Genomic DNA, 144179 nt, shown 5'->3' on the forward strand with positions numbered 1-144179 from the left:
TATGCCATCAAAAGGGATCAATTTTCAGAATTGGCTGAGCATGCGTTATTTTAACACTGTAAGAGATGATACCCTACAAAGGAAGCTTTGAGATTTTAAAGCAGTAAGGTCAATATAACCAAACAGATTTATCGATCCACATTGAAGCTCTGGCATGTTCTGGTGTCCTGCGAGGGTGGTAGATAAGTAGATCAGCCTGCCTACAGAAGTGGTAGAGGCGAATACAGTAAGGGAGTTTAAACATGCATGGGATAGGCATATGGCTATGCCGATTATACCATAAGATGAGACCAACGACTGATTAAAGTCTTTACATGAGGAAAAAAAGAACAGAAAACTAAATGGGCTTACCTGCTGTCAAATTCTGTTTTTAATCTCCATTTTAACCCTTGTGTTGCACATCACTACAGAGTTTGAACATTATAAAAACGATCGAGAAATAACTAGCAACGCCTGGGATCCATTTGGCTTAATGTCATACCATCACAAACATTTCAGAGGGTTTAACCCTTTCACTACATATACAGGCCTGTAGCTTTAGCAGATGAAGAAACGTGTTTGCTGTTACACACTTAGCTATTGCACCATGCTGAAGTCTCTGTTTACATAGAAGTAAAACAAATATGCTTTTCAACACTTATGTGTACAAAAGAAAAATGTAGCTAAAGCAAATACACTGACCGAAATACACAGACTTCTCTATAGAAAAATGCAGTTGCATGGTTTTTCCCTGTATCACATCATGGGATACTGCATGGTTAGTCACACTGGAAATGTCTAGATTGATGACATCATAGCAGCAACTTGACTGATCTGCCAGGTTTGCTCTACTTAATCATGTGGCTGTCGCAAGAGATAAGGGGTGATACAGCAAAATATATTACACCCCCCCTATAAAAAAAGGGGATGCTGGGATGCAGCATCTTAAGAGTTGACCTTCTACTTAACCCATAAACTACCAACTCATCCCACACACGTGTCATTTAGCCACAGTAAGCAGACAGTTGGCAACAGCATTTGGTTGAGCACCCCACCTTTCTGCAAATTTAGGGTCAATTCGGATTAACGAGGCTCCAACCCTTTGACGATGAAGCGTTTATTGGCAGCCACAACCCCTTCTGCTTTCTCCATCTGATAACATCAGTGTTTACACACACACACACAAAGTTTCTCTACAACAAACATAGGGGGCAAACTTCTCTAAACAGAAGGCTGTGCAGGGGCCATTCACATAACAGGAACGCTAATATATTTAGACTTGTCGGTCTCCCCCACACCTCCTGGCAGAGCGATCTGTGGATTTAAAACACGGGGCAGCCATATGGTCTCCATCTAACACTAATCACATGTCTGGACTAAGACATCCCAATATATATATATATATATATATATATATATATATATATTATATATATATATTACACTCGGATTTCTTGTAGGGCACCAAAAATAGAGGCTAGTTGGTAACACCATTACACAAAAGTAAAAGGTATAAAAGTAGTTACCATGTGTTAACCCCAATCCGTGATGGTGCTTGCTGTTCCCTAGTCCCGGTAGTTCTATACATACTTTTCCTGCAATGATCCCATAAGCATCCACTGCTAAATTTCGCTCTGCTCCTCCTAATCCAGACCGATCAGGTATTTTATAGACAATCAAAGCGTGCCCAGAAGATCGTTGCAAACCCCACGCACTCAAAGTCCCGGTAAAGAGCTCAGAACCTACCGCTCAGACCCGTTAACGCCCTTTCTCCCCGGATCCGTGTCTCGCCTCCCTCCAGACACAATGTCAGATTTCAGATCCCTTGTTCCCTGCTCTGATGTATCCGCTTCCCAGGACAGATCTCCAGCCCTGCGCTGCCTCACAATAACCTCCAGAAGCAAAAGAGCAGCTCTGGAGGGTGGGGAGATTAGAGAGGAGTTCCCCGCAGTCATAGTACAAAGCTCCTCCTATTCACTTCACGGTGTGAGCATGAACTCTTCCCGCATACTGCTCTGTGCAAGCCAGAAAAATCTGTAACTACTTGACGTCACTAGAATGACGTGAACCACCTCCAGAACTTTTCACCAAATCTTGATCTTATTTTCACCAAATTCTTATTCTTCACTCTCGTGAACCAACACTAGAAACCCAACAAGGGTCTTACTTAAACCATTAATTATGTTATATGTCTATGTGTTATTACTCACCGCTCATAAAATAAACTGAATATTCTGCATTGTCCTTAAAATCATATAGACTTTTAATTTGTTTTTGAAGACCAACAAAACATGCAGGGTTGTTGATACCGATGCATGTGTTCTAAAGTAAGTGTTGACTTGTGCTAGGATGGTGAAGAAAAATCATTTGGAGTGCAATGAAACATCCATTCTCTGCTAAGGCTCTGATGACATCCACAGCTGGAGGTAATTGAAGGTGTGTATACTTGAGTGGTGATTGATATTTTCAAACTGCAACTGGCTTAACTACATACATACTTGTTTAGGCAGCTTAATTGGCTTTGGGCAACAATGGGGATGTCAGAGTTCAAAGAGCACAGTTCGGAGCCTGTTAGATCCACAAGAGTTCAGAGGTTTGTTATTACCACAATAAACTGATTTCCACTCAGTATCACTTTTTATACAAGTAATGTTATACAAAAACAGCAGGTATACCAACCGGCCCCTGTTAGGCACTTTACATTGAGGAATCATGCCTTCTTCACACCTATTCAATGCCAATTTGAAATGCAGGATATAGTTGGATGAGTTAGTGTGGGCTTGGGCCAGAACTGATACCAAAACCCAGGAGAGGAAGAACACCAGCTAAGGATTCATATCCCCTTCTACTTATCTCCTCTAAACAGACATATTATTTAGTAAAAGCCAACTGCATATGAGGTTGATTCGATCAGAATGGAACTAACTACAAAATATCTTTTAAGTAGGGTCCATACCTATCCTAGAGAGATGACTTTTGGTGGAGTATTGGGGATGAACAGCAAAGTGAGAGGGGAGGTAAGGAAATTAATGAAGAGGGGAGGGAAAAGTAAAGTTGGATAAAGTAAATTGTTGGGAGGCAAAGGGGGTGATAGGCATGAGAGGATTGATGGAGCAAGGGTGAAAAGATGAAAGAGAATGGGCAGAAATAAAGCTCTTAAGTGAGTGTAAAAACCAAGGCATGCTAGGGCAGAACATAGATATGGCTGGCATGGGGAGATTTATAAAAGATAATAAAGTTAACACCTTTGCTTGCTTATTGTAGCGGAGGCTCGGACGCCAAGCAATTGTATAAGCAAATTGCTTTCAGAACGCAGCTTAGGAAGGATGGGTTACATGTCTAGTGTGACTGTTGATTTCAAATGTAATTATCCCCCAAATGCTATGTCACTGTATTATAATATATTTTTAAAATAATTATCCAAAATCTGTATAAAGCATTATCTTGCTTTTAAATATAGGCAAGGATACATTTCAGAGAGAATCAAAATAACAAAAGAAAAAAAAATATACACACACACACACAAACACACACACACACACATACATATATATATTTTTTTTTCTTTTGTTATTTTGATTCTCTCTGAAATGTATCTTTGCCTATATTTAAAAGCAAGATAATGCTCTCTACAGATTTTGGATAATTATTTAAAAAATATATTATGATACAGTGACATAGCATACATATACATACATACATACATACATACACATACACGGCCTACACAATTTTGTAGCTCAATTCCAAACCAATTTAATTCCTGGAAAGCTTCTCTTAGCAATTTATTTATCACAGCCTTGGTTCATTGCCAATAGTGCATTACTGAGATTGTCTTGTAAGAAGATTTATGATGTCAGAGGTAAATTATTCTTGGACATTGCAGCATTGCTTGCAGGGACTACATTCTATTGGATTGTGTAAATTGGGGACCATACCTGCAGGCAGTGGTCTCAGTCTGCTAAACCTTCACCTGATTGCCTTCTAATGATTATGGAAGAAGTGCAAAGGGGAAGCACTTGTGAGATATGGTTACAATCTCCTCTTGTTTAACAAGCTACCCTCAGCCATGACGTTGTCATGAAATGCTACAGCTATTCTCCAATATATGAATGGGTTGAACCTGTTCAGAAACCTGTGAATGCCAATAACATGAAATAATCAGTATCATGCAACATCCAATCAGAAAAAAGTGCCTCTTTTTCACTAAAATAAATTGCCTAGGCTTAAAACATAACCCCCCAAAAAACCTCACTAATTTAAAGAATCCTGACATAATAGTTCTAACATAAAAAATATAAGCTAAGTAAAAAAAAAAAATATATTGCAAATAATATGCAACTATTTGTGTTGAATAACCTATATAGATGCACATGAGTTAACGTGTCCATGAAACCATACGATTAACATACATGAAGAAAGACATACATATGCATAGTGGTTCCCATACAATTAGTAAAAATTACCGGTATATGAAGTAAAAATACTCAGTCTACTGACATTATTGTCCAGAGCAATAGGTTGTTCTAATCTTAATATGTTTAAAAGGAGAAACATCAGTGTTTGTGGCAGAAAACCTTCTGGGAACACTTTTCCTTTAGTTAGTGAGAGACCTGAAATTACAAATTATAACATTTTAACGCAATTTAAAAAAAATCTCATATGATACCGAATATACACTGGAGGTAAATATTACATCTCAAGTTGAGAGAGACAAGAAGCTGTTGTGTACATTAACAGTGCAAAAGTCATATAGCAACCTTACTAAATCTGAGTTTGTGTACCCAAGTGGGCTGCAATCGATGGATTTCGGTGTGTGTGTGTGAAGCCTGCAGCATGCATTTGCACAGGATCAATGATTTCTAACAGGGAAAGAAACACATTTGACATGTAAAGCTTCCTCACTAGGGACCCATGTAATTCTGGAGAATTGAGACGCATGTTGTTTGAAGTAGCCTGGCTATTCCTTCCACGCTTGTTGGTTAGATATTCTATGCTTTTACTCAAGCACTACAATTTTAGACGTTCAAATATTATAAAGAATTCATGGGGCAAAAGGCCAGTTGATAAAGAACATTCTGGGCTACAGGAAGGAGCAGAATGCTGGGATATGATGACATACTTAAGTGTTCTTCTTCATTCAGCTATACAGAGAGTGAAAGCAATAATCACGGGCAGCGCAGGGCTCTCCGAAATGTGAGGCCCAAAGTGCGAGCCCTGTTTGCCCCTGTCCAAGGGCAACATACCTGGGAACTCTCCAGAGTTTGCCCAGAGACTCTGACTGAAGCACCACTTCTCCGGGTCACTGTGAGGAAACTCCAGGTAGCGGAAGTCCACTGGTACCGCCCACCTTCATCAGCAGGACCCCCTACCCGCATCTGGGGAGCTCTGGGTAGCAGGAGCCAGAGAGTTTCCAGGTCTGAAGAACAGCCCTGTCTGTAAAATGATTCCATGTATACTCTCATCCATATAGTGGTATTTCCTACAAATGCTCTCCACAATATAGGATCCAGTTTTTTTAATTACATTTGTTACTAATAATATAAAATAAAATGGTATGCTGTATCACGTGTGTGTGGGTGAAAAAAATGAAAGTGATAAAGGAAGTGAGAAATAATAATAATAATGATATACTTCCCAAATAACCGCAGCAACCCAAAATGCACTCTTCCTTAGGGTGCAGATACGAATATACACAGATGATTGGGGCGCAGGTACATATAGGGAAGAAAAACAAATATATAGTGTAAATCTTATAGACACTGAAGAGTGTATGGAAATATGAATGCACTCACAAACACACAGAATGCTTCAGGCCTCTCAAATGTTGTAAAAGGTAGAATCTTTAATTGATCTTCATATGAGATCTAAAAAATAAAACTAGACATAGTGCAGTATCTTGATAAAAGGAAAAGTACTTCTTTTGATTGCACTCACAGTTTATCCATGCACAGAGTGCATTTGAAAGCAGATGAAGTCCACCAAAGGGGGGGGGGGGGGAAGTCCCGTATGATGTTTTCTTCGTGAATACAATAATAAATAAATCATATAAATAATAATAAATCCGCTGTAGTCCTTCTGACGCGTTTCGCCGTGTGGCTTCCTCAAAAAAAAGCACCAAAAAAACATGCTGCCACTCTGTCCCCCCCCCCCGAGATATGCTACCACTGTCCTCCTCCCTGCCCGAGATATGCTGCCACTGTCCTCCTCCCTGCCCGAGATATGCTGCCACTGTCCTCCTCCCTGTCCGAGATATGCTGCCACTGTCCTCCTCCCTGCCCGAGATATGCTACCACTGTCCTCCTCACTTACCGGAGCAGACTCCCGGGTGTCTTGCGGGGCTGGCGGGGGACATCTACGCAATACGCGTATACAACTTCCGGTGCCGGCACTGGATGTGCCGGCACCGGAAGTTGTATACGCGTATTGCGTAGATGTCCCCCGCCGGCCCCGCAAGACACCCGGGAGTCTGCTCCGGTAAGTCGGGGGGGGGCAGAGGTAATCCGCACGATGCACTTAGACAACCTCCCGTGCCAGCACCCCCCCCGTGGGAAGTGCTGGCAGGGGAGGCTGTCTGAGCGTATCGGGGATTAGGATGCAGGTCCCCTGCACCGCTGCGGGGGATCTGTATCCAAACCCCGCTGCCTGCCCGGCGCCCGGGACTGCATGTCCCGGGCGTCGGGCGCTAGACCCCGAATATAGGCCGCACCCCCACTTTAAAAACTTAAAGTGGGGGAAAAAAGTGCGGCCTATATTCGAGCCAATACGGTAAATACACAAACTCTGAGATGCAAGCATATGACTCAAAGCACAGAGAGCCATGTGAATACCGACAAATGCTACAATTGTGAACTCTGCAATACTGTTTCTTTCTTGAGTGCTAATGCTGACTTCTCCATGCTTGTTAAAGGTTCACCCCATCGCTCTTATACAGTTAATGTATATGATGGCTGAGTGGCACCTTGTAATCAGAATTCTCTCTAAACATTTCCTGCCAGTAATTGGCTTTTTGAGCTGAAGCATTTTCAATGGGGGTTTTTACCAAAGTAAAACATGCATATTACTTTAATATTAATTGATGTTGGATGAGGTTGTTGGTGCAGTGGCATACTTCCCAACAGTCCCTGTTTTCACAAGACAATCATCTGATCTCCTTTGACTGACCCAGTGAGTTATAACATCAATGCTGAGCTGATGCCTCCATGCTGCGTCCTCACAACTCTAGGTGTTTAATCGGGTAATTGGCGAGTGGATATGCCTTGCACAGCACTTCCTGAATCTTGCAGAAGAGTGTCCATTTAACTGAATCGGTTTTTACCCTCTTAGCCTCACATGGTAAACATTAATTAAGTTAGCAGGAATAGTGATCTGCTCGTTACTCCATTACATTACTTCATTGTGTACCTAGCTCCTCCACCTGGGAGCTTATGAAACATTCTAGATAATAAAAATGTCACCTCTCAAATCTTGTTTCCACTGAGTGTAGACGTAGAACCATGCAGATTGCTCCTGTTTCTTTCAGTTAAGGTTTTATTATTTATAAGGGATACATGAAAATAATTGTAATTTTACATTTAAAACCTGAAATAAGTGTTGTTTGTATCCATTGTTGTAGTACAATATTGTCCTTTTCGTTAGCTTATCTTAATTAAAAGTTACAGAAACCCCACAGAAATAATCTCCAAATAGTTACTTCTCCTGGCCAGGGTATATAATGAAACATACTTACTATGGTTGTGAACAAATATCCCATTCATGTTACTGGGCATTTGCACTCAAGACTGCAATTAAGATGACTTTACAGATAGTAGTATTAAAGAATAATCACATGATCAACTGCATATTCTCAATAGGCCCTTTCATTGGCAATCTATGCCACTATTATTATCATTTTATGGACCATATGGAGGATAATAACACTGAGGTGCTGCTATTTGGGGACATAGATTACCAGTGGATATCTTTTTATGAGGTTAACGCATCTGACAATACACACCCTTGTTCTCAGAGGCTATATGTCACAGCTGTGCAGCATAGGAAGACTGGCCTGTCTTGTCCTCATAACACTTGCCAAAACAGATGTCTAATCAACGAGACCCTTCCTTAGCTATAAATAAAATGAGAGAACAGTAAATCTGTAACAGAGATTGAGCACAGAGGATAAAATCCAGTAAATATATTTTTGATCTAAGGATATTTTGATTTTAAAAGAGTTTAGTTACTTTTCCAATTTTCTAAAGTACTAAATAAAGTTAATAAACCCATGTTTGGGATACTGAAAGTACCAAGCTCCCAAATCCGGGGCAGTTGACAACAATGCATTTATTTGTTCATCACGCTTATGCTTTCTGTTTTTTAATCAGTATAACTGTTTTGGAACTATTGACTTTAAAAGTAAATGAATATATTACATCAGTAAAGCTGAGATAATTGTTATGCAAATTCAGGGAATCTTCTTCTTCTCTTGCTTATCTGTCTATTCTTCTACCTTTACCGCTTCTGTGTCCCTGTCTCCTTGCTGGACAGCTCCGCTTCTTCTTGTTCATTTGTCATCTTTCTTTGTCCAATGCTCCTTCTTTGTTAAAATGCTTTTTCCGTGGACAATTATAGATGGCCTCCCGGTAAACTTCTGCAAAAGGGCGGAGCCTCCGGGCACAACCTATCTCCTGTTCCTCTCATGGGTGAAGAGTGTGTGTCTGGAAGATCCACCATTTTCCCGAAGTTCACCGGGAGGCCAGAATAATGAAGGCAGATTCGTTATGAAAGAGAATTGTTTATGCACCTCTCCACTGGGACAGTCTCTCTCCTTTTCATCTAATATTGGAGAGTGTGTGCCCGGAGGCTCTGACCTTTTGTTCACTGGGAGGCCATGTTCAGGTATCCACAGAGAAGCAGATGAAGAAAGAAGACTTTTTGAAGCATCAGATGGAGAAGGGAGAAAGAAGACAGAAAATACAAGAGCAGAAGAAGAACTGCACGGCAAGGAGACAAGAACATGGAGGCAGTGGGCAGAGAAGCTAGGAAGACATTCAGAGACAGCGTGACAGAGTGAATGTGTGAAAGAGCATGACAGAGTGAATGAGGATGACAACAAATTTTTTTTCTGAATGTAAAAACCCTCTGATTTTAGTAAGAACCGAAAGGGCAAAATGGACCAAAAATGAAAAAAAATTATCCCAATCGTTTTGGTCCATTTGCACAAGTTTAATATATCACATTCACTAAACAATAAAATGTAATATTTAGACAAGTGTCAGGTACATTCTAACAGCATGCTACCCAACAGGGTTGCCACTAGGCCTTGCAGTCAGGGCCGGCCTTTGGGGTGTGCGACCTGTGCGACCGCAGCGTACCGCTGCCGCCAGTAGCGTACCTAGCAGGGGGGGCGGTCCGCACCGGGTGCCGCTCATCAGGGGGGCACCCGGCACCCCTCCAGAGACGGACAGTAATGTCCGCCGCTGGAGGAGCAGGCTCGCAAGGGAGCGGTATCAAGGATCTCCCTTGAACCCGGCTTAAAATCACTTAAGGGAGCCGGAGGTCTGTTAAAGACCTCCGATACCGTTCCCTTGTGATCCGCGTGGCAACAGCTGCTGTGCGCCGGGGTTTGTTGTCAGATCCCGCCGCACAACACTGAAGCCGCGCCCACCGCTGTCCGTGCCCTCTGACCCAGAAGAAGACAGAAGAACTGAAGAAGAGGAGCGAAGAGAAGGAAAAGGAGCTGTAAGGAGAAAAGAGGAAAGGTAGGAAAGCATTCAGTGAGAGTGGATTGGTGTATGTGTGGATTGGTGTATACGTGTGGATTGGTGTATGTGTGGATTGGTGTATGTGTGGATTGGTATATGTGTGGATTGGTATATATGTGTGGATTGGTATATATGTGTGGATTGGTATGTGTGTGGATTGGTGTATACGTGTGGATTGGTGTATACGTGTGGATTGGTATATACGTGTGGATTGGTATACGTGTGGATTGGTATATATGTGTGGATTACTGTATGCGTGTGGATTGGTATGCGTGTGGATTGGTATGCGTGTGGATTGGTATATGTGTGGATTGGTAAGTATGTGAGAGTGATGGGTGTTATGTTGTACCATTTCCAATGTCTTTTTCATGATCTAATTATGCTCTAAAAGTACATCATAACTCCCATCACTCTATACTGTTCCATACAGTGGCAGAGCTGGGAGGCAGAGGCCTTGCACCCCCACCGCAGGACTCCTGAAAGGTAAGTGAACTTCAAAGAGGGAAAGGGTAGATAGTTAGATGGGGGTAGATAGTAGACTTGGGCACCAGGGGGCTCTTCGTGTTTGTCTTCGTGCTCGTTTTCGGCAAAAAAAAAAAACTTCGTATTCCGCGAATATTCGCCTGGTCCTGTCTTCTCTTCGGGCGAATATTCGCGGACATTCTTCGTGTTCGGGTTTTCTTCGTTTTCCCCGGTTAAGGGGTTAAAACGGGGTTAAAGCCGCTCTGGCGCCAGGAGTTTAAATGTCCGTATGAGCAACTCTATTGGTCGTCAGCAGGGGGCTCGTCTGCCATTGGTTGATGGCAGACGAGCCCCCTGCTGGCGACCAATAGGGTCGCTCGTACAGACTGTTAAACTCCTGGTGCCGTAATTGTCCGGCAGATCCCGCTGGTCTCCCTGTTCTATCATTTATTAACTGATAGAACAGGGAGACCAGTGGGATCTGCCGGGTAAGTTGCAGCATTGGGATTTTAAAAGTCTGTACGAGCGACTCTGTTGGTCACTCGTACAGACTTTTAGGCTCCTGGTGCTGTAACTTACCCGGCACATCCCACTGGTCTCCCTGTTCTATCAGTTAAATGTCCGTACGAGCGACCAATAAAGTCGTTCGTACGGACATTTAACTGATAGAACAGGGAGACCAGTGGGATGTGTCGGGTAAGTTGCAGCATTGGGGTTTTAAAAGTCTGCACGAGCCACTCTGTTGGTCGCTCATGCAGACTTTTAAAACCCCAATGCTGCAACTTACCCGGCACATCCCACTGGTCTCCCTCCCTGTTCAATTAATTAAATGTCCGTACGAGCGAACAATAAAGTCGCTCGTATGGACATGTAACTAATGGAACAGGGAGGGAGACCAGTGGCATCGGCAGGGTAAGTTGCAGCATTGGGGTTTTAAAACCCCAATGCTGCAACTTACATGGCACATCCCACTTGTCTCCCTCCTTGTTCAATTAATTAAATGTCCGTACGAGCGACCAATAAAGTCGCTCGTACGGACATTTAACTAATTGAACAGGGAGGGAGATCAGTGGCATCGGCAGGGTAAGTTGCAGCATTGGGGTTTTAAAACCTCAATGCTGCAACTTACCCGGCAGATCCCACTGGTCTCCCTCCCTGTTCAATTAGTTAGGGGTTAACTTAGTTTTTTAAAGGGTTAAGGGGCCGTGCAAGTGAGCCTATTGGTCGCTTGCACGGCCCTTTAACCTATGGATTTCCGCTCCCGTTAACTCCTTCGATGCTGTGTTAGATAACGCAGCATCGAAGGGGTTAACGGGAGCGGAAATCCATAGGTTCGCTGTCAGGGGTTACAAAGACCGTGCGAGTGAGCCTATTGGTCACCTGCAGGGTCTTCCTCTGGCATCAACCAATTGGTTGATGCCAGAGGAGGTCCCTGTAGGCGACCAATAAGCTCATTCGCACTGCCCTGTAACCCGTGACGGCGAACCTGCGGATTTCCACTTCCGGGAACTGCTGCGAAGCCGCGAAGACAAGGTAAGTTAGAAGAGGGGGCGAGAATGGTAGACGAAGACAATCACGAAGATCTTCGTTGTGTGTGTCTTCGTCTTCGCCTACGTTTTACCGCCGCCGTCTTCTCTTCGGCGTGTCTTCAGAACGAACACGAAAACGCACTCTTCGTGTTCGTTTCCACGTTCGCCCGAAGACGAATGCACAAGTCTAGTAGATAGGGAGAAGGGAGTGAGACAGGGGAAAGGGGGTAGATAGGGCAGAAGGGAGTGAGAAGGGGTAGATAGGGCAATCATACTCCTATCATGCCAAGTCTGGGAGTACATCCTGGAATCTGGGTATGCCTGGGCATGATAGGAATGTGATTGCTGTTAATCATATATATATATATATATCTATATATAATATTGTTATTTAATTGTTTTGTCCTATTTTGGTGTGTTACTTTAAATAAAAGTGTTAGATTTTTTTATGGTGGGGGGGGTCATATTCGGTTTTGGCCAGGTAAATGCTGCACTTTCGGTTTCAGTCCAGAATTCGTTTCGGTGCATCCCTACTACTAAGCCAGACAATGAAGTGGTAGGCCTACACCACATCAATGTTTGGCATAGTATATAGTGATTGGGATTTTGTTACAAGTTTTGTTACAAGTTTTTATTCCTTTCTTTTTTTGGGATGGGGGGGCGCCAGAGGAGTAGTCTGCACAGGGCGCCAGAACACCTAAGGCCGGCTCTGCTTGCAGTAAAGCTTCTTTACCGCTCACCCTCATGCGCGTGGTCTCTCCAGGTTTGACTGAAGCGGAGCAATGGGTTTAATGTCTTATGCCAGAATTTTACTTCTCTCAGACCTGAATAGGCTATGACTGTAAGGTAGAGTATGAGACCTACTTGCAAAGGGGTCCAACAAATTATTTTAGCCCCAGGTCTGTGAAAAACCTAAGGGAAGCTCTGCCCCAAACCACACTTTTGAGTGGAAAACAGCTCTAAACAGTAAATAAGGTCATGTTAATGTGGAACTTGAAGGATGATGATAATGTGCCACAGCTGTGAAAATGCAAATAAAATGTAGGGCTGCATCAGGAATTGAGGTCATGATGGGTCAGTCTTCTGCCCTAGAAATCACTGGTCAAGGCTACATTTTGTTCTCCATAACCATTTGTGTATCTAACAATTAACCACACTATAGAACATAATAAACTACTGCACAGATATATACCGTATTTGCTCGATTATAAGACGAGGTTTTTTTCAGAGCAAATGCTCTGAAAAATACCCCTTGTCTTATAATCGGGGTAGTCTTATAATCAGACCTCAAATAGGTCCGACTATGAGACGACTAAGATCCAGATCCCCCGCAGCTGCAGGGGACCTGGATCCTCTTGTCTCCCCCCCCCCGCCCCACTTACCGGTACTTCTGAGTCCCCAGTGTGTAGCTGGGGCAGCGTCTAGATGTCTACGCGATTCGCGTAGACAACTTCCGCTGCAGCAGGAAGGAGGCGTGGCTAGCAGCGGGGGTTGTCTGCGTCCATCGTGCAGACCTTACAATCCCCGCTGCTAGCCACGCCTCCTTCCGGCTGCAGCGTAAGCGCGTGGGATCTACACGCTGCCCTGGCTACATGACAGGGAAGTCAGAAGCACCGGTAAGTTTGGGGGAGGGGGCGGGGGGAGTGTTAAATGGAGGGCATAAGGCATTTCTGGAGGCAGAGTGCTCTGTGAAATGCCTTTTAACCCCCTTAATGCCACTCTGCCTCCAGAAATGCCTTTTTAACCCTCTATACGCCACTCGGCCTCCTGAATGCCTTAAACCTCCCTATATGCCACTCTTCCCCATAATATGCCTTTTAACCCTCTAAATGCCAGAGTGGCATATAGGGGTATAAGGCATTTCTGGAGGCAGAGTGGCACATAGGGGGTCAAAAGGCATATCATGGGGTACAGTGGCATATAGGGTTAAAAGGCATATCATGGAGCACAGTGGCATATAGGGGGTATAAGGCATTTCTGGGGCAGATGTGCATAACTGGGGGGCAGGTTGCAAAATAGAAGGAAATAAAACCAAAATATTTTTCTCAAATGACAAAGTTTTGGTTTCAGATAAATCAGTTGGATATTGTGCAACTTGAAACAACATCGTGGGTTCTTTTTCTGAACCCCTGGCGTTTCTGTCGGCGTTGGTCTCATTAAAATTTTTGTTCATTGTACCTTCCATATTGAGTTCTCATTTTTACCTGGACATCCATTTGAAGCGTTCATACCTAGCTCCACGTTATCATTTTGGGCCTATTTTTTGGAACCATGACTATTTGTTTATAGATTTAGCATCTTCATATACTGATTGGAGAACAGTATTTTTATTTTCTTTTTTCTGCAAAATGTATTATATTTTAAGCACAGGTATTTGGAGTGTCACTTTGTGCAGGGTGTATTTTGTTTACACTGATAGGAGTATAACTGTAATCCGGAGATGTTGCTGAACATACGCTGGGTAATTGTTCAGCTGTACCACCTACAGTATATAAGAAATTTTTATCAAAGTTGCAAAACAATTGATTTTTTTTCTATTTTAGTGTAGCTTTTTTTTTTTTTTACATATTATCACTAATAATTATGTTTTAAGTACTTCTATGATTTTATAAGACCCTACTTCTGAACTTTTGAAGCCTGATTCTTGCATCCCAAATAGTCCACTCAGCATAAATGATGAGAAACATATCACTTGATATATCAAATATACAGTTGTGATCAAAGGTTTGCATACCCTTGGAGAATTGGTAATAAATGTACCACTTGAATGAGCAGGCAAAACACATTTCTTTTATTTTTTTAAGGGATTCATATTCAACTGTAGGTTATTACAGAAGGATACAATCATAAAACAAAACATGACAACAAAGAAAAAAATGATATGACCCCTGTTCAAAAGTCTACATAACTTTAGTTCTTAATACTGTGTATTGCCCCCTTTAGCATCAATGACAGCGTGCAGTATTATAATATAGTTGTCTATGAGGCCCCTAATACGTGCAGGTAGTGTAGCTGCTCATTCATCATGGCAAAATGTCTCCAGGTAATGCAAAATCTTTGGTCGTCTTGCATGAACCGCACATTTCAGATCTCCCCAGAGTGGCTTGATGATATTAAGGTCAGGAGACTGTGATGGTCACTCCAGAACGTTCACCTTTTTCTGCTGTAACATAACATGCTGCATTCATCTTGCCATCAATTTTCACAAGATTCTTGGTGCCTTTAGAGCTCACGCCCCCTAAAACATCAGCGAGCCACCACCATGCTTCACGCTGGGGATGGTATTCTTATTCGCTGTAGGCCTTGTTCACTCCTCTCCAAACATTAAAAATGATGCCCACGGGGGGGAACAGCATGGGCTATAGTGGGCCCTGACTGTTGTGCGGAGGAGGGGTAGGCTTTTTGGCGGGAAATTTGGGGGTGGAGTTGGGGGTAGATTATATAAGTGGCTGTTTTCCCGGGCTCAGGAACCATTCTTGTGGTTATCTTACCTGGTTGCGTGTCCCACCCTACCTCCCTTTATTTTGTTTGTTGGTTTGTGTTGTTTTGTCACAGTCTGTGGGGTGGCAGCTTGCCAGGTATCCAGGGAGTTAATGTGGTGGTAAGTGAATGGTTAGAGGTTCTGGTGGGAGGTTCTTGGCTGTCAGTTCTGGGAACCCCAGGTCAGGGTGGGGGCATCCGGGTATGTCCCTTCCTTAAGTGGTATTTGGTTATGGTACCTGGATTACTTGGCAAGCTTGGTGTGTTTATTATGTTTATTGTATATATTTACATATTTGTGTTTTGAGTCATTGTCCTTGTTAACGCACCTATGTTTATTGTTTCAGGTTGTGGCAATGACTCTAATAAATAAAATTGGCTGTGGCCTTTATCCATATTCAGTGGTGTGTGGTGTCATTATTGGGGTTAATGGGGAGTTAAGCCTAGCCCGGAAAATCGGAGCTACAACAGTCATGGGTTCCTATGATCACTAGCCTTAAACGACCTAAAGACTGTTTTATTGCATGATCAGTCATATTTTCAAAATCAATGCCCACGTTTCACAATTTCTGCCAGGATATGCAAAGTTTTGAGAACAACTGTACATACAAATTCATCCTTCAATAACTTATAACGTTTCTTCGGCTTCCGTTATGATGAGTAAACCATCTTCCTGTTTTACATAACAGAAAGTTTTACTTCTTAACCACAGAGACACATTTCAATGAGTTACTTTAACAGTGATAACATTGAATCTCATGAAATAGTTAATACAACAAAAAAACAAAATAAATAAATAAAACACTGTATCTTACATCAAGGGCATACCTAGAGTATTTGGCACCCAGGTGGATCCTGTATGTGGCACCCCAAAAATAATGCTGGAAAGAATATTTTTTTCACAAATTTGTAAACTTTATGTCAACTGGAAAAAACTAGACATCTGAAAAAAATAAATTAACTTATAAATCATTTAAATAAGTTTAAATAACATTAACTGAACAGATATGGGATAACTCCTATCACTAACAAGATATTGATGGTGGTACAGCATAACTCCTATCACTATACACTAAGCCAGACAATGACGTGGTAGGACCCTGCACCTAACACTGCGCTGCTGCACCTTGGGGCTTGGGGCGGCAAAGTGCCACCTCTTCAAAAGTGCCGCCTGGGGCAATTGCCCCACTCTGCTCCATGGTAGGGCTGGCCCTGCTCGTCGCGACGGCAGGATAGTGTGGAAAAATTGGGACTGTCCTGCGCAAATATCACAAAAAGGAACATGATAATTTGTTTTTAATCTGTTTTTCTATATCGAAATGTGTGTTATTATTTTAACCTCTTTTTGCCAGAGCACGACGGCAATGTGCCCAGCGTAGTAGTATACAGTGTTAAAATGTAGGGTAACGTTGTCAGTAATGTTCTTCAACTGTGAGTATTTCCCTGAATAAGAAACAACAAGTCATGGAGAGAGCAACACATACAGTATTTAAAGGTACATTCTTGTGTTTAACTAGGTCTATCTTTAAATGTGTTTCAGGGGTATATTACTACAGCATAATGAAAACCAGATTACAACTGAAACCAGTGGTGTAACACAAAATCCTGCCCACTCCCTATAAGATGCATTAAAGGGTCCTTCCACAAGAATGTATCCTGTTTCAAATCTAAAAAGCTATGTTATTGAAATTAGTGCTTATTTATGAAGATTATAGAGAAAAATATGAGCATACTTGGGTTTCACCAGAATCCTCTGGGCCGCAGTGCTAGGTCCTGACACAACCACTCCCCACCCATGTCCCCCTTAAATGATAGTCCTGGATGCATCCCACAACGGTAGGCTCCAGCCATAGCCCAAAAGTTGCCAGGTATGAACATGACCCATTGGTTTATTAAAATATACAATATTACAAATGACCCACTTGTTCACCAAGAAGCCTGAGGGGGTCCTAAGACCTGGGGCTCCCTCTTACTGAAACAGCAGGTGACATTTAGATTTTTCCTTTTGAAAAGAAAAGCTGTGTTAAATTTGTTGGCATGGTATGGGTTGAAACCTCAGCAACCTTAGTTGAATATTTGCAATTTAAACAAACAATCAGCACAGAAAGGTCATTCAACGTTACTTCGCATTGGAAGTGACTTTGCAATGGAGCAGATATTAAATCGGGCATTTGATGTGTTGGTAGAACCCACAGAATTGGGATCATTTGCTTATATGAAGTTATTTACATGTTTTCATATTTGCATTTAACATTTATTACACAGTTGAACTGTGCCATTGATATGAAGATATATTAACCAAGGCAATGCCTTTAACGAGAACCAATTTATGGTTACAGATATATTGAAATAGTAGTTTTCTTATTACTCTATCAAGTGACATTGTATTGCTAGTGCATGATCAGATAAGGAAGTGCACTAGAATTCATATGGCCTATGACTGGTGGTGGAGGGAAAAGCTTAAAATACTAAACATCGGCTGTGGCTGGATATTTCAAACTTTTACTAGCACTTTTTGTTGTTTTGTGCACTTGTTCATTTGATTTTTTTGTATACAGTTTATCAATCAGGTTGAAAATTCCACAGCGGAGCCAGGTCTGGAAGATGGGTGGGAAGGATGGTTGAGCCTATTGGCCACCATCCCTCCTTTTTTAGGGGAGACCCCAGAAGGTCCTGCCCTCCCCTGACTTCTATCTGGCAAGGGGCTACATATGCCCTTATGGGGAGTGCAGCTCCCGAAGAAGAAGATTGGGACCTGGTTTGGTTTGGGTTCATCAACTTTTAACATGTTGGAGTTTAGAGATTTCCTTATCTATGCTGATAGATAAGGAATTTACCACAGCTACCCCTTGCCATGAATCTACGCTAGCTACCCCATTCATCCTAGTTTAAAATCTCCAGCCCTCTAATTTCTACTGGGTGGGGGTGGGGGGGCTGTTCCATTTATCTACCATTATACACATTGATGCCGTGGAGAAGATTAACATTAACAGGTTATAAATGAGTCATTGAATTAAAAGGGTTAACCAATCCCTGTTACTCATTTCTTCTCTCTATTAGTAACTTTAAGATTACACAAACAATCAATTGCATTCCCTTTTAAAAAACAGAAGATCCTAGTTAAATTGTGGCGATTACTTTTTTATAACACGATGACACATTTTAATTGACCAAAAAAACATTTTAAAATGTTACACGTAAGATCAGTTGTAGTGAACCCACTAAGCAAGAATTTCCGTCAGCTTTCTGTCACTGATAGAGTTAAATTACTTGACATTGTTTTTAAGTCGGTGCCAATGGGAGGCTCCTCCGATGTGCACCACAGGTGCAGGAGGCCAGAAGAGCACTGAAGTCAGTAGTATGCAGACAGCAGCTGGGCTAAAATTAAAGTGCAATTATCTACATTCTAACAGCATGGCTGCTTACAACACACACATATATATAATCTGTCTCTTGAGAATATATAAAGACAGCAGTCACCCCATCCACCACCCCAACTTTTTTTCTCAATTTGTGTATTGCTTTACCACTTAGTACATGACTGCAAGATAATAAGTAAATATTAGAAATATATACAATGATATGTATACTGATCATTTGTGCACACTGTGCGAATAAATTGTTGTGTTTTTGGCCCCTAGCATTAGTATTCTAGAAGAAACCATCCTGGATCTCTAAAATGTAGGTCTGCCAGTTTTTGGAAGAAATCATATTCAAATAAAATTCTGAGTGTGTCTGTGTACATATTCTGAGCAAGTCCTGCTTCTCAATCCACAAAGAGTAACTAAAGTTTATGGCCAAAACGAAATACATCTTCTATAGTTGCACAAAGTTGAAAAGCCTTAACTATTTTATGCAGCCCGATAAAACTAAGACTATTAGATTGTACCTAATAATATACAATATATAGTTATATATAGTTATGTATATATATATATATATATATATATATATGTGTGTGTGCGTATAGATAGATAGCTATATATATATGGTATATATATATTATATATACATATATATAATATATGTATATATACGATGTGCGATAGACACAAAGGGTAACTGGCATGTGCAACATGACCTGAAGTTTCCATATATTCTATGAATATTAAATCAATATAAGCATCTGAAAATCCCAGCTACAGCACCACATATCTAATTAAGTTCAATATATGAGATAAAAGCTTTTAAAGAAAAGTGTGTATTTAAATGTTCTTTAAACGAGTGCTTAAGATACACTTAGCAATTTCATTCTTTCCACTGATCTCCTTATCAATGCATACCAAAGTGAATTTTGCTTTTCATATGGGAAATAGATAGCATTAAAGAACATAGGAAAATAAATCATTATCCCGCACTCCCTTCTACATAGTAGGCGATACTGTTCCTAGAGATCAAAAGGTCTGAAAATGGTTAGTCTGTCTCGGCACAAATCGTTCAGAGAGAAATTAATCCAAGATATAATATTTTACAGATAAACTATGATTTCGCATTAAGAGAGGGGAGATGTGAAACATTTAAATAGGGTTTTAACAAAGTATAGGAGGGATGTTTGTTTCAAAGGAGGAGAAATATAACAATCTAAAACTAAATGGTCAGAGGCTTATATGTAAGGATGCTTTACTTTACTGAGAGGTAGGTAAATAGAACAGCATCCCAGCAAAAGCGGTATAGATTAATACAGTAAGGGAATTCAAACGTAATGTTTCTATATTAACTGCACCTGGAATATTCCGGTGCTTGCTGTGTAAAATATGAAGGTATTCTTTTAGCCTATTATGTCTTGGGATAGATACTAGTCATAACTTATACCCTGGCCAACGGGGGGCAGCAGTGTGGGGCCTCCAGCTGGATATGTGTGGCCGCATGCTATGTGACCCTAAAAACCTAACGTGTGGCCACACATTTCCAGCCATCAACCGCACTTAAGTTATCAGGTGGCTTCCGGCCTCAAAGTCCAAGGGGTGTCACCTCATAGCCAGTCTGGCCCTTCTTATACCCTTTGAACAATGGGTTGTCAGACTACTTGTCCACTACTTTATTTACATTACTGGTGATCCTCACATAAATTGTTTAACAGTTGCATTTCCCTCAATGCCACCACTTTGTAATAATGGTACAGTAAATAAGTATTATGTCTACCTCTACACAATTACTTATGAGACATTCACAATCGCCATTTAGTTCACAGGCCACAAAAAGAAAATTACAGATAGTGGTTCCATACCTTACCTGAAAAGCTCTCATTATCAGAAACTGGTAAATCCAACGTTGTAACTAAACCTTCTCCTTGGCCAAGCTTCACACAAGCAACATGGAAGACAAGAGGGGGAAAAGGGACAATTTGTTGTTGTCTGAGTAACAGGGTTTACATATTGCCATAGGTATTTATCCAAAGTATTAACTTAATATTGCAACTCTATAATACATAAAAAAATCCATATGAGCTGATACAGAAAGTATAAAATACAAAAGGTTTATATCTACAAAAAAAAAATGAAATACAGAGAACAGAATTCTAGAAATATGTTTGTTTTCTGTTGTATTTTATTGCAATAAATGTAATAAGGTGCCAATCAATGGGGCATTTTGTTGTTTCCTATGTTTATACAATCTGTAGGGTTTGTTAATTTATTTAAATAATGCAATATTTAGAAAAAGTTTCCTGATTTTAAAATATAATGTAATCATTGATTTTGTGACACCTTATTTATAATGGGTTTTTTTCACATCACTGCATACTGCAATACTCAGTTTTGATTTATTTTATATCGTGTCTACTGGACTAATACGGCTAAATCCGTTTACATTATATATAAACCTCAAATATTAATTTCAAATTGCCACTTATAACTTGTTTCGTGTGTGAAAAGTGGGCAACTACAGGAGCTAATTGGTTAATTTCTACATTGTACTATGCATTTTGATCTGATATAGAAGCATTACTCATGGCATTATCACCCTTTATTGTCTATAATTGAATTTTAGTATGTCCAAGAAATGGTCAGGTTTGTATTTATTTGGTTGTAACACATTTGTTAAAAGAACAGAATGCTGTTGTTTTCATGTTTTTAGTGTTAAAAAATGAAAATGTGTTCTTAGAGAGTGCAATTGTATGACTCATAGATGATTTGTGATTGTGGTCTTTCTTACATAGGGGATTTATGAAATTAGATTGCCTCACCTCACACTGGCATGTGGTTCTCTCAGACATTAGAGATACGTGTAATAGTGTAACATCTGAAAGTATAAAGTGATAATATTATTATTCATGGTGTGCTGGGTCGAATAATGTCATTTATATTTTATCAACTACAAAAAAAAAACCAAGAAGTCTCCGTTTTGCTTTTATAATGGATTTGTTGTTGATGATGACCAATCTTGAAAGCTAGAATAGGCCTTATTATCAATTATTTATGTTAAAATAATTTTGTTCTTAGTTTTTCTAAGCATTGCTAACTAAACATGACATCTTCCGTTGGTAACGTAAAAAACATATTTGATGCACGATGGTAGAGTGGAGTAGGGACATTCAACCAGTTACTATGGTGATTTGCACTACTTTGCACGTACGCTGTTCTTTTAACACAACCTTCTATGTGACTTGAACAAAAATGAGATATATGGATAAACTGAAGAATGTGACATACATTAGCATTTAGATTATTTTAGCCTCACATATACAATAAAACAGAAAGATGTTTGATCAATATAATGTCACCAGAGAGCCAGCAGATCAGTTGTGGGAGGGACAACCTTCCTGTCATTGACATATGACATATATCCATATATCCATATATGACATATATAGCCTTTCTGCACAGATCCTGTTTTTAAGCCTTGTTTTTAGGGGGATAAACTATGTTTTCTAATTTTTTGTGTCCATATGGAAATCATGGTACTTTTGTGGGAAATCTTAATGACAGACGCACTGGTGAAATACCACTGGGTCAGACCATTAACACAGTCGTAGTGCAGAAGGATATTTGCCCAATCCTCTCGCAATATCTGTGCTTACGTCAAGAGCTGCTATGGCATGGAAGTGGTGGTCTCTGTCCCCACTGGCACAGACTTCCCCACTAGCGCTTCCCCCTTTGTATTCTGCACACCACTTGCTATAGTAGAGCACCGGGATGTCACCCCATATCCCAGAGACCAGCATCGGTCTCAACCTTCATTGAACTGCTGCAGGAAAAATGGGCTCTCTCTGGAGCAGATGTGTTTGGCCTTGTGAGTGCACAGAGGGCCTCCAAGGGAAGCTTGCCCTGGGCACCATTATATTTACTGATGATCATGAATGCATGCATTAAACTTTAGTGCAGATGGGACATTATCAGCTGGTGTGGAATACAACCCTACCAAAAACAGCTGCCAGTGCCAATTTTGTCTTCTGGGGCCTAGATGGGTCAAAGGACCTTAAGAAACTCTCTCTCTTGCCCATTTATTGCTATAGAAATTATCACAGGATACCCTACCTCAATGATGCATTTACCTTTTCAACTGCAATAAGACCAACCTAAGGCACCGCCCCCCAGCTGCCCCCTACTTATCGGAGACGCCAGGGAACGCGCCTGAATGACGTCTCGCTCAGGGGCGGAGTATCCCCAGAGCGGCAAGTTTAAAACCCAGCACTGAGCTTTGCACCTGGCTATTCCTTTGACCTTGCTGCCTTCTATTGTCCCGACCCTGGTCTACTAAATGACTTTCCCGATATCCTGTGTACCGACCTTGGCTTTGTTATTTGACCACGCTGATCTCCATGAAACTGAACCTGGCTTGTATATTGGACTACGCTGCTCTCTGTTTACCGATCCCGGCTCCGTATACAGACCTCGCTACTTTCAGTCCCTGTTGCATCTCGCCTGGTGTGTTTTTTCTGCATACTGGATTCCTCTCTCTCCCCAAGCCTTACACTGACCCACCTTCCTGTCACTGTAATATGCAGAGGCTTATTCACTAAAGGGAGAGTTGTCAGGAGAGTTTGCAGTTTCAGTTCATTTGCTTCAGTATGTATCAGTATGTCCAGTCCCAGTGAGTCTTGCTATAGTAAGAGCTTGGCGTCCTAATGTATAGTGAAGTCAGTTTAATGAACATGCATTATACTAGGGTAGCCAAGCTCTACCAAGTATCAAGTGCTTATTGGGGTTGGACCCTCATAAAATATAATCAGGTCAATGAGATGAAACCATAATTCTCCTGCAAACTGTCCTGCCAACACTCTCTTTGATGAATAAACTGCACAATATGCCAAGACAGGACACGTGCCATCTTTACCGGAATAATAAGTAGTCCATGCCAAAGAGATGCATTTATCTAATGTAGGGGGGAAAATGGTATTGACACTGAAGGGTTCTAATTAGCCATAGAAGCAGGAAAGAGAAACCTCCGAACTGCCTATACTGTTTATGTATGGCCTTACTTCATCTTTCTTACCTATTTTTGGATTTATTTACTATTGTCAGTGAATTTTGTCACATCATGTTCTCAATGGAGCTATAATTATTACTATATATATATATATGTATATATATATATATATATATTTGTAGCTTGTTTGGCATGCGGAAGCATTTAATTTTATACTAGAGTAGGAGTAAACCATAGGATGTAAACTTTCACAGATTCTATTTCAGAGCACATTCCACAATATTTATATACACACATGACATTTAAATAACTACCATGCATGGGCAAGATGTTTCTTATTATATGACTGGCTTATTTGTCTACAAAACGGAAACCTTTGTGAAGTTTGTGAAGCTACCATCACATTAGTTGTAATCTCACAATTTGGACAGATGCATTAACCAAATCCAAAAGACTAAAACTAATCTAAAGTGAAATCAGCAACTTTATGTATTAACTAAAATAGACAAATGATGTGTTAGATATGTATTATTATTTATTTTATATAGCGCCATCATATGCCACAGTGCTGTACAATGGGTAAATGGACAAAGCAAGAAGTGCCTAACAACTAGACTTACAGAAACAAGAGTTAAGGAGCACTCTGCCCAAACGAGTTTACAATCTAGAAAGTATATGAGTTACATCTGAAAATGACACGCAAAGAGCAACATTTCATCTACAAAGTCAGCTTTTGTTGCAAACAGCTTTCGTTATCACAGTCACATTATCTTTGGGCTAGAACTTGGAAAATAAAATAGTGTAACCAGAATAAATTGTATCTATACACTACCATTCAAAAGTTTGGGGTCACTTAGACATGTTCTTGTTTTTGAAAGAGAAGCAAATTTTTGTCCATCAAATGGATCAGAAATACAGTGTAGATGTTAATGTTGTAAATGACTATTGTAACTGATTTTTAATGGAATATCTTTACAGGCTTACAGAGGCCCTTTATCACTCCCATCACTCCTGTGTTCCAATGGCACGTTGTGTTCACGAATCCAAGCTTAAGTTTAAAAGGCTAAGAGTGAAAACCCGTTAACAATTATGTTACGCAGCTAGAAATGTCCTTGCTCACCATGAAACCAGTTAAATGACCCAAACTTTTGAATGGTAAACCAAGATATCAGTTAAAAAAACTAATGTTGGTGTAAAGGGAATCCCCTGGTTTCAGGGACAAACATATATATATTTGCTTTAAGTGTAAATATCTTATTATGTTGAAGGAAGAACATTCTGTAATGGTTTCTACAAAGAGCAAAATGAGATAATTGCCACGCTGTGATGTGAGCTTTGCAATATTGTGTTAATGAGCTGTGTAAGAAAACCTGATGGGACACTGAGAGACACTAATTGGTCTAATGTCTCGTCTATGGGTCCCTAAAGACTAAAAGTGTCTAGAATTGGCAGAATTTCCTTTGTTTATTGCTCACTTAAAAACTCCTGTTTTTTTCATATTTTATTTCATTTCTGCACTCTAATGTTAATAGCAGAAAGCATCAAATTGCACAATAGAATCAAAGGTGATGGGTTGTATAAGTGTCCGCCACATTTTGTGTATATCATTTGTAATTCATAATTTTAATTGTTATTTATAATAGAGTTGAAAATAGGAAAGCAGGAGTTTATTTGTAACTAGCGGCTACCGTGAAGAAATACACATGGAAAGCAGGAACGAGCAGTGTCATACATGCACAAAAAATGCCATTTATAAGCAAACACTGTTTATATTAGTGATTCAAAGAAAAGAATCGGGCATGATTGCAGAACCCACCAATAAGTATTTTAATATGCATTATTCTTAAGTGGGGCTTTCCCTTTAACATGGGGCATATAGGTGACATATACACTCCATAAGCCTCCTTATACTCATTGCTCACTGTATTTTTTATTAAAATTGGACAATGGGTCAAACTCATTCTTCTCCTGAACTTCAGAGGTGACATGCATTTCGTTCCCTACTCTAGAGACCCCAGCTTTCACAATTACTCTTTAGGTCCTGATGGATTGTTGGCTAAAATAATATCTTTCTATTGCATGCTGTTATAGAGAGTTTAAACCCAATGCTAATGGATAGAGTTGTTACATACAAAATCGACACACCCAGAAAACACACACCCCAAATGCTATTTTTTTTAAAAACTTACCTAGTATAACTATAGTATAGTATAACTATTGGGGATTCTGACACACTAAGTGGCCATATATTACTTAGCCCACTGATATTTTGAAGTACCCCAATTTTGGCAAACCCTGTCTAATCCTAACATGGCTATATTGCATAATACGGACCTGAATTATTATTATTTATTGTCTTATATAGCACCATCAAATTCTGTAGTGCTGTACAATGGGTACTGCATTGCTCCTTACCCACTGAGACTCTCCAAAAATACAACCCCCCCTAGACATCATTAAAGGTTATTCCAGTGCCCCATGCAGCCCCGTGTTTTTATGTGTCTGTGCTAATTACTTTGTGTGTGTATATATTGGTCATTTCAGCAGCACCCCAAAATCTGTATTGATATGCTTGTTAGGTATAGTTTTTCAAGTTATTACATAACCAGAAAATACTGAAATGAAAGGTGTGTGAGGGAGTCATAGAATGTCAGTGATCTTACATCACTGCTGGACGTGCCCTTTAACTCAATGACAGGCAGGTAATTAAAGCTGAAGGGTGGCACCTGCTATTTATTACACAGGTATGTACACACAATACGGAATGCATAATAATGCTCAATAAGGGCATAGGCAGGATCCTGATTTACTTGTTCTAAAACATGGGTATCAAACTCAATTGGGCGGAGGGCTGGTTTGAATCTGCATACACCTATCAGATATACATTGACCTGGTACACCATAAAAATAATCCAATTCACAGCAATGTTTAGTTATATGATGCATAAATACATAAAAGTACATGTTCAGCCTCACAGGCATGCGTAAGGTTGGAGTTTGGATCTGTGTTTGTGGAAGTCGGTGTGTGTGTACATTATTATTTTATTAAGCGCTATCATAGAAATCATATTCTGTAGCGCTGTATAATGGGTAGACTGTGCATTATTAGTTTGTGTATGTATATGAGTATGGGAGCACAAGGACAGAAACATCATCTCTGCTTCCATTTTAAATTAATGAAGCTGAAATGCATGTTCTACAACAAGGCAATAACAATATTTGGTGGTCATTATTCTATCATTTTTAACCGTTATGTTATGCCCTGAACTGTCTAAAAACTATAAACCGAGTTGACGGTAAGATGAAACATTCTGCTTCACCTGAATGCACAAAGCAATCCATTATCTTGGGAAAGCAGGTTTCTCTTGCAGGAATAGCTGGCATGGCTATACTACACAGCTAAAGAAGCGGGATCTCTTCAAAGATGTACATTTTCGTTGTGCAGAGGAAGCTCATCCCTTATTGCAGGAGAAATCTCCAAGGTTTGGCACTTTGTAATACACACTTTCAGTCAGTGAAAGGAACTGATTAACCTAACCCAAATTCTGAGAATAAACCTTTCTGGTACTATATGAAAGTATAATTACTCTCAGCCACGCAACCTCAATACTTGCCACGCCAAGCCACTAAATTTGAAGAGACGTTTCCAGGATGGTTCTGGTACGGGTCATCTTATGATAAAACTTAAAGTGCAATGAATTTAAAATAAAGTAAGTCTTAGTAGGAAGATGATGTGACAATATCAAATGGCCAGGATTTCCATGCCAAACTGATAATTTTATAACAGGTATTTTTATTTTAGAGTACATTATGTTCCGTTCAGATTTATCTCTGGGACAGGTTCATTTTAAACCATTTTCTCATATTGATTACTTTGTCTGCTAGAATTACAGTGCATGTTATCATTTTATAAAAATGTTAAACGTCCATCGAGGGTGAGATACACATCACTACATTTTATACTCCTTCTGTACCCTGGTGGTGACTTTGATATATTAGGGTAACCGGGGCCAGATTAAGACATTGTAGGCCACTGGGCTACAGGTACTGTGAGGCCCCCAGTAATATGGGATTGGGCATAATTTGCTTGACAAATGTTCATTTTAATATACCTACTACGTCTTTATATATGCACGGAGCATCCTGAAATATATTTGTATATTTGGCCCGCTTCCCAGAGTCCCCACCCCACTGCAAAAAAATTACCGTTTTTTGTATTGCCGATTGGCACGAGGCCCCCTAGCTGGTCAAGGCCCAGCCAGCCCATGCCTTAATCCAGCCCTGAGGGTAACATGTATACTAGATGTGATTCCAGAAAACAGGAGACAAAAGTAAGATGTCCTGTAGAAACAGCTCGTCCACTACTGCCCCTAGAGGACACATTGAGGAAGAGCAATCTGAGAAGAGCCAAAAGTACAGGTTGTTAACCTAATCAGTGAGTAAATGCAATAATAAGATTTTAACAGTGTGAGTTGGGTCATCTGAAAGCAAGAGCATAATGCATCTGTTGTGTGTGATTGCTGATACTTTTCTGCAGCAGTATGATGAAAAGGTATAATAAGCTTCAAAAGAGTCGCAGGTGTGTATGGAGATGTGCATAGAAGACTTCAGGTAAGCTAATGTTATTAGTGGTTTCATACAACTATTTTGTAGTTCATGACCTTAAATATGTTTTATGTTTTATACTTAAGTTTCATGTTTTATGCCATGACTAAACAAGCAGACTACATGAGCCAAATGGTTCTTATTTCCAGACTATCTCCAGAGTCTTAAGGTTTGATTCTGATTAAAAAGGGACAGACAAAAGTGTTTGTATTTGTCAGAAACATACTTTTACAATGTTTTGGTTTCTGTGGTTGCTGGCATTGCAACTTTAAAAACATTACAGAATGAAACAGTTGAGTGTGTAATATTTCCCTTTTTACAGATGGAAATCCTACACATATAAGGTGATTTTCAAATTAAGAAGTAAATATATTTTGCAGTAATTTTCTGTAGCTGCTTTTGTTGTGTGGCATTTATTAACGTACAAATTTGTGTTTATTTTTCAAATGTCTTCTGTTTTTATTCAGATTAAATAATGTGTTTCATTTGTACATTCCCTGAAAGAAACACTATATAATTGTGGATACAGAAAATGAAGGCAGTCTGGATGTGGTATCACATACTATGATGTTGCATAATTGAGTACAAATTTCACACATGAATAATTACCTGTTCCAAATTACAACTATTGTGATGTAAAACAGAGCATATACTTGGCAACAGGGGCCCCTCAACAAAGCTTGCTTGGGGCCCCCAACATTTTGTGTTACGCCTCTGCTTGCTGTCCATTTGTGCTCCTTTCAGATCCCATGTAATGACAAACCCTTCATGGGTATGTAATATGTGCTTGGGAAATTGGACCCACAATTTTCACTGTCCATCCACCTGGCACATAAAGGTATGCTATGAGGGTTATAGAGAGGTATAGGTTGTGCCTCCCATAATAACCCTTATTACATAACATCTACTGCATTAATCCTCTCTGTCACCCAGAGCATGGGAAGGGAGGGTAGACATGGGCCCCAGGCCCCAAGGCTCATTTTACTACCCCCACCCAATAGCCCACAGGGGGGTTGAGCATGATTATCAGAACTCCTTGTTATTAGGAGGTTCAGCTGACCCCCCATTCATATAAATAGGAGAAATAGGAAAAATACCCCCTGAAAAATAAACTGAAATGCTTTTGGTGCTGGATCAATACACCATAAAACAAACCACAAATTAAAATACATAACACAATTATTCACATACCTGTTGAAGCTACATATAATTTGGCTTCATTTATTAGGAATTTAAACACATTTCCTGAGGTCCCACTTGTCTTTGTTTTATGGGGTCTGTTATGTGAAAGTTTAATAGCTGGAGTTCATTCAGTTTTATTATCGTTCACCAACTATTATTCTGCAAGAAATATTACATTCCATAGACTGAAAACAGCCAACACATTATTTCAGAGTTAATGGGATATTGCTTTCACAACTGAGTGCTTTATCTCAGTATTGATATAAACCTTCATTCTCATAAACTTTGATGTTCCTCAATGCCTATCAAGCATCTACAGAGCTGTACTCACCTTTGGCACAGTGATAACTGTTGGTCTGGGAATATGGGTTTGAACTGAGACTATATCAGGCTCCCGTTCAGAAGGGCTTAAGATGGTTTTATCTGCAAAATTAGAGTCCCCTTTTGTAGAAGCCTTCAAATTACAATGTGCAAAGCCGTTTCTCTCGCAACAATGATTAGAAGTATCTTCTGCACTCGATTCCATCGTTTTATTTTTTGTACCAGATAACTGCACACGCGGCTGTTTTAAAACAACTGAACCAGCTTCAGGTTTCTGCGGCTCATCTGATTCTGAATTTGTACCAGATGGATCAAACGGAACATTTTCCCTCTCATATCCAAAGCAAGCAAGCAATCCGGAACATGGAAGCGCATGCATTTTTTCAGCGCTATCTTTCTCTCTAATTCTCTATGCAATTGTCGTTGATAGTCATACCAAAAAACAACTTGTGTTAACAATCCAACTTTGTTCCCAGTCCAGCCGTCATCTTTTTTTTTAAACGTCCAACGGTGAGAAACTTCGGATTCTAAAGTTCATGAGTTCAGTATTGATGCCGGAGTTTCAGGTTGCCGAGAAGAACGGATGGCGAACCAATACAATGTGGAATAACAGCTACCAACATTCAGTAATCCCGTGGGATCTTGAAAAAGAGCATTACTTTGTTTCTCAGCTCATACTAACCTTGAACAGTGAAGCCATTGAGATACCCAACAATATAATTTGGATATTCTTTTATTCTGTGCCAAATATTCAGCAGCTCGTAAAACACCCAGAAAAAAAACTGATCAACAGAGACAGTTTCTACTATTACACTTGCAGGTCAGGAAAAGCAATAGCATTGCATATGGTGTTCCGTTCTATTTGCAAAAAAAGCACTGTAGCCTGATCATTGCAACCGCATTACTATCCAAGTGCGTATCAGTGACATCATAACAAAAGAATAACCTTCTCTTGTTACCCTGTTAAAATATTCAGGAACAAAAACATATTGAAAATGATGTATCTAATGAAGATCAAGATTACAAGTTAAGGATCTGTTAAGGTCCTGAATAATTAACCCCTTTACCGTGAGGCCTGCATCAGGTTGCAGTGAGTTGCATAGGGTAGGGGATAGGGTAGTGGACTAATGTGTTTACAAACTTTCACTAAGCAGTTTTATTTACGTGCTGTTCTTTTGCATATTTTATATAGTTTAAAACAAACTATAAGCTCTAAAAATGGATTATCCCAATGTATGCTATTTTAACATCTAAATGATAAATCATTTTTTTTCGGGGAACAATGAAGAAAACAATGTTTGATTTAAAACTCACTTGGAACAACTAGATCTGAAGACTGTGTCCTAGCCTAGGGTTATACAAGGTGCCCTGTTCCTTATAGCTGTCAAGAGGGAGCAAGAGTTTGGTGTTTCCATAGCAAAATCCTCTATTACACAATACACTGACGTGACACTGTGGTTTTATGTCATCATGTGCCACTGCCATCGCTGACAACATTAAACATTTTTCTATAATTTATTGGCTGATATAATGTGTGTGTCTTTCATAGACAATTAAATAAAGGATAAAAATCAAATGCAAATCCATTTTATTGGTAAAAGGACTATTTAAAGCCAATGCAACTTTGGGACATTCAAGTCATAAATTCAACAGTAGGTGGGACAGCACATTTAAGCTTCAGAACATAGGTCAAAGAGAATGTGATCGACTAGTTCCAGGCCTTGGGTGGCAGTTTTAGGGGGCAGCAGTTAAAAGCGTCTGAACATTTCAAAAAAAATATATTGGCAAGTTTTGTGCACTGCTAGAATAAGGCTATGTCTAGGTGGGAAACTGGCTTCAGTTCAACACTTTGCTGTTGAACATATTATATTTACATTGATTCATTCATAGGAAGAGAAACATTACCATGTGACATATACAGTAAATAGCTGTAGCTAACATTCTCCAATCTTCAGATACAGAGACCCCTTTGTGTGCATTTGAATATAAAAATAAAATTCTTGTGGCATGGAATGAAAACCAGGCTTGGGGGAAATGTTGTCATAATAATGATGAGACACAAGTCTTCCTTCTGGATCTTTGGGAAATGGCCAGAAGCCATACAGTGTTACCCTCTCACATAACTCCATGGCTGCATTGACTATCATGAAACCAGACGACAGACGTTTTGCTTTAAGCCCATTCTCTTTCCACTTAATAGAGAGATTCTTTAGATATTCTGGGTGAAAGAACACAACTCTGTTATGCACGCCAAAGTCCTCCAAGGAATGGAGAACCCTAAAACAGATGTCTGTATTCATGGTGTACGAAAAGGCCGGCATAAGGATTAGAGCTGAACCATAAGACTTGATCATATCAATAAAGGGTTTCCTCTTCCCTTGCAGGCTTCCAAACCTGTGATGATATGGAGAAATTACCAGTGGTGGAGGGATGGAGAAATGAAGTTACAATGTGAATATTTTAATAGTACTCGTAAATAACAGATAAAAAGACTAAAACAAGATTGCAAATATGTCACCCATGACCCACATAACTCAGCCTGCTAGCCTGGCTACATTTTATTCCACTTTATTGTGTGTAAGATTTATAACAAAATGTATCATATGTCTGAAGTGTGTGCACTAAGCTAATATGCTAATATGTAGTGCAAAAGTAATGAATTAGAGCAATATTGCAAGAACAGGTGATAGATCAACTTCCCCCGATAGCATATAGTGGCAAATAAATCATAAGAGACACCCTTGGACTGAAAATGCTAAAAATATAAAACTAGGAATTTGTGATTTCTAAGATATTTGTATTTAAATAAGGCACAATTAGTGCGATGCCCAAAAATATTTACACTCTTCCTCTAATCTTGCTGTCCGACTTTGTGGAGACAGTGAATGGTTTTGCTCCATAGATTGCCAGAGAACTCTTCTAGAATGCCATTTTGTGAAGTGATATGGAAATCCAGTGGGTATTGAAATTGCTATTGAATATGAAATTGATCCACCACCTCTTCTCCCAATATCACTTACGCTTCTAATTCATTATTTTTACACTACATATTAGCAGGGCACTATCCTAGGGATGGTCTAACCCCTTCAGATGTTAGCTTCACTATGTTCCTGCCTCACCCAACTCCACCCATTCCTGCTTCTGTTTGCTTATTTTCAGTCCTCTTTAAGGTCATTGAGCATCATGGATGTAACCCTGGTTATGGCTAATGGGCTAACACATTGTGGAATGGCTAATGGACTAACACATTGTGGAAAAACATTGTGGAATTATGTTTTTTTACAGTCATCTTACTTGGATGCCAGTATGCTGGGGTTTGCAGTAACAAGATCACACTTGCTTCCAGTATCATATGACCTATTCATCGGAGGCAAATTAAACCTGCAACAAAAGTCAACGACCATATTTCAAACACAAACATTATATTTTAAGGAAAGTCCCATAAACAAATCTACATTAATAAACTGAAACTGTAGTATTATATTTCTGTTTTTTTTAAATAACTTAATTATGAACTTGTCTGTAAATATGTGTAAGAACATATATGTTTAATTTGGTATCTATTAATCAAAAATTTGAATACCTGAATACGAAATCTGCTTTGTCAATTTCATTGCCACAAAAGCTGTTTCGCAATATTCCCCCATTACCGACCACAGCACAGTGTCCCAAGTGCTTACCATTGAATGGTGATACCTTTAAAGGAGAAGACATCACAAATGTTGTGATTTGGTTCAAAATCATTTTATAAGATAATAAAACTGTAATAAAAGCTGTAATAAAAGCTATGTTCAGCATCATCTAAGTGATGTGCTGTTCCAAGCACCAGATTTTAAACATGTCTGCTTTGACAAAATTGTGCCAAACATGCATTGCGTCAAAACGTGGTGATTTTTTTTCTCCAAAAATATTTTAAGTTAATATCTCGAAATGTATTTCTCTATACTGCGAGCACTAGCTGGGCATACTATAAGTTTTTCTAGTTTTCCATTTAAAGGATAAGATCCTTTTTTTTCAGATGAACGTTGAAGTTTGAGTATTTTGTTTTTGCATAAAAGATATAGAAATCTGGAACCTTTTCTGTAGTAGTATAATATTTTGTTACACACAAAAAGTATATAGCACTTATACCTTTGGAAACATTTGGTGGATTTCAGGAGTTATTTGTATTGTCTTTTTCTGCTGTGTTTCATAATTAAATGTGTGTCCAATGGGCGTATTCTCTTGAGTCACCAGCATGAAGTGGGAAGCATTACAACAGCTCTCAAGGCATAGTCTGGAGAAAAAGCACAATTAATGTAACCTACAGGACAAAACTAGGTATTATTCACAACTGTGATGACCATACATTTGTGAACATTTCAGCAAATGATTCCATTAAAAGTATCAATTGCTAATATGTCAGATGCCTGCTTTGTGACAATTTATTTGAATGGCTCGTTCGGGGATAAGTCATATGATCAGTTGTGTTGATTCAGGGATTTTTAGTTTAATATTTTTGGGGGGACTCATTTACTGTACCCCCAAAGCAGATTGGTAGGGACTAAGATTTGATAAGACTGATCTTGCTGCTCTTTGGCAGTTGCGATTGCATATCAAGTTCCATCCCCACAAACAGATACATAGAATCAGCGCAATCCAGTAATTCTCCACACTCATGAACACTTGAATGTATATTTTTTAGACTTGTGCATTCGTCTTCGGGCGAACATGGAAACGAACACGAAGAGTGCGTTTTCGTGTTCGTTCCGAAGACACGCCGAAGAGAAGACGGCGGCGGTAAAACGTAGGCGAAGACGAAGACACACACCACGAAAATCTTCGTGATTGTCTTCGTCTTCGTCTACCATTCCCCCCCTTCATCTTACCTTGTCTTGTCTTCGTGGCTTCGCGGCAGTTCCCGGAAGTGGAAATCCGCAGGTTCGCCGTCACGGGTTACAGGGCAGTGCGAATGAGCCTATTGGTCGCCTACAGGGACCTCCTCTGGCATCAACCAATTGGTTGATGCCAGAGAAAGACCCTGCAGGTGACCAATAGGCTCACTCGCACGGTCTTTGTAGCCCCTGACAGCGAACCTATGGATTTCCGCTCCCGTTAACCCCTTCGATGCTGCGTTAACACAGCATCGAAGGGGTTAACGGGAGCAGAAATCCATAGGTTAAAGGGCCGTGCAAGCGACCAATAGGCTCACTAGCACGGCCCCTTAACCCTTTAAAAAAAAGTTAACCCCTAACTAATTGAACAGGGAGGGAGACCAGTGGCATCGGCAGTGCCGATGCCACTGGTCTCCCTCCCTGTTCAATTAGTTAAATGTCCGTACGAGCGACTTTATTGGTCGCTCGTACGGACATTTAACCCGGCACAGACTAACTAATTGAACAGGGAGGGAGACCAGTGGCATCGGTCTCCCTCCCTGTTCAATTAGTTAAAGACCAGTGGCATCGGCAGGGCAAGTTGCAGCATTGGGGTTTTAAAACCCCAATGCTGCAACTTACCCTGCCCATGCCACTGGTCTCCCTCCCTGTACAGAGTTAAATGTCCGTACGAGCGACTTTATTGGTCGCTCGTACGGACATTTAACCCGGCACGGACTAACTAATTGAACAGGGAGGGAGACCAGTGGCATCGGTCTCCCTCCCTGTTCAATTAGTTAAAGACCAGTGGCATCGGCAGGGCAAGTTGCAGCATTGGGGTTTTAAAACCCCAATGCTGCAACTTACCCTGCCCATGCCACTGGTCTCCCTCCCTGTACAGAGTTAAATGTCCGTACGAGCGACTTTATTGGTCGCTCGTACGGACATTTAACCCGGCACGGACTAACTAATTGAACAGGGAGGGAGACCAGTGGCATCGGTCTCCCTCCCTGTTCAATTAGTTAAAGACCAGTGGCATCGGCAGGGCAAGTTGCAGCATTGGGGTTTTAAAACCCCAATGCTGCAACTTACCCTGCCGATGCCACTGGTCTCCCTCCCTGTACAGAGTTAAATGTCCGTACGAGCGACTTTATTGGTCGCTCGTACGGACATTTAACCCGGCACGGACTAACTAATTGAACAGGGAGGGAGACCAGTGGCATCGGTCTCCCTCCCTGTTCAATTAGTTAAAGACCAGTGGCATCGGCAGGGCAAGTTGCAGCATTGGGGTTTTAAAACCCCAATGCTGCAACTTACCCTGCCCATGCCACTGGTCTCCCTCCCTGTTCAGAGTTAAATGTCCGTACGAGCGACTTTATTGTTCGCTCGTACGGACATTTAATTAATTGAACAGGGAGGGAGACCGGTGGGATGTGCCGGGTAAGTTGTAGCATTGGGGTTTTAAAAGTCTGCACGAGCGACCAACAGAGTCGCTCGTGCAGACTTTTAAAACCCCAATGCTGTAACTTACCCGGCACATCCCACTGGTCTCCCTGTTCTATCAGTTAAATGTCCGTACGAGCGACTCTATTGGTCGCTCGTACGGACATTTAACTCATAGAACACGGAGACCAGTGGGATGTGCCGGGTAAGTTACAGCACCAGGAGCCTAAAAGTCTGTACGAGCGACCAACAGAGTCGCTCGTACAGACTTTTAAAATCCCAATGCTGCAACTTACCCGGCAGATCCCACTGGTCTCCCTGTTCTATCAGTTAATAAATGATAGAACAGGGAGACCAGCGGGATCTGCCGAACAATTACGGCACCAGGAGTATAACAGTCTGGACGAGCGACCCTATTGGTCGCCAGCAGGGGGCTCGTCTGCCATCAACCAATGGCAGACGAGCCCCCTGCTGACGACCAATAGAGTTGCTCATACGGACATTTAAACTCCTGGCGCCAGAGCGGCTTTAACCCCGTTTTAACCCCTTAACCGGGGAAAACGAAGAAAACCCGAGCACGAAGAGTGTCCGCGAATATTCGCCCGAAGAGAAGACAGGACCAGGCGAATATTCGCGGAATACGAAGTTTTTTTTTTGCCGAAGACGAGCACGAAGACCAACACGAAGAGCCCCCTGGTGCCCAAGTCTAATATTTTTATTGAGAGCCAACAGATGTACTCACCACTTTACAGGTTACAGTATAATAAAGAGGACACAGTGCAGTCATTTTCTTCAGGGTACAGTGGGTATGAATCAGTGGCGTCGGCAGGGGGGGGCCAGAGGGGGCCATGGCCCCCCCTACATCATGCTGTGCCCCCCGGTGTGCCCCCCCAATTGAAACGCCGGCTTTTTTTTTTTTTTTAATGGACCCGGAGGAGAGAGTGAGAGGCGCCGAGCGGTTGCTGAGGAATAAGTTCTGAGCAACCGTTCGGCGCCTCTCACTCTTCTCCGCGACCGCGAGGCCTCTTCCTGGTTCGCAGTGCCGGCATTTCAAGCCGAGCGCCGGTATATGTCGTCATATCCGGCGCCCAGCAGTGAAGCCGGCAGAACCAGGGATACAGAGACCTCGCGATCTCACCGCTGGACAAGCCCAAGGTAAGTGAACTTCAAAGGGGGGGTTAGAAAGTTAGGAGGGGGTTAGAGAGAAGAGGTAGATAGGAAGTGAGAAGGGGTAGATAAGGATAGATTGGGAGGGAGAGGGGGTAGATTGGGAGGGAGATGGGGGTGGATGGGATACATTGGGAGGGAGAGGGGATAGTTAGGATTGATTGGGAGGGAGAGGGGGTAGATAGGATTGATTGGGAGGGAGAGGGGGTAGATAGGATAGATTGGGAGGGAGAGGGGGGTACATAGGATAGATTGGGAGGGAGAGGGGGGTACATAGGATAGATTGGGAGGCAGATGTGGTAGATAGAGAGGCAGATGTGGTAGATAGGGAGGGAGATGTGGTAGATAGGATAGATTGGGAGGGAGAGGGGGTAGATAGGATAGATTGGGAGGGAGAGGGGGTAGATAGGATAGATTGGGAGGGAGAGGTCTTTATGGGACAAAAACGGCGTACGTTCAGCTGTTTGGGGACAAAGTTGACATAATGTGTAACTTAGGTGCTGGTCAGGTTCTATATGGGCAGTGTGGACACCAGGGCTGGCTTTGGGGTGTGTGACCAGTGATCTATGCCTGTAATTTAGGGGGGTTTATCTATACCTTTAATGCAGAGTTTATATGTAATTTCCAATTGATTTATATCTGCAAAGCTGGGTTTTGTGTCATTCTGTTCATCTGTATCGGCTATATTTCCATACATTATTAATGTTTACCTGCAAATATAGGATTTGCATGTCTTATTCAGTTGATCAATACCTGGAGTGCTGTTTCCATGTGTTGATTATTTGATCTAAACCTTCAGTGCTGAGTGTACATGTGATTTCCAGTTGATATATACCTGCAATGCTGGGTTTGTGTGTTCTGTTGGTTTATACCTGCAATGCTATGTTTCCATACATTATTTATGTATACCTGTAAATACAAGGTTTTTTTTAATCTCATTCAGTTGCATGTGCTGTTTCCATGTGTTGTTTATTTGATCTATACCTGAACTACAGGGTGTAAGTAAAAGAGCGCTATGGTTTAGTGAATGAGGGGACAAAGGGACTCTGGGGATGATTACAGGGGAGAGGACCTCTCAATGTCACGGTGCAGTCAGAAGGAGGGAACACTGCACTGACTCTCACTGTCTTCCCCTGATCTGCAGTCAGTGTGGCAAATATATTGGCAGCAGGGTCTAATATTAATATATATTGGCTGCAGGGGCTAATATTAATATATATCGGAAGCTGGGACTAATGTTTATATATATCGGCTGCAGGGCCTATTATCAATAAATATTGGCTGCAGGGGCTAATATTTATATATATTGGCTGCAGGGACTAATAATATATATCGGCAGTAGGGGCTAATATTAATATATGTTGGCAGCAGGGTATAATTTCTATGTATATCGGCAGCAGGGTATAATATAAGTATGTATCCGCAGCAGGGGCTAATATTAATATATATCTGCAGCAGGGGTTAATATTAATATATATCTGCAGCAGGGTCTAATATTTCTATATATCTGCAGCAGGGTCTAATATTTATATATATTGTCAGCAGGGGCTAATATTAAAGAATGAAAAATAACTGTCACTTTAGCTGTTATTTTGAAATCATATTTTAATCACAGTCTTTACTTCAAAGAGATAAGTGCATATTATGTAGTTAAAAATGCACGTCTAACGTGTGTGTGTGTGTGTGTGTGTATATATATATATATATATATATATATAGTGTATATGTACCGTTTTATAATTGGCCCCCCTACTTTGGTCCCTGGCCCCCCATGTGCCCCCCCTAAATATGAAACCTGGAGACGCCACTGGTATGAATACATTAGGAAGGGTGGTCCCTTTACATGCTAAATACATGTCACAATATATATATGAACATGTGTTTAACAGGGCACGCAGTTCATATATGCGGTTAGTACTTACTTTAAGTGGTTAAATGTTGTCTTGTTTTCTGTCCAAGGACACCTCTGAATATCATTAACATATTGTAGAAAATGTCTAGTTTTTATTCTAGAAAAGGAAAATAGATTACATGAGATCATATCACAGCACCTTACCTTTTAAAGACATGTAACTCCATGCAGAAGTAATCCACTGAGGCTGTGTTGTCATGGTATACTCCTCCATAGTATTAATGGCCTGATTGGGGGGATCAGTGATCTCCCTTTAGGCCTTCCATTTAGCAACGGTCCTACAGGTAGCCTTAATGGCCAATAGGGAGATTGGGTCTTTGTTATGAGATTTACCACCGTAGGCTTTGTCAGTTTTGGCCAAAATACACAGTTCAAAGGTGACACAGCCTCTCCTTCCTTTTATCGTGGATCCTTATGAGACGTAGCCCCACAATATGATGTCCGATCCTATTGCTCATCACAGAGGACATGCAGTGTGACAAGGATGAGTTCCCACTGAAGGTAGGCTATGGGGTAAGGCTAGATGTTTGATTTTGCTTTGTGCCTACAAAAATGTGTGTCAGTAAGGGATGCACATATTAGAGCGAGTCATTTTTTGCAATACCCCTCCTATAACTGTATCACGTTAGCAATCAGGCAAGGAGTATGAGATGCAGGATTGATAGTAAATGTATGAATGCAGGAGTTACTCTCTGGATCACCAATAATAATGAGGGTGTTCACTTGACTGGCCACACAGCTGAGTTGAGCCGCAACTGGTGTGCCACCCGGGACTTAGCGGCCCCTCTACTAAAGGATAGTCAGAGAGACACACACTGCCCCTGGTGCTGAGAATAGTATGCTGGAAACACTGCCACTGGTACTGAGAGAAGAGGATAGTCAGTATGCGAGCCAAGGTCCCCCTGATAGGGGAGGTCAGATCAGCAAGGTCAAGGGTCCAAGGTCAGCAATGGTAGATCAGGAGATGAGAGAAAGGTCAAGGGCGAGCAAAGGTCAGGTACCAGGTAATCTTAGGATGCGAAAGACAAGGCAACAGAGATAGGGAAGCTCCAGACGACACAGAACCAGTCTGAATATCTGAGCACAGGTAAGAGAGTTATACTGCTCAGCATGGTGATTACGGAAGCTCTGCCCCTTGATAAAACGGTCTGAGTTTACTTGAGGGAGACGGCACCATCTTGGACAAGTGCTATGCCAGTACTTGCAATGGTAGTGTTGCTGATTCCCCCTGTAGCAATTAGCAGAAAGGGTTACATGACCCTGTCTGAATTATTGTAGGTGCACCTTGTCCCTGCTTTCCGCTCAACAACCCCCCCCCCCCGTGATTCGTGGCTTCAGTGCGCTGAAGGGTCCCTTGAGAAGTGCTAGGTGAGAAACAGGGGCGTAACTAGACGCCTCAGGGCCCGGGTGCGAGAATCTGTTAAGGGCCCCCCCGCGAGAATCTGTTAAGGGCCCCCCCACCCCCTCACCCCCCCAAAAAAAACATGATTTTTACCCAACAATTTTTTTTCAACTAATTCAACAAATTAAATTTACATATTGAATCATATCTGTAAAAAAATCAAAGAAAAAGGGGCGCATGTACAAAGGGCATAATCCAGGGGTGTCCAAGTTTTTTCTGCAGTGGGCCACTTCATCAGAATTGTATACGTGCGCGGGCCGCACTCATTTTTCACTGTGAGAAAATATGGTCTTTAATAAAATATGCAGATTAAAATAAAGTAAAATGACACAAAACCTTTACTCTTCCTCTCACTGATTTCTGGGCCTTGAAAGTTTTGCGACTACAAATTCAGGATTCCCTAGATTTATTCTAGGGATGAACTAAAATGAAAATTCTGGACCAAAACATTCAGGGTTCACTTAGCCAAAACTGAAAATGACCCCCACCTTTAAAAATAATAATAAAAACTCACATGTTTAATAAAAGTAGGTAACACACAATTAGACAAAATTAGCAATATGACTTGGCATGATAGGAGTGTGATTGCTGTTAGCCTAGGCAACCAGTAAATGCTGGTACCTAGGCATGATGGGACTGTGCTCGCTGTGATTGCTGTTAGCAATCACACTCCTATCATGCCAAGTCAGCCAGTACATGCTGGTACAGGGTGGCTGTAAGTGATGTGCAGACCCCATACTGCTGGCAGCATCACTACACAAGGGGGGCAGCTAGCTAGGTTTCAGCATGTACTGGCTGACTTGGCATGATAGGAGTGTGATTGCTAACAGTAGTCACAGTCCCATCATGCCTAGGTTCCAGCACTTACACATCCATCCAGTAAATGCTGGAACCTAGGCATGATGGGACTCTGATTGCTGTTAGCAATCACACTCCTATCATGCCAAGTCAGCCAATACACGCTGGTACAGGATGGCTGTAAGTGATGTGCAGACCCCATACTGCTGGCAGCATCAATACACAAGGGGGGCAGCTGGCCAGGTTTCAGCATGTACTGGCTGACTTGGCATGATAGGAATGTGATTGCTAACAGCAATCACAGTCCCATCATGCCTAGGTTCCAGCACTTACACATCCATGCTATCACACACACACACACACACACACACTCATTTATTCATATAATCATTAATTCACAGATTCATTCCCTCAATCACACACACTCATTCAAACACCCTCCCCACCCCCTTACCTGCACTGCATCGAGGGGATGCCGCTCACAGACTTCAGCAGGGGGCGCGGCCTCCCTCTGCCTTCTCTGCTAAAGCACAGAGGAAGTAGGATGTCACGTGAACTCCGCTTCCTCTGTGCTGTCCAGAAGACCCTCCCACAAGTAAGTAGCAGGGCTTGAGGTGCGGCTCGTGTAAGATCGGTTGCCCTGGCTGCCGATCTTACGCGGGCCGCACCTCGAGGTCTCGCGGGCCGCATTTGGCCCGCGGGCCGCATGTTGGACGCCCCTGCCTTATTTAAAAAAAAAAAAAACGTAAAAAAGATTTCGGGCGGCCCCTTGGCTTGGGCCCCCCTGCCGCCGGGGCCCGGTCGCAGTCGCGACCCCTGCGACCCCGGTTGATCCGCCACTGGTGAGAAACTCACAAGGGGTTAATGCCTGGATCATGGTTAGATGTTAGAGGTTGTTTATGACAATGTCAGTAGGTGACATGGCTTAACCCGACCCACTGTGTTGAGGAACGAGCAGTGGTGCCTGGCGGGTGGTCTGCCGATGATACACCATGTTGCAATGTTTATAGTAGTAAGATGGAACCTTCAGCAGGCTTAGGTGGTTAGGTGATTTATTAATGAACAACAGATTTATCTGTTTATGGTTTTTCAATAAAGTAAGCTACAGCATTTAGGTAAATAAATGCCATGGCCATTTCTAAAGCTAAGTTGGGCTGGTGTCATTTATTGTGTGTGTTTGTGTTATTTAAGGTCTTATCAAACCATTGTCACCACATTAAATAGGCAGTGCAAGGGTCATGAGGATATATGTGCCCATGAGCGCGATGGATGTATTGCTGCCAGGACTTCATCCCCCTCCGCCAAGGGACCGCCAATAAAGGGAAAGTACAACTATTCACGCAATTACTGGGAAAAGTATGGTATAGGAATAATCTCGGTTAAAAAGATTTGTATTCTGATTAATTTAATATCCAAGCACCATTCCCATACTGGTTCGTTAAGCATTTCTAAAAAAATAATCTATGCACGGAACACAATAAACAGTGTGAGACTTCATATTTCAGGAAAATCCATTATTAAGCTGCACCTTGTAGTTACAAAGTGGGAATTGGCTGGACAATGCACTCTTGAACAACAGCATTTTGATAACATTGTTGGTGTTTGTGGCAGTTGACGTTTTGTTTGATTTAATACACATAGTTCGTTACACATAATTGAATCCTTTCAGTACTAGAATAGTTGTAACACAAATCACAAAACAGGGTGCGTTTGCGTTAATTTTGTAAAGAAATCTACATGCCCAGCTAGTAGCCAAATTATAGCACCAACAGATTCCACTGTGTTGTATCATGAGGATATACCGTATAAATATATATATAAAAAAAATAAAATATATATATATATATATATATATATAAACAAAATCCTGTATTTCAACAGTGACAGAAGGAGTGGGACCCTACTTACTAGACCTTACAGCTGGCCTAATGTGTGTGTGTGTGTGTGTGTGTGTGTGTGTGTGTGTGTGTGTGTGTGTGTGTGTGTGTGTGTGTGTGTGTGTGTGTGTGTGTGTGTGTGTGTGTGTGTGTGTGTGTGTGTGTGTGTGTGTGTGTGTGTGTGTGTGTGTGTGTGTGTGTGTGTGTGTGTGTGTGTGTGTGAAAAAGTATTTGCCCCCTGACGATTTCTTCTATTTTTACATATTTGTCACAGTTTCAGAACATCAAACTAACTTTAATATTAGTCAAGATAACCATAGTAATGATGATTTCATGAATAGAAGGAAAAAAGCTATCCAATCCTACCTTGGTCTTTGTGAAAACATAACTGCCCCTTTAGCTACTAAATCAACCAATTAACTAAATTGAATTGATAATTGGGTTACATTTTGCTAGACACACCCATGGTTACTGCCAGACCTGTTAAATCTATACATCAATTAAATAAAATATTTCTTGCAAAGTAAAGTAGTCTAGAAGGTCTCAAAAAAGCAGTACATGCAGCCACGATCTAAATAAATTCAAGAACAGATGATAAGTTATTGACAGCTATCAGTCTAGAAAGGGTTACAAAGCTGTTTCTACGGTTCTGGGACTCCACTGAAACACAGAGAGCCATTATGTACAAACAGAGAACATTTGGAACAGTGGTGAACCTTCTCAGGAGTGGCCTGCCTACCAGCATTCCACAACAAGAACATCACAGCAACAGTCAAACATGGCGGTGGTACCAGAAAATCCTGAAAGAAATTGCTTCCCTAAACCTTACAAGCAGTGGCGACTCTAGAAAGAATATATAGGGGGGGCACACAAGATACCACAGTCAAACTGGGGGGGGCATTCATAATTTCCACCATTAAATCATACCACTGAGAAAATATATATATATATATATATATATATATATACACATATACATATACATATATATATTGCCAAAAATAATGTGCTATGGAATGATACTTTTGTTATTGGACTAACATAATACTCGGTCATTCAACATGGGAAGCCTGAAGCCACAATTTAGTACGACTAATCCTTGCAATAAATATTATAGCACAAATAACACAATACCTTAACTTTTCCACTAAATAATTTAAGGGCCTTGAATGTTTTGTCCCCTGAAGTCACTACAACTTCAGGAGGGCATTTTATCTCTGGATAAGTATACATTAAATAATTCCAACTGCCAGAAAACAGATAACCAAACACACACCAGGACAGGCTCTGCCACACCGACACCCAAACACACACACAGGACAGGCTATGCCATACGGACACCCAAACACACACACCAGGACAGGCTGTGCCGCACCAACACCTATACGCACACACACCCCAGGACAGGCTCTGGTACACTGATAACCAAAAACACACAAACAGCAGGACACAATCTACGTCACTGACATCTACATCAGGATGGATTTTTCACACTGCATTGTTGTTTATACCCCCTTAGTGTTTTTGACCCTTGTGTATTGATGCCCCAGCCAGCACCCTTTTAGTATAGATTAATGTGGTGCCCCCACGCCCTTGTATAATCGCCTCCAGCCACCACGATTTGTATTAATGTCCCCAGCAAGCCCCTCCTTTTATTATTGATTTATGTGATGGCCCATCACATATACGCATTAGACATGCATTTTTATCTACATAATGAGTACTTATCTCTTTGAAGTAAAGACTATGATTGAAACATGATTTCAAAATTACAGCTGAACTGGCAGTTTCGTTAATATTAGTTCCTGCTGCCGATATATATATATATAAATATTGGATCCTGCTGCTGATATATATATATATAAATATTAGCCCCAGTTGCCGATATATATTAATATTAGTCCCTGCTGCCGATAGCAGGTATAGATCAACACATTAACACACAAACCCAGCTTTGCATGCATAGATCAATTGAAATTCACTTGTGATCTCAGCACGGAAGGTGTATATCAAATCAACAGAATCAGACATACAAATCCTGTATTTGCAGGTATACAATAACAATTTATAAAACGTAGCATTGCAGGTATAGATCAAATAAATACATGGAAACAGCATTGCAGGTATTACCGTATTTGCTCGATTATAAGACAACCCTGATTATAAGACGACCCCCCAAAATCTGAATATTAATTTAGGAAAAAAAGAAAAAGCCTGAATATAAAACGACCCTATAGGAAAAAAAATTCCTATAGTAAATGTTAATTCATGTAAACTATTTTTTTTAATAAAAGCTATGATTGAGAAAAATATTTTGTTTTTAATTCCTTTTATTTTCCAACCTGCCCCCAGTTATGCACATCTGCCCCAAGGCTTGTTACTCTGCCCCATAAATGCCTTAAACCCCTATATGCCACTGGGCCCCATGATATGCCTTTTAACCCTCTAAATGCCACTGGGCCCCATGATATGCCTTTTAACCCTCTATATGCCACTGTGCCCCATTATATGCCTTTTGACCCCCTATGTGCCACTCTGCCTCCAGACATGCCTTATACCCCTATATGCATATAGGGGGTTAAAAGGCATATTATGGGGCAGAGTGGCATATAGGGAGGTATTAGGCATTTCAGGAGGCAGAGTGGTGTATAGAGGGTTAAAAGGCATTTCTGGAGGCAGAGTGGCATTAAGGGGGTTAAAAGGCATTTCATAGAGCACTCTGCCTACAGAAATGCCTTATGCCCCCCATTTAACACCCCCCCCAAAAAAAACTTACCGGTGCTTCTGACTTCCGGTGTGTTGTCCGGGCAGCGTGTAGACTTCCGCTGCAGCCAGAAGGAGGCGTGGCTAGCAGCGTGGGTTGTCTGCGTCCACCGCGCAGACCTTCCCCGGCTGTCAGAGAGAATTCCCCGGTGAGTGCCATCTTTGCCCTTCCACAATTACACATCTATGATACACACATACTCATTAACTCATGCTCTCCCTCATTCAGACTATTCATCCACATATTAACTCATGCTCTCCCTCATTCAGACAATTCATCCACATATTAACGCATGCTCTCCCTCATTCAGACAATTCATTCACATATTAACTCATGCTCTCCCTAATTCAGACAATTCATCCACATATTAACTTATGCTCTCCCCTCATTCAGACAATTCATTCACACATTAATGCATACTCTCACACATTCACACAATGCATCCACTCCTTAATTCATACTCACTCATTAACATGTACCCCCTCTCCCTCCCTTATCACTTTCTACCCCTTCTGCCTCCCTTATCACATTCTACCCCTTCTGCCTCCCTTATCACATTCTACTCCCTCTGCTTCCCTTATCTCTTTCTACCCCTTCTCCCTCCCTTATCACTTTCTACCCCTTCTCCCTCCCTTATCACATTCTACCCCTTCTCCCTCCCTTATCACTTTCTAACCCCTATCCCTCCTCTTTCCCTACTCACCCCCTTTGTATTTCACTCACCTTTAAAGTCCTGCGGCGGGAGAACGAGGCTTCTGTCTTCACTCCTGAGCGCCGGATATGATGTCATATACCGGCGCTCAGTATGAAACGTCGGCACTGCGGCGGAGGTAGAGGCCTCGTGGAGGAGAGTGAGGGGGGCCGAGCGGTTGCCAGACGCCCCTCTCTCTCCTCCGCGTCCCAAAAAAAAAGCGTTTCAGGCTGCCCAGGACTTAAAGTCCCATTGCGGGACTGTCCTAGGCAATCCGCTGGATGGTTCCAAATTCGGCGGGGGGGCAACAGGGGGGAATAACCTAGGGGGGGCAATTGCCCCCCTTGCCCCCCTGTAGAGACGCCACTGCTTACAAGTGCTTGTGTCGACAACGTTAATCAAACATTTGCGATAACTGGTCTTTTACATGCTTGGTTGTTTAGCAAGAGGTATTAGCAGTAGAAAGAGGGAAGTGCTCATGCCGTTGTACAGATCACTGGTGAGACGTCACTTGGAGTATTGTGTACAGTACTGGAGACCGTATCTCCAGAAGGATATAGATATGTTGGAGAAAGTGCAGAGAAGGGCTACTAAAATCCTTTATGGATTACAAGATAAACCCTACCAGGACAGGTTAAAGGATCTTAACCTATATAGCCTGGAAAAAAGACAGGACAGGGGGGATATGATAGAAACACTTAAATACTTAAAGGGAATCAACAAGGTAAAGGAAGAGAGTTTATTTAAAAGGAGAAATACTACCACAACAAGAGGACACAACCATAAACTAGAGGGGCAAAGGTTTAATGGTAACATCAGAAAATATTACTTTACGGAAAGGGTAGTGGACGCATGGAATAGCCTTCCAGCAGAAGTGGTAGATGTTAATACAGTAAAGTCATTTAAGCAAGCATGGGATAGGCATAAGGCCAAGCTATATTTAGGATAAGGGCAAGTACTAAAGGAAAGTACTCAGAGGTTGGGCAGACTGGATGGGCCTACTGGTTCTTATCTGCCGTCACTTTCTATGTTTCTATGTTTCAGTTTGTGACCTACAGCTCAAGTGCAGTTGGGTTATGCAGCAGGACAATGATCCGAAGCACAAAAAGTAAGTCCACCTCTGAATGGCTCAAAAGAAACAGAATTAAGGTTTTGTAGTGCCCTAGTCAAAGTCTTCACTTGAATCTGGTTGAAATGCTGTGGCATGACCTTAAAAAAGGCAGTTCATGCTCAAACACCCTCTAATGCGGATGAGTTAAAACAATTCTATCGAGAAGAGTGGGACAAAATAACTTCACAACAAGACCAGTTATCGCAAATGTTTGATTGCAGTTGTTGGCACAAGCACTTATAAGGTTTAGCGACGGAATTTCTTTTTCTTTACATGGGTAATACAGGCTTTGGTTAACTCTTTACTTCCAATAAATTAAATGATCATTGAAAAGCTGCATTTTGTGTTTACTCCCATTGTCTTTGTTGTGTATTAAAATTAGTTGGATGATCTGAAACATTTAAAAGAGGCAAATACTGTTTCATAACACTGTATATATAGATGACATTTCACACTTGTAACTGTTGATTAAGCAGTATTGGCGATAAGAAATCCAAGCAAAGGCATATCAGCTTCAAAGGAAGAAGATACATTACGTAATAAAACAATAAAGGCATTGGAAAAGATTTCTGGATTGTGCATGTCAGTTTACTTCCACAGAGTATCATATGACAGCCCCACACCATTCTGCAACAAATGGTCAAGCAGAGCAGTCAGTCAAGATCAAAAAGAACTAGAAAAAATGTTCCAATATGGCAGTACAATTCCTGCAACGACTGGATTCACTCCAGTCCATTTACTATTTGATGATTCCTTAGTTAAAAAACTAGAAATGATAAAATCAGGGACTTTATCAGAAACCTTTCAGATAGCTGCCAAAAATATAACAAGAGCACGATGGCGTTGGACAATGAAACAGAAAAAATAACCCAATGATGTTGGTTAAGGAGTCTGGGTTTCAACCTACAATGGAATGCAAAAAATGGATAAAAGCAAAAGCTAAACATGTTTTGGGACCAAAGTTGTATATTATTGAAAGTGGAATGGGACAAGAATACAGAAGACAGGTGGATCAAATAAGCTCTAGATGAAGTATAAAAAAAATATTGTTGTTGCCACAAATTCAAGAAGAATTCACAAAATGACATTGACAATATCTTTGTGATATTTTGTTTTGCTAATAATTTCCTTATTTGTTTTATTGTTATGTTAAAAAAAAATTAAGAGAACGAGAGGAGATATCCTGGAGGTAAATATATATGCATAGAGTTGTGAGTGGTTTTACTTCACAGGCAATATTCTTTTGTGTTGAGTCCATGCAGGGGGTTATGCGTGTGCCCGAGATTCCTAACTGCCATACTCTCTCTCTCTCGACAGTTTAAAGAAATAAATGGTATCATTCTGTCATCAGAAGCTAATTTCCCTGATTCACTCACTATAGTTACATTTTTAACCCCTTCTTTACCCCCAAAACATAGACCTTTTTTATTGTTTTTACAATATGTTTGTTTAGCTATGATTCTCCTTTTTCATTTTTACTGTACCCATACAAATTATACATATTTTTTCAAGGGCGGATATGTTTGTATGATAATTTGACCAAATACCCCAAAATGCAGTAGTATAGGTGTTATGAGTTTGGAAATACCTTATATGTAAGAACTTTTATATTGTTGGGGCAATTACTGGGCAAATGATCGAAGGCATGCATCTTTGTATCAACGTTTTGGATTATTCTCACGGTCTGTATACAGGTTTGTAATGGTAATCATGAACAAATAAAACAATAAATAATTCACATAGAACATATTTCTGGAAAATAGGCAACCTGGAGTGTTTCTCTTGTAGCTTTTGGGCTCTTATGCTGCCATTTGTATTCAGCTGCCCCTCCAGATTACAGAAATACCCCACATGTATAGGTTATTGTATATTTTTTAATCCTACAGGGCACACTACATGACACATTTATTTCACTGCACAACTGCACAACACACAGCACAAAAAATAAAGAGTTGAATTACGTACGACACTATAAAAACACAGTTAGATAACAATATATATTTTCATAAGTATGGCAGCCTTTTGCTCTTCTGGTGCACCCGCTTTTGTGGGCTACAACTCCCATCACTTTTATCATCAGTCTGACGGAGGGTGATGGGAGTTCTGATCCACAGTCATTAGCCCGTTCCTTAAAAAAAAATATATGTTTATAAAATGTAGGGTATTTTTTTATATTTGTATTTATTTGTGATTGTTTTGATCTCTGATCAGCAGCACTCATTCACTGTAAATAGAGCCTTGCATTCTTTGAAGGAAGTCTCGTAAGACTTGCAGCGTGGTGAGGGTGAATGGCGGTTCCCGAAGACTGCCTCGGGTGCATGTTTTCATGACAACATGGAAGGTCATGAAGGTTTTAATGAGTTAATGTCTTCCTGATCACCAACCAATTGGTAGTGTTCAAATAAATGTGAAAGGTTGTTTCATATTCCATACCTTTATCCTATCATTATTATTCTTAGTTATAAACAGATATGTCTAACTTACGATTTTGAATTTTGTAAGATAATTCTTCTCAGTTTCATGCACTCTATTGGTGACAAACTCTCAGGGATATTTCTTGATCTGAAAAGACAAAGTTTACAACAAAACCAAAACAGATAATGCATTTATAACCGAGAAATAATTATGTTTAAATGATTTTAATAATAGTATGCTTGTCACATTTTAGTTTATATTTATTATAAGAAAAAAAGCCTAAACAATCAATGGATATGGAATACTTTGTAAGCAAAGACACAACTCCTGTGCTGAAATATCTGGGGGTAGGCAAATCATTTTGGAGGATTTTATAGAAAGCCCTCGTGCATTTGCAGGGGGCACCAAGTAAGTTTAAAGGGAACTCTCAGCTATCATATGCATTAAAGTGAATACAATGGTTTACCATGCCATTTTAATGTTTCATTTTATTTCCAGTGTGTATCTCGTTATCTCTTTATCTAGGCCCATACCACAGACTCCACTAGACCAGAGTAATAATGGAACCTGTCCCTGAAAAAATAATGTAGAAAATATTGTCGTGGGACAATTGAACACTGGGGACAAGACAGGCATACTTAGCCACATGTCCCCAGTAAAAGTGTGCTGTTTTTATAAGTTCTGGTTTGCCTAATGGACAATCTGGCCAAGCCTTTATTAATTAAAAGCATACAAAACTAAAACAAGAATAAGAACATGTATAGGAAATACAGATACAGAAAGAGAAAATGGTCCTGCCATTGCTTACAGTCAATTAGGAGGATGATATATTAACAAATATTGGATCAACGGACAAGCATAGGATTTTCGTATAGTACGGTTTTATCCTTTAATCCCTCACTAATTATACCAACACTACACTACAATTTAGGATACAGAGATATACTCACCGATATGAAGTTCTTTCTCTGTTGATTATGTTGCTGTAGAAACCAAAACCTGCCAGGACAGCGAATAGAGTAGTTATGTGCCATGGTCTAAGCATTGTGTACTGAGGAAAATCATAAGATGCTGTCTTAAATGATCTCCCAGAACAATTTACCAGGCAACAATATTTCAATTAGTATAACTTCTGAATGGCTGAGGTCACTGAACTGTGTGATCTGAAATTCCTGATGAAGGTGTGTTGGTGTATATTCCACCACTTGCTTGCGATCGAGGAAATGTGTCTTCAATCATGGTCCTATCATATACAGAATGTAAGCAGCTGTTTAGAAACACATTGGTCTATGGGGAACCTATCAGAATACAGAAACTCAAACTTACTCTGATACATGAGTTTGTTCTTTTTTTGCCAAGAAATATATAAGAAAAATCCATTGTCAGAGAAGGCCACGCAAATTATTTAACCAATGGTCCTTAAGTACTGAAAGCCACCCTTGCCCATTGTCACTGTTCAAAATTCATTGATAATGAAGCCATTTTGTCCTCACAGACCCCCATCTTGCCCTATGGGGTTGGGATGCAATGCTTCAAATGAACGTCCGGTTCTACATTTTAAGAGCATATTAACTGCACACTTTGAAAGACGAAAGAGACAAGGATGAAGGCCGGGTGCAAAAATAAGGTGTTACCCTTGCATATATGGTATGCTCCTTAGTCTTAGTTTTGCTTCTCTGTCTCTTTGATATCTGCAAAGATGTTTGCCTGGATTTTGCATAAACTTTAAATATAAAGCATTATTAAAAAAATAGATATTTCTCAAAATAAACTTGGAACATGATGAACAATTTCGCCCTAAAACCTAATTGTTTTCTCTGTAAAGTTAAGCTGTTCATAGGACTTTGACCTGGGGAAAAAATGCTCAAAACTGTCGAGGCAAAATGGGTGCTTAAAAACAAAAAATAATAGCACTTTTGCTTCCCATTGCCACAGTTGTAGAAGACTGACATAACTATGATTTTTAGTGAATCCAACTAGACCTGCTCTCACCATAGGCCATAGAGGGCAAATGTCCAGTGGGTCACTAGATGGAGGCGGATTTCTTAATTGCATGCGTGATGTCTTCTCTCTAGATCTGGTGCTGTGTGATTTGCTGCTATATCTCTATATCTCATAGCTGTGATGTCAAGCAGACGGAAAATGATTAAGAGAGGACACATGATGTGAGGATAATCAGTAAGGGTGTGTAGCGTGAGTGACAGTTGGAAGGAAGCCAGCGGAGCAGAAACTGGTGCTTTCATGACGGTTACTATGTTACCTCTACAACTCTTCTAAACTGTTTAATAAAGAGTTACAAAAGAATTTCCAGAATAATTTCTGCAAGTTTATAACACTAGGTAATGTTTAATTTTTGGGCTCCTGCGCTTTCAATGACAGGGCCATTTATTCTGGCGCTCAATTCAACATACGGTTATTTTCCCAGTAGTATAAATGTTGCTCTGAAGACTCTTTCTCTGTATGTTTGGATGTTTACATTGAACATGCAACATTATGTGCTGGAAATACTTTCTCTCTGTGTTTCACTTACTAATTTGTCCAAGGAGAAGACCTGACAAGTTTTCCCTCAAGAAGTGTAATGCTCACTTTCAATAAACTCTAAAACTTAATGAGATCATCAAGACGTGGAACATGGTGAGGTATCTGAACAAAATCCAAATATAATGTAACACTAACATGAATAGACAATGCCAGTGCTTCTGATTATATCAAACTGCATTTGACATTCTTCAGTGTGATGCTTACCAGAAGATTTAACTGAAGAAGATATTCTGACCAAATGATCTGCCGCAAGAAGAGTTACAAAATATTGCAAACTATCTGATTGCTAAAAGAGACATCATGCAAATGAACACAGGGACATTCCCGGAATAAGGTTAATACACAAAATGGAGTTAGAGACCACAATGTATAGGATATCAAATTGGCAAATGTGGAGAGATGGGTTTAGTATTAGACACATAGACATTTACAGGCTATTCACATTTCAGACAAAGGTGTCCAACATGTGGACAAGTCTAGATTGTCCAGGGAAATAGATAAGTTTGTTAGCCTTGAGGTCAAAAGCTGTTATTTAAATGGATGTGAATTGAAGATATTTCACAGTGTCAGCCAGAGGCAATCCATCGCTGAGTTGTGCCAAATATCTTTATACTGTGTTAACTCTAATAATCCATGTCTGCTGCTTACACTACAAAAACTTTCATGTGATGTCTAGACAAAAGTCTTGTGTTTGTATGTGTCTGTAAGAAGCAAAATTTAATATTACTGCCAATGTTGCAGCATTACGGTCACTGAAGCTTTCCATACAAGTGGCTCAAAACCACATTCACAATATTCTGCTGAATGATTCCATTTAGGTCATACACAAAGTTGTGCAGTTATGTTGAATTAAACATACTAATTTTGCCACTGCTTACAATGACAACATATGTCATATGGGTATTTTGCTGTAAAACATGGTTAACTTCAATCACACACAGTGTACCACAGTGTAAAATGTATTAGGAATGATTATACAAAAGGATTTTGGCTAAATGCATGCTTATCTTGCTGTTAAATTGACATTTTTTTCTAGATAAGATGTTATATCTCTCAGAATTTAGAAAGCACTTCTAGGGTTCTTAAAGCCATAGTCTGAATGCAATTGAAGATTAGCTTGGACAGGTTTGCCCTACTTGTCTCCCATTGTTTCACCTTAGCCATATATAATGTCTATAGTAATGAATGCACCAATTTATTGTAAGAGTAGCTGGGGTCTCTTTTTAGTCTCCTGAAACCTCAGTCCCAACAACTTTTCCAGCATTTCTAGAGTGCTGATTTTGCTGTGTTCCATGACTTACCTCTCACCCCTTATAGTGTTCATGCATTCCCAGCTTACACATATATCCAAAAACATATTAAAGACATATTTTTATAGACAATGTTTTTTTCTGTTTCTTGTTTTTCTTTATACGAGACAAAAAATTCTGTAGTTGTACCAAACTACATAGATCCTTCAGTAGGTGGTAGTAGTATTGCTGTATGATAGCATAATAGCTTTGTTATGACAGTCATCTCATTAGAAACATAACATTTGATGGCATATAATTCAGAAGGTCTAGTCTGTCTATCTTGCCCAATGTAAAGACTCAAGCCTTAAACAGCATTTGGTTTCATTTTAGATTCAGGATAGCATTATCAAATGAATGTATACATTTCCTCACTGCATTGGCCTATAAAACTTCTGCTTGAAGGTTGTTCCTCTTATCTACCCCCCCTCCCAAAGAAAATAAAACCTTGTAACATTGCATCTAAACCACTGACCCTCTAATTTTAGGTTATGACCTCTTGTTCTAACATTTCTCCTTCTTTGAAATAAACCGTGTTTGTTTAATCCCTTTATGTATTTAAGTGTTTGTATCACACATCTCACTTCTCTCCTCCAAGCTCTACATATTGAGATCCTTTAGTCTTTCCTGATCATTTTTATCATGCAAATCGATTACAAATGTTATTAGCCCTCCTCTGAACTCTCTCCTAAATGTCAATATCCTTACAGAGATATGGTTTCCAGAACTGTACCTAATACTTTAGGTGATGTCTAACCAGAGATCTGTAAAGTAACATAATTATTTCAGGAGATTAATCTTCAGAGAACCCATGTGTTGTATTTTTAGGTTTCTATGGCAGATCCTTCTAAAAAGATGCACTCCAAATATAGAGGCAATCCATCACTATAACCCCCTCCCATTAAGTATGGATTTGTGAGCGTAATAATAAACACATTACAAATAATCTAGGTAGCCACCGGTTATAAAAAATATAAGAGCGACAATAAATTTCTATAATCTACCAATATATATTATAAATTTAGGTTTTAAGCCAACGTCTTGTTAGTACATACTTTTCTGCTGGTGTTTACATTAAAGCTTGAATTGTGCGCTGCTATTTGTATAGAGCAAGGGTAAAAAATAGTCATTAACTGTTCTCAAACACATCATTCATATCCAGACACATTGTATGTAATTCAGTAGAACAGCCTGTCTGAATTTTAACAGACTAGAATCCCAGACATTGTTTTTCCAAAGGCAGTATAATTTATTCCTGGGACAATTTCAGCAGTAAATATCTAACCGACAGACGATATAGTAGATAGCAGGAACAACATTCACAGTTTAATTCTCTCCCATACCTACAGTTCAATCAGTGCTAAGTTTGCTAACAGACTATTGGCATTGCTGGCTGTAGTACATGGCTACATATACAAAAATACAGTGTATCATTTAATGCCAGGGACATGTTGTGGCAGATTTGTTATTCCGGCATATTTCTTTAGTAATTTGAATTCAAGAAGAAAATATTCATAACAGCTTTTCAGTTTTATTTTGGCATTATGCGAAGTCACATTTCAACATTTCATTTGCAGAGAATATCCTCATAATGATAATTCACTTTGTGTTAGACTGGTAGAATTTTAAAGATCTGCTTTTTGGCTTTTCGTTGTATATTTTGGAGCCAACCCTTTTATAAGCTCCACAAAATCTGTTTTCTCTATGCAGGCTCTGCATACTTCTCCCCAGCTGTCCAGTATCTTCCTGAGATCTGCCACCTTCATCTTAGCCAAGTCCACCGATTCCAGGTCTAATTCCTTCTCTGTGAACAATAGAACAGGTGTAAACCATCAGAATTTAGAGGACAGTAACCTTAGTATAATATAAGGACAGATGTGTGTACTATAAAAATTATATGTATTTTAAAAATCACTGTTTTGAGCATTGATGTATATACAGATGCACATTTTAGATCACCCTTGAGAAAGACTCTTTAGTCGAAACATTGGCGGTCTCTTGGGCTGTTTCCGCTCTTCTGCCACACTCATATGCTATCTATATTTGATGTAAGTGTCTTTACTTTTTGTAATGTTTGATCTATTTACTGTGAATAAAACAATATTTTCACAGCATTTATACTAGTTGTGCTTTTTGGGGGTTTTTTTCTTTCTTTTTTTGTGTGCAGCCCCCTTTCCTATACTTTATTTTGTTTGTTACAGAATCACTCACCTAGCTAGCATATCTAATCCACTAGTGCAATCACTACGTACATACTAAAAAAACTATAAATTCTATTTAATGACACGTTTTTCAGACAAAATTATTAGGGGTTTGGTCACACTACTTTTTTTTCAAGGGGCAGAAAAGAACATCTGATTGCTGATGGACAAAATACAAATAGGACCCCTATTTGTGTAAACCATATAGTATACCGGCCATACTGTCAGTGGCTATATAAGCATCAATGTGCAGTAGAGGGACAGAGATTTTGTTAAAGAAAGGTTCTAGGAGGAATGCTTTATCCTGCAGATGTGCCTACTATCTGTGGTAATAGCACACACATGTATTACAAGTCATATTGTCCCAATTGTAGATCACATATTTATCCAAAATGTAAAATCTGTAAAAGTATTGTACAGTTTACCACTATAACAATTTAGCCATGTTTAGAGGCCCATTTCCATCTCTCTGTTCAATGAAATATTATTTTACATTTAAAGAGGCACCTAATACCTAATCTTGATATAATGAGGATTAAGAAATTACATATTTTTGGGATTACCATAGCAGTTTCTCAAATAGAAAATGTTTGAAGTAAAAACAAATTCCATAGTTTATTAAAAATGTTGTCACACAGCTTCTCCCATTTTCATTACAAATTAGGAAGCCATATCAAATTAGACAAGTAGACAAGCTTCTGGTATTAAGTGGTTCCTATTTGTTTAAGATCAGTTTTCTCAACTGAATAATTATCGCTACGTGGAAACCCTTTTGTTAAAGGAGTGTTTATTTGGTTTCCTCCCCGCTCCTGTTACTCCTTTCTTAACACTAATATAATGACAATTCACTTTGATCCTGGTAAAAGGTGTCACATTGAGATTTAGGTTAATCCCAAGATTAAAACAATTTTAAGATTTCTTTTGCCTGTACTGCAAGCAGCAGTTTACCATTGTACTCAGCATGGTCCTTAATGAACCCACCAAGATAACCTGAATTATATTTGGTTTCAATTTAGGAATCTTAATGAGACAATATGTCCGATGACAAATCAAATACAGTATTGGCTCGAATATAGGCCGCACTTTTTCCCCCCACTTTAAGTCTTTAAAGTGGGGGTGCGGCCTATATTCGGGGTCTAGAGCCGGACAGGGTTAGGATACAGATCCCCCGCAGCGGTGCAGGGGACCCGTAGCCTACTCTCTGATACGCTCAGACAGCCTCCCCTGCCAGCACTTTCCATGGGGGGGGTGCCGGCACGGGAGGTTGTCTAAGTGCATCGTGCGGATGGTCACTGGCTGCGGAGGTTGTTTACCCGCATCGCCGCAGCAGGTCACCGTCCGCACGCTGCGTTTTACCTCTGCCCCCAAGACTTACCAGAGCAGACTCCCAGGTGTCTTGCGGGGCCGGTGGGGGACATCTACGCAATACGCGTATACAACTTCCGGTGCCGGCACATCAGCAGAGTGCCGGCACCGGAAGTTGTATACGCGTATTGCGTAGATGTCCCCCGCCGGCCCCGCAAGACACCCGGGAGTCTCCTCTGGTAAGTCGGGGGGGCAGAGTGGCAGCATATCTCGGGGGGGGGAGGACAGTGGCAGCATATCTCGGGGGGGGGACAGTGGCAGCATATCTCGGGGGGAGGACAGTGGCAGCATATCTCGGGGGGGAGACAGAGTGGCAGCATATCTCGGGGGGGAGGACAGTGGCAGCATATCTCGGGGGGAGGGAGGACAGTGGCAGCATATCTCGGGGGGGAGGACAGTGGCAGCATATCTCGGGGGGGAGGACAGTGGCAGCATATCTCGGGGGGGGGAGAGACAGAGTGGCAGCATGTTTTTTTGGTGCTTTTTTAAAGAAAAAAACTTTTTCTTTAAAAAAGCACCAAACTTTTAGGGTGCGGCCTATATACGGGGGCGGCCTATATCCGAGTCAATACGGTATTAGCCTGAATTTACTCCAACCTGAGCCAGAAAAAGACTGATACAATGTTGGGTTCCCTGTGTGTTCCTAAATGATCCTTTGATTGCCTATATCGTTGCATTCATGAAGGCACGTCAGACAATCATAAATGTGCCCATAGCCACAGAAAACACGTACCCATCTGTAAAACATTCGGTTGTAAATCATCCCAAATTACAAAAAGTGACGTGATAATTGCTATGAGTTTTTCTGGGGTTGTATCATATTTGTAGGTCTTGTGTTTATTACCAGGTACAGTATGTGCTCTCTATACCAATTGTCACTGTGCTTGCATTTTGTGCCAGTCCATTATAATGTGGCTGTTGTTTGCTCACACGTACCATATTTTAGTTCACAGATTTGAATGTCTATCTTCCGTAGTTTCTCACAGATTTTTTCAACAGGCACATGTGCGCTCATGGGACGCGTAACTTCACTCAGGATCTTCGTAGCAGCATCATCTGTAGCTCCTAAATAATAACACTTAGAAATAGTTTGAATTACAAAAAAATGCAATACTAACTTGAAAATACTGTATCAACCCTATCCTCCCTATATGTCATCCCACATATTCCCACTAGAGATCTAGGTGATGATGGTAGAAAACAGCAGTGACAGTTGTAGATGTAGCTTCATATGGACTCTAGAAGAACCTACAATTTGCATGGGAACAAATCTATTTAAAGGGTATGAGCAATGATACTGCAATCAAAGTTTTGGGTGCTACATATGTGACACCCAAGTTTCTCAAAGCTGCTCAAGTTTCATGTTGAGGATTAATGAGGGATTAGTGAGGGAGAAGACAACTTTCACTGTTGCTTTGTTGCTGCCAATGTGATCTAAATAACACCAGCTAAATGCTATTTTAGGGGTAATTGTGACTTATATTTTGCAGATTTTGCTAATTATGAGATTAATATTTTACATTAATCATTACACACAAATTGTATTGTGAGTGTGCAAGCTTTCTGTTTTCCCTCATGTGGAATGGAACGTATCATTGTTTGGTTTCATATTTGCTTTCTTAACGTATACTTTTGTATGCTGGAGAGGTGGGTTTTGTTTTGGAAAGCAAATACTTACACTCTTCACTTTTGTTCCTCGCTAATGCTATTCTACATTTATATACGTGTCTTGAACATTAATACTAGCCCCTCTGGAACAACCGTTAAAGTTTTGGCTCGTGTTACAATACCACAATGCCTGCAGATAACTGTAAATTGGAGCTGTCATGGGGAATGACTATGTTGGAGGGTTACCATGACATCTTGCATGAATAGCAGAAAAAAACCCTTTTCTAAATGGGCATCTTATAGAGACAAAGAGGGGGGAAAACTTAAATGTCTTTATGTTTTGAACAAGGGACTGTAACATAGAGAGATCCCCACAAATTATTAGACTTTTGTTTCATGTAAGTTTTATGGGTTTTATACCTGTTTGCTTTAAGGCTTGATTATAAAAGTTTTGTATGTATTTTTTGTATTTCCTCTGTAATTTTATTTTTGTAAGCACTGTGACCATTCTTGCTCAGATTTCTGTTAATTTTGAACCCATAGCTTTTATGGATAGTCAGAGTTATCACTTTACTGTTATTCTACTTTGGAAGTTTGACTAATTAGTTTTTTTATAGAGGGGGTTACCAAAGCTCTTCTGGGTGGCGGTGAATACAGTTTTGGAGTTGTGGCATGAACAAGTTTGGGGTTAAGGCGTTGTGGCCCTGTGCCCTACAGAGAGAGCAGCGAGTGGGCCTGCAGGCTGTTTTTTCATTAACACTTTCACACCCTTGTTCCCCCTTAACTATGCAATGAGAGCCAGCAGGCAGGTGGTGGTTCTTGCTGCTATGCTTGGGGCCTTTGTGACAGGAGCGCCGAACTACATCTCATTTTGACCTCCTCTAAGGCCACTAACAACTCCTGATCAGTGCTGCGGAATATAATTGTGCTGTATGTATCAATACATCTGTAAAAGTTTCCTACTGAGCAGCTTACGTTTGTAGGACATGACTCTGGCAATAATAGCATGGTCCAAAATGTCCCCTTCAGCATACTAAAACATTTTGAACATTGCTATGCTTCCAACTATGTGGGAACAATTTGGGAAAGGCCCTTTTCTATTCCAGCATGACTGCCTCAGTGTACAAAGCAAGGCCCATAAAGACATAGTTGGATGAGTTTGGTGTGGAAGAACTTGACTGGTCCACACAGAGCCCTGACCTTAACTCCATCGAATACCTTTGAGATGAACTGGAATGGTAGATTGCGAGCCAGACCTTCTCATCTAACAAATGAGAAAAATTCCAGAAAAGTGGAAACTGTTATAACTGCGAAGGATGAACCAACTATATTTTAATGTCTATGTATTTAGAATGTGATGTCATAAAAGTCCCGGTTGGTGTAATGGCCAGGTGTCCCAATACTTTTGTCCATATAGTGTATTTCATTAAGCTTAAAGGTGTGCATCTATACATGATATAAGTTCCACGGTGGAGTTTATAATATTTCTAGTTTTTTTATTACCAGGAAGCTTACACAAATATCAAAACATTATTGTCCTTGCACAGGCCCATCATCTTTGGGTGGAGGATAATTTACGCTGGAATATTACCTGTGTACATAGCAATTAAATGTCTCTACCAATGTTGTTTGAGGAATTGCTGTTTAAAAAATATTAAAATTACGTTGTAAAAAAGCAGCTACTAGGCAGATATACTAATAAAAAGCTGCCTGGTTATTTTCCAAACCTTTTATTAGTTTTATATGTAGAATTGTAGTACTGTCCATCAGTATATTCAGGGGGGGGGGGATTATATTAGTTTACTCCATGTCATCTTCTTTATCCTTCTTATTTTATGAGCCTGCATATAAGTGTTAGCTCTTCAAATAAAGGCTTGGTTGTGGAAAAGAACAAAGTAAATATCATAAACCATAAATATATCACATATGAATCAGATATTACTGAGTTTCTTTCAGCAATAAGGGTATACAAGCCAATGGTTTCACAAAATTCATTCTTGCATTTTTTGTTTAGATTTGCATTGATACAAGGAGAACCAGTGAGTTTACTTCACATGTCATAAGGCAGCTGGGTTGTGCACCACTGTATGATGTCACAACTGCGGTAAAATATGGTGACACTGTATGGAAAGTCTTTCTGGAACAACCCTGCATGTCGGTATTATTCAGTTGTCTACTGGTGTTATATCATATTAACTACAAAGCAACTAAAGCCCTCGAGTTAGTGATAGGTTGTAAACACAGACTCTAAAAGAAACAGCACTTGTTTATGATTGAAATATAGAAATGTGTAATAACCCCCAAACAAAAACCACTGTGGGCTAATTTCTTGAATTTTAAACATCTCTCATGTGCTAATATACACTATTTTATATTGGTTTTGGGTTATGTCCTCATTTCCCACTAAATACTAGTGCTCGTCATTTTCTCTTTTAGGCAGGAGTTATAACTAGCTGGAGTTACTGCAGCTGTAATCTAAGCTGAGAAGCAGATGTGACTAGTGGAAAATTTAAAAAGATAAACTATTTATGGGATCCGTTAATCATTCCCCTTTTTCCTAAAAGAAGGAGAAGCAAGGCTTTGGTCAAAACTCAGAATACTGAATTAACTGTTAATACTCAATGGAGAAATACATTGGAACATCCAGGGAAAGACCTAGATAGAAATTACAGGTGCTCTACCAAGATTACAGTAGGACCCCGATATAGGGTTGCTACCTTTTACTGCACCATTTTCCAGAACACTTTGAGAGACAGTGCTTAGGAGGGTGGCAGCAGTGTGTCCATGGGCTTTTCAGGAAGGTAGAAGGGGATAGAATAGAAGAGACAAGAGAAAGGAGAGAACGGAGAAATTAAAGAGGGGGATAAGTGGAAGGGTGGGAAAAGGAGAGGCGAGAGAGAGAGGGGAGAGAGAGAGAGGGGAGGGAGGGAGAGAGAGTTATAGGAGAGGGCTTTCATTTTTCCCTAGTGGAATACGGACTTATGCACCCACCACCCTAGCAACTCCGAGAACATAAATAGATAAATCCAGGACCCAGGACTTACCGTTTTATCATAGACTATTCAGGTAGGTGTCCTGCAGGTAGCTCCCTAGCAAATGTGGAACTACAACACCCATTGTCTTTAACCATAATATACATAAACAAATAGGGGGGGGGGGGGTCATGGAAGTTGAACTTTCAACAATATCTACAAAGCCAAAAGGTTGGTGAGGCCAAAGTAAGTTCCCCTAACAGGTGTAGTAACAATTTTATCCCTGTATATATATTTTAAACCACATATATTAAGACAGACTTACACAAATGCAGACATATCAATTCATACCAGACGGTTTTCTTTTCCCGTAGACTCTGTGCAGGCGTTAATTAATTCTCTCTCTATGGAAGCTGGTGTAAACCCAATATTTTGTCCTAGTAACGAGTTATAAAATCTCCCCAAATATTCTTTGCAAACTGAGGAAAACAAAATTAATGTTGAAAATATATTTTCACTTTCAAGAAACAAAATATATTTTAGGTTTTTGATCAAATGCAACAAATGATTTAACCAGCAGTTTAATGCAACATTTTTATTGTTTGAGAAAACTTGGGTACAAGACAAAAGCACTGCCTTATCATATCAGGGTTAGTGAAGATTAAGAACGTGCAAAATATGCTTTTTGCAAAGGCGTTTAATTACTAAAGAGGGAGTTAAAGGGAGAGTGGAACAGATTCAAGTGTCCTAACTTGAAGAAAGTTCAAATCCCCAATAAACTAACCAAAAATTGATCACCAAGAATAAGCAATCAGACTCTATTTTCTGTCTACATTCAGTGAAAAGCAAAAACTATCAGATTGTGATACATGCTAAGTAGAAAATAGTCTGTGGAAATAAATATTTTATAGGGAAAAGTTTCCATATGTAAATTGGCCTCTGTAGCCAAAAAGCTATTTTATGTTTCTTTGTACTGTTCTATTGCCACTATACATTCTGTGGTTAAACTAGTATTGCTAGTATTACTGTTTGTTGGGGCATATTTCCAAAAATAATAAAATTAAGTCATTTTCTTAAAAGCTTCCACAGCCATAATTAAGCTCTGGCACTCCTTAACTAACTAAAACACTAACTAAAACTAAAACACATCCATGATAACACACACACACTCACTCTTATACCAAACTCACTCAAATCTACGCTTACACATACATAAACACACATACTCTCCCTCTCCCAGGCACCACTAACCCTGTGCTCACATCTGACACTTTAAGCAGCTACATACACACACAATATACACTCTTAACACCCTTTACCTCTTCCTCCCCTCTCTCCCATTGTCAGTGCATATGATCACACACTCATGCTAACACTTTGACACCATACATATACCATACAAAATATATATATTTATATATAAATACACACACACTCTCTCTCTCCCTTTCCTTCTCCTCTTCACCTCCCCCTCTACCCTCGTCACTGCAGCTCACACTGCTGTCCCTTGCTAGCTGTCTCTCATGTGGAGATAAGTCAGCGCAGCTTGCACTCTCTATGTGATCTACTGCACTGGTACCAGAGCACCTGGTTGCTGTGCACCCCTGAAAAAATCTTTCGTCTAACCATCTTACCCTCTAGTTTTAGTTTGTGACCCCTTTTTCTACCATTTATGATAATGATCTTTGTTGAGCAGAAAGCAACAAAAAACACTTTGCCAACGAATGCCATTTTCCACATCCACTGTGACAGATTGAAGAGTTGTAAAAAATATTTAAGGAAAAAAATATTTATGGCACCATGCAAAACATGTTGTTCTGGTCTTTATACGTTGCAGTAAATCAATTTCTATGTGTGTTTATGATTTGCTTTGACAATATGCCAGGATTCCCTGGCACCCTCAGAAAAACCTGGACGGCTAAACACACCTAGTGGCACATTACCACATTTCCACTCTTTCCTGACATAATGCCGCAGGACAGGATCTCACAAAATGTTATTTGTCCAGAAGCTAAAAAATGTACACTAGATTTTAGACTAACATCATATTTTATTTATTGTATGTGTATATGCAGCGTTGTATATGCAGCGTTGTATTTGCGTTTCATGCAGCCCTAGGCCCGATCTAAGGCAGTGCCCCCAGCAACCCTCTCCATGAGTCTTCACTGAATTCAAGGCGTGCTTTGACTTGGAGCGCTGGGATATAATGTTATAAAGCAGTCTATGAAGGCTGTGCTAGTAAATGGACTGGTTAAGATCATCAAAGATTTCCCTTGTAAATAGCCCATTGAATAACAGGGGGCCTGATCACCCAAGAGGCCTTGGCCTGGATACATTATTGTGTATACGCCCCAACACACACATTTATGTAGATCAATTGATATGTCAGCCTGCCTGTCCATCCATTGATAGTATACCAAGCCTAGGGGCTCCACGGCAAAATTCAAAACTCTTACTTACAGACTTTTTCTGTACTGACTATCATACTTTAAACTATCACTTGTTATGTCTCATAGCTTTTCACTTTTATGACTGTTTTATATTGTGCCTAATATTACTTATCCACTGTACACAATGTCTGTACATAAATGTATGCCCTGTACATTATGTTATGTGGCCTTAATTTTTTTCAGGTCGTTGGTTTGCAGCTCTTGATCTACTAATTTTGTAACATTATGCAAATGAATTCAATGAAATGACTGTAGATATTAAGATGTGGTTTATAAATAATCATCCTGCTTTGTGTAAAGCCAGTTAGTAATATGCTGTCATCATTCATTCGAGTTTATAAATGAGCCTCAACATATTAAAGGGACAGCTTTATGTATGTGACACCCTCATCAAAGAAGAATGCATATTAAAGTACTTTATGAGTTTTTTTATATGCATTCTTTAAAAGCCGCAGCTCCCCTCCTCGTTGATGGTTTGACGATTATTATCACTGAGTTGGTGCTTGAAGCAGCCAATCATTGTCAGGAAAAGCACCAATAAAACCAATGGGAGGGCTTTCTACGATTTCCACGTCTCCCCTGCAACATTCCCCGAGCCACTGCTGGAAGTATATCATGTGTCAAGAAAAATACTAGTCACCTATGTTCAAACAAAAATTTCAACAGTGACATACTGGTGAGTAAAGCACCAACTGAGCTGCTCAGATGCCATTATATCAGAGTCATCTCCAGACTGTTGTAAGTCAATAAGAATCAGCCCATTCAGATGCTGGTGTAAAGCAATAAAACTCAGGGAACACCCTGTGAGTTCATTGGTTACTGCTACCAAAATGGTGAAGGGTTTGCGGATAAAAATCAGGAAGGATACCAATATCTATATCTTTAAGGAGAAAATTGAGTGAACTCAGTGAGGGAACTTAAATGTACATGGGAAAGCCATCATGAATATAAGAAATAACCAAGAACCAATTAAGGTCTGAGTCTTTACAGCAGGACAAAGCGGCACACTGGATGGGTGGAATGTTTCCTATTTGCTATCAAATCTTTTTTTGCCTGTGACCATGCCCCGAAGGGCCACTTGCTGAGTGCGCTCCAGTGGCAGATCGGGTGCTGCTGTGCGTGGAGAGCGGCTGGATATGCCACACACTACGCAAGCTTAAAAGCATATATAGAGGCATGGGAGCCAGTGATGTCACCAGGCAGCCTTCCAGCATCAGGGTCGCCCTACCAGTTCGGCACAGCATGTGACATTTTTTGAGAGGTTAAACCCTGGAGGTTAAACAGATTGCTACATAGTCCACACGATATCTGTTTAAAATGCAATATCGCCACCTATTGGTGGTTATTAAAAAAAAAATCAAGCATTGACAAGAGAAATTATGTAAAGATATATATGGTGTCAGGAGGAAGTAGGCGAGTAGCTGAACGAGCAGTATCTCGATGATGGATCAGTAGTATAGTCTGGCATAGTATAAGACCTGGGGCAGCCAGACCAGGACAACGGGCAGATGGCCCTATAGGGTGGGTGATCAGGCTCCTCAATGCGCTGGTGCTCAATGGGCAAGGTATGAGGGGGATCCCTAATCTTCCCATCTGGCCTGTTTACACTATGGAAGTTAGCCAATAAATGAATCATCTTAACCAAATCTGCTTTTTTTTTTCTATGGCTAACACGGTACAACTCTATACCTCAGTAACGGCTACATAAATAGCATATAACCAAGCGGTGTCTTTCATCGCAGTTGATACCTTCTATTGGTCCAACACAACATGACAGGTAGCACCACATAGGCGTCCTACAGGCAGACTTGTGCCTCCACCCCTATGAAAGACTGTGAATGAAACAGGAATCTTGTTTCAAACCTCCTCAAAGAAACAGAAAAAGGGGTTTGCTTAAATGGGAATTTTCCAGGATATTTGTGAATGCCGCTCAACTGAAATATGCCACAAGACGACTAAGCGGGAGCTGCAATTGAAGTCTAAGCTTAGTCCTCAATCAGCTTTACAGATTGCTCCCTGTGATCCTAACAGTCATCAAAAGCAGGAAAATGCCCCCAAATTGTGACTTTCCTAATAAAAACAGGACAGTTGTGAGGCATGCTCCTTAAAGATGAAGACATTATTTATAAACTTTCATCACAGCAAAGTAATCAAATACAGAAAAAGACTTTTACAAAAACTTTATTTCATGCAAAAAAACATGTAAAGGTATCAAGCACATTCACACACAGCAATATTTGTAAACAGCTATTAACTCATCAAGCTGGTTTAGACACAAAGCAACACAGCATGCAGAACTGCTTCGATATTTAACACTCCATAGCCACTGTATTGTGCGAGTGTGTAAATGTCTTGCTGGAAAGGAGCATTCTTCTGGTAGAATGAACGAAAGAACAGAGCGGCCTAGTAAACTAAGCACTAATGACATATTATAATGCAAGGCCGGAGAGACACAAACAACACGTTCCTCATGCGCTTCCCGGTGCTGGCACGGTCCTCGTCCTCCTAGCTGCATACAGTAACTTCCCGGCCAAGCTCCTTCCGCACAAGTGCGCTAAGTGCAGGCAGGCCGAGAGCCACACTACCCTCACCTTCACAATCGGCACGGGAAGCAGAAGTCGCCGGGAATGCGCTACACAAACCCAGAACCAGCACGGTCAACACGCTCCTCATTTTCAACACGAATATCAAACCTCTCCACACCACAGCGGCCTGCACTATTTTAGTCACAGAGCTCTAAACACTCCCACCATTACTTGGGTACGGGAGACATTTTATTGGCGTCTCAATGTACATGAATCTCTTAAGAAACGGACGGGGCTCTGGTATGGACCTAGTGGTAAAACTCACGGAGCAAAACCTCTTGTGCGCTCCACTGGTATGATGAGTTTAGATCTCTCAATGCAAATGTCCCCTCCCCCTGAAGCACTGCCGATTGGTTAACTTGGAGGAGGCCGGTCAAGGTCCTGCCGCGCATTACGTTTTCTGACTGGCTATACCGTCTCACCATTCTATTACCACATTGGCTGTTTAGGTGTTTCTCTTCTGGCAGCTACCGGCATGGCGGCGATCGGTGTGCACTTGGGGTGCACGTGTGCCTGTGTGGCAGTTTATAAGGTAAAGGGAATAGGGGCTGTGCTTAACATGTGTCGTCTGACGCATGTATTAGAATTACCAAATAATAGTTCATTGAAATAAATACTATGACGTATATGCGCCCCCATCTATTCATTTGATTGTTCAGGGAGCAAACAAATAAAAAAGACTTGTCACAGTTCATTGGGTGTTTATGCACTAGGCATTGCGTTTACCTGTATAGCGCCTGCAGATTCCGTGGCGCTGTTACAAAAAGAGGCAGTAAACGTAACTTAAAATCACACACAATAACTAACTGGTACAAAAGCTGAGGAGGGCCCTGCTCCTGCCAGCCTGAACAGTAGGAGAGGACTGCTGGGAAGAGTTGGTTGAGTCAGGATGAGCTGTAGAGGTCGCTGGTCCTTCAGATGGCTTAGACAGGATGCTGGCTGAGTTGTTAAGGGCTCTTTAGGTCTGGAGTTTGAATTTGATTCTGGAGGGTATGCGGTGCCAATGCAGCGACTGGCACAGTGGATGGCAAAGGAAGATTAGTCTAGCTGCAGTGTTGAGGATGGATAGGAGTGATGGAAGAGGGGGTATTAGTTAGGGATCTGCAGGATGAAGGGTAACTATTACCGCAGAGTATCTGATGCACCCATTCAATCATTATTTCACTGTGTGGGTAATATCATATGGTTGATATGCCTGTGTGTGTGTATTCAAATATGAAAGTCATTTTGTTAACTGTATTCCGCCAGTAACAACAATATTGACTCTGGGGGTTAAATAAACCAAAACCATCTGAAAACTAATAATAATAATAATAATAGTTGTGTAATGTCAGTGGTAATGCTTTGAATGATAGAATTTGCACTCTTTTTGAGTTACAAAAAGCATTGGCCTGTCTAGTCTTGCTGTAAAATCTTGCCTGGTCTTGTGTCTAATGTTCCTTATGTCTATCCCATTCATGTTTTAAATTCCCTTACTATATTAACCTCTCATAGAATTTGATGGCAGGGAAGAACCATTGGCCCATCTTGTCTGCCCGTTTTTCCTGTAAAGACTCAGACCGTAACCAGTCCTTGGTCTTGTTTTAGATTCAGGATAGCTCTTTGCCTACCCCATGCAAAGGTTTAACCCCTTTGACACAGGACACTGTTTGTGTACTGTTGGCACCCTACACTGAAGATCGACATCAGGCTCATTAGACAGCCTAGGGTCTCCCCAGTAGGAAACAGCATCACTAGTTCTCTTACTGTAATGGCCTTTACCACTTCTGATGGGAGGCTGTTCCATTTATCTTCCATCCCTACTTATGTTGTTGTTGCAATATTTAGGTTGATTGTCATATGTCTTGTGCGTCTATACATTTACACATCTTTATTAAGGTATACATATAGTTAGAGCTGAATTGTAACAGCTGGTCGGCATTTGCTCCAATAATAGCTACCCAGCTCTAGCTTGATTGCAGGAATGGATTTATAGGAAGTAAAAAGGCAACCCATTCAGGAGATTGGAGTTACACTTTTATTGTAACAGTGCGTATTACGCAGCTGGCCCCAGGTCATTGGGAAACTACAACTCCCAGGATGCTTAGCAGACATCTGAAAATAACAGATGTCTGCTAAGCATCCTGGGAGGTGTAGTTCCACAGTGACCTGGGGCTACATTGCGTAATACAGCACTGTTTATGTGGAGCACAGAGTTGTGGCTGCTTATTTGTCGGCAAACATGTTTGTTGCCGAGTCCTGAATGTTAAACATGTCCAGCTGTAACTTTTTATGTAATACTCCTGTACAATAATTCTGTATATTCTTCTACATTCCTGATTGTGTGTATATCTCATAATATATGAATTGTGAATCAAAACTCTTTCATCTTGTGTATCAAATGGTAGAGGTGCGGCAGACTGATCGCTGTGGAAATCGGCTTCGCTCCTGAGTCTTATATTCAGTAAAGTCTTCTAGAATGTATGGCCAACGGGAAAATGACACTGCTGTGATGTCTGGGTTGTTCTTTACAGGATGGCCGTGCAGATGTGGTCGCCAATGACGCAGGAGACAGAGTTACACCCGCTGTCGTTGGATATTTGGACAAAGAAGTGGTACAGTTGACTTTCGCAGTTTTAATACATAATGGGGCTTGCATATGTCTTGTCTTTAAAGCTGGAACCTTATCCTCATTTTGTGTATAATTTTTTTTTCAGCTTGTCGGCTTAGCAGCCAAACAGAGCCGAGTTCGAAATGCGACAAACACGATTGTGAAAGTGAAGCAGATTCTAGGGAGAAGGTAAAAGGCAACAATATAAAACCTGCTGTGTTGTTGGTATACTCAATATTTGGTAAATTAAGTTGATGTTGTTTTTTCTGATCACACAATAACCTTTTATATTGTACTAAACTAATCATTCTTAATCAACGTGACTCTCGCAATGGTTTTGTCGTTATAATTCATTTGTACTGCTTAGCAGGAATTAGCTGTTGTAGTATGTAGTGCAGAACAAGTTGTGATGTTGAACTCATAGTCCATAAATGGCATATAAACTCATTTTGCAACTTGCCAAAAAGAGAGAAAAATATTTAAAATATCACTAAAGCCATTTCATATGCAAGAAGGCTGCCCCAAGCTGATTTTATTTGTGTGTGTGTGTGTATATATATATATATATATATATATATATATATATATAATATATATAATATATATAATATATATATATATATATAATATATATATATACACAGCATGGTTGAACTTTATGGCCTCTTGTCTTATGTGTTATACTTCCTGATAGAAGCTACTGGTTATTTTGTGGCATTACCTTTAGTTGGCATAATCCTGATTTTGTAATGTCAAATGCAGAGTTGTAATAGTATCTGTATGCCTTACTGTTTGCAGCTATGACGATCCACAGGCCAAGAAACACGTCTCCGAAAGCAAGTGTACCGTAAGTACCTCGCACTGAGCCATATACAACCCAGTGTTCAGTGGCTTTTAAACTGCCTTTCCAATGTCAACAGACACCTCATTGTCTAAACAAAGCCATTGAATATTGCGTGAACAATTGGTACTGAGTCTTGATTTTAGAGCATATTTTGCCCAGTGTCAGTAAAACTTTTAAACATCAAGGCTACTTAACCATTTCAGGGCATGTTCTTTAATTGTGTGACCCAGCGTAAATGAAGAATAATTTAACCAATATACATTTTAAGCATTGTCTGGAAAGAGCCAAGGGCATTTCTCATCATGCTGCCTGCTTATCCAGTGTTGCTGGAACCCGTTAGCCTAGCATCATACCCATGCTTGTACACAGGTGACATGTCCAGCAGGTGTAGTTAAATGTACTCTTCTCAAGCTACGAAAATCCTGAAAATTAATATTTTTTATCAAATCTTGAAATTGTAATCAATAGTCCACAGATCTGCTCTGTGTGGATATAATGTAGTGACAAAAAGCTGAATAAAGAAGTGTGGGTACAGGGGTTAATATATTGAGGGATGGGGCAATCAAGACTAAAACTGAATGCAAAAAAGGACAGCCTATAAATCAATGAGTTGCATTTATTTTGGAGTAAAATTTAAAGGCAGGTGCAGTAAAAGGAGATGGAGGAATCCCGATCGCAGCACTGCCTACAGTGTTATTGAATCTGGTCACCTTTACTGAGTGAAATGCTTGTTGGGTCCATGATAGTAGAATCACTTTCTATTGACAGAACTGTCTCACAATTCAGTTTGGCTGTCACTTTTTATGTCAGTTCGCCATGTTTTTCTTATGTGATTACAGGTCGTTGAGAAGGGTGGGAAGCCCAGATATGAGATTGATATAGATGAATCTCTCAAGCTTGTTAGCCCAGAAGATGTCGCCAAGCTGATATTCAGTAAAATGAAAGGTACGGTTATTATTTCTGACTCTGGGGCTTTCTGTTCTCTATAATACATTTGGATCACAGATCTCATGTTCTCATTGACATCCAGAAACTGCACAGTCTGCTTTAGGATCAGACGTCAATCATGTGGTTATCACCGTTCCGTTTGACTTTGGAGCAAACCAGAAAAAGGCTCTGGGGTAAGATTGCCTTGTTTTCTCAGCTGAGCATAGAAAAATGATTTCTTTCTCTCAGTACAATATATATTTCAATGAATCCCCATGTTACAGACTGTAAGTACAACCCATAACTTCCTAGTATTCTTAATTTACCTTATTAGATACAACCTCCAGTTGGAGGTTTAAGCACAGTATATATGTTAAATGATATTAGTTAAGCCTGCCAGTTTCCTCTTCTGGCATTTTACTTTTAACAATATTATTATTATAAGAGTAATACAAAGCACGTTACTGCTGTTCTGTTTCAGGGAAGCAGCTGCTGCTGCAGGATTTAATATACTACGCATGGTTCATGAACCATCTGCTGCTCTCTTGGCATATGGGATTGGCCAAGATTCACCAGCTGGGAAAAGGTATCATATCTTTTTTTTTAAATAGTTTGTAAGTGAACTTACTATAAAGTTGTTACAACGTTTGTTCTGTGCGTTTGGGTTCTTTATATAGTTCGTATATGTGCAATGATGATTCATTTTTCTTGCACATATGATTATAAGACTGAATTATGCAAAAAAACTTTTTTTCAACTAATTTCCTTTTAAAGTTTGTTTAGATACTTTGGTTTCTGTAGTGAACTTTCTGTGAACATAATCCTTCTGGTTCTTCTCTTGCCAAAACATTTTTGGTTACGTTGCAGCAATGTTTTGGTCTACAAGCTTGGAGGAACATCGTTGTCTGTCACCATGATAGAAGTTAACAGTGGAATATATCGTGTTCTGGCTACAAAAACGTATGATGCTATTGGAGGCGTGTGTTTCACCGAAGCTTTAGCGCAGCACCTAGCATCCGAATTTCAGAGGTAAGCTGTTTTCAAATATTTTAATGATTGAGGGGAGTGCACTAGGAAGCGTTGTGGGAATGAATGAAAAAACTCATTGATTTTTGCTTCTTGAAAGATTACCTACCAACCCACATCTGACACTACAGTCAGTGAATGAGCCCTGAATGCTTGTTCACTGGTGGGTTGATGAAATAACTGGACCCTGGTTGAAACTTACATGTCTATAACTGGGTTTGGGCACCAACAACTGGGAATAGTGCTGTAAAAGCTCTTTAGTGTTTTGTTGTTTTTTTTTTGTTTTTTTTTTACAGAACCTATTGAACCATTTAAAGTGGATGACCAGGTCCACTGCAGATATACATTGTGTTAGCAAAATTGCCATCGCATGTGTGTCTATATATAAAGTTATACTTACCAAATAAATGCTGGGTCATTTCTCATATGGCTACTCAGGTATGGCACAGTACAGAGGATTGTGTCAGCCCACCCTTCAGCCATTTTTCCACTCGGTCATCCAGTACTTGACGGCATAAAGATAATAAGGGTATTTGTTAATGTTTAGCTAGCACAAATGAAAAGTCACACCTTTTGTCATGTTTCAATGATAAGAAAACAAAAGAATCCCAGCACAGGATTATATGTAATGGTGAGATACTCGCCTATTTATTGCATAGTGAGCAAGAACTGGAACTTTAGTGAAAGAAAGAAATGGGTTTACTACTTCAGATTATTATTTTTGTGTTTTCTACAAAACACAACACTTTATGTAGTTCTGAATTGCGCGTTTTTAAATGATCAACTTTTCTGGATACTTTTTCATGATGCAGACTTGTTTTAAAGGTGAGAAGAATCTGTTCATTGGTATACCAAAGGTCGAGTATGCCTGCTCAGTCCTGGGTATAAAGGAGGTTTGAAATAGCTGTAGGGCATTTATTGCTATTGTGCTTGCACTGTGCATCGGAACAGTTGTTTGTACATGGCCCTCAATCCTAAAGGAGGCGTCTGTATATGAGCACATTATGTCATGTGCGTAGGGGTCAAGAGAAGTAATTTCCGACATTAAGCAGGGCAGTGGTTTTCATTCACTTTACCAGCGTCTGTTCCTTCGTTTGCTAGGTCATACAAGCAGGATATTCGTGGAAATGCACGTGCCATGATGAAGCTAATGAACAGTGCTGATGCAGCGAAGCACTCCTTATCCACATTGGGAAGCGCCAACTGCTTTGTTGACTCTTTGTATGACGGCATGGACTTTGATTGCAATGTTTCTAGGTAAGCAGTTTGCCGCATACATAATTGTGTGAAATCTGTAACTTACTCTAGATATTTTATGCATGAGTATCGTTAAATGTAAATGATTCTTCTTTTTGTTGTTAGGGCGCGGTTTGAACTGATCTGCTCGTCACTATTTACTCAGTGTATTGACCCAATTAAACAGCTGTTGGACCAAGTTGGATTCAAGCCTACTGATGTCAATCAGGTAAAAATATAAAGTCTTTGGATATATTGATTTCCTCAGGCAGTTTATTAATGGCACACTTTTTATTAAAGATTACTGTTTTATTGCAGTACAATGGAGAATTAATTGGGAGATAACATTTTATGTTGTTGCCTACCTGTGATTTTTGTTTATGCTGTGTGCTACAGGTAGTGTTATGTGGCGGCTCTGCTCGGATCCCCAAGCTTCAGCAGATGATCAAAGATCTCTTCCCCGAGGTAGAGCTGCTGAACAGTATCCCACCAGATGAGGTCATTCCCATTGGGGCTGCCATAGAAGCCGGAATACTGCTTGGCAAGGATAACCTCTCCACTGACCTGGACACCATAACAATTGAGTGCTCTGCTACAGACATCTTTTTGAAGGTTTGTTATATGTGCTGTCAAGTGAGACCATGCAGCCAGGAGCTCCCCAATACGGTGTCCATATGATGACCATGGACATTCCTACATGATTGAAAACTGTGTTGGGAAATCCTCGTGCAAGGAAATTTAAATATAACTGGAATTGTTGTCTCTGCATTTGGTGTCATCTTATCTTCAGGTCTTCCGGAGGAAATCCCTCCAAGCAAGCAAAAAAAAACATGAATGTTGTACTAAAAATAGGACCGAGTTAGCCCTAAATAATGCAGTAGATTATTTTTTGGTTTTAAATAATCATTACTAGCACCAGCACAGTACTGCTGACAGATGAAGCTCAACAGGGTTGACTGTCTGAATTAACCTGTCATTGTTAAAATAACATCCTAGTGTTGTTTGACCTGCCATTAATGTCTCTTCACAGGAAGCAGATGACTCTGGAGCTGAGAAATTCACTGTTTTGTTGCCGTCTGGTACCCCTCTACCTGCACGTAGACAACATTCCTTGCAAGCTCCTGGAAACATTTCCTCTGTATGCCTGGAATTGTACGAGTCTACGGCAGGCCGATCCGCTCTGTCAGAACAATGTAAATTTGCACAGGTGAATCAAAACATGAAATGGTTTGGACCTCAGGACCATAATACATTTATGAATTATTACCCTTTCAGTTGCATTGTTAAGGGGCACAGAAGTCCCTATTCTTTTAAACGTCCATTCAGGTGCAGTCTACATGCAAACCGGTATATAAACTTACGTGTTTGAGCGAGAAATTATTTTCCTCCACCTGTTACTGTTTCCACGTATCTTTTGGGCTGGAGCGTTCCTTTTGATACAGTTTTCTTTAACCCCTTGATGACAATTGCCGGTCCGGGCACGTCACGGAAAATCATGTCGTTAACGACAAATGACGTGCCAGGACCGTCATTTGTTAAAACGGGTAAAAAAAAATCGATCCGTCATCGATTTTTTTTTTTTTTTTTTTTTTTTTACCCAAACGGCGTTGCTGTAATGCCTCGACCTCGAGGCATTCAGCAACGCCATCATCGGAATCAGGGGCCATGTCTGGCCCCTCCCCGGGGCGTCAACATCCGCCATACAATGTATGGCGGCGGACGCCCGTTTTAAAAGCGTTTAGGAGGCGATCAACGATCACCTCCTAAACTTAACCCCTTGATGACAATTGCCGGTCCGGGCACGTCACGGAAATTCATGTCGATAACGACAAATGACGTGCCAGGACCGGCACGTCATTAAACGGGTGCAGAAAGCGATCTATTTTCGCTTTCTGCACCGAAACGGCGTTGCTGTAATGCCTCGACCTCGAGGCATTCAGCAACGCCATTATCGGCACAAAGGGGCCATCTCTGGCCCCTCCCCGGGGCGTCAACATCCGCCATACTTTGTATGGCGGCGGACGCCCGTTTTAAAAGCGTTTAGGAGGCGATCAACGATCGCCTCCTAAACTTAAATGGTGTCGCTGGAATGCCTCGATCAGGAGGCATCCAGCGACACCAAACACTTACCTTTGGATGGGCTGTGACCGCTCCGGAGAGCGGTCACAGACGCAGCTGCCGGTGATCTTCGCCATCTGCAAGATGGCGGCGGTCCGGGAAAATTCAATAAAGAAACAATAAAGTCTAAAAAGTTCGCTAGACGGTCTCCAGACCCTCTAGAGAACTCTGGCTCCACTTGCAGGTTGAATATAGGTACTGCATTCAACCATGCAAGTCAATGGAGCTCAGCTTTCTAATCACAGTGTGATTAGAAAAAATAAATTAAAAATAAAATAAAATTAATAATAATTAGAAAAAAAATAGTAAAAAAACAGTAAAATGTAAAAATAATTTCCCACTGATGTCACTATCAGGGGAACCTTCAAGTTGAAAAAAAAATGTTAAAAAAATAAAAAAAAAAGGCAAAAAAAAATATATATATATAAAAAATATATTTTTGTGAGCAAGTCCTAAAATTAGCATATTAGCTTAAAACAATTCTCGCATGGAAAGAGTTAAAATACTGGCATATTAAATGCCCATGGGGTGTCTACTTTTAAAAAATGTATGATTTGATGGGGTAAATTGAATTGGCCGGGTTCAACAAGGTCCCAATTAACACGGGGGGAAGGATGGCCACACATCTAATTTCCAATTAGAAAAATGCACACGTACCAAATGTGGCCTTTTAGTTCCCCCCAAAAATGACAAACCCATGCATGTGGGGTATCACTGTACTCAGGAGATGTTGCTGAACACATATTGGGGTGTCGTGTGACAGCGGCATATACCAGGAGCTGTAAATTCATACATAAAGTAGGTGTGTGTGGGAAAAATACACACACAAAAATACTACTGCAAACTTTAAAAAAATGCTGGTGGTAAAATGTGTGCATGCAAAGAGTTAAAATACCCTGGGGTGTCTAGTTTTCAAAAATATATGGTTTTGTTGGGCATACTGAAATGGCCCGGCTCAAAGATGTACCAAATAGGGCACGGGCAGTGGATCCCCAAATGCCAAAGTTCAACATTGAAAAATGTGCATGCCCCAAATGTGGCTCTTTTGCCCCCGAACAGCCAGGCAAAATCATTCATGTGGGGTATCAATGCGCTCAGGAGATGTTGCTGAACACATATTGGGGTGTTTTGTGATAGTGACATATACGAGAACTTTTTAATTCATACCTGAAGTAAAATGTGTGTGACAAAACAAATGGAAAAAAATGACTATCACAAAGTTTGACAAAGACTGGTGGTAGATATGGTGCATGGAAAGAGTTAAAATACTAGCATTTGAAATACCCTGGGGTGTCTAGTTTTCAAAAATATATAGCTTTATTGGGCACACTGAAATGGCCCGGCTCAAAGATGTACCAAATAGGGCATGGGCAGTGGATCCCCAAATGCCAAAGTGCAACATTGAAAAATGTGCATGCCCCAAATGTGGCCCTTTTGCCCCCAAACAGCCAGGCAAAATCATTCATGTGAGGTATCGCTGTACTCAGGAGATGTTGCTAAACACATATTGGGGTGTTTTTTGATAGTGACATATACCAGAACCTGTTTATTTATACCTAAAGTAAAATGTGTGTGAAAAAACAAATGCAAAAAAATTACTACCATAAAGTTTGACAAAGGCTGATGGTAGAATAAGTGCTTGGAAAGGGTTAAAATACCAGCATTTGGAATACCCTGGGCTGTCTAGTTTTCAAAAATATATGACTTGATGGGGTAAATTGCATTGGCCGGCTTCAAAGATACCCGAAATGGCACATGGGGGGAAGAATTACCAGATTTGGAAAAAATGGCTTTGAAATAGCAAAACGGTACCTGTACTTATTGCTCCATAACGTGCAGAAAAAAGCAAAAAAACATAAAAACATTGGGTATTTCTAAACTCAGGACAAATAGTAGAATCTATTTAGCAGGTTTTTTTATTACCTTTTATAGATGAGTAAAAGATTTTTCAACTAAAAGTTAGAAACAGTCATTTTTTTCTAAATTTTTCACCATATTTTATACTTTTTTTAATAGTAAATAATACGATACAATCAAAACAATGTCATCTAAAGAAAGCCCTTCTTGTCCTGAAAAAAACAATATCTAATGTGTGTGGGTTCAGTAAACGGGAAAGAAGAAAATTACAACTAAACACGAGCAGCGCAGAAATGTTAAAACGGCCATTGTCACGAAGGGTACAAAAAGTAAAATCAGCCTTTGTCACGAAGGGGTTAAAACATTTTTACATTCATGGTATGTTCCTCTTCGTGGAAGAAGGCTGTCACCTGAAATGTTTATATATTTTTAAAGAAAATACTTGTCACCGTGGGAATTGTCAGTCTCGCTGAGTGGGAGGTGGTGGAGTATGATGCTCGCGCAAAACTCCTTAGTGTGGCTGGAAATTGTGTGCTATTTATGTATGAAAGATGTTTTTTGGGGTGAAGGGGGGTGTGTTAGTGGTAGGTGGTCTCCAGGGGCTTACCAGAGGAGATGGTAGTGTACACCATACAAACAAGTAACTTGCATGTTCGACCGAGCTAGAGCAGCTTTAACAGGACTCTGGTGTTAACAGCATTGTCTTTTAAAAACGTGATGGGGTTTTTTTTGTTGTTTTTTATTTTTTTATTCTACCTGTATTGTCATTGTGTCTTCAGCATTTTTTATACCTTATGCATTGTGTCTAATTATCTTTACAGATTGTACTTAAAGACTTGCAAAAGAAAGCCAGTGGTGTTCATGACATAGTGACTGTACTTACAATGAAGAGGTAAAGTAATCACCATGACTGTTCCTTTAAAGTAAAATGGTTCTATTTGGCTTGTTTAATGAAAGGGACACATGCCTGAAAAGTAAAATGACCGCTCCCCAATGCCATATGCATTACAGTGATCACATGCTGGTAAGACTGTGTAAGTCAAATTGTCTTGTGGGCATAGCTAAGTAATTGTAGGAGACCTGATGCTATTAAGATGTGAGAAGCAGGCGTACATTTTACATCCACACAATACCACCTGTCTACATGCTGTCCCCACCAAATTAATGTGTGGCGCTCCCTATATCTACGAGTAACGGTGTGAGCTTTTTTCTGCTTTGTTTTTGTTCTTTTAGGGATGGATCCCTGCATATAACGTGCACTGATAAAGACACTGGGAAATCCGAAATGATCACTGTTCAAGAGACATCGTAGCAGAAGGTGTCACGCCAAGATAACACAGCACTAGCCAGTTCGTATAGATCCTTCCATATAACGTTTACATGGCAAGGCAAGCTTTCTTCTCGGGCTGCATGGCTAGAGCACATGTAAACTTGCTGGAAAGGACATGATTCGATCTGTTTAGGACGTATCAGACTGGGCTATGACAAGGCACATGGTGTTATATTACTGCGTTAAATGTAACCAATTGGCCGGGCAACTGCTGCTATGTGCTGTTTTTAGTTATTTTGTACCTAATAAGTTAACTGTTATATTAAAAACCAAAATCAGACTTGGAATATTTTCTGCATCATTGCGTCACCTAAACTGTATTAGTGTCTCATTTTTGTTCAGTGTCTTGCAAGTGATAGTTTAAGAGACTTCTGTTGCTTTGGCTAGTCTTGCATCTTATAAAATGTCATTTTAATTTGCATGCATTGACTTTGTTTCCTAAATAGTTAAAACAAATGGTTTATATCTTAGCTTTACCGTTAGTAGAATAACAAGTGTATGACTTCCCATTGTTTCAAGTGAGTTGTATTTCTAAAGAACCTGGATTGGCAACCCGCCCCTTAAAATGTGAAGAGCTTTCCGGTCCTCCAGTAATTTCATGACATGTATCCTAAATTAACCGTTGCTGGCATGTTTTTTTTTTCTTCTTCTTCTTTCTTCTAATTTTCCTGGAAGCACTTGGTTTAACGTAAAGGGACGATGTTAAATTAGGCTCGTTACCCAGGCCGTGAACCTAGGTGAGCTGCGGTTTAACAAAATCATCAGTCCTGTGACACTGGAATACATTGACCTGTAAACTGCGTGGTTAACGTAAAATAATTGGATCGAATAATACAGAAGAGTGTTTTTTTAATAACAGAAGATGGCCTCTAGAAATCACTTAGTATTGCTAAGCATTATGAAGGGCTAACTGTGTGCCTCTCTTGCAAGAAGTGGATAGTTGGACCTGCTTAATACCTTTTTTCCCTATTGTATTGCAACTGTGTTCCAAGCATTCAATTTAACAAATGAAACCACACTTTGTATTATAGTAGTAAAAAAATCACCTAAAAACAATTAAAGCATACAAAAAAGCCTACATGTTGTGTTAATGTTTTTCAAAACACCACATGTTGGAGTTATGGTAAAGATTCTACTTTGCTGTCATTCTGTTGAGGAAGGGTATGTCCCAGCATACAACTGACACCCCCTGGCCGATTATCAGAGCAAGACTGATCATCATAGGGCCCAAGTAGTTAACATTCTGTTTGTCCATTTGTAACTCAGACACTATAATAATCAGGAACACAAGGAATTTGGCTGGAGTGCAAATCGTTAAAGGTTAAGAAGAATGGAAGTTGATGTGAAACTTCAATGTTTACTTTGGCAAAGTACTGATTATAGTGTACAGCTGCTAACAGTCCCAACAGTGGGACGGTATTAAAAACTGCATAGAACACATTTTTTAGTAAATTATGTGATAAGAAATAATGGTATCTAAAGACAATATGTAGTATGTGTGGGTACAATAAATGATTGAGAAGGTCATTTCTCATGGGACACATTCTACATCTGTCGGTGATATGTAAATGCATATATTGTGCACTGGTGCCATGGAATCAGAGGGGTCCAGGGGCTATAGAACTTAAAAAGTAGCCTAAAAATAATGGAAATTGAATCAATCATTTTGATTTATATTTCCATTGGAGAGGGTTGGAAATGGAATGAAGTTCACCATAGTTGCCCCGAATTAATGAAACCAAAATGGAAAACTAGGTTTTATTTCCTTTTGTTTAAATAAATGCCCTTTATTTTTTCTTATATACAAGGTTGCTGCCTCTCTGTCAGCAGATTGCCGGCTTCACTCAACCCAAGAGGTCCAGCCCAAAGTACACCTTAAATGTGCGTAGTACTCAGGCCAACCCAACACCCGCTTACAGAAAGGGGCACAGAGAAGAATTGGTATTGGTGTAAATGGTTGGATAAGTGTGGAATTGTAAAGCTGGAAATAGCAGCCCAAGGGGGCAACTACTCCTCCCCACCCCCTTCTGTGCAGCAGAAAATTAGTATATGTGCTCTTGGGGATACGGGGGTCTTCAAATTTCACGTTTTCAGCCTGGTCTCTCTCGTCAGCAGAAGACCCTTTACTGGTTTTCTGCCGACTGATGGTAACAGTGTGTGCCTTATGGTTGGAGTCACTGCTGACACTCGCAGGAGGTTTACTTGAGGACAGGAGATTCTCCCATAGCTTTCCCTGTTGGCTGATTGCAATTAGTAGCAGTAACAGATCAGGATGAGAAGTAATTTATTGGGAGCCCAGTGATGTCACCATGACATCACTGTCTTAATAAAAAAAAATGAGAGGATCTCAAGCTATACTACACTTGGAACAGAGCAAAAACCAAAAAATGTGCCCTTAGCTCTTCCGCTATAGGTAAGAAATATATTACAATGCCAAACCCCGATATAGGTTAATATGTAAAGCATAGCCATGGCCCCCTGGAATTATGTTCTATGTATTTCTGTGATTTTAAAAGAAGGCCATATTTCTCCTGAACAAAATGATGTATAATTTGTGCGGGTTCATCAAATATGGAAAAAGGGAATCACTCTTTAACAAACATGGTAAGAACGACAAAAAATATCTTGGTCCTTTGGTTATGAAAATCTCCGGGCCTGACGGGGTTAAAGTAAAGGCCGAATAAAGCAATTGCATTGGCGGCAAACCTATTCCATTCACTTTAACCGCTCTGTTTTGAACATGCGTCACTGTGACGAAACGAGACGCAGCGTATCAGGTGAAACCTCGCGTGGAGGCCCAGAACGCCTAAACGCCAACGACCTCAATTCCAATTTGCGTCAGTAATAAAAAGTACCATCAAATGCAAATATAAACCTCTGGGAAGGAAGTTATCTGAGCGAAGACTAAGAACTGCAAGCATGTTCTGCCAGAGGCTTCAAGATGGCTCCTATTACAAACCCGCAAGTTAGGCTGTTGTACGGCTTTAGTGTATAGAGCTTTGTGTTTCGTTTAGTAGCGGTGGGTGTGTCTTATGGAGGGGTTTGACGATGCTGTGGCGTCACGCGAAGGCAATTTGATGGGCATGGGACAAGATGGCTGTGACGCGCGGTGGTGAGTAGAATGTTGTGTGTATATTTCGGCGGGGCGGTGTCTGAGGTCTTTTATAAAGTTGTCACGGGGCCACCGAAACCGGAGATCGCGGCCTTCCCGTCCTAGGCGCTTTGCGTTTGTAGCTGCGCGTAGTGCCGTATACCGAGCCCCGCACGCTTCCTAGGTGCAATAAGAGCGTGTTGCACACAACTGTGCTGAGGTAGCAGGCGCAACGCAACGCAACGCAAACTGGATTAACTGTGGGGCGGTTGGTGAATAACAGCTGACTTTCCCACGCCGCGCGTGGTTTCCGTAGCACCTCGCGTAGCATATTGTTTAAAGCTAGAGACATGCGTGTTATCTGTATACCCCTATGTAGCAACTTTTATCTCCCTCATTGGGTTTCTCCTTTCGTTTATATTCGCCTGAGAGCGGTTTAAAGTTAATGAGTGCGCTGAAAGAAACGGTCATATGGTGTCGAGTCCTGAATCTATAGAAAGCCCGTGCACATATGAAACCTTAACCGACCCGACACTGCTCATATGTACTGCGCATAGGTACACGTGTGTATTAAGGCTGCGGTTTCACTATTCATTATGAAGGGCTAACACTAGCTGCTTTATCCAGCATGGAGTTGGCCCTGATCTCAGAAATCTCACTGATTTGACTATACATTACCCGGGGCCAGCCAAGCGCTTCCTACAACAGACGTTGCGTTTGGCCCATTATATTGTGTGGTGAAGTCAAGGAACTGAAACACATCTCTGCCACATACTCTAATGTGAATAAACCGAGCTGTGTGATTCATATAATAGTCTGGAGACGTTCCTCACGTATTGATCGAATGGTAATATAAAATGACCGGGTACACCCTGTTTGTGGCTGTGTCACCCGCACAATATACGTACAAGTCAGCGTTTCTCAACATGTCCTGTAAGATGTTTTGGGGTTTTTTTTAGCTCATCATTAAAATAAATAAGAAAAGCGGTTGATTTGGTACTTTTTATGGGGTCGCACCATTTACCTTTCATGCCTCTAATAGGGAAATCGTGATGCTTGGTGTGTTGCGTAGCAACCAAGGCTACATGGATAGACAATAACAGGCTCTTTGATGTTTCACTAAAAGGATCCGATGGATTCCACCCATCACGGATGCTGCCCTCGCTCCTTGTCTGATCAGGGTCGGCTCTTTTCTGTTTTCACATCACCAACTCAGAGAACTTGGGCTGCTCTATTTTTTCCACTTTAGTTTTTTTCTCTACATTTTTTCTTCTTTTCACCCAGCACACCATGTTGCCCCGAACCCTTAAATACACCACAGGGAATATTTTTAAGTAAATACATTTGAAAGGGAACAGAAAACCTTGAGCCACGGCTATGTAAAGACACTTGTTTCATCTTTCTTTTTACTAATATTATTGCAAATATATCTGTATATTCATATTGTGCTTCAGTAATTGTCAATTGTCTGGTACTCCTTAAAACTGGCTTGTTAGGGACAGTAAAACATGTTAAGTGCCTTTTATTTATTTTGTTTAAAAGCAAAATGCACAGCCCCAATTCTCAAGATTTCCTGAGATCCTGAAGTAGTAAAATCCCCCCAGGTTATTCGGAGCTGTAAGATGTGGCAAAGTGTTGAGCTGCTCCTATGGCCGGCATCATAAACTAACGTTGGTTGAAATTGCATATATCTGAATGAATACCTGGATTGTCAGTCTGTTCCCACTCGGAAAAAATCCATGGTTAGTATAAGAATATTCTGAACTGTAGACCCAACATCGGAGGTCCTAGATGTGTCGCTAAGCTGCCTTAAAATCGGATGCAATGTCGGTTCCATCACAACCTAAAATAACGTATGCCTCTTCAGCAGGATAGAACCTTTCCATTCTAACAAAAAAATTGTACCTAATCCTATTTAACATTCAAGACTAACCACTCATGCACACTAATACCAATTAAAAGTATCTCAGGAGAGACGTTTATCTGACATTATTCACGCACACACTTCCCTTTAGAAGCGGTGCCATTTACTGAAATGTGGAGGATTGGTTGTTGGCCAGAAGGGGTTAATCGTCGTGGTAGTTGCGAAATTCATCATCTCGCTGGAGTCCCTAACCTGGCACAGCTTACAGCAACTCAGGCGCTGTTATGTTTGATTGCATGTACACGCAGGGAGCGCTGGATGTTTGTGGCCTTAGACACGCGTCAGGTTGCTTTGTGAGGAGAAACGTCTGACGATCTGCAACTAAGGAAATTCTTGTCCTTCTTTCTCTTGTGTGTCTAAAACGTGGAGTTTGAACAGCATGAAAATATTAAGCCGAATGTTCTTCTCTACAGCTTGGTGTGTGCCATGCCTTGCCTCTCATGAAACGCTGCAAGAGTTGTGCCGGAAAGAAAAATTGACTTGCCAATGTATTGAGATAACCAGAAAGAACTCAAACGTTTATGAAGTGGAGTATCTTTGTGACTTTAAACTGGAAAAGGTGAGTTAGAAAAAGTCAAGACTTTCAAAAACTAAAACCTGTGCATGTCATGATAATATAGAATTATAATAGAAATGTTCTTGTATGAAAGCAAAAGTTATTTTCCTTGGATGAGAGATAATACATCTGGAAGCACAGTGTCTATCCCTGTCCCCTTTCAGTTTTAAATGGCAAACATATTTTTCCCTTTGAGCATAAAACACAGGGCCGTATAAAGTAACATGTCAGCATTGACAAAATCCCGGTCTTTATCTTTTAACCTTCATCTGGAGAGTTGGAGGCTATCATTGTTGTCAGCCATGCAGTATTTTGTGTGGCTTTCCCCGCTGAACCGATTCTTTTTGGCAAAGCTTATGAACCCCGTTCCTCCATGGACTTTCATTAAGTGATTAACTCAAAACTCACCGTTTTTGAAAATGTGTTTTAATCTAACAATAAGAACATATTCCCATGTAAATACACTTAATGAAACTAGGCTTGTAACTTCTACACGGTGCAGGGCTGCGTTGCTTCTCCTTTAGCTTGACAACGTGTCATCTTGATCAGTAGGCTTGCCAGCTGTACTGTATTGGTGGCCACTAGGCTTTAATACCTGTACATGTTCTTCATAGGCGTGACATAACATCTGACGTTCTGTTATGTTGAGCAAATACTGTGAAATTGCCACTCTTGTGATTAACAATTAAGTTTAGCATGTTTATTTATTTAAAGGGCAAGGAATATTTTCTTGTGAAATGGAAGGGATGGCCGGCATCCTGTAACTCGTGGGAGCCCAAAGAAAACCTAAAGTGTCCGGAAATGCTAAAACAGTTTTCCGCAGACCTGTACAAGTACCTGTTTGATCTGAAGTCGAAAAAGTCCGGTGTGTTAAAGAACAATATTAAGTCTTTGGATCCTGGTGTGTCCAACTATATAGTGAAGAAAGCTAAACAACGAATTGCACTAAGACGCTGGGAACACGAACTGAACTCGACAAAATTCCACGGAGGAATGATTTATGTGGAAAATAATATTGATCTCGAGGGTCCTCCCAAAGACTTCCACTACATCAATGATTACAAGCCCTCCCCGGGAATTAATACCGTGGGTGAGGCCATTGTTGGTTGTGAGTGCACGGACTGCTTTACTGGTAAATGTTGCCCCTTGGAAGCCGGGGTTCATTTTGCCTATAATGAGCACAAACAGATTATAGTAGAGCCCGGGAGGCCTATTTATGAATGCAACTCAAGATGCAAGTGTGGGCCAGATTGTACTAATCGGGTGGTACAGAAAGGTCCACCTTACTCCTTATGCATTTTCAGGACGGAAAATGGTCGTGGATGGGGCGTTAAGACACTCCAGAAAATTAAGAAGAACAGTTTTGTAATGGAATATGTTGGAGAGGTATGTACAAACAATAGAGAGGACTCGATAGGCATCTTATAACAGGGTATTTGTCACTAAGTAGCAGGGAAAGCAACACCTCAGTTCCTCTGACTGAGGATGTATCTACACATTCTGTTCCTAAAAATGAGCTTATTTTAGCCTTTCATTAATAAACGGTTTATGTAAAACTATAAAAAAAAAGTCAAAAAAGTCAATTTCTTTATACCAATTATATGTGTAAAAGGGGGAATTGTAGCCATCATAGCTTTAAACATAAGTACATTTATTTATTAATACTACTTATTGCTTGTACTCTTTGCATGTGATAAATACCTTTTGGAAGTTTTACAGTTAAGAGTGAGTTGTCATGATAAAAAAATGGCATCACCCCTCATGGGTATTTAAATCCATATATGTTTTAGCAAGATGTGAAATAAATCCCTTGTTGTGAATATCACTGCAGTAAGTGTTACTTTTTCACAGGTAATAACCAGTGAGGAAGCAGAGAGAAGGGGTCAGCAGTATGACAGCAAAGGAATCACTTATCTATTTGATCTAGACTACGAGTCAGATGAGTTCACTGTGGATGCCGCTCGATATGGGAATGTCTCACATTTTGTAAATCACAGTGTAAGCGTTTTTTTTTTTTTGGTTTTTTTTTTTTAGATGGTGCAGTTTTAGTATTAATGTTGATGCAAAACTAGAACTTTATAACTAGTAGCTAAAGCTTTAAAGTTTTTAAAATCTGTGTGTATGTATATATATAATATGTATATTATGTCCATGTGTAATAGTGTTTGTCACCCTTTTTTTTTTTTTTCCAGTGTGATCCAAATCTCCAAGTGTTCAACGTGTTCATTGATAACCTAGATGTGCGCCTTCCTCGGATTGCATTGTTCTCAACACGCCATATAAAAGCTGGAGAGGAATTGACATTTGATTACCAAATGAAAGGTAATCTTTTTTAAAAAAAAAAATTTAATTTTTTACTCGTCGCATCTATGTAGTTTGTTTTATCAGCTTTAATACACACCCCTAACAAGAAGGCCTTTTAGATTATTGTGTGCCTGACAATATCTGTATATCTAATTTTTCTGGTGACTGTACCATCCGTATGATTGAGTTTAGGAAATGCCATTTTAAAGGGTATGCTGCTGCACCGACCACTATATTAAGGTTAAAGGTGACATGAAGGGACATCTCTAAGCATTTTATTGTATATTCCAGGTTCTGGGGATTTCAGCTCTGATTCTATTGACATGGATCCACCGAGGAAGAGACTTAGGATAGTCTGCAAATGCGGAGCTAGTGCCTGCCGAGGATATCTTTAACTAAAGCATCGTTTCTATATATCATCTCCGTGAATGCTGTGACAAGGTTTATTTTAAGAACAGAAGTATTTTTTTATGAAGAACTTTGAAATAACATGCATAGCTGTGCATGGTTATTTTTATTTGACAAAATAAATTTTAATGTCTATTTTAAATGAATTCAATCTCTTCTTACTTGGAAAAGCACATACCACTTATTGACTGTGCAGTTTACACGCACTTGAAAATACAAAACTGAAGCATTTAACTGCAAGTGTTACTAGCCTGATACCTTGAACTGTTATTCTGCAATAATAATTCACACAATCAGGTCCAGAGATCCAGAAAACGGGTTTTCATAAAATTCTTACTGTCTTGTCGACAGATTCACCTGTGGAGAACTTTTTTGAATCTTAGAGGCACGCTTTCATAGTTCAGTATCCATAAAATAAGTGCTGTGCTGTATGTGAGAGGGGACGTGCTGCTGCTGCATCTTTTAATCCAATTCTCTCTTAACAGTTCTGGGAATAGCTTTACAGTTTAGGAACTGAAGTAGAAATCAGTATATGGAGCATATGTGCAGGCAGCAGTGATGGCAGGAATCTAGCTTAATATGGTGAGAGAAGGAAATGCTCTATCTGTACCTTTTGCTGAAGAGGAAGATGTGACGGTATAGCTGGAAATCTGAATAATTTAAAATTAAACATAAAACAAGTGATGTGACTTACAGGACTGGATTCGCTTGTGTTTTAAGTCAGATCTCCCTTTCTAAACCTTGTGGAATGTGGAAGCTGCTACTGCACACCCAGGCAGTGTGCTGTAGATCGAGTGTGTGTTTTGTGCTTATCCCTAGCACTGCATTTGAATTATGTTGCAATAATTTATTTTTGGATAGTATGTACCTGTTGCCCCTGCACCTTTTATTTTTTTTTTCCCCCCTCATTCAATTCCATTAAGTGCATGTGCATGTGCAATATTAAATCACGTTTTCCTATCCTTTTACTCAAATCTTTCAAACCCCCTAACCACATAATATAATGTTCATCATACTAAAACCTGGCGAAATATTACCGTACTTTTTTTTTTTAACTGGGGGTGTAAAAACAGGGTGGTTGTAGATTTTTTATTTTTTTTTCTTACTTACCTCTGAGTTGCTCAGCAGCGTCTCTTCTTCCGTCGAGGAGATAAAGGAATCCAGTGGAGTCATGTGAATGTACATCACATCACATGACTCCACTCCGTTCCTGCTCCCCTGGGCGGGACAAGAAGTTCACTCGGAGTTCGAGCAACGGAGAGGAAAACGAAGTCTGCGAGCGGCACCAGAAGATCTGCAGTTCAGGTAAGGGGCGGGAGGGGGTGTATGAGTCTGCGTGAATGAAAGAATGACTAAATATGTGTGTGTGATAGCATGGATGTGTAAGTAGGGGGAGCAGGACACAGGGAGGCTGAAAGGGATGTGCATGTGTTGGCTGCTTGTGCATGATAGGAGTATGATTGCTATATTAAATATACATGATTGCTAACAGCAATAACACTATCATGCCCAGGCATACCCAGATTCCAGCACAGCTAACATCACACTCTGGGCATGATAGAAGCGTAATTTTCGGGCCCCAAAATGAAGGTGCGTCTTATACATGGGAGCGACTTATACATGGGAGAATACGGTACTATTATCGCCCACCTGAGACTGCCCTTCCTATGGCATAATATTTTTACAAAGGAAATAGAGAAATGTGAGTTACTCATGCCTTTGGCACCCTGTTTCACATTATTTTACAGTTTCATCCTTGAGCAGACAGCCTTAAAAAAAACCACCAGGAGAGCTGGTTGGTACAACCTGGCAGCTTTTAGGTCATGGGAACATCCAGATGACAAGGTTTATTTACTAAGTTGTGGTCCAACTCTCTTTCACTATGCATTTTAGAGAGGCAACCCTAGTGATAGGAAGAGTTCTGCTGGTCCTATATAATGCACAGTTTCCTTTAATTGACTTACACTTTATACATGGCCAGTTCATGCCTTATTGCCAGTGATGGCGATTCATAATGAATAGGGAAACCACAACTCTCACTTTGATTAAAACCCCCTTTTGAGTCTTCCGTGACCTCTAATCAAATGTCTTAAGGACTTTGCAGTAAGGTACAATGTCCCCAAACCCATATTTTACTTTTCATGAAACCACCAATGGCTTTTTGTAAAAAAACAAAAAAACCGAATTTGTTGTAACCGAAAACAGGACGCCATGATGGTTAGAAGGCATAAGGCAGTTTAAAATGGATAGAGGAAGCGACTAGTGACCTTCCTTTCCCGAATGGCAAACAATTTACAATGGCTACAGAATTACACAGCATGTATATTAAAGGCTTGTAGTGGTTTTTTTTTGTTTTTTTTTATTGTTGAAAGATGTTTACCCGTTTTTTTTTTTTTTTAATAAATACAACTCGTCAGTCAATTGATAAAAGATGACATACATTATCTTGTGCATCTCAAATGTAGGTTTGAAGCTGAGAATACCAAAACACATTGACAGTATGAAACAAAAGAATATGTAATAATGTAACATACATACAACTCCTGAATATATCCATGGTCATTGTAAATTAGCAGCACTGTTTTCATGGCTTCAAGCCATGGTGTATGTTGAGCTTTCTGAACAAAGACAAACGTATGGCTATTCATGCTTATCTGGTATGATAGGTTCTCCTGTGGCTAGCTGCTCATATAAATACTGCAGCATTTCAGATTTGGGCTGTTCAGCACCGGGTGTAGAAGGGATTTCAAAGTCAGAGGAACTCTGGGAGTCTGTCTTCACTATTGCATTATTGTCTTCTGTGTGTATGTGTGGATAGCATTTTTCTTTGTTTACAGCAGCTGTCAGTGGGCAGTCGGTGCTGTTCGTTCCCTCATTGTTATGATCACTAGTTTCCACTTCCTTAGCTTGAGAAACGTCTTTGACACACACTGCAGCACTTGGTATAAAGCATGAATAGTTCTTTAACATGTACAAATCGGTAGCCTTCTTTTCTTGAGAAGAGAGCAGAAAGGTGTCAGCTTGGCTATCCCATCCTTGACTGCCCTGTTCAGATATATGGGTGGATTGGGAGGAGTTTATGGAAGAAATATGAGTTGAATCAGAATCTGAATCACTAAAGAGTTTTGGGGACGGCGAATCTTTGCATTCTGCAGAAGCTGAAATGCATTCATCTGTGTCCGAGACCTCTCTGATCCCAGAATTAGGAAAGAATGTACTCCAGTGGGGCACATATTCATCTGCTGGTTTAGGAGCTGCCTGTTTTAAATGAGTATCATGTATTTCAATCTTTTCACACGATTTCACTGATACAACAGGGCTTTCATAGGTGGCTGTGGCTTTTGCATCTTTATTGGCTTCTTGTTCCTCCGCTTCATCATCGTCCTCCTCCTCCTCTCCATTTGATTCCTCACAGTCCACATAGTTTCCTTTTATTGCAAAATTAACAGATGGTTCTTCAGGGCTTTTGGGTACTTCACTTTCTTTTAGACTGGTAGGACAGAAGCTCTGCTTTATGTCTGATGCCCACTTACAGTCTCTGGCAATCTTGTGCCTTAAGCTTGTTAGTGGGGAGTCATCAAATAAATCATCATCGTCACAGTCTTCTAAAAAAAATAAACAAAACAAAAAAAAGAGTGACTTTAGTACAAGAGGAATTCATTTTGGTGACATGGCTAGTGTCAATGTAAAGTATCACAATAGAAGATAAACTAGTATTAAACCATTATGCAAGTGAAGTAGATGAGACATGTAGGCACATGCCACAAACTTTGCCTCCTCCTGCTTTTAACTCTGTTTTAATAATCTTAATAGTCAGCCTCTCCAACATGTTACATATCCACTGTCATGACAATATTAAGCGTCTCACCTGTATCCAGCACCTCCATGTGTCTTGCTCGCTTCAGATTCCCCAGTGGTTTATACACCACTACTGAACTATCAGAAAAGGCTCTGCAAAATGGCCTTAAGCTGTAATAACACAGAAAGCCATGCAGACATATGTGAACACAAACATAAAGTGGATCTCTATACATTGAGCAGTGTAAAAAAAAAAAATGAATTTGAAAAAATTATACTTTTGTTTAAGAAAAAATCCCATCATGTCTAGCCCTATAAGAAATTTTAAGTAATTTATGTTAGTCACTTAAAATGACTATTGTTTGTTCTTTATGTTAAGTTTGTTTTATTTATTGATTTGTAATTTACGGATATCTGTGTGTCAATTTTCTTTTTTTTTTTTTAAATCTAATAAAGAATAATTAAAAAAAAAAAACCTTTAAACACCCTCTACAACACTCCCAATTAAAAAAATAAATAAATAAATAAAAAGGAAATGTAGCTAAACTTACTCAGAGGATACTGCTGAACATAAAATAGTGTGTGTAGGGGTTCTGGACAAGTAAATGGTATTATTTTAACATTTTTTTATTAAATTACTACCACAAATGTTGACAAAGGTTGGTGGTAGAATTAGTGCATGGAAAGGGTTAAGAACACCACCATTTGAAATACCCTGGGGTATCTAGTTTAAAAAATATAAGGTTTGATGGGGTAAATTGAGCGGCTTCAAAGATGTCTGTAATAGGACATGGGGGCAGAATGACCAGTTTTGAGAGAAAAAAATGGTTTTGAAATATCAATATGCTACTTGTACTTATTGCCCTATAATGTGCAACCCCCCCCCCCAAAAAAAAATAAAGAAAACAAAAAACATTGGGTATTTCTAAACTCAGGACAAAATATTAAAATCTATTTTGCAGGTTTTTAGCCTTTTTAGATGAGTAAAAGATTTTTCAGATAAGATGTCAAAGTTTTGTAAAATTTTTCATCATATTTTATTATTTTTTTTAAATAGTAACTTACATATGAAATAATGGCATTTAAAGAAAGCCCTTCTTGTCTTATATAATTAGTGTGGGTACAGTAAATTAGATGAAAATTACAGATAGATAAACCACAGAAAAAGGTACAAAAAGTAAAAAGGGGTCAAAGAAGCATGTGCCTATATGCATGTATATACATAGAGAAAGAAAAACAAAATGTACTCACACTTCTTCTAGAAATGCTCTTGTTTTTCCTACAGGAATCACATTTGGATATATGTTCATTGGCCGGATGTAATTTAGAAAATCTTTTATCTGTATTTATAAATAAAAAAACAAAAACCAGAGCAAATGATTATCAAACAGCGAAGCACTAAGTAACTTCTTTAAAACTTGTGTTGGTGCCTAATGCAAAACGTGGAGGGCTAAGTTCATCCCAAGGAGATGTGTGAAGAATGTCTCATAGGCAATCTTGCTTCTCTAAGAGGTTGTTATAAAATAAGGTTTGAAACAAAATCGTGGGATTTTACAGACATTTAAAAGGAAAGTCCCACCACATTTATATTACTAGTATCAGATATATTTTCAAACATATTGGACTGTATATAATAAAATAAAAAAATAAAAAAAAAAGCTATATAGTATTTGCATATTATATTTTCAGATCAGTACACATTAGTAATTTCTATGCATTATAGTTCTGTTATCACAGCCCACTCTGCTGGACGGACATCTTGACTCATACTGCCATGGGGTAAACAACAGAATGGCTCATTCTCGGTTACCCAGACTAATGGATTTAATTTGACTGGCCATAAAGACTGTGCGTGTTTGAGCAAGAAAAAAAAAAAGGACCATGTTTCTCTAAATGCTAACCTACATTTCTGTATTTTTTGCTCAAGGAGAAAAGGATTCTTCCATGGTGTACCCCTTTAAATATGTAGGCTTCAACCTGGACCCCATATACATTATTTCTATATCCTTAATGGCTATAAAAGGTGTATTAACCATTAAGCTAGCAAATGTTAATTAACAGTTATTAACACCATTATTTAATTATTGGTTTGATTATATTTTCTCCGATATATGTGTGCTTGGTATGGTATGTTAATAATCTCTATTCGGCACCATCACTCGGGTGCCATAAACCTGCTGCAACAGCAAATAATTCAACACGCAGATGCAGTGTTTCAGAACCTGCAGATTAAGGCCAATTAATGAAGTCTCTTCATTTCATAAATCTTAATATAGGATATCAGACATCTCTAATGCATTTAAACGCTAAAATATCAAGAAAAGAGGAATCTTAAAATGTTGTGCATGATGGAAGGTAATTTGTACATACCTCACTATAGGATGAATGGAAAGAAAAACAAGCACGATAGGAACTCTCTCCAGTTCTAGAAATGGGGGCAAAATGTGAACATTTTTTTTTGTTACTCTTCTAATGCAGAAAATTAAGAAACAGCAAAGGTTGATTGCTCTATGCTACTAAAACAGAACAGCAACCAGTCGCATTGGTCTAAAAAGTGAATCTATGAGTCAAATTATTTTCTGTAATCATATAAAAAGTCTGTTACTGTGGACATTGTTGGCCACGTTGGGTGAGGCTTAAGTCAAAGGTAAAATAAGAGTCGAATGTTGTGGAGCATGCCCACCCAGGATGAACAGCAATTGCTGTAGAGATATGCTACTGATTAGAGGAAGAGTTTGGTACTGAGAGGCTGCTGCATAGTGTTATGTGCATGTAGGTGAAGAAGTGAGAAAAAAAGGGGGAAGGGAGAAAGAAAGTAAACAAAAGTTCTTGTAATTTTAAGGGCTATTAACTAAAAAAACATCATACCATGTAAACAAATATGTTAAACAGTACACTAAAGAAAAAGATATTAGATTTGACTTAAATTCAAAACATTTCTAAAGTTACAGTTTTCACAAAAATGAAACCAAAATAATACCCCCCCCAAATAAATAACTGTCTCCAGGACACAAGGTTCATGCCATAGCTTCTTACCTTACAATCACATTGGTGTTCCTGGTCCTCTCCCCAAACCACATGGTAGATGGTTTTATCCTAATGACACGAAGAGGGACACCATCACTGGACACCATTCCACACGGTAGCCAGTTCCCTCGCAGATAGTCTTCATTCTTAGCGAAAAGTTTCAAAGAATAAGTGATTATTTATCACCTTATATAGTCAGACTGAATATTTCTAATATAAAAGCAAGTTGCATTTTATGTAAACAATGAATCATAGAGGGATGATGGCAACTACATAAACAAGCACACAGAAATATGGTTTTGAAGACCAACAAATATAATAACCACCTAATATTGAGGAAACATTCACACTATGTGTTTAATGCTTTTTTATGTTAAGTATATTTACCACTGGATGTCGACATGCGTGAATCTGAGTCCGACGGTCAGTTGTTATATGGCAGAGGATTTCCGGCATGTTCTTAAACATGTCTAGTTTATTCACGTGAACCTAAAGATAATACTTGGTTTTAGATCTGCCAAATAACAGGTTAATCAGTGGTAGATTAAATAATGTAAAAACCTTTTCCAAGTAAGATAGCTTCTTTAAATCAGCTTGACCTTATAGCTTTTATAGCAAAGTTGCCTTACGGCAATTGGCAAGATATTTCCAGATATTAGTTTCCAGTACATAGTATCTAGATCTAAACGACATTAATGTTTAGAGATAACCTTCTTCCACAGAGTAACATACAAACATATGCTCAGTCGTCACTTTATCAGACTAGACCTGTGCATTAACACAAATAGCCAAAAAGGTGATGACATGTCTAGGTGTCCGACAGTCTCAGTGGTGCCTCCATCTCAGAAACACCTCCTGGGACTTTCATGCACTGTAATCTCTATAGTTCACACTGAATGGTGCAATAAGTAAATAAAAATCCTGTGTGTGGCAGCTCTGTGGGTGAAAACACTTTTTTTTTAATGAAAACAATTTCTTACCGTAAATTTTCTTTTTCCTAGTATAGTGTCAGTACGTATGGGTTGTTCTTTCCCCTCAGGACAAGCTTCTGAAAGACCAATCAAAAAGTAAACTCCTCCCCTCTTACCCATTAAAGCCGGCAAACTGGTAGAGTCCTCAGTAATAACAAGAAATACTACTCAGTCCAACGTATAAGGGAGGGAACTACGTACTGCCACTATACTAGGAAAAAGAAAATTTACGGTAAGAAATTATTGTTTTTTCCTGCGTATAGTGGCAGTACGTATGGGATATAGAAAGATCCCTTACATGGGTGGGATAGAGGCATTGACCGCTTGAAGAACATGGCCAAGGCCAAAGGCAGCTTTCGAAGCTGCAGAAAGGTCTAGCCTATAATGTCTAATATAAGTATTCCATGAAGACCAGGTTGCCGCTTTGCAAGTTTCTTCTGGGGAAGCTAAGGCCTTCGCTGCCCAGGAAACGGACATAGCTCTAGTATAGTGCGCATTAATATGAGTTGATACATCCGCTTTACAGGATACATAGGCAAAATGAATAGTATGAGCAAGCCATCTAGCCAGAGTAGATCCTGGCCCGCAGTTTTCTCATGAAACTGAAGAAACAGGTGGTCTGACGCACAAACTGTTGCAGTACGTTGTAAATAGACATGGAGAGCTCTTTCAACATCCAAAAGAATGCCACATGATCTCTTCTGGAGAAGAAGGATTAGGGAAAAAAGGTGGGTAACACTAAAGGCTTGTAACACACTAATGTTAGTCTGCGACAAGACTTTAGGGAGGAAAGACTGTCGGAGATGCAGAACTACTTCATCCTGATTGTGAAGAACCATGTCTGATCTTCGCTGTTATTATTATATTTATGTGTACCCTGTTTGAATGTGGCTGCAGCTCCAGCTTTCAAAGAGACGATCCTATAATCTGGCTGGGGCTCTTAATCAGCCAGCACAGCCCTGTCTGCCCAGATGGCATCCGCACTACAGGGGGGATAACACAGGTGGGGGAAACCCATTGTATCCCTTAATCCCCTCACCTGATACATCCCCTGTATACCGATGGGATTTGTGAGGGGATGCGGCTAATGGGATTTGTGATGGGATGTGGCTGATGGGATTGGGGGTTGGGTTCGGCGCACAGTGAATGGAGATTGTATATAAATTCTGTGTGTTTGTAATAAAGAGTTCTGTTTTTAACCTCAAAGCATGAAGTCCTGTCTGTGACTGCTTTCTTCGGACAGCCACAGCGTGTCCGCTTACTGGGAGAGGGAAGGAGCTGACGGGCGGATGTGTCCAGTCTGGGGCACAGGACGATCCGTCACATTGGTGTTAGCGGTGGGATCTACTCCTTCCAGACCAGAGCGGACCAAAGCAACTAGCCGCAGAACAAAGTTATACCCTGGCGAGGAAGAGCCAAACGGATCCACAGATGGAGTGGATTGAACAGTCACCGGGATGCGGGGTGACTTGGAGGGGAGTCGAGACCCTCGAATTGGAGACTCCAGTATGGGAGTTTGAGAGACGGACCCGAGCCCGGGTCGTGAGATGGAGAGCGGCCCTAGAAAAGTGGAGCGCCCACCAAGGTACACATCTGCCCACCCTAGAACAACGAATCAGGGACCAGGTGAAGGGGAGGCTCTACTTGTTCGGGGGACCTGCGTCTCCAGGTGAGGATGCAGAGCTAGAGAGGCTGGTCCGACAGGAGATTGGGCTCGAAGAGGAGTACCGAGCCATATACTGGGAAGCCCGAGGCCCGAAGCGAAAATCCAGAAAGCCCCATTCTCCGGAAGGGATGGATGTTGGCAGGCCTGGCCTGTTGTGGGAGGCATTCGAGGAAAGGGGTGTCTTTGGCAATGGCAACATGGACCGATGGTGGGAGATTAGTGACAAGCGCCGGAGAGCCCTGCCGCCCCCTGCAACGAACTCAGCCAAGACCTTGAGAGACTAGTAGACAGAGAATGGTGCCTCGAGGCAGAATACTTGGCGCTGTTCGAGGGGAGCTACGCCCTGCAGTGTGAGCCAACAGATGTCACAGAGCGAGCTCCAGAGGCCGCTCACTGTAATTGGCAAGCCTCCGGACTTGAAGGTTCAGCCACTCTGTCCCTGGTATTGCAGCCAGAGCCCGAAGAGGTGAAAGTGGGCAATCACTTTTGGGAGGAAGTCTTCCGGGCGATTATGGACCGCATGCAGTCGCCGGAATTTGAGGCAGCGGTCTATGGGTTTCCACTAGAGGCGGCAGCAGTTCCGACAACAGGGCAGAGGGACGCTGTTCTCTGCCCAGCACCATGCGCCCCTCCTACTCCGGCTGAAGCGCCGGCAGCGGGGCAGAGTGCCGCTGGCCTCTGCCCGCCCCACAGTGAAAGGTCCCACCAGGGCAGTGCGACGCGATCCTCTGCCCAGCACCGCAAAATGCCAGACCGGCAGAAGAGCCGGCCACGGGGCAGAGTGCTGCTGGCCTCTGCTCATCCCTCAGCACAGAGTTCCCGCCGTCCTGCACCAGCAATCCTCGGTCTGGCTGAAACGCCGGCAACACGGCAGAGTGCTGCTGGCCTCTGCCCGCCCCACAGTGAAGGGTCCCCACCTGCTAGCAGGGAACCACCAGCGGAAGAGCTGGCCACAGGGCAGAGTGACGCTGTTCTCTGCCCAGCACCATTCCCTGCACCAGCAGAAGCACTGGCAACCGGGCAGAGCGTCGCCGACCTCTGTCCTGCACCAGCAATCCTCGCTCTGGCTGAAATGCGGCAACAGGGCAGAGTGCTGCTGGCCTCTGCCCACCCCACAGCGAAGGGTCCCCACCTGCTAGCAAGGAACCACCAGCGGAAGAGCTGGCCACAGGGCAGAGTGACGCTGTTCTCTGCCCAGCACCGTTCCCTGCACCAGCAGAAGCACTGGCAACCGGGCAGAGAGTCGCTGCTTACACCCCCATGATCTGGCTCTCCCCAGCACAAGCATCCGGGAGGGGGCGCAGGCGGCGACCCTCCCCAGCGGCTGTCACCAATTATGGGAAGAAGGGCAACCGGCACTCCTCCCCAGCGGCATGGGCCAGTGGGCAAAACGAGCCCCAGCTCGGAAAGCCAGGTAGGGGTAAGTGAAACTGCTGCTGCTTTGGAGTGGGCTCTTGTTGTTTGGGTGGGGGAATGTGGAGTTGACTCGGGACAAGCCCGTAGTCAGGGTAACGGAACCCCTGGAGAAAGGTCTCCCATGCCTGCAGAGGAGACTAAAGAGGGCTGCCCACTGGAGAGGCTTCTGGGCTGGCCTCTTACCCTTTGACTACGGGCCAGGCCTAGGAGCCTGGGTGACTGACTTGGGGCTGCCAGGGTGCCCCAGAGGCCGCAACGCCCACTCTCCCTACCCCGCAGGACTAGAGACAGTAGAGGCCCTGTCATCCCCAAGCCGATCCGTTAGGGATCTGGCTGTGTCTGCCGGATGTTTGCACAAGAGGGGAGTAATGTGAAGAACCATGTCTGATCTTCACTGTTATTATTATTATATTTATGTGTACCCTGTTTGAATGTGGCTTCAGCTCCAGCCTTCAAAGAGACAATCCTATAATCTGGCTGGGGCTCTTAATCAGCCAGCACAGCCCTGTCTGCCCAGGCGGCACCCGCACTACAGGGGGGATAACACAGGTGGGGGAAACCCATTGTATCCCTTAATCCCCTCACCTGATACATCCCCTGTATACCGATGGGATTTGTGAGGGGATGTGGCTGATGGGATGTGGCTGATAGGATTGGGGGTTGGGTTCGGTGCCCAGTGAATGGAGATTGTATATAAATTCTGTGTGTTTGTAATAAAGAGAGTTCTGTTTTTAACCTCAAAGCATGAAGTCCTGTCTCATGATTGAGGGAAGTGCTGAGGTAAATTTCTGATGTAGACCTTCTAACCGAATTTAACAACCGACCGGCCATAGCACCGTGAATACCTTCTCCTTTAGAATTAGCCTTTCAGCATCCATGCCATTAAGCGAAACATCTGGATGGTGTCTATATGGACATTGCGGTTTCCCAGTAGATCTGGAGATACTGGAAGTTCCCAAGAACAAATCGTCATCTGGAGCAGGTCCAAGAACCAGCCCCAGTTTGGCCAGAAGGGAAGGATTGCAAGCACCCTGGCTTTGTCCTTCTTGATCTTCTGGATATGCGGGATCAGAGCTACCACGGAAACACATAGCCTAGGTTGATTTGCTATATCGCTGTTAGCCGCCTAGAAAATGAGAATAGTCTATTTTGTAGAGAAACGCAAAAAGAGGGGTTTTCTGTTTTGTCTTATAGCCATGAGATCTACTTCTGTACGCTCAAACTTGACGACCAACCTGTCGAAAAATAACTGGGCTCAGAGACCACTCTGTCTGAGAATATCTTCCCCTGCTCAGGCCGTCTGCCAGTGTATTGAAGGCCCCCTGATATGACATGCCGATAGATCTCAGATGATTTTGGGCCCATAACAAAAAAATCTCCGAACATAGACATTGAAGCTTCCAAGCCCTTGTGCCTCCTTGTCTGTTGAGGTAAACTACTACAGTCACATTGTCTGACTGAAGCTTACGTGGGGGAACATAATCCACGATTTGGACACCTTTAGGGCTAGAAAAACTGCATTCAGTTCCCTTTAGTTGTATGACTGGCTTGCCTCTTCTGGTGGCCATCTTCTTTGGGCTCTGTGGAACCAAAGGTGAGCACCCCAACCTGTCTCTGGCGCGTCTGTTGTGACAATGGACCAGTCTGCTGGTTGAAAACAAAGCCATCAATTGAGTTGTTGGAGAACCACTCTTGACACCTGGATCTTAGAATCTAACTCCTCTTGAGACCTGGACCAGCTGGAAAGGATCTGCCACTGAAGTGGCGTCATTCTTGACCGGGCCCATCTTACTGCTGGTATGTTAGAGGTTAAAAACCCAGGAGACTCATTGCTTTCCTGATTATACAAATCGGATATCGTTGCAGATGGTTTGATCCGTGTGATCTTCTGAGAAGTAAGGTGCAAAAAGAGGGATACAGAGTCCACAATGCAACCTATGAAGTTGATTCTCCTGGATGGAGTAAGATTAGATTTTTCTATGTTTATGATCCATCCGTGCTGTTCTAAAAAGGCTATTGAAGCCTTCAGTTGGTGATTTAGTTGACTTGGACAGGATGCCTTGAGAAGCCAGTCGTTGACATACGGGATGACGGCTAAACCTCCTCAACTGCGCCGCCAGGAGACAGAGAAGCTTTGTGAAGACTTGTGGAGCGGTAGCCAAACCGAAAAGAATAGATTTGAGATGAAAATGCTTCAGGCCATTCTTTGTTCTTATAGCAAATCTCAGGAACTTCCTGGAATTTACTGCCATAGGGATGTGTAGATACGCATCTTTTAGGTCTATAGTGACCATGAAATCTCCTTCTCGGATGATGTGGGAAACGGATATAATGGCTTCCATTCTGAAATGCTGATAAGCGATACAACGATGAAAGATGGTCTTTAAATCAAAAAAAATTCAAGAATACACTCCTCTCCATTGATGTTCCGAGGGCACTTGTTCGATGACCTCTTTCACCAACAACTTCAACACTGCTGCCGACAAAACTTTGTTCTTACTTTTTGTAAGAGAAGAGGAACACAGGAAGTGGTCGCAAGGAACAGTGAAAAAACCTGATCTCGTAGCCTAGAAAAACTATTTGTCTAGACCACGCCGTTATTCATGTGTTTTCTCTGAAAGTGTTGCAGGTAACCCCTGCTCTCTTGCCTTCCAATGGCAAACCAAAAAAAAGTCTTCCTTGTTCAAACAGCAGGTCACATAAGGCTGCTTTTAGAGGCTGTATCCACCTTCCAAGATCTTAACCATACTGCCCGTCTGGCCATAAAGTAATCTTTTATTTTCTATATCAACAGGGCTTGATAACAGCTGCTCCCGCTGAAGCTGCTTTACTCTGAAACGCAGCTGCTTGAACCATTCTCCTAACGGCTGTTACGGCTCTCACATCCATAGCGTCTCAGAGTCCCGCTATCTCACCTATAGGAAGCGCGGTTTACTTAGATAACTGTGCAACTTGCACCTCTACCTTTGGAAGCTCTTGCCATTTAATATCTTCTTGAAACTTGAATTGCTTAAAACACTTAGAAATAAAAGCTCGATTGCCGGGGTTATTCCACTCCCTCTGCATCAATTCCACTAATTTAGGAGGAATAGGGGAAACCCTTCTTAGTTGCTCTCGGTTAAAACTGAAGAACGCAGTTAACTTCTTTAATAAACTTGTCAATTTCTTGAGGTGGAAAGTCAAATCCATCCTCTGAATCATAAGAATTAGTCTCAGAAGATAAGCGAGAACATTCTCCCGAAGAACGGTCAGACGATGCCGCCTTTAATGCCTTTTGCAGGTGACTCAGGTGCAGGAGATTTAGCTTTAAATGCTGAAAGGTCTGGGATTAATTATCTTGGAACCAACATAAGAATGACTGCATGTCTTTTTGCTTTTCTTTTGCCAAGATGTCCGCAGCACACTGTTGGCAAGTCTTTTTTCTGTAGCCGTCCGGGAGCGGCATATTACACTCTGCACAGGCTAGATATCTAGCTTTAGAAGCAGCTATTTAGCAGGAGGAGCAGGTTTGACTGTTAATGGAGAGGAAGGGTTCAACATGTTTAAATAAAACCAATGCAAGACAACCGTGTGGACTCTTGTGGTCAGTCAGGTTTGCACAGCTTAAAATAGGCTGCCAAATCATCAGAATTGGCGCCATAAAAATGAACCGTCCCGCGCATGCTAAGATCGCGCTACAGGATCACAGTGGAACAAATAGCCACCCGGGCGTGTGTTCCACACAGCTGCACATGCTGCTCCTCCTCCGTAACCAAAAAGGATAAAGTGAACGCTGCCTCTGTAAGCCAGTTACGAGGCGCGCAGCACGGAACTTCCACCCGGGAAGTTTAAACCGCAACCAAACACTTTTTAAATCCAATGCAAGACAACCGTGCGGGGGCTTGGTGACACGGGAACCTGACCTGACACACACTCTTGTGGTCAGTCAGGTTTGCACAGCTTTAAATAGGCTGCGAATTCATCAGAATTGGCACCATAAAAACAATCCGGCCCGCGCATGCTAAAATCGCGCTACAGGATCACAGTGGAACGAATAGCCACCCAGGCGTGCGTTCCACACAGCTGCACATGCTCCTTCTCCGTAACCAAAAAGGATAGAGTGAACGCTGCCTCTGTAAGCCAGTTACGAGACGCGCAGCACGGAACTTCCACCCGGGAAGTTTAAACCGCAGCCAAACACTACCCTCCCCCCCGCGTGCAGCACCATCAGAAGAATCCACGAAGCTGTTCACCCTACGAGGGACAAGAAAGAACTGAGGACTCTACCAGTTTGCCGGCTTTATGGGTAGAGGGGAGGAGTTTACTTTTTGATTGGTCTTTCAGAAGCTTGTCCTGAGGGGAAAGAACAACCCATACGTACTGCCACTATACGCAGGAAAAAATATGTATGTCGGGTATGTATGTAATCGGGATTTTACCAAACAAATTATTATTTTATGCATGTTTTATATCATTTGAAATGAAAGCCTTATTTTTTTCTGAAAGGAAATGTATAATTTGTGTGGGTACATCAAACACAGAAACGGGGAATCTCAATGAAACCCACAAATGGAGGGGTTAAACACATTTACCTTTACTCCAAATTCTTCACTGAGGTTTGTAAATAAATATTCATATCCATAAGCTGCTTTGCAGTTAAGCCAAACAACATGATATGGGCCCTTTTTTATCCAGCTCCGCACCAACTCCAAAATCCCAATTAAACATTCTTCCTATGGAATATAATACAAGCAAAGGAACAGCGTTTAAGACAGAATAGAGGACTGTACCCATACTTGCCAGATCCATAACAACGTTAAAATAACAGGTTACTTTTACCACACAAAACCAGCTACGTTCATTTAAACTGAAAGAAACTTAAAAACAAATCTGCCTTTTTTATTCTCTATAGATCAATATAATTTATGTTAAGAACAAAGCAAGTTTATAGGCGTAAAAAGTCAAATACTTACCCTACTAGGGATCTGGAAGTATTTTGGCTCAAAAAATGTTGTATCCAAGTAAATACTGTCAATGTCCTTGACTCTGAATGAAGAAAAAAAACAACATTATTGCATCACAGCATCAATCACTCAGGAACTATTTAAATTAACCATTTATTTTCGAAACACTAGGCAGAGCTGCTTCCTCCCCACCGCTCCCATTTCTATTGACAGGGTGGTACTGGTTTTGATGGAGAAACCTAGTGCAACATGGAATTGCAAAATACACAAAAGCCTGGTACGCCTCTATGAACTGGTTAATTGACTTAACCCCTGATGTCTCCAGCTTGCCCTGTAGCTAATAATGATGCAGTTTCTCATGGAAAGCCTATTTTTCTCTTTCAGCGTAACATACAGTGCAGATAAGCAAATACAAAAATGCCGTCTTATCTCATTTATTCCAACAGATTTCCTTTATCTGCACCACACTGAGCTTTATAGCAATGAAGTCTGTTCCTTTATAGACTTTCATTAGTGTGTGGCTAAGATGATAGAGCTAGAAGGCATACTAATGGCTAATATCCAGCTGCCTAGAAAAACCATATTATACAAAAACTAGAGACAGCACAATATTTTGACAATGTATTTTTAATCCGATACTAATAATAAAACAAATTGGTGGGAGTTCCCCTTTAAAAAGCTGTTTAGCTCTTATGTCATATCGTTCATGTTCTTCAAGAGAAGGAAGCCTATGGCAATGGACTGCATATGATATAGGTTTCTGGTGTCTTAACCTTGTTTTCAAGGAGTTATCAGTAGAATCCCAGACCTGTATCACCAGCAACTCCTTTCAACAGCGTAATGTTACTCACCGATAGTGCTAGAAGATGACCTTTGTGTTTAAAACAGGTTAGACTCAGATCTAACCATACAGTGCAAAACTGCTTTGAATTACACATTCAAATGATTTATATTCTCCATGTTACGAGTTACTCTCTATTTGTAGTAATGCTGGCTTTAGAAGAAATCACCCTTAAACAGTTATATACTCTGGTTGATTTTCTAGAAAATCAAATGGTGAGCTAGACCCCCTTTCTCCGGCATCATCTCAAAAATCTAGTATACATGCCTTCATCATGGATAGAGGGCCACTGGGTTCAATGCCGAATCCAGCTGCCTAGGTCTGGAGGAATACTCAAGGCGCATGTGTGTTTGCACCCCAATTACTCTACAACTGAATAAAAGAGATCCTAGAAGACACTGTTCCTGGTGATTAATGCAAAGAGGCTAGTAGAGCGGAGTATATGTAAACGTGTTTTCCGAGCACCTGTTTCCTGAATGTAATAGCTCCATGCGAGCCACTTCCCCTTTTGCCAGCCTGAAGTCCCCTGTGTAAAGAACAGTCCCGTTTAAACCTTGAAATAAAAACCTGTTTGAAAGAGAACATTCATTTATTACAAAGTGTTTTGTTCTTTTTATACACATTGACAGAAGATGTCTGAGCATAAAACCTACAGCTGCTGTGGACTTCTAGTAACCAACGACATTATCAAAAAGTTATTCTGTTCTAGAACAAAAAGGGTTCCATTATTCCAGTATTTTAAGTAGAACTTAAAACAATGTACAGTTTCTTTTTTAAGTCAGTATTGACCTTTAATTTCACTTTAAGGTGCTTTTACAATCTTGTCAATACTCATCTTCAGCATTTCATAAAGTCGCACTGGAATTTTATTTCATAAGGTTAATAAGTATGGAATACAGATAAACATATATTTTTATTTTTTTTTGAACATACATTACAGAGCCTGGACAGTGACCCGCAGGTAGGAGTGTGACCAAAATCTCTTCTTTCTGCAAAGAGAAAAAAAAACATTTAACTTTAAAATTTTACCAACATGATATTAACTTCCATCAATTTAACATAGAGGTAAATTGAATATGCTAATAAATATTTATTTTGTTGCAGGGAGGAAACTAAAAACATGAACCTAAAAGTTGAGAAGCACAGTCCATCTAGGCTGCCCATATCTTCCTGCTATGAAAGCCTCAAACTTTGTTCGGTCCTTGGTCTTGTCTTATATTAAGAACAGCCTTGAAGTTCTGCTATTCATGCTTAAATTCCCTCACTGGAGTAACTTCTACCAATTCTGCTGGAAGGTGGTTCCATGAAGTAAAGCTTCCTTACATTACATCTAAACCTCTGTCCCTTTAGTTTAAGACTTCACCGAGAGGATTTGTGCACACAGTCTAACTATACAGTGTATTAACATATGTCAAGTTTCAGCCACACACATACAATTTATAACTATTACTTTTTTCCTAGAGGACTCATGCTTCGTCTGTGAATACCGGGTCCCCAATCTTCTCTTTCGGGGGCTGCACTCTTCATACAGAGAATCTTTCTTTCGTTTACGACCTCCCCGAAAAAGGAGGACCACTTGGGCTGAATGATAGGTATCTTTAAGATTTCTACACCCGCTCAAGTAGTTACAGCAAGCAGCTTTGTAACTGTGATCACCCTTGTAGTTACTGAAGCACTTATGGAATCCATAATTCTTTAATGCTTGTGTTGGTTATATATATATATATTTTCTGGAAAAACACTCACATCACCCGTAACTTCATCAACCAAAGAAATCTGAGTCGGAGTATCAACCTCTATAGCGACCTGCGTGCAAGAAAAAAAGCATCATGATTTTGTATTGCCATTTACGTTTTCTGAAAGCCACTCAAGGTGAATTGACAGTTTACACAAACTATTTCACATAGTAGGGGTTATTTGTAAAAGAGCTTTATTTTAATAATCATGGGCTGCGCATGACACTGTATAAATAGCAGGTTACATTTATCCTGGCGAGAGACGTTATTGTCATCTTATAACCATAACAAATATGCCGCCATAGGTTCTTGCATTAAACATAGTCTGTTGACAGTTAAAAAAAAAATAGTCCGCATAATTTCTAGATCATGTACAAAACAACCGAGAGTTCTTATTTAATAAAAACACTTACTATACGTTTTTCCCAAAATGCGTATCTTGGACTTGTTAGAAGTAACTCCTTGGTAACAGGAGAACAATACAGGTAAACTTTCAAGCTAGAAAATAAACAAAATAAATGAAAGCATTTCAGACTTGTTTTTATATTTTTTCCAGCTGAATATCCACAAAAAAATGATCAACCTATAGTTTTGTCCCATCTAAAGGCAAAACATTATATACCAGGGGTGTCCAACCTGCGGCCCTCCAGCTGATGCAGGACTACACCTCCCATAATGCTCTTTCAGCTAAGTGGCTGGCAGAGGAGTATGAGATATGTAGTCCTGCAGCAGCTGGAGGGCCGCAGGTTGGACACCCTTGATATATATACAGTATAAAAAAAAAAGGGAAGAGTGTGATGTCACAAGAGCAGAAGCCCAAAAGTGGCACAAAAGAATAACTTAATACGAATATACAAATAAAGAAAGTGATGATCAAGCAACTGCTGCTTACAAACTTTATTATATCCGTTAAATATGTGTATATTGCCAACAACAGAGGTTGGTCCATGTCGTCAGCAAATTATGGTCAACTTTTGGGTTATTTTTCCTTTTAAAATGTACTGAAATATATGCATTTATTTACCCATAAGAAACACTGAAGGCAAATGAAAAAAATGGCAAACCAAGGTACGTATTATTCTCATATCAAACCTGCACTGCAGTCTTCGCTTCAAAAAGGGTCCACGCAGCCCTTTCATGTGATCTTTATAGGGAAACAAAACATTAACACTTAATGTCTACATGCAACCAAATACTTGATAAAGAAACATGCAATATATATATATATATATATATATACTACATATACTGTATGTGGACAACACAGAAGCGCATACACGGTATGTTTACATCACAAGTTTTCTGGGGGGTTTTGTTTTAATTTTTTTTCACAACGCAAATTATTTTGCATCTTCAAAGTAGTAGGCATGTTGTGTAAATGATACAAACCCCCAACAAATCAATTTTAAATCCAGGTTGTAATGCAACAAAATAGAAAAAAAATGCCAAGGGGGGTGAATACTTTTGCAAGGCAACCCAACGTGTTTTGCCAATAAGACTTCCCCTGAGGAAGCCCTACTGGGGAAAAGCGTTGGGTGTTCGGAGTCATGCCCCGTATGTTGAGATGTCAACACCCGCTGCTGTGTATGTGTGTTGGTGTAAGTATGTGTTAGTATGAGTGTGTAACTCTGTGTGTGAGCCCTTCACTGACTACAATACACAATAGATTCTCAAGCGCATTCACTTCCAACCTGTTAGTGCATCTACATCTCACAAGACATGTTTTTTTATTCTAAATCGAGACTAGTATCAAACTCGGTGTTTTAAGAGCACACTACAGCAAGTCACGTTTGGAATTAATCATTTGATGGTAAAGTTGTAAAAACGATACGTTGTTGCCTAAGAGTCCATACACTCACCCTTGTGGCAGTGAGACAGAAAATAGGCTCTAGCAGACAGGTTCTCCTTGTCAAACCTGTCGATAGATATGGATGGGTATTCTTTCATGCGACCCTGAAACGAGCTCATATTGCCTGCCCAAGAGGCAGCCTGGCCCCAGAACGAACATCAAGAGGTTCCGGAAACGGCAAAGTGCAACAGACAGCATGCAGCTTCCTTGTAGCAAGAACAGAGAGCCTAGAGACCGAGGCGCTTCAGCCAATCAGAGGGCTCTAAATGATTGGCAGCCAATCAGAGGGCTATTTACATGCACGGAGAAGCAGTATTATAAAACCCACTGACTCCACTATGTGGCCTTCTAAGCCTGTTCAATGCAGTGTGATAACATGAACCGAGCACCTATACCCCAGGTTCGGTTAACCTTCGGTCTCTCGCGCTACAGCCAATCGAGAGGGTGTCCTCTCTATCCGCTTAGCTAAGCACCCTTCAGGCTCCGCCCTGACTCCCGGGGATAGCTCATATTCGGCCTCTGACAATTGTATCAGCGGGTGGAGTCGCGTTATGGTTGCTTGGATACCGTTTGTGTGCATCTGAGGGGCGGATTTAACGGATTCTGTCAACCGCCGGCTTAAAGCGTTCCAGCGAGAAGCTGAGTTTCGGCGTCAGGGAACACCGATCACTCATTCACTCTTCTATTATCATCTGCATAACAGAACCTGGCGGCCGGCACCTACCCCAGAGACCAACGGTGAAAGCAAGTGAGAACTTTTTGGATCCGAATGACATTGTTTCCTTTGTAACACTTTGCGTTACTCCTAGTCAGGCTGGTAAACCATCATTTTCAGGACAGAACCAATCATATCGCCTTAACCCTAACGTAAGGTGCCAGTTCAGTTTGTGTTAGACTATAACCTTTAATAATATTAATACCACTAGTAATATCCCAAAGGGATGACATCAACAAACATTGTGTTACTTTGGGAAATCCCGAGAGGCAAGTAGTGATGGTACCATGTCAATGGATTGGTGCCTCCATGTTGTCTACAGATACATAAAACCCCCTTTCTTCCTCCTACATTCTTCCTGATTTTCTCTTTTCCCATATGGTAACAGTATAATGCAGGAACAATATGTATGGTTTAATGTAAAAGATTACTGCATGTATTGTTGTTGCACTTGCCAACATACACTTAAATCTCTAGATTGTAAGCTTGCGAGCAGGGCTCTCTCCACCAAATATATCGGTTTGTCTTAGTCTGTCAATTCTTGTCTTGTCATATCCCTTGAATTTATGTGTTGTATTAAGTGCTGCATAAACTGTTGGCGCTGTATAAATAAAAGATAATAATAATAATAATAATAAATCTCCTCCTGTCCAAGTCTCCATTAGTATTAGAGCCATTCTGAAGAATAATGCACATTAAAGTACTGATATGCATTATTGAAAACAATAGTAAGCTTGCCTTAAGTAGAAGCCGCTTGCGATGTTCACCGAGCCCGTGCTGGAGCTTAGAAGAAAGCAGAAGGGTGGGCAAAGGGGCAAATGCATATGGGGGATTGATGCGAAGGGGGATACCGCATTAATGTAAAGAAGCCTTTTAGCTATCATATGCATTAAAGCAACATATGGTGGCTGCAGTGTCCCACTAAATGGAAGATGAGCTTTAGAAATTTTGCACTTTGTTTTACTAGCAGTATATTTGTAGATGAAATGTATGTTTTAATGATTTTGTAGACCCCTCATAATTTTGTGTTTTCTTTTCAATGTGTACAATTGCAGTTTGAAGACATTAAGATATTTTGATACAATGTCTGAAGATTTTGGAGCCATTTCTTCTGAAATGAAACCAAAGTCAATGACTCGTGCAAAGCAGTGGTCAGATGAGATTGAAAACCTCTACAGGTTTCAAACAGCCGGGTATCGAGATGAATTGGAATACAAACACATTAAACATGTAGAACTGGTAAGGCTTTTCTATTTAATTTACAAGTATTGTTATAATGAGATCATTTGTGATGGGTGAAAAAGGGCATTTAGCAAAAAGTCATCTATTGAGCAGTAACTAAATAATATTTAATATAGTTCACTCAATATCCTTTTTATCTGTGACAGGTGGATCGCTGGCCTGAGACTGGCTTTGTGAAAAAACTTCAAAGAAAAGATAATACTTTCTATTATTACAACAAGCAAAGGGAATGTGAAGAGAAAGAGGTCCATAAAGTTAAAGTTTATGCATATTAAAAATGTCATTTTCATTCTGTGTAGATTTTTTCTCAATGCATTTAATAACGGGTTATACATAATATCCTATAGAACAGCTGTCTGGTATATTGATTTATCAGGTAAATATAAATATACATTCCAATCTGTTTAATGAAATATACACTCTTGCACAAAGTGTACAACTGTCGACTCTTCCTTCTGCTAATATCACAAATGAGCTTTCATGGGAAAAGTAGGCCTCAATGAATCTGGAAATTTAAGAACATGTTTAATATTTACTAACATATTTAGCACTGTATAGACAACCAACACCACAAAGACCACTGCAGTGTTTCTGCTGATTAGTTTACACTTAGGATTCTAGAATTTGATTATTCTAAATATCGCTGTGTCATTTCACATACTGGATTGGAAGACTTTATGTGCAGTTGTTTCTATGATTGCTGGAGTTTTGTTCGAAAATTTCATTTTCTGCAATTCCAGTTTGGATGCAATTCAGAGGGCTTTCCCCATTCAGGAAACTAAATTTTTTGTTACTCACTCTCTCACAGGCTTTCACTGTCCGTGTCTCCCTACCTTCTCAGTGGCTTTGCTTCTGGTTCTCCATTTCTACTGATTTCTCAGGTTGTCCTGGCTGTCTGTACTGTTATCCTAGGCTGGCGTAGTGGTTCTGGGACAGGGCAGAGGCTCAGCACACACCCTCTCCCCCAACTGGAGGAATGGGTCTACACCAGGCCAGAATAATGCACATGGATATGCAGAGAAAGAGAAGTATAGTAACGGAGAACAAGTAGTGGAGTGAAGGAGAAGCAGAGACACAGAGAAGCTAGGGAGACATTGACAGAGCGAGTGAGAATAACAGTGTGAGAGTGAAAAAACCTAATGAAATGCAAAAAACTAATTTGTAGCGCTTTGATTCCTTTTTGTTTTTGAATATTCATACAAATTGACGAAATTGGGAAATTTGTATGTAGTGCCTTTCACTAGGATGTCACCCCAGTCCAACAATACGATATATATTATGACAGTTTCTCCTTCATTGACAAGGTTGCAATGAACTGATTAGAATAAAAATGGCTCTCCTCTCTGAACAAAAAAAAAAAATGAGGTGTGAAAAATGTGCCAGATGTCCTGCATGGATAGTGCTGCCACTGCCATTTATTTCAAAATAAGCAATTTACTGTGGTGCATGTAGGTATGTGAGCATGGATGTGTAATTGTGTGCGCGAGCATGGATGTGTAATTGTGTGTGTGAGCATGTATGTGTAATTGTGTATTTGAGCATGTATGTGTAAGTGGGGTGAAATTGAGTGTGTGTGTTAGAATGAATGTGTACGTGTGTGAGTGTAAGTGTGTTTCTGAGTGTATGTTGGAAGGGGGGGGCAAAGAAAGCACAGACAAGCTGTGAAGTTGGGGGGCCCCGGGGCAATTTTTGCACCAGGGACCAGAGTTCTGCCACACACGTCCGCTATAAGGTAATTTTATAAACTATTATCAAACACGTTACGCTGTTCTCAAACGCTTTATTTATTTACATGTGAGGGCGCCAGCTCACGGTCAACATGGTCTCTGTTACAGTAAAATATGGCACCTTAGGGTCAGTAAGCATTCCATGGATGAAATAAACCGGTGGCTGTATTTTTTCCAATAATAATAAACTAGCTATTTACTAAAGGCATAATATGATTTTCAGTCCTTCACTATTCATAGAGGAACATTTTAAGTGTGAACGTTATGCCAGGTAGCGCTTTGTTTCAGTGGAAATTACATTATTCTTTTCCGTGAGGCATTCTGTCGCCGTCACAGTAACTTTTGAAACGAACAGGTAACAAAACATTTATTTCACGCTGCGAATGACGCAGACGCGGGGCCGGCGTGCTTCATTCTTGTCCAGCCTCCCGGCCAATGGGAAGTAGAAGGTGTAACTGGGCATGCGCACACCACCCATCTCTTCTCGCTCCCGTTGAGCACTGTCTCGGGTTTGGTTGTCCGGGTAACGCGCTCTCGATGTGCTGAAGTCGGGATTGGCAGCTCATGGTGGCGCGCTTCACACCGGCGGAATGCTGCAGGTGACACTTTGTAGGGGAAGGCAGGGAGTGTGTCCCCTGTTCTGTGGTTAGTGATGCGTTTGACAAGACACTTTCAAGCGGGGGTGGCTGGCGCATTATGTAGTACTGCTGTTAACTACAGTTTACAGTGAGCATTGAAAGGGTTACGGAGGGTGACCGAGGTGAAATTAGCAGCCTGTTGGGGTATTAGTACCTGAAGGGCATGCAAGCCAATGTGGCGCTGTTTATATCTTCGCGGTGGGGCTTGTTGAACACCTTCCGTGTATTGTATGTGTTTTTGGCATGCATCCGTGTATTGTATGTGATTTGGCATGCACTTCGTTATACGCTACGTTAATGTACGTCAGCCAGTCAGTCAGCTGATAATGGTGCAATAACAAAGAGCTGTGTGTGGAAGCCGGGCCTACCTGTCCATGAAGCCACTTTATCGCTCCAAGACCCAACATTTGATTACTGGCACCTGCTTTTACTTACTCGAGTGGGAGCAGATGAGTTAAGTGATTTGGAGGAAGGCCCAATCCCAAATAATCCTTATGTTTGTTTATGATACTGCTTTTAGTTTTATCCTTTACATACAGGCATTATATCTCTTTTCCTCAAAGCCTTGGTACGCTTGGAGCATGTCATTTATATTACTAGATAAAACAGCCATTAGCTCTGATGTTAATGGGCGCTCCGGCATATCCCTTTTGCATTGCGTATTAATGTGTGCACAAATGTTATTGTTTCACAAACTTGTTTTAGAAGTATGCGAGTCGGCCAAGGAACAATCCACTAGGGAAAAACCCATTGTGTCGATCCTGAAAAATGAGAGATGGCTGCTCCTATCTTTATACGTTAATGAATATACACTGTGTATTTTAATCTGTAAATATATGTTTATATATTAAGTGTGCTAAACTGTGAAATACACAACTCGGGAAGAGTGACAAATCTTGTTTAAAGGGACAGTCCAATGCCCCGTACAGCACTACCAAAGAAGAATGCATATTAGTATTTGAGTAATTTTTACTATTGGCTACTTGGAGCGTCCTATTACTGGCAGTGAATTGTCCAATTAGGATCAGTGAGAGCGCTTTCTGTCCATGCACAAGAGGGTTCATTTCGAACTCGAGTTGGCCGATGGTGAATACATGCATACCGGTCAACAGGCAAACAGGCTTCGATGCTGAGGAAGGTATGACATAAGGTGACACTCAGCTATCATATGCATTAATGAGCATGCAATGGCGAAGGTGTCCCTTAACTATGCTAAATAAAGCTTTATTAATTTGAAATGTGTTTCTTTCTTTACGTTCAACGTCAGGTCTGATATAATGTAGGCAATATTTGTTTCGTTTACAAAGAAAACAATGTAAGAATAGCAAGAAATAAACAATGACGTTTTCTATTTTGAAAATGTCAGCGTTCTCTGGAAATATTAGTTATTCAGTGAACTGTGAATCTACCAAACAGGTAGATTGTGAACCACAATTTAAATTAAAGCCAATCAGTTATGTTCCCAAATTCTGCATCTTACAGTTCCGAACATTGAATAAAACTTAACATAAATGTAATGATGCTTTCAGAGTGAGATAAGCAATGGATATGCATTCACAACAGAAAGTACAGTAATGGATTTTAAGAAATACTTATACTAATTAACAAGTAAAAACTTATTCAAATGCAACAGACATGATGGACCAGTCCTTTTCTGCCATGACTATTTATTTCTGTTCTTAGAATATTTAAATGTATTGCTCCAGTAAACCTTACAACAAAGAACGCATGTTAAAGTACTAGTATAAGAGAGATGTTAACTCTGCCATTGTGTAGGCTACATGAATCGTAATAAATGTCTTTGCTAAGAAACTCTTTACAAAAAAATGCATTATATATATATATAACATGAACTTTTATGTGCTATAAATACTAATAGGGACACTTTAATGCATGTGATAGCTGTCTCCTTTAAATTAACTTTTCCCTCTTGCATGGAGGGATTCTACAGAGTTGCCCAATGCATTTGCTCTCTTTCCCCGCCCTGTAGCTCTTTGGTTTGAAGGAGATGTATTTGGCGAAATTATTCTAAGGAGACCCAAAAATAAATATAAATAATAAAAAAAATGAAAATAAAAAAGACCCCAGTGATGTCATCAAGACACCCTCCAATTTCAAGAAAATGTAGGAAGAAAAAAAGGCCAATATCCATTGTTAAGATACCACCATTTGAATTACCCTGGGGTGGTCTGATGGGGTAAATTGAATTGACCGGCTTCAAAGATGGGGAAGAATGAGTAGATGCCAAAATTCAAAGTTAAAGAAAAAATGCATACCTCCCAAATGTGGCCTTTTAGCCCCAAAACAACCTGACAAACCTATGCATTGGTGGTGTTACTGTGTTTGGCTGTGTTGTATACCAGAAGCTGTAAATCCATACCAAAAGTATGTGTACAAGAAAAATAATGGTGTCTGCTTTTATTATATTTTGCATTGCAGTTTACCAAAGATCTAGGTTTCTTAATGTTGGCTTTCAAGCAGTCTGAAGCTTGCATGTTTATACCACCCCAATGATTTGTGGCTTCCTATTAAGTTTGTGTTAAGTTGCTGGTTGTTCCTGTACTGGTTCGAGCAGCTTTATTATTATTATTATTATTATTATCCTTTATTTATATAGCGCCAACAGTTTACGCAGCGCTTAATACAATACATAAATTAATACAATACATAAATTCAAGGGATATGACAAGACAAGAATTGACAGACTAAGACAAACCGATACATTTGGTGGAGAGAGTAAATGTGGGTGAGAAGAATGTCGGACAGGAAAAGAAATGAACTTATTAGGGATGTCAGTAGTGCTGCAAATAAATGAGTCTATAGTGTCAAAAAGGTACAAGCTGTAGGTAGTTTTGATAAATGAATTATGTGCATCTGAATGATTAGTACTATGGAATGTGTTGATGCTTTGTTGTTTTACTTTTTTTTTTTTTTTAGTTTTTAAAGTTATTTCATTTCCCCCCCATTTTGTAACCCTTTTTGGCTGGAGATAACTTTGAAGTCTTTATAGATCCCAGGGATGTCTTCAGTAGCCCAAATGATGTCATAATGACATTGCTTGAGTCTGTATAATTTGTATGTTGTATATAATGGTTGGTGTGCAGATGCACTGCATTTACTTGGAAAGGAAGAATATGTTGATCTCTGTGTTTTTCCACATTTAGTGTTAATAGAGATTTTGTTTGTTTTACTGAAAAATGCTTTTTCTGCATTAAAATGGTTTTGAAGGGGTAATATTTGCTTTGGGCGACTTGCTCATACGACTGGGAAACGGAGAAAAATAATGGCTTTATTTACTTGTTTTACGAATAAGGAGAGATTCAGATGGCTGTTTGAATAAAGGTCTTCATTGTTCCTCATGAAATGTAAATATTGTCTGGCTACACCAGTTGAACTAATCAGGTTTTCTTCAAAGCAAATGTTTAGCACAAGTAAGACTTGAAGGAGAACTTAGCTTAATAAAACTAGACAAATGTTTAGAACAATATAAAGATTTTTTTCACCAGTTACGGTGTAGTGAAAACTGACATAAAAGAGCTCTCTGCACGTATGTATTGCTAAATTACATTTCCAGAAAGAAGGTCAGAATGTCTAGAGGCGATCTAATGCTTTAAGTATAGTTGAAGAAAAGTTTCAGATTAGAACCAAAAGTAGAAACGTGTTTGCGGCAATGTAATGGCGAAAGAGCAAAATATAAGCACTGAGTAGGGAGTTGGTTGAGAAGTAATAATTGGATCGCATCTGACTTTGCATCTATGCTACAAAGTTAAATAGAACACTAGTAAACTTTTGATCTATGCCTTGACTGGAACAAATGAGCTTAAAGTTCAGCAAGGGCTGCGGGTCGCCTACCATGACCACACCTCCTGCTTTTTTGTAAATTGACTCTTCAGGTCAATGTCGTGTTCTTTTTTTTTTTTGTCTACAGGAAGCAGGTCAACATGAAGTGAAACTTCAGGGGATTGCCCTTCAGCAAAGAGTACAGCAACCGTTTTGGCTTGTGCTGTCTATGAACAAAGCAGTCTTGGCATTATGTTCTGAAGGTGCCTGCCTTTCTTCTGCAAGGTGTATGCTTTAACACCCAATCTCTAGGTTCATGACTGAAGAAGACGCTCCGTTTATAATGGAGGATTATACCACCAGGACCTATGGAACAGGTGGCCCGGACAACAGACCTTTGTTTGGGGAGACTTCAGCAAGGGTGAGGCTTTGTTGCACAGATGTGTCAATGTAATACAAGAGGTATTGTGGAAAAAATGATGTCAATAAGTCCCCTCTGCTTATAACGATGCATACAGCTTAAGAGAAGTTGCAGCCTTTATATATTTCTTTTACAGATCAGTATTTTTTATCTCTGATTTGCTATATTCTTCTAAACGTTTGCAGCATGTTAGAACCATTTTATGTTGAGAAGCCACTCAACACAACCAGTGTTTTACACCACACCATTAGAATTGTTCATGTTTCCTATTCTGTTAAGTTTACAGGGCACATTTTGGGATGTTTTTTGTTGGCTTTTTTTTTTGTTTTTGCACAATTTTGTTTTGAAACAGATACCAGCTTCCTTCTAAAGTAGTTGGTTTATATGAAAGTAACTTGAAGTATTCGTAGAGTCAATATAACTTGAGTTCAAAGATCTTGAACAAACTTCAATAGAATTCACAATTCAAGAGGTACTTGATCAATGCTATGTAGTAATGCCATGTTTGTCCTTATCCTGATAAGTGAAATTTTTCATTATTCACGTAATACCATGTTAAGCAATTATTCAAAAAGTTCTCTTTTAATGGGGGTTGGATTATCAACACGATTTAGACATTGATATATTTATATATCTATAATTAAAAATATATGTTATATATATATATATATATAATTGATTTGTGCACCAGGTCTTATGGCCTGGAATTTCAATTTTTTTTGTCTCCACTTTTCAGGATAGAATCATTCATTTGATTGTTGGTGGATTAACATCCCTCTTTGTTCTGGTAAGTATATACATAATCTGCTCAGAGTTCTCTTGACCAAATAGCATTAAACATTTTATTTTAATAAATAACACTTGCTCTGTAAGGCTGCACAGAACATCAGGGTAAATGAGGGAAAGGAGACTATGTAGTATTTCCACTTTACAGTGTAAAACCTCTGATTTCCCTAAACACAGCTGACATCGGTGTTAGATTGTCTAATAGCAGACTTTGATTATGTACTTAGCATTTACTTTATGAATGGCAGAACTAACTGTGTTCTAACAATACATTTTACATATTCCTTTGTTTCACAGGGTTGGAATCATTAGTATAGTCACACTATAGACCACTATTTCCCAACTTTTAATGCATATTGGAGCACAATTTTCCATGGACTCAATGCATTTTATTGAGGGTGGATTTGATTTAAATCAAGTTGATTTTAAATCACTGGCCAGACTCAGTTTTTAAAGATTTACAATAATAACCTGTCAGATTAGTAAAACAGCTATATTGTAACTGATTTTAGTTTAATAGGTTAATCACTCATATTTGAAGAAATACCTTTTTTTTTTTTTTAAATTTAACTAAAACAATAACATACATCTATAGCATACATCTTATATTTGCTGTAATGTCAACTGAAGTGAAGTGGTTAAACAAAATATCTTTAAAAAAACATAACTAAGCTCTGTTTCATGCTGAATAACCTTTGGCCTATAATGTATCTTAAATAGGAAATATTATCCTATATAGGATAGATTTTTGCTCAAAAAGCATTTCATTAAAATGAGTTCTTTTTAAATTTTAAATGATCGATTTGAAACGTCCCTGATGTTTTTGCATACAGGTCTGTACATGCATTAATTTATGTTTTATCGATGTTAAAAGATCCCTTACCTGCTTCTATTGTAGCTCAGCCCACGTTTTAGTCAATGAGAGTTCAGCTGGCATGCGTGTTGATGAGCTGAAAGTGCAGTAAACTAATATATATATATATATATATATATATATATATATATATAATGCATAATGTATCCCTTTTAAAAAAAAAAGTCTGTATCCATTTACATGCACAAAGAAGCAATGTACTCCATGCAAAATTAATTTTAACATGAAAATAAGGCAGAAGGTGCATCGTTAAGAAGAACCAGGAGAATGAAAGCAGCATTTCTGACATTATAAAAATAGTCTAATTTGTGTGTTAGTAACCTCTGCACAGGCTAGTCCTAAAGTTAGGAAACTGATTTTTTTTATGTGGAAATACGAACAGACTTTTCTTACCTGGCTGTATTAACTTAGACACAAATGTTTGAACATTCTTTGTATCTGTGTACATTCAAGTTACCAAATACCAGTGTGCTTTTCCTTCAAGGTTTCTTTTGGCCCTGCATAATGCATTTGAAATGTCAAAACTTTATTAAAGCAATCATCATAATGCGTAGGGCAGAGCTTCCCAACCAAGTCTTCAAATTTGTTTGTTGGACTAGAATGCGGTAACTACTAAATCCTGCACCGTCAATAAAAGTGTATGCGTATGAAAGCGCTAGGACAGTGATGTCAGGGAGTTGAAATAGTGTAGAGACTAATTTTATGTTTCTAAACATTTTTCTCATAGTTGTTTTGGGTAGATCACAAGTTCAACCACACGAGAAAAAAAGATTTTTAGAAAGGCTGTTTACACATACTTTGGAAACTCTGTAATTATTTGTAACTGTATTTATGAGAGATTGTGTGACTGAATGAGGGCAGTGGAAAAGTGTAATCTCAGAAGCAAAAGCACACTGAGGCCTATTGGCCAAGGGGAGAGTTTACAATAAGAAGGGCTGAGTTGTCTCTGTTTAAGCTGATTTAGGTATACATTGTACAGGGCCAGCCAAGTGCTTCCTGCAGCAGAAGCATGCAGGTATAGTAAAGGAGATGAAACACAATTCTCCTTTTAGTGAATGAACCTACCTGTATTGGGGATGCCAGTAAAAAGAAAAGAATTCCCATCTGGTTCTGTAGAGAGCTGAAAGATATTCTAAAACCAAAAGACTGGCATATAGAAAATACATTTAAAAGTATACAAAGGCAGGCCGGTCCGCAGGTTGCACACATCTCCTGTTGCCTGTGCTCCAACTCTGGTTTCTCCCATTGATTTCAGTACTAATATATACAAACTGACAGTTCTGTAATGTTTTACCTTATTTATCAAGGGTACTTTGGTATTTGTTCAGCATATGATTGCTTCTGTGTTCCACCTGAATGGAGCTGCTGGCGCTTTGGTAGTTTGTCTTTTCAGTAAATGTCCTTGTATAAGGAAGTGGTACTTATTCCTTCACCTTTTTGTGTGAAGTCATCAGATGGCCTTCATTTTTCTACATATCAAAAGATCAACCATCGACTATTGCTGGAGTTGTTGTAGATTGACATTTATGCTCGGGGAAACAATACCTCAATGCGGTTTTCGAACCATAATGGTATGTGTGTAAACGCTGTGCTGCCACTTTTCTAGCTAATGAAATCGGTACATTTACTACTGTACGTCTGTTGCTCCAGTAAAAACATTGCTTGTGTGTAGTTTATATTATTGCATATAATTATGCTTTTTTTCTGGGATAATTTTGCACTTTATATGCTTTCTCCCAACAGGTAACATTTATCAGCGCTTTTGTTTTTCCTCAACCACCTCCGAAGCCGGTGAATGTGTTCTTTGCTATCTGCATATTTTTGTGCTCCGTTACAGCTCTGGTACTGGTAAGTGTTAAGACTGGGAATTCATGAGTTAATTTGATACTGGGCTGAATAGCTGGGAAGGGTTAGTGGAGGCCCCCCACCAAGATTTAAAATGTTCCCGTTATTGAAAGAAAAATGCCGTATTTGCTCGATTATAAGATGTTTTTTTTCAGAGCAAATGCTCTGAAAAATACCACTCGTCTTATAATTGGGGTCGTCTTATAATCAGACCTCAAATAGGTCCTCCTGTCTCCCCCCCGCCCCACTTACCGGTGCTTCTGAGTCCCCGGTGTGTAGCCGGGGCAGCGTGTAGATGTCTACGCGATTCACGTAGACAACTTACGCTGCAGCCGGAAGGAGGTATGGCTAGTAGAGGGGGTTGTTTGCGTCCATCTCGCAGACCTTCCCCGGCTGTCAGAGATCAGAGTTCCCCGATGGACGCAGACAACCCCCACTACTAGCCACACCTCCTTCCGGCTGCAGCGTAAGTTGTCTACGCGAATCGCCATATAACTACTGCGATTGACAATTATTTCACTTTCCAAATTTTAAAGGGATCTTCTAAACGAGTTATTCTCAAATTTAATGTAAAAGTGATTCCGGTGTTAAGTTGAAATGTGAACTAGCAGGATTACTCAATGGGTTTTTACATTTTGGAGCAGTTTTTTGTATTTAAATATACTTTATGTATACTTTGTTTGTTAATCACGATTATCTTACAGCTTGTTTTCTCAAATGCATAAATTGATACTGGTACTTTGATAGAATTTTATCTTGGAATTGATGATGCTTCGTATGTAGGCAAAACACATACTCGTGCTAACATTTACATCACTTTATCTCCCTCAGATTTTTTGGTATCGACAAGGAGACCTGGAGCCTAAATTTAGGAAACTGATCTATTATATTTTATTTTCCATTGTCATGTTGTGCATATGTGCCAACTTATACTTTCACGATGTAGGGAAATGAAGCATGAGGATTTCCAAAGGATACAGAATGCATTGGAAAGCATGATCTTCAGTAATCTTGATAAGAGAAGATAAAATAGTGGAACCCACATGGTTTTTCACTGTTCCCTTTAATGAGGGAAGATGCAACTGCCATGAGACTTACCTTTTTCCCCCTTTTAAACCATTGTTGCACTTACAAAACATTCTGGTCAAGCACTTTGAGTGTCTGTTTCTTTTTATGTCTGATTAGTTCAGATGTAACAAGTTAGTACAGTTTGTCAAATATTGTTTATTTTGTTTAAATATATCAGTTTGTTTCTACTATGCAACAGATGCCAGTAAGTACTGTTTCACATTACAAAAAAGTATAAGATTAGGCTATGAAAGACATCTGAACAAAGGTTTAAATAAACAAAAAATACTTGCCTTTTTGTTAAACTATTGTTTGAAAATGTCTAGAAAAGGCAAACATCTACCTCAAAAGTGAAGAAAGTACCTACAACTTGACAGTAATGTGGGGCTAGCACCTTTGGCGGAGTAATGTGTTCATAGACAAAGTAAACTGTCAAAATGACCATAAAAAAGTGGACTCTTTGGTACTTGCCTATTTGTTGTGATCTGTTATTTCTACTGTATTTTAAAAGAAATACTGAGGTGAATGACCTCCGTCAAACCCTAGGTTTTGGAAATGGAATGCTCAATGTAGTGGCTCACCCTTACTTAGGAGTGTTGGCAGTATTGCTAAGTCTATCCAAAAGACTGACTAAATCACAGCTCATCACATGAAATCCTGCACCAGGGGCTATTGCTGGAAAATTCTGTACTTTATATATGTTTAATTTTATCACATACTACCAGTAGGTGCAATACACTTTGTGTGTGAAGGGTAGATCTCCAGTTCCCATGCTAGACCATAATCATTACACCATACAATACTACCAAGGCTGATGTTTAATTTTTTTACTGGTTGTTGTTATAACAACTTATTAAATTGTTGTCACAATCTTTTTATAACTGGCAAAAAAAGTAGCAAGTGAGATTAACTCCTTTCAGTCCAATACGGAGTCAGCTGTACATCCTAAAAAGCCCAAAAGGACGTACCGGTACGTCCTAATTTTATTACAGCGGCAGAGACATCAGGAGCCATCTTGACAGCCTGGACTCCCCATCAGCCACAGCCATTACATAAGGAATGTCTAATGGCATTCCCTTCCTGTACACGTCACTGGAGGACAAGATATCCAATATTTCATGTGCATTATGAAGATATACCAAACAGGATCTCTGCTCCCCCTGCTGCCTTATGATGCCCGTTGTGAGCCGCAATGCAGGTAAGGGATCCTTGCTCTCTGATCAGGGCAGGGGAGATTAGAGGGAAGAGAACAATTGAATTGAATTTTTCCCCCAAAATATAAATAAAAATGAGCAATAAATTAAAAAAAAATACATAAACAATACAGTGGGCTCAGTGATGTCACTGACATCACTGGCTTATATAACCTGCAAGAGATCCTTAAAGGGATCTCTATCCATATTACACTCTTAACAGTCCAAAAAAAGCCATTACATCCCATTGTCCTAGCACTACATGTAAAAAGTATAACCCCTCCCCTAAAGTCAGAAGTATTACACAGTACCCTACATGGTAGTATTTTTAAGGGATGGATGTGGCCTTCTATAACATAGCAAAATATGTTTGTGGGGTATGTCTAATCAGGGGATGTGTTTTTTTTTTTGTTTTTTTTTTACATACTAGCACTAACTCTTTTTGGCATATTTCTAGGATTTCAAATGAAATCCCTATATTTTCTGGAAAAAAGGATGTATGATTTGTGTGGGTACATTTAAACAAAAAGGGGAATCTTAATGAAAGTAACATTGTAAAAATAGCAAAAAAACTAAGGTACTAAGTAACCCCGATATTGAAGGGGTTAAGTAATTACTGAAATTACAGGTAGGATGTGATCCTTTCTTACATTCTAGAAAACGTGATATAAAAAGTTGACATAACTTACAGGTCCCATGTGAATGTTTGTTTAGCTGATAGGGATACTTTAACACTATTACATGTATTTTGGAACACTGGCTGCACCACCTTACCTTTTTTTGTATGTTTTGGGGTTTTTTTTGTTCCTCCCCAGGTAGCACACAGTGAATTTTAGAATTGAAGAATGTGTGCATTACCTAGTAGTAATATTTTCTCATTAGCCAAGATTGATTGTTTTGCTGGTAATTCCTCCTTAACATATATCTTGGGAATAGAATGCCAGCTTCTTAAACTGAGTGTATGAGCTGGCTTAAGCATGATTAAAGTTCTGACCATTCTCTTTCATATAGTTGAACGTTCCTACTTCATTATGGGAATTAAAGTGCAAAGTAACATTTGGTCAGATCAGCTGCTAGCGGAAGAATAATATTTCTCTCAACATGCTTCAAACGAGCAGAGCGTTTAATATTTGATCTCTGAATCTTATAAGCCCCCATCTGTCTAACTTTTAAAAATCGTATCTCCCACTCTTTTATAATTTGGGTTCTATGCACATTTTGAAACGTGCCGAAAAAGCCTTTAAAGGATATCATTCAGAGTATAAGTATAAACTATGTGGGAGCTTCCTTTTTTATGTGTTTCTAGTTTTATGGATTTGGGATTGTACTTTTCTACTAACTAGCAATGAGCACTGCTTTAAACAAAACAAGCAAGCAACCGATGCCAGCAGCATTCAGGTAAGTATCATTATTTTGTATCTGCTTTTGCTATCTGTTTCGCTACCACGTTTGTTTGACAGGCCTGCTTTTAGTTGGCAGTCAATAGGAAAAACGGTTCTCCCGCTTGACCAGCGTGTTAAACTTAATACTGGATATTTAAACTTGATTTGGGAAGGTTTGATATCCAGTTTAACAGCAGCTTTTTTTGTTGTTTTTACTCAACTGACAACAAGAAAGCTGTTCCATCTCTAGTGATTATTATGGTTGAGCTACACCTAATCTAGTGCTGTGGGCTAAATGTTCAGTCTTCACCATTGAGAAAATATTAAACTTCTTGGTATTGCTTGTTACTGAATTCTCTATTTCAAGCAAGGGAACTTGGCACCTGCACTGTAGTGCCTATGTAAGAATGGCTGCAGCTAAAGGAATGAAATTAGTTAAAACACTACATTAAGTGAGTTCTGTTCATGGCACTAAGTGTCCGAGCCTAAAAATAAATAGCAAGATGTACATTTGTGCATTTGCTGTAAAATGAACCCATGCCAACATGTAGCATAGTGCTGAGTAACACATGAACTGCATGGGTGAACGGTGGAATGGATGGACAGAGAAGGGCATACAAAAGGACTGGTGAACTGGAATGACTGACGCTGCTAAAGGTCTTCAACATCTTTTGAATCATCGGAGTCTGGTCCATCCAATGATGAGCCGTTGAGACATGTTCTATCACCATGGTGATGCAGAATAGGATCTAGGATTGAAACACAGCACATTAGTGCTAATAAAAAAAACACTAGTAACTAAACAAATGTTTTGTTTGGGGGGGAGTTTAGGACATACTATTCTGAGCTACCTTTCAGTGAAGCAGAAGCCCTACTAATCCTGTGTGTAACGGATGCTGGACTCCCATTTTATGAAAATTGGGACTGCATTTTTCCATTGACATACAGGGGTTAAATTGAAATATTCTGTATTTTTACCCTCGTTTCCATTTATATGGATATTAAGAATGGCTCGCCGTATAGTCTGTTTAAATGCTACTTCCCTAATCCCTTCAGATCTGTTGTGTATTCTCCATTGTTGAATGTGTGAGGAGATTAGTTTGGAGCAATGTTGGCTGCATGATGCCATGCTGTTGTGTTATGTGTTAATAATGTGAGTCCTTTCCCATGTTCGTCATTTTTCCCTCCCTTGCTATGTGACTAAACTATGCCCAGTCTTAATAAAGTGTGTTCTCCACCCTGACTGTTGTGTTTTGACTGGTGGTACAGTTGTTTAGAAGACCTTTTCCCTAGAAGAGCATCTTTACTCTAACTTGAGTGGCTTCCCATCTTGTAAATGGACCTCCTGGTTCCCTTTACACTTCATGTAATTGTTATTGTATCAGATTTGATTGTCAGTATTTCTTGTACCTGCTAGTGTTGTCAGAGGAAGCACGGGCTCTCCATCAATATCTTCTGCCTGAATGTAACTGTGTGAGGATGGACCAATGAGCACAGTTCCATCTTGGGTGGAAGGCTGCTCACATTGTTCCTCTAATGTGGTAGGCCTAAGCCCCTATATAGCAAAGAAAAAATAGACAAGATAATGCAGATTTATAGACACAGGAATGACAGAAATGAAAGCTTTTAAAGTTTTATATTTTATTTTTTTAAGTCCCTAGGGTTATTTTCAGTCTTACTTCTTTAACGTAGTTGTCAGACAAAGAAATGTCACTGTCATTCGGCTGTGCGTCTTCCTCTGATATTTCCTCAGCTTTTCCAACATGATGCATCAGTTTCATGCTGCTTTGCATCCTTGGCTGTAAAGATTGCTCAGAGCAGTACAAAGACTCATGGTCGGTGTGCATGGCAGTATGATGGATCTCCTGGGAAAATGAGTCCACTTCCAAAGCACTTTGGGGATTCCTAATACCATCTTGCTGCATGTCTGAATCAATGGTATGATCTGCCAGAGCCAAAGTGGTCTCTTCTGATGCCACAGTGCGTATTATAATGCCAGGTGTATGGCAATGGACTGTAACATTGTCACTAGTGTTGAGTACATGTTCAGGCTGCGAACAGATAAAACAATCACTATGGGTCAGAGGCATCCAGCCTTGTGATGAAGCTGTCCGTACGCATATACACATTAGCACAAACTGAAAGGTATCAGTGCCCACCAGAAAAAAACAGAAAACCTCTAATGAGCCATAGGTGGTCCATTGGGCAGCCTACATATGTCAAAGATAACATTGCCCAACCGCTAGTTTTAAAATGTTCTTTTTTACCAATTCCAAAAAAAAAAATATGTTGGCAAAAATTAAACTATACCATTGAACATGTAAACAGATTTCCAAGGTAGGACTATGCGGAGTATGATAATAGAACATCCCTCCATACATTAGTTGTCTTTACATTGGATGCACCCCTGTCAGTCTGGAAAAACAGCTTAAGGGAATAAAAAAGGACTTACAGATAAGGCATGCACAATTATTTGTTCTGGAGATGCTGGGGATGAGTTGGATGCCAGTGTCACTGCTGGGCTCGTAGTTAGTGATAATGGAAGACTTTGGCTTGATGCCGTCTGGAGGATGAAGGTGCCAGTGGTACCACTTGGCTGCAGGAAAAATGACTGAGATATAAGAAAAAAACATTTATGGTTGAGTTAGGAACTGGCTTCATAACCAAGCACCATTCAGATTGAAAAGTATTTTTCTTATAACACGGCCAGTAATAGGTTTGGCCAAATCATGTGCCAAATTACTAGTTGCCAATATTGCAATTTGTTAACTCAATGTCTTTTTAACAAAAACACTGTACAGGCAAAAAAAAGTGAAATTAAATATTTTTCAATGCTTGTCTATTCTTAAAGCAAGGTTTATAGGGTGGTATATGCATTAAGAACTTTGGTTCTTATGTATTTAATCATTACTCGGGCTTCATCGTTGCAATACTGTAAAAAAAAAAAAAAAAAAAAATTGATTAAGAAACAAGAACTTGATTAAGAAACAAAACTTGACCTCTAGTACAACAATGGTAATATTTGTGTTTCATACATCCTTTTACTGGACACTAGTACGGTTTTAATGTATCTGTTCTACATTGTCACGCACTTACTGGGAGGATCTCAAATGTCTGCAGGGCACTGCTGTTTAGTGTTATTGTCTCTGGATCAGCTGTGGAGGAGGATGAGTCTGATGAGGCTAGACAAAAGAAAATAAAGAAAAGCTTCATATTAATGTCTCAGGACTGCTGGAATAAAAAGTGCCTTGGACGCAACCCAACCAGGCAATCAGATGATGCTTCCATCACAACAGGTTTATTTCCATACTGGCTTACTTGATACTTAATTATGTGTGAAAATTCAGTTAGCTGATTCATACAAGGTTTATGCAAAATTATGCCCCCCCCCCCCGTTTTATCTGTGGCCCCCTCCCTTAAGTATCATTCCCGGGTGTGTGACTGTATTCAGTTTTCCAATCACAGGCTAATTTGTGCTGTAACTGTTTATAGGTGAAAAAAGTACCAGAATGGGTGAAAGTAAATTCTGTGTTGAGGGGCCCCCCTGTAACAACTTTGCCCACTGGCGTAAATAGAGGGGTATACAAAAACTGTCTGTTGCCAACTTTATTAGGGGGATAAGCACAAATATATAAACATAATATAAATGAAAGGTTTGGGTTATATGAATTGGCCAAAGCATAATTAAGCTCACCCGCCACGTCAAGGCACACTCTCAATAGGGTGAGATCCTACTCTCACCTCCTACATAGTGGGCACACAAAGCAGTTTATACTGCTACCAAAACCTTATTAATGTGTTGGGGGGAGGTGCAATTAACCTTCCTCCCCGTTAACCCCTGGACAGCAAGCTATAACCAGACTGATGAGGAGCCAACCACCTCAAATGTGAGCAAACAGGGAAAAGAAAAAATGTTGGCGCACTAAGCTAGTTTTTGTATACGCTGTACAGCCGACACACTGTATTTGCAGCATGCTCCTGTCTGTTCGGTGGGCCTCATATTACATATTTGTATTTGAGCCTGAGACTAGCTTAGCGCAACAAAATTTTTTTCTTTTCCCTGTAACTACATGGGTTGCAGCAGTCGCAAGCAGGCCCGTGCCTTTAGGGGCTCTGGTGCGACCCCTTCTTCCTGTCTCCCCGACCGATCCAGGTAGGAAGGACCCTTTCTAAACTAATCTGAACCCGCACTGGGAGACAGGAACTGACTGGGGTCAAGTGACCCCGCAGTGAAACCGAGGATGCTCGCACAGTGTGCTTGAGCAGCCAGAGGGAAAGCTGCAGGAGCGGTGAGAGTTAAGCGAGGATGGGAGGGAGGTGAGATGTTTGTATATGTATGTGCACGGTCATACTTTGTGTGTGTGAGCATGCATGTGAACTTTACGTGTGATCATGGATGCGTACTTTGTGTGTGTCCGACCATGGATGTGTATGTATGTGTCTGTGCGATCATGGATGTGTGTGTGTGTGTGTGTGTGTGAGCAGGCATGTGTAATTGTTTTAGCGGGGGTGAGAGAGTGTGTGCTAGTATGAGTAAGTGTGTGTAATTTGTGTAAGTGTGTTTACATATGTTGTATGTTGGAAGGGGGCAAGGGGCAAAGAAGTCACAGACCAGCTGTTGAGGTCAGGGCAATTTTTTCACCAGCGTCCGGTGGTTTCTAGTTACGCCATATACACAGCCAAGACAGATCAGTAATGTAAAACTGGAACAGTGGGTAGAGAAGATAACTAGGTAGCCAAGTGAGAAATCATAGCTAAATAAAATAGAGCCCAGGGGAGAGCCCTGCGCGGGACGGCTTTTTTAATCTTGCTCCCGCAATGTGGGTGTTCCGCTCCCGCCACATTTGTGGCCAATCCCGCCCGCTCCCGCCACATTTGTGGCCAATCCCGCAAGGCTGCCCTTGAGCTGTTCCCTCACAGCGTCTCTTCTCTTGCTCTGCCCAGGAACAAGGCGGAGTCACAGGAAGTGACGTCACATCACGTGACTCTGTTTTGTTCCTGGGCGAAGCAAGATAAGAGACACTGTAAGGGAGCAGCAAGAAGGCAGCCTTGCGGGACTGCGTGGGATTACCGGGACCCACAGGTACAGTGTCTGACCGCCCGCTCCTGCCTGCAGCCCCAGCAAGACCGCCCGCAAGTTTTTTCGCGGGACCCGCAGGACCCACCTCCCAATGCAGTCCTCTAGCCCAGGGAACTATTTGAAAAGTGGTGCACAAGCAGAGAGTTTATTGAACTATATTAAAAATAAACATTTTCGTTACTGTTAAAGCACTTTACTGCATACAGAACTCTTTTTTTTTTTTTGCATGAAACTCTCTTTAATTATTCCTGTGGGCCCTCCTGAGGTACCAATTATGACATACTGCAGTCAGTGCGACATCACTGCCCACTGATGGCATAAAGGCTGAGCTACTGGCTATAAACTCAGACTAGCACTCACCTTGTCTCCTGTGCATCTGCACTTTTTAGTTTTGCTGGCATCAAATTGCTTTGCTATGCCACTTCCCATAAAACACAGAAAAGGGCATACAAATATCCCGGAAGAAAAGGGAGCACAAGCTAAAGTGCCTGAAACCCGCTCTATAAAAGGACACCCTTAAGAACCTGGCAATATACTGTGCTATAGGTGCGGGAATGCTGCTTGTGCTTCTGCCTTCTGCGTCACTGTTTTTACAAACACAGAGACAAAATTCAGCAGATCGTGGAAGGCTATGGCCAACAAAAAGATGAGGATGATGGTGACAATGACGACGACGATGATGATAAATAGCAACAATGTTGAGATCCCAGTCTTCAATAATTAAATTGCTACACTTCCCTCTGGGAACTCAATTCCTCCTCAACTGCTCTTGCCACAAGGAAAAACAAAGGCGGCTGTACACCTTGGCTCTGAAACACCTTGCTTCAACCCATCATCACAACAGAAGACCACCCCACAGCCAACTAAAATGTTAGAATTAGGTGCAGAATATGCACATTTTCATGTATATTATTGTATATAATACATTGTTCAAAATATGTCAATGTTTCATTTTATTTACAGTTTGTATGAATAACTATTACAAAAGATGTATAATATGTTTAAGATTATCTTCAAAAGGAAAAACAATGTTTTGCATACACTGGCGTAACTACATGGGTTGCAGTTGCGACTGGACCCGTGGCTCAGTGTGACCCTTGTGATCTCTTCTTCCCGTCTCCTTGTGCCGGAATAAAATTGTTTGGAAAGGGCCCTTCAGACCTGGACCGCACCGATCCAGGTCTGAAGGGTCTTTTCTAAACTATTTTTAACTGGCACAGGGAGACAGGAACGTATCGGAGGTCACGTGACCTCACAAGGCTGCTCGCACACTGTTGCCCCAGGGCACCTCCTGACCTTGATCCTCTCCGGACTGGCTAAACAATGCTTGGACATCACCTTTTTTATGTTTGTCTCTGAAATGCGGGGAGGGACGGATATCACTTACGTAGATGTGTAATCTGTACAGGTATCTGTAAGGTTGCCATGGAACTTTGAGGATGACCTGGGCTGTCCTCCAAATGAGCTAGTCTGATCTGGACACGCTGAATGTTGGGATTACCACTTTGGGACTGGATATCCACTTTGCTGCCCAGCTCCTCAGCACCCAGGAGAGATGTTTGGTTTTCATGCAGCTGTCGCAAGCCTTTAATCAAGACTGAAATATATACACGTTCATAGGTAAGAAGTATATCCGGCAACAAAATACCTTACATGCATATAAATCAAAATGAAAAAAAAAAAAAGTACAAATCAATAACGGTTCTCTTTAAATGCACAAACCGAATACCTGATTTGTTTATCATTGGTTTTGGAAAGTACTATTGATCACTGAAGTGGTGAGGTGACATATTGACAGAATGACCATCCAAAAAGAGTAAACGAAACATGCTGGGGTAGACGAACATGTCATTATTTTACATGTATCTTGCTGGTGACTTTTTATATTTAGATAAAGCTTCTTTACTGAATGCATGTGTGCTACAGCTCCCAGAATCTTTAGCCAGCAGAGTGCAAAAGTTGGTATACACTGTAAACCATATAAACATGATATAAACAGCCACCTAATGAGAGTCATGCGGTAAAGTGAATTTCTGCAGAGTGCAGCAAACCAAAGCCAACTAATACATTATACTCAACATTATTTTAATGATACATCCATTACCGGGGAAGGATACATCCTTGTGATTTGCAATCTGCCGCTTGACAGTCCACCATTTACTCCTGAGCCACTGTGGTGAGCGAACACTGCTCCATCCTTCTGACAATATATCCCAGTTTATGTCATTTTCATCTTCCACACCGAGCTCTGCTATTCTAGCACATGAACAGACAGTAAAGCAAAACAAGGCAAACAATTCAATCTACCATAACAAAACATTTTCAGCGACAATACAATACAGACACTTCATCATGGCTGTCCCTGAATGACTGCACGTGTCTTACTGTCATGGTCATTACTATAGGCGACAGAGTGGGAACCAAGCAAGATGGTGGGAGGAAAGGGATTCCTCACAATAGTTAGCTGATCATGTTAAATAGGAGCGGTACTATGGGAAACTCTCCAGGTGATCTGCTGTGGAATTAAAGCCTCTGCAATATGTGAACAGACACACAGGTAGAGGTTACGTTACAAAAACACTTTCTTTTTTCCCCACAGAGGGTTTGCATTTAAAAACGGATTTTACTGGAAAGTTTGAAAAGCAGCCTTATCACTAAAAATCTAATAGAATGTCCCTGATGGTGTGACCACTCTATTGGCTGCTATGGTAATATGGCTACTTTTCAAACATTTCACCAGAATCACTTATACATAGCACAGGTTTTTATATTAATACTGTTAATGAAGCCTAGTGTTTAACACATCTTGGGGCTAAAATATTTTGTTTTTACTGTGGCGGCGTAGAGTTTGAAAAGCCATCAACCAAAGGAATAATCCAATCAGCAGGCATGTTTCATTGTTGGCGATGGTGATAATACTACCGGTAATCTTTTCATATATAAAACACGCTTTGTACTTAGTATAAAGGCAGTCCAATCGCCATTACGAAAATGTCAAATACACATAATACTTCTGAAGAAGACTACTACATGAACCAATTTAAATAGATATGATTTGTCAAACCTCAGGATCAAATTGATTTCATCTTCTTTGGTCCACTGAGTGCCACCGCTCTGCTTCCAGTTCAAATAATTTAACCACTTAGAGCGACACTGCTTTTCTGACCGTGTTCCCACTCGTTCAGCCACTAATGCCCAAGACACTCCTTGTGTTACTATATCTCCTGCTTCAGTGCCAGTGAGCTCATGGACAACCTCCGTTAGCCTTCTCTCTTCTTCATCTGTCCACTTCCCTTGTAAATGTGAAACAAAGCGAAAATGTGTTAAGCTGTGTGAGGACAAATAAAATAACTAGTATATGTTAATTTCAAGTAGCTTATGTAATATACATGATTTTTGCTGTTCTGGGTATCCCATTAAATCTCAAAATAGTTACACTTTACATGGGTGAAAGCTGCCTAATGTATGCAAAATATTATTATCGGAAATCTGCAGTATATATTTGTATTAATGCCGTTAAAAACTGCGCCTATGCTAGGGAGTGTAGGTTGCATTCAGCTAGGCAGTCTCAAACTATGGAGATTTCTACTTTACCAAGATGTTTATTTACATATATATATACACACACACACACACACAAACAAATTGGAAATTGCCTTGTTTTTGAAAATGTGATTAAAATAATGAATCAGAAATACAGTGTAGACAATGTTGTAGCTGAAAATGGCTAATTTTAACGTAATATCTTCACAGGTATACAGAGGCCCTTTTATCACTCCCATCACTCCTGTGTTCCAATGGCACGTGGTGTTCGCTAATCCAAGTTTAAGTATAAAGTGCTAATTGATCATTAGAAAACTTTTTTGCAATCATGTTAGCTGTTTTCATGAGAAACCAGGAACGTTCTAACTGACCCCAAACTTTTGAATTGTACCGTATATTAAACAAACCTAAATGTCTAAACATGGACTGATTTTTGTACCTTACAAAGCCACGGGCAAAACGCACCCCATACATTTTCATTACCCCTTTTTTATGCACGTTTAAATTAACAATATATGCATGCATGGTGAAGTGCATCTTGGGTGTGTAAGCGCCTTGGTTCACAAAACCCTGTTCAAGCCATTATTACAGCAGAAAAGCATCTACCAACTCCTTGCTGTTTGAGAAACATCATATTTACGTCCTACTCATCTATATGAACTGAAGACATTTCAACATCATATATGTCAAATATTACACAAGCTCCTGGGAAGCTTGACATCAAATTCCTATCGCTATTTCAATACATTTCACAAGTATGTATAGTTTTTCTTCTCTAAGTGAAAGGTAATGCTGGTACTGGATGCAGCAGACACACACACACCAGTTCTGCAGGTTTCTTTCATCAGACGGCAGCGATCTTTCACAGATGACGCGCTCCTTCCAAGAGCAGCTCCTATCGTTGCCCAATCATTCCCATGCTTTACTCGCAGTCTGCAAAAGAAATATGAAAACATCTTCTAAATGGACGACATAAAAAAAACACAGGCACTAGTTTAGTTTTTCTTTTGCCATTTTATTTATCTGATCTGTGTTGGCCAGTAGCAAGTTGGAAAAAAGTTTAGTAAACTTAATTAAAAAATGTTTCCATATTTCAGTCTACTCTTTGCAGGGAAGAAGACTGGGGGGAAATGCCCAGGCTTGCACTACCATGCATCAACTATCAAGCCTAATTGAGGACAACTTACTCTCGAAGTCTTTCAATTTCTGCATGTGTGTATCTGTATGGAAAGAAAAACAACAATACTTAAATCTCATCACACGGATATTCCTTCTCCAGTGAAACATGCACAAGACTACACTTATTTATGGTTCTTATTTCAAGGTGATCCCAAGCCCTAATTTGACTTATAGGTCCCAGAGAAGGAGAACAAAATATACACACCTATAAGCCTCGTGCGTGGTAGATAAGAGGAATAACCTTCCAGCAGAAATGGTACAAGCTAATAAAAAATGCATGAGCTAGGTATAAGCCTATCCTGAATATATGACAAGACTAAGGACCAAATAAACCTTGAAGTTTTGAAAGTAGAAAAAAGGGCAGACTGGATGAACCAAAGTCTTATCTGCTATCAAATTCCAGGTTTCTATGTAATTTATCACAGGTGAACAGACGTTCAGGACGTACCCTGAACTATTTAGGATACCCATCACTGGCTATCAAATTCTTCATATCAACTAATCTGCTCTCCTGCATTAAACTAGACACGGCAACCTGTCTTCTATATATGTCCAAATTGCACCTCTGATCCTCTTCTGAACCCTCTTATTTCACACCTTAACCTCTCACTGGAATAGAGCCAACAAATCTACTTGTGCCTTGTAAATAAAATGTAATAATCTATTAAAGAGCATGCACTTCTAGATTCTCCCTTAAGGCATTTTATAAGATCATGTTGGTAATAGGTAGGTCTTTAACATATGGGCCGAGCTTCAGGTAAGCCATTAAGATCCTCATCTACAAAAACAAAACATAAAATAGATTTTTCTCTATTATTTCGCTGTTTAACAAGATAGAGCACGGCTTGACACCAGAATTCTTCTGAGCAGTCTAACATTGTGTATACTGTAGTTCACAAAGCAGCTGTGGGTCCCTGTAACACCCTGCACAGTGCATGTTTTATAAGGACATTTTATTCTGTATCACACAGCAAACATCACCTCATGCAGTGAATGGTGGCTTTTTTCCCAGAGTTTTGTTTTTTTATATTAAGCCTTTTTCTCTTACTTTCCCACGTGGTTCCTATCATCATACATGCGCAGAACTCTCCTGTACACAGCAAACAGGGGGCGATTCAAACCCCAAGCTATCGTTCGATAGAAGTCTTTCCTCTCATCTTTGGACATCTCAAAAATAATCTCTGTTGCATCTTTAATGCCATGTGCCTGAAGAAACAAAAACAAATGGGTCTATTCACTAAAGGGAGTGTTGTCAGGAGACTTCCTAGGAGAGTTATGGTTTCAACCCCTTGACTATACATTATGATTAGTGAGCATCTGTTGCAGGAAGATCTTTGTATATCACAAATCTGTGATAGTCTGCTCATGCACTGAATTATGCATTATACAGAGCCGGCTCAACAATTCCTGATGGAGAAACCTGTCAGTGCTGGCCCTTCATAATGAATAGTGAAGTGAGGGAGTCAAACACACAATACCCAAGTGATCCATACGGTTCTACAAAATGTTATAACTTCTATTTAAGCATTATTATATATATATATATCAGTTGCGTACATAACATATTTTATATAATGTTATTTTATATAACAGCCCATAGGATGTTGCAAGGTGTACACTTCATTTCAATGCAGGTCTGCTATATGAACAATTATATACAGGGGATACAACCTATCAACACAGTAACCAAGGCTCGTTTACTGTACTGAACTGCAAAGAGCACTATTTGGAATGGGTGGAAAGTTTAAAGAGAATTTTTCACAAACAAAGGTTACACTTAATGGTTCTTCAGCCTCTTCTCTGTTACTTAGAGATTCTACTATAGGAAGTTATATACATTGTTCAGGTACATCATTTTTCCTCTATTTGTACCCTAATAGATTGTTTGCACAATGCGACTGGCCAGGTCCTTGGCTTTAAATGAGACATTTGAAGGACTGTTCAATAAAAATAATACTAACACTCGACTAAACAACATAATTTGATACTGAAATAAAAGAAAAAGGTGGACTGTACAGAGATATCATAGAATTCAATGAGTTATTACATTAAATGTAATTTGGAGTAAGGTTAAAGTGTTTACCCCCCACACCAAAAGAGAAAAAAACTCAGCATCTCAAAAAAATAACCTAGCCAAGGACCTGGCCACTGATGAGCTTCATTTAGATGGTAAACAGACAAAATCAATCTAAAATTATGTCTGCTAGAATTATATATTTGCTCATCATCAACTAACAGAAAAAAATGAATGGATTTCAGAACGGAATGACTGTGCATTTGAATCTGGGCCACATTGTTCCAGGTCATTTGTTGTTCACCCACAGTGCATTACATAATCAAAACCATGTTTTGCTCTTATAACTAACCAGTATAAAGGTAAAGATGCACTTTGTGGTTCATAGGTGGCAAAATTAAGCGTAAGAATACCTCCTGCCATTGCTTTGATGGAAACGTGTACAGCCAGAGAAAAAAAAACTGTTTCTGTTGCTTCATTTTTTAAAGGGCCAGTGGTTTAGTTAAGCCATGCGGACTGCTTTTTTTGTGTGTCACTTCTGCAATTCTTGCCAGGGACTGGGTCACTCTAGCACACGTAACTACCATATCTCTCAGAAACAGATGAATAAGCACAACAACTGTTGCAGTTCGGATATGCATATTATAAACTTGCACACAAGAAAATCTCATGCACATAAGCAGGCATATTAAATAAAACGGAAAACTTCATCCACCCTTAAGCAATCCTTGATCATGCATATGTGTTTGTATCAAGAACAAAAACCACTTATTACCTTTAAGTACTGATCAATGTTGTTCATTAAGATCGCAATTTCCTCTTTGGACCACATGCCTTGCTTCCATCTGTGACCTTAAAAAGGGGAGGTTATTCAGTGGCAGTATTTGTGCCTTCTTTTTTTACGTTGCCTTAAATAAAACACAGCTACTGTTTTAAGATATTTCGTTTACACGTTTATCTCGGAGAAGCTGACATCTGTAAATAAATATAAAGCAAATACTCTCAGGAATGAAATTTCGGTATAGTAATATAGGGAACCTTTATTGGTAAGAGTATCTTTGTCTTCTTTGCTAGTGAACCAGGCTCGACTGACTGCTGATGCCTCTTCATTGCCGGTGGGAGAAATGTCATCGTGTTGTTCATTCTGGAGAATCTAGAAAAGATGAGTTGAAAACAATTCGAAAATGCAGTATTACAAAATAAATAATATATACATAAAACAAATAGGCACAATTTGGGTCAACATGTAATACCTGGATCTGCGTGATGGAGTCTTCATTCAAGTCATCATCAGCCACTTCTGTGGTGGCGGTCATTGTTACCTCGAAACTACTGTCATTTCCAGACACTGAAATAAGTTAAAAAGGGTGAGTTTGCAGACCATAGAAGATGTGGCTCAATGATTTAAGAGAGCTAAAGTAGAGCTAGAAGAAAAGTATTTTATATAACAACTCCCCAATTCCAATAAATAAAGAGGGTTCTTCTGGTAAAAGTTATTTTACCAACCAAGTTCATGCCATTTAAAAACAATCCTTTATAAAAGCTTTATGAAATAGCTAAATTCTGGTATTTCTTTGTTTTGAATGTTTCTTGTGTTGCCATCTGTAATGTATATAAATTAATAGTAGTATAATCATTCATGTTATCATAATAGAACAGATAACGGTAGAGAAATCAGGGGCAGGACACTTTCTTTACCATATACCTACATGGCAGTGCCACGACAGATATACAGGGTGTAGTCTCGGTAATACGGTGCTCATGGTCAGGTGTCAAACACAGTCTCTTGGTAGGGGGTCCAACAATTTCTTCAGAGACTACTTCATCTGTCTCTAAAAAGTGATCATAAACATATAATATAAAGCTCATTCTTCCTGTATAGCTCCGCTTGGTTTAATAAGTTAAGAGTTTAATAACAAGAGTTTTCCAGCCACAATAGTTATAAATCTGTTCCTATGTGAAGTTATACTTACTTACATCCATCAAATTATACCTTCTAACCTTTGTGAAACATTTTTTAAGGAGGTTGTGAGACTAACATTCCCAGCATTAACATGTAATTAACACTCAACAAATGTTCTAGTCGGAGTTGCAAGACTATATTAAATTGTGCCACATATTAGTCAAAGACTTTTGCAAAACAGTATTTAAGAATGTAACTGTAGCATAGACTTTTTGTTTCAGGATCAATGCAATTGTTGGGGCGATAAGATCAACGGCAGCCTGTGGCAGTGCCAGCATTATCTAATCAATATCCTGTCCTGGAGTTCTCTTCTTTCTTCCCACCTCACCTTTACAAAAGCTGCGTGCAGATCTGTCGCGTTTCCCAAATCTTTTGCAGGTCAGCCCACTAAATAATCCTATGTGAAGGTGTTTACAGATTAAAATGATTGCTTATTGATTTACTTCATCATATTTCATGGAGCTGAAGTAAGCAACGTGTATGTACTAGGAACCCACACAGCACTACCACGAGGACTTAAATTACAAAGCTGATACAAATTACATGCAGCTGCATTATTATGCCAGAGAGATACAGCACTTTGTAGCAAATTGTGAATGCATTTCTTTGAGCATGTCAGCTATATTAGCCAATTGTAACAGCATATTATAAAAGCTATTTCTATATCCCTGTGTGCACAAATAATGCCCACTTGTGAGAACAAAATAAATAGAAAAAAAACCAACAATTTCACATAATCCATATTGAAGCCTAATGTGAATACTTCTTCATAATAATAACTAAAATCCACAAATACCATTCTGTGGACAATGGAGGATTAGGTTTCCGTCAAGGTCCTGGGTAAGAGTGAGAGAGTTCCTGGTTTGTACTTTCACGGTGCCAGACACTTCTTCAACTGTGCTCATACTCAATCTGTGCAAAAAAACCCAAAAACACGCTAGTACACGCTGCATACATGGTACATGTGCAATTGCACCACATTCACTAACATTCTGCAAGCCTAGAAAACTACTCAACTGCTAGGGGCTCAAGTTCAGAATACAAACATGTAGTTATCATTTTTTAACCTGCAGAGGTTGATTCACATAAATTGCCAATGTTGCAATGAATGTTTACTGTGACATCTACCCATGTGGAAACATGAAAGGAAGGCTAAAAAACTAATTATTCTGCTAATGACTGGCAACATTAGACATGTCCAATCTTAAAGGAAACAAAATAAATATGAGTTTGTGGCACTTGGCAAGAGGCTTGAGCATTCCAGCTTCACCATCAGTTGTGAAGACTAAGCCCAGAAAGTTCCTTGTCCAGAAGGGCTGACATGGTCTTCATAATGTATAGTGAAATACATGATGTGATCTTATTAATCTCCCCAGCTCAACCTTCTTAAAAGGAGAAGCTCTCTGGAGATTATGATGGACAGACGTTCTTTTCATAGGATCTTTTCATACACCACATTTTATTAAATGGAGCAACAAAAAACACTGAGGTCCAGTTTATCCTGTGTTGAGGGCCCTCAGCTCTCTCTTGTTCCGGATTTGGTGGCTGTTTCTTAAAACATGTGACCTGGCTAAACAGGTCAATATGTATTTTAAGTTAAAAATTGTAGGGACCACATTAACATGCCACATATCATAGGCATTATACTACATTATGGCTCATTTACTTCCAATATTAGGACAGCAATCAACAAGATGTTAAAATGTATATGGAAATAATATGAAGGCTAGGTATTTTTAGGGGTTTTTTTGCTTCGTTTTATAATACACATTTGGCTGCTTATCTGTACATCTCCAGTTAATATTTGTGATTTTGATGCGATCTCTCGTCTGCCAACCTAAAACAAGTTAAAATGCCTTTTCAGTTTAGCAAATATGTATCGGCTCAGTTGTGTTCCAAGAAGCCACACGAATGAGTCAATGTGTTACATGATCAAACAATTCTCTCCAGGAAAGTTTTGCTTCCAGCGGTTTCTAGGCATTATGTTCTTAGCGCTTTAATGACTGTAATGTCTCCCAGCTTTTACGTAGCTACATCAGCAATTTTCACCATGAATTCAAGAAAATCACAATAGAACAGTTCTTTATTGCTTCTCGTTTGAAGCCTGGTATAGACAAATAGCCGTGCACCAAACTGCAAACTAAGGGAATTGTGTTGCTGCTGACATTACACGAGAGTAACGTAATTGTTGGCAGCATCCCTCAGGACAACACATACATTTCTATGGCTATGTTTTTAAATTGATAAAAGGCAAAAAGTTCGATTCGTACAGACCTAACACTCAAATATCACCATAGCAACCGATGGGATTGCTTCAGTAACTGGACTAGTTGTTATAGTGATAGAACTACTTTTCACAAGAAACCCTTTCTATATGTAAAACTCATTGTATTCCCATCTGCATTGTATGGATATTTTGTATCTCGTACACATTCATAAAATACTTGTTTTGATACTTTTTTAAAAATTGCAACGTGTGAATTATATATGAGCACAATCCATATGATTGCATATTCTGTAGATTGTAAACTCTTTTGAGCAGAGCCCTCCTCATCTGTTGTTTCTGTATGTCATCTTATGTTATATACTAAGTGTTATGTCCTGTCTACCCTTTGTACAGCGCTTTGGAATGTGATGGCGCTATATAAAACAATAAATAATAAAATAGCCATGTCTCCAGCTCCTTTAACCGTGGTTGGCTTGGATTTAGTACCGGACTCAACAGCAGTGCCCTGTCTCAGACATGCGCCAGGACATCAGCTATGGGAGCTTTGGTTTATTTTATGGGGCTTACACAGACACAGCGAGGATGGAGTAACTTGACTTAACTTTAAAATAAATATAAAGCTATAGGATAACTTATTTTATTGTAATGTGGTTTATTTCTATTACAGAATAGTTGGTACGTCAGACATATTTGTGTGTCAGTTTATAAGCCACTATGTGCTTAATTATAATTAAAACACATTTTGAGAAACACACAATCTAAAACATAGGATATTCAAAACAGCAAACGAATTTACAAGCCATCATGTATGCACAACAATAACAATGTAAAAGATGCGAGAAGTGCACCCAGGGCTAAACACACGTCACAGAATGTGATATTTATATTTCTTCTAGAGCTACCCAAGTTCTCTCCTGGCCAATGGTGACCCGTGTTATAGAACATCCGGGTACTCTAATGGACCAAATATTGGGGCCTTCCACCCTGACTCACACAGGGCAGGGCCTCATACTCACTTCCTGTTTTGAGTCCGGGTACTTGTAGAGCAGGATGGAGGCTCCGAGATACCAGGATGCAGGAACACACCAAGGCATTTGGCTTATCGCTGTTTACCCCTCCTCCACCGGAAACGGAGGAGACGGTCCGCGCCTCACTTCCGCCCTTAATTACAATGGTGTGTTGCTGTGTTTTGTTGGTAGTCGCACGGTTGAAAGAAATATACCTCACCAGCTATCGTTTGGTGATTTATTAGGGGTTTTGTTGTGTGAATTTTGTACTAAAGAGACCTTCTTGAAGTCACAGTGCGTGTATGTTCGAGAGTGAGGGAGCCTTCAAATGTTCAATGGTCGTTGCTATGCCTTAAAGTATATGTATTTCCTTCAGACACTGCTATTGTGCTGCAACATAGCCTGCTGATTGTGGCCCTAGATAAAAGCTTGTCATGTCATTACTGAAACGTTATATTTTACGTTTACGGAAAGTACCCATATCCACCCAAAACGAATAAGCCTGTCTTTGTAGATTATACTGTAAACTGCAGCAATCTTCAAGCAGGAGTAATGCAACCTTTTTCCCTCCCAGGGAAATATCGAGACAGGTTAATGGTTTAAAGGTTGGGGAAAAACTCATGGTTTGCGACTTGGTTACTTGTCTAAAATAACATTCAGGGTGGAATCTAGACAATCTCTGAAGAATGCTACAATAAAAACTAATGGAAAAATAATCTGTTACATATTAGATTTTGTAGATGATCAAGGACCAGATCTATAAATTTGGAATCCAGGTGCAATTAAAGGCACGGATTAATATTTTTATATCCACGGTAGGGTTAAAATATGGCAAGGGGGGGCTCCCTGACAAGGTTTGTTGGGGGGTCCAGTATTTCATGCTATGCTACTAAGCCCCTACAAAAGCAATACGGGTAGAGAACATTTTTGGCACACTTAAGGGCTTTCATTCAGTATAGTTTAATACACTGTGCTGACCCCTACTGGCATTTTCATGGTATTAAGATGGTAAAGCAAACCCAATTTGTCAAATGTTAGAATGTGTGTCAGAGACAAGCCTCCAAATAAAGTTCACCAGTTAAGCAGATTTTAACCAATAAAGTGTGTTTTGCTGATTTGTTTTTTAATTCGTTTTAGAAAATGTTCTTTTCATGCAGCCCCAAATGCCTGGAAGTAGGCGTTATACAATAGCATTAGTATTTAACAGACAAAAACAAACAAAACTTTAGTGCTTCACCCAACTGCCCTTTTCATAAAAATGTCTAAACAGATATAAAGAAAAAGTAATGGTGATTTGTGCATAAGAATCACAATTACTCTTCTTTATATCATTATTTAATATGTAACATGATCGGGGGTTTCCCACCCAAGTGACTAAAGCTTTTATTTATTTTTTACCATTTTTACTAGTTTTGTTTTATGTTTACCGTACGCACACAATTTATATATTGTTTTTACAAGGATAGGCTTTAAGACTGTTTCATATAATGCACAAATTGATATGGGTAGTATTTTAAAATAAAATAGAGGTCTGAAAAATGGATTTTCCTTGTAACCAGATCACATCTCTCATGGTGTAGTAGTGACATCACTAGGTGGGGAGTTTTAATTATTTTGTTATTTCTGGAGATTTGTGACTCTTGAGTTTCCAGGTGTTCTAGGACATAATTGAGAGCTTACAAATAAAGGGAGTTCTTATTCTGGTTGCTCATCTTCAGATTCAGGCCCTTTCATTCAGACTATGATCAGCCCCTTGAGTATTTAATAGACATCTTATTGGAAGGTAGGAAACTAGTGACGAAGTAGCGGTATGGCACCATTTGGAAGATCTTCTTGGAATGGTGTTCTCTTAGGAACACTTTGCCTTTTCCTCCGTTCATACATCAAGTCGTGGAGTTCCCCCACTCAGGTGTTTCAAAAGGAATGTCACCAGCCACTATTAAAATCGATATTGCTTTTTGGGTCATAAATTTGTTATAGCGCTCTCCAGATTCACACCTGCATCCATGGGATTTAATGCTGGTCCTAAGACTTCTATTAGGGTGACCACATGTCCCAGATTGCCCGGGGCAGTACCACAATGGGACTTTAAACCCCGGGCAGCCTCAATCCCGGAATGAGAGGTCTGAGTGAAGAAGGTCTCAGCCAATCAAGAGAGACTTCTCAACTTTCCTGACTGCCTGAGAGTTCAGAAGCCTCTCCTGATAGGCTGAGTCCCTCCTTCACACCAAGCTCAGAGTAAGCTGCAGCCAGAACCAGGTATGTGTGCTTGTGTGTATTTGTAGGGGTTGAGGAGAGGAACCCAGTATGCAGGACAGAAGCGTAGTAGTAAAACAATATACAAGGGTCAGGACTGGAGACGGCAGCAAAGTCGTGGTACAATAGCGAAGGGTCAGGACTGGAGACAGCAGTGAAGTCGTAGTACAATAGCCAAGGGTCAGGACTGGAGACGGCAGCAAAGTCGTGGTACAATAGCCAAGGGTCAATACCAGGAATAGCATAGAAGGAACAGCAAACAAATATATTTATCTGGCACAATAATTGAGCACTGAGTCAAACTCAGTGCTGCTTTTTAAAACCACCACTAGGTGTCGCCCCACCCCTGTGGATGGCCTCGTTGACGCGTGTTCCCCGCCCTCTCCATTCAGGAATGAAGAGAGGTGGGGGCGTGCGCGCTCTTAGTTTCAGCCGCGTGAGCAGCCGGCGGAGCAGGAACGGGGATGGCGGTGAGAGCAGCGACGTGGGAGCTGGTACCCGTGATCGGCGGGTACTCAGGTGAGTTTCTCCGTTGGGGTTCTCTCCGTGAACCGTGACAGTATGTGACAGTGTGTGTAATGTCTGGTAATAGAGGAGTTAATTCTCTGAATCTGCTCATGCCTGGTAATAGAGGGGTTAACTCTATGTATATTATTAAATCTGAAATCAACATGGTTTCCAAGGCTTCCTAATCATATATAATAGTATATGTGAATCAGTGTGTATATAAGATATATATATATATATATATATATATATATATATATATATATATATATATATAAATTATACTGTATTTGCTCAATTAAAATACGACCCTCCAAAATCGTGCTCCAGACTCCCTGATGTCAAGTGGGGGCAGCTGGTGGATGTCTGCACGATGCGTGCAGACAACCTCCGCTGCTACCTGGGACTTTTATGACTGAGCACCAGAAGGTCACGCCGGTGCCCCATCGGTGCCGGTGTTTGTTGTATGGCACATAGCGCAGATGTTCACTGGCTGCCAGAGAGGAGGATCCAGGTCTCCTGCAGCGCTGCGGCGATCCTCCTCTCTGGCAGCCGGTGAACGTCTACTCAATGCGCCAGATAACCTCTGCTGCTGCTGGCCGGTACTTCTGCTAGGGTTTTTATGGTGGAGCACTGGAAGGTCATGTCCTGCAGGCACTCCGTCATAGAAGCTGCAGAGTTTGCCTATGCGCATCGTGCAGACATCCACCAGCTGCCAGTGAGGAGAATCCAAGTCCCCTGCATCGCTGCGGGTGATCTGGAAATTAGTCTTGTAGCCAGACCTTTTTTTGAGGTCTGATTATAAGATTGCCTCGAATATAAGGCAAGGGGTATTTTTTAGAGAATTTGCTCTGAAAAAACCAAATTTTTTACTCACCGTAAATTCATTTTTCCTTAATACAGTGGCAGTACAAGTGGGTGTTGCTCTTTCTTAGGGACAAGAAGCCTGTAAATCTTAAAAGCGGTTAGGTGTACCCGAAGTCCCTCTTCCTTACCCATAAATATGCTCACACTCCGAAGGACCCCAGTAAGTAACAAGAACACATATACATGCTTACAAACACATTTATTCTCAGAAGAAGGGAGGGAAACATGTACTGCCACTGTATTAAGAAAAAAAATCTGTTTTTCCTGACATACAGGGGCAGTACGAGTGGGATGT

General features: G+C 40.2%; 8 protein-coding genes across 9 annotated transcripts; 4 read left to right on the plus strand and 4 right to left on the minus strand.

Annotated features, from left to right (window-relative positions):
- Window positions 1–31602: 31602 nt before the first annotated feature.
- LOC149298821 (alpha-2,8-sialyltransferase 8E-like) lies at window positions 31603–51135 on the minus strand. The gene is made up of 4 exons (XM_089487110.1): window positions 51052–51135; window positions 33252–33364; window positions 32963–33049; window positions 31603–32062 (listed from the first exon to the last, which is right to left on the minus strand). The coding sequence occupies exons 1-4, from the start codon at window positions 51133–51135 to the stop codon at window positions 31603–31605; spliced, it is 744 nt and encodes a 247-aa protein (XP_089343236.1).
- A 4421-nt stretch (window positions 51136–55556) lies between these two features.
- Window positions 55557–67200, minus strand: CDNF (cerebral dopamine neurotrophic factor). Its single transcript, XM_089487111.1, has 4 exons — window positions 67119–67200; window positions 62429–62556; window positions 58434–58575; window positions 55557–55735 (listed from the first exon to the last, which is right to left on the minus strand). Exons 1-4 carry the CDS (start codon window positions 67198–67200, stop codon window positions 55557–55559), a joined length of 531 nt encoding a protein of 176 aa, XP_089343237.1.
- A 387-nt stretch (window positions 67201–67587) lies between these two features.
- On the plus strand, window positions 67588–79022 carry LOC149298823 (heat shock 70 kDa protein 14-B). Of its 2 annotated transcripts, none has more exons than XM_089487235.1 (14): window positions 67588–67644; window positions 69626–69706; window positions 69809–69891; window positions 70501–70549; window positions 71386–71491; window positions 71577–71667; window positions 71955–72059; window positions 72341–72502; window positions 73601–73756; window positions 73862–73964; window positions 74132–74351; window positions 74770–74942; window positions 78532–78602; window positions 78944–79022. In XM_089487235.1, exons 1-14 carry the CDS (start codon window positions 67588–67590, stop codon window positions 79020–79022), a joined length of 1536 nt encoding a protein of 511 aa, XP_089343361.1. The 2 variants fall into 2 exon arrangements, with proteins under 2 accessions (XP_089343361.1, XP_089343360.1); XM_089487234.1 differs by having other exon boundaries at window positions 74132–74347; window positions 74766–74942.
- Window positions 79023–81780: 2758 nt separating this feature from the next.
- Window positions 81781–87310, plus strand: SUV39H2 (SUV39H2 histone lysine methyltransferase). Its single transcript, XM_089487112.1, has 6 exons — window positions 81781–81877; window positions 84469–84614; window positions 85326–85997; window positions 86463–86609; window positions 86804–86933; window positions 87207–87310. Exons 1-6 carry the CDS (start codon window positions 81781–81783, stop codon window positions 87308–87310), a joined length of 1296 nt encoding a protein of 431 aa, XP_089343238.1.
- Window positions 87311–89963: 2653 nt separating this feature from the next.
- On the minus strand, window positions 89964–107689 carry LOC149298825 (protein artemis-like). The gene is made up of 14 exons (XM_089487113.1): window positions 107581–107689; window positions 106814–106865; window positions 106135–106219; window positions 105732–105791; window positions 104919–104974; window positions 104451–104552; window positions 103154–103226; window positions 102773–102913; window positions 94536–94637; window positions 94158–94294; window positions 93492–93546; window positions 92373–92461; window positions 91192–91292; window positions 89964–90925 (listed from the first exon to the last, which is right to left on the minus strand). Exons 1-14 carry the CDS (start codon window positions 107687–107689, stop codon window positions 89964–89966), a joined length of 2124 nt encoding a protein of 707 aa, XP_089343239.1.
- Window positions 107690–109398: 1709 nt separating this feature from the next.
- On the plus strand, window positions 109399–109802 carry MEIG1 (meiosis/spermiogenesis associated 1). Its single transcript, XM_089487261.1, has 2 exons — window positions 109399–109524; window positions 109674–109802. Exons 1-2 carry the CDS (start codon window positions 109402–109404, stop codon window positions 109800–109802), a joined length of 252 nt encoding a protein of 83 aa, XP_089343387.1. The 5' UTR covers window positions 109399–109401.
- Window positions 109803–116015: 6213 nt separating this feature from the next.
- LOC149298827 (transmembrane protein 243-like) lies at window positions 116016–120552 on the plus strand. Its single transcript, XM_089487260.1, has 4 exons — window positions 116016–116093; window positions 116830–116880; window positions 119497–119601; window positions 120430–120552. Exons 1-4 carry the CDS (start codon window positions 116016–116018, stop codon window positions 120550–120552), a joined length of 357 nt encoding a protein of 118 aa, XP_089343386.1.
- A 3340-nt stretch (window positions 120553–123892) lies between these two features.
- Window positions 123893–137925, minus strand: LOC149298828 (cyclin-D-binding Myb-like transcription factor 1). Its single transcript, XM_089487190.1, has 16 exons — window positions 137817–137925; window positions 136767–136889; window positions 136311–136405; window positions 136096–136210; window positions 135833–135909; window positions 134092–134249; window positions 133052–133084; window positions 132688–132797; window positions 131386–131614; window positions 130426–130577; window positions 129709–129918; window positions 126338–126423; window positions 125694–125852; window positions 124921–125292; window positions 124652–124796; window positions 123893–123990 (listed from the first exon to the last, which is right to left on the minus strand). The coding sequence occupies exons 1-16, from the start codon at window positions 137923–137925 to the stop codon at window positions 123893–123895; spliced, it is 2271 nt and encodes a 756-aa protein (XP_089343316.1).
- Window positions 137926–144179: the final 6254 nt, after the last annotated feature.

This window comes from Sceloporus occidentalis, unplaced genomic scaffold, assembly GCF_023333645.1.
Source record: "Sceloporus occidentalis isolate IW3139 unplaced genomic scaffold, rSceOcc1.0.p SCAF_31, whole genome shotgun sequence".
Classification (NCBI taxonomy): Eukaryota; Metazoa; Chordata; class Lepidosauria; order Squamata; family Phrynosomatidae; genus Sceloporus; species Sceloporus occidentalis.

Bases quoted from the DNA above. Each gene is read 5' to 3' on its own strand.
- SUV39H2 (XM_089487112.1), top strand. From the start codon at position 81,781: ATGCGTCACTGTGACGAAACGAGACGCAGCGTATCAGGTGAAACCTCG. The intron at 81,878-84,468 runs GTCAGTAATAAA...TCTTCTCTACAG, and splicing joins CGACCTCAATTCCAATTTGC to CTTGGTGTGTGCCATGCCTT. The intron at 85,998-86,462 runs GTATGTACAAAC...ACTTTTTCACAG, and splicing joins TAATGGAATATGTTGGAGAG to GTAATAACCAGTGAGGAAGC.
- LOC149298827 (XM_089487260.1), top strand. From the start codon at position 116,016: ATGGAGGATTATACCACCAGGACCTATGGAACAGGTGGCCCGGACAAC. The intron at 116,094-116,829 runs GTGAGGCTTTGT...TCCACTTTTCAG, and splicing joins TTGGGGAGACTTCAGCAAGG to GATAGAATCATTCATTTGAT. The intron at 116,881-119,496 runs GTAAGTATATAC...TTCTCCCAACAG, and splicing joins TAACATCCCTCTTTGTTCTG to GTAACATTTATCAGCGCTTT.
- LOC149298825 (XM_089487113.1), bottom strand. From the start codon at position 107,689: ATGAGCTCGTTTCAGGGTCGCATGAAAGAATACCCATCCATATCTATC. The intron at 105,792-106,134 runs GTAAGTGTTTTT...TCTTGCACGCAG, and splicing joins CATTTTGGGAAAAACGTATA to GTCGCTATAGAGGTTGATAC. The intron at 104,975-105,731 runs GTGAGTGTTTTT...TTCTCTTTGCAG, and splicing joins TTGATGAAGTTACGGGTGAT to AAAGAAGAGATTTTGGTCAC.
- LOC149298828 (XM_089487190.1), bottom strand. From the start codon at position 137,925: ATGAGCACAGTTGAAGAAGTGTCTGGCACCGTGAAAGTACAAACCAGG. The intron at 126,424-129,708 runs GTAAGTGATATC...TCTTTTGTCTAG, and splicing joins TGTACAGATTACACATCTAC to CCTCATCAGACTCATCCTCC. The intron at 125,853-126,337 runs GTAAGTGCGTGA...CTTATATCTCAG, and splicing joins AGACATTTGAGATCCTCCCA to TCATTTTTCCTGCAGCCAAG.
- LOC149298823 (XM_089487235.1), top strand. From the start codon at position 67,588: ATGGCGGCGATCGGTGTGCACTTGGGGTGCACGTGTGCCTGTGTGGCA. The intron at 67,645-69,625 runs GTAAAGGGAATA...TGTTCTTTACAG, and splicing joins CCTGTGTGGCAGTTTATAAG to GATGGCCGTGCAGATGTGGT. The intron at 73,757-73,861 runs GTAAGCAGTTTG...TTTTGTTGTTAG, and splicing joins TTTGATTGCAATGTTTCTAG to GGCGCGGTTTGAACTGATCT.
- CDNF (XM_089487111.1), bottom strand. From the start codon at position 67,200: ATGAGGAGCGTGTTGACCGTGCTGGTTCTGGGTTTGTGTAGCGCATTC. The intron at 62,557-67,118 runs GTGAGGGTAGTG...TGTTTTCCTCAG, and splicing joins TTCCCGTGCCGATTGTGAAG to TTTGCAAAGAATATTTGGGG. The intron at 58,576-62,428 runs GTATGAATTGAT...ACTATTTCTAAG, and splicing joins CGGGAAAAGAAAACCGTCTG to TGTTATTATTTAGGAGCTAC.
- LOC149298821 (XM_089487110.1), bottom strand. From the start codon at position 51,135: ATGGCACATAACTACTCTATTCGCTGTCCTGGCAGGTTTTGGTTTCTA. The intron at 33,365-51,051 runs GTGAGTATATCT...TCTCCTTTAAAG, and splicing joins AGAGAAAGAACTTCATATCG to GTATCACCATTCAATGGTAA. The intron at 33,050-33,251 runs GTATTCAAATTT...CTTTTGTTGCAG, and splicing joins AAAGCAGATTTCGTATTCAG to GTTTAATTTGCCTCCGATGA.
- MEIG1 (XM_089487261.1), top strand. From the start codon at position 109,402: ATGAAACCAAAGTCAATGACTCGTGCAAAGCAGTGGTCAGATGAGATT. The intron at 109,525-109,673 runs GTAAGGCTTTTC...TATCTGTGACAG, and splicing joins ACATTAAACATGTAGAACTG to GTGGATCGCTGGCCTGAGAC.